Consider the following 144,179-nt stretch of genomic DNA (forward strand, 5'->3'; position numbering starts at 1 on the left):
TGACGTATTCAATATGCCAAACACAGTAACAAGTCTCGAAATGGAGGCGTTACTGGGCCCGCTCGAGCAAATCGATGAACAATGGGAGGACAGTGCAGTGCAATTTAGAGTACAGATAATTTACTAGCCACAATGCTGAAAATTCAATAGAATTTATAAAATATACAAAGCAGGATTTTTGTATTCTGAAAAACTGGATTAAAAAGTAAAACATAAGTGGGACGTATTTTAGTTAATACACTGAGTTTTTCAATTATTAGAAATATAGTCAAGGATTTTAAAGAAAAAGGTAATGTGTGAAAAAGATAAAAAAAAATCTTGGCAGAGAAAAACAAATATGAAAATAAAAAACTTACACTGAAAAATATAATTGAAGAATCCAAAATCCATAGTCTTAAAAACAAATAAAATACTTTATAGTCAATTAATAAAAATTATCCTGCAGAGATAGTAGAGGGGTTAAGCACATACCTTGCATGTGGCCAATCCTGGTTAAATTCCAAGTTTTTCATGGTCCCTGAGCACTGTTAGATATAACCCTGTAGGCTCCCAATACCCACCAGTTAAGGCCTTTAATATCCCTCAGCATTACCAGCTGCAGTTGCCCATGGTAATCCCCGGCATTCCAGGCCCCAAGAAGTACCGCGTTAGACCCTCATAATGAACAACAGGCCTCAATATTGAAGAATTATAGAGCGGGAAACCTGGGTCCTCCAAACATGGCTCAAGAGGAATAAATGAACCAACAAATAAACAAACATTATCCAACCTGCAGCATAGAAAGAAAAAGCACTGGAATCTTTATTTGTAACATTGTTTCAAGTAGTCTGCCAGTGTAAAGGATAGAACATAAGGAAGGAAATGCCCAAAGAAATATCTGAAGAACTAATCTAACCAATGCTCATCTCTGGGAGCAAAATTGATACATGCTCATAAGATCTGTGTTTCTCATTGCTTATAATTATACCTTAAGAAGTGGGAAATTCAATGTCAGTGATCAATTAGTATACTTACCAGATCAAAATAATTACATTGTCATTCATAAAATCTTTTTTTGCCCAAAGTCTCAGAATAACAAATTAGTTTTATCTCATCTCTACATTTTCAGTCTCTTTTTGTTATTATTTTTGTCCCACTGCTAAAACTTTCGTTCATAACTTCTGTTCTTGGCATTTTTTATTCCCACTTCATATAGTCTTTCAGGAAGTAATATATTATTAACATACTGCAGGAGTTAAATGTGAGGCAAATAGACTGATGGAACAATAGTTAGATATTAGTATGTATGTAGATATGGTGAATGGACAGATTGAAGGATAGGATGAATGAATGGGAACATGAACGATGAAGAGGTAATTAATGAGTATTCTACTACTTATTTTCATTCCATTTGTATGGCAGGAGCTCTTCTGGGTGCTGAAGGTGAAATTAGAAGTAGCACTGTAGCACTGTCCTCCCGTTGTTCATCGATTTTGCTTGAGCAGGCACCAGTGACATCTCACAACAAATTGTGAGACTTGCTGTTACTGTTTTTGGCATATCGAATACGTCACAGGGAGTTTGCCAGGCTTTGCTGTGCGGGCAAGATATTCTCAGTAGCTGGCTGGGCTCTCCGAGAGGGGCGGAGGAATCGAACCCGGGTCGGCCATGTTGACCATGTGCAAGGCAACCTCCTTACCCGCTGGAGCGATAGCACAGCGGTAAGGCATTTGCCTTTCACAAGGCTGATCTGGCTGACCCGGGTTCGATTCCTCCGCCTCTCTTGGAGAGCCCAGCCAGCTACCGAGAGTATCTCGCCCACCCAGCAAAGCCTGGCAAGCCTGGCAAAGCCTGGTGAGAGAATTAGTAATAAAAATATAAGAGAATATAAAGTTAGGAGTAAAGCAGAGAAATATATATTGACAATTCTGAACCATTGATTTACAGAAAAGCTTTTAGTTGACTACTAAGTCAGGCTCACATCATTTCTCAGAATGTAGTTATCACCTGAGTAAAATTAGTAAGAAATGTACATATGTGTGTGTGTGTGTGTGTGAAAAGTTACACATTGTCAATTCTTTATTTTTCTCTTTGTCAGAGCATTCCCAGTGATAACTGGAACCCATTGGCTAGTGCTGTGAGTCTGAAGTATCAATCATGCTGGTGGCAATGAGGCTCAGAGCCCTCAATGGTCAGGGGCCACCAGGGCTATACCTATTAGTGCTCACTATCTAGTTCAGGGCTTGTGGCATGCCAGTCACGTGTTTCACCACTTGGTGCTATGTCTCTTGACCGAAGTTTTCTATATCTAATGTCTATTAATCTATGCACATTTTTGGCACTTTTCAGCTTGTGTGGGACTTAATAGCCTATATAATATTTTTCTTTACTGGGGCTGGAGCGATAGTACAGCAGGTAGGGCATTTTCCTTGCATGCGGCCTATTGGTGTTCTATTCCCAGCATTCGATATGGTCCCCCAAGCACTGCCAGGAGTAATTCCTGAGTGCATAGCCAGGAGTAACCCCTGAACATCGCCGGGTGTGACCTAAAAAGCAAATGTAAATATAAATGTATATATATTTACTTATCTCTCTCATTGTGTGTTTTATACTAGTAATTCCTTCAATTCTGAATATCTTCCCACTTGTTAGCTTCTACTGTCCATGTGTCCTTGCGGAATTCTCTTAGATTCTTCACAGCTTCTTTTGAGATCTCTGGACATTCCCAAGATCTCCTAGATAGAGTTAGTTTCTTCTAAGGATCCTTCCTTCTATTTCTTTAGTTATTTATATGTAGGTTTGTGCCATAATTTGGGTGTTGTGTGTACAGACTATCGAACCATAAACATGGCAAACTAGAAATATAAGAAAGGATATAGTGGTTGAATGAAAGATACAAGTCAAAGAAAAAACTGATCATCCAAAAGATCTTGATTGGGAGGGAGCAGAAATTAAAAAAGCAAAGATGGAACATAATGTTGAGAGGTAAAAATTTTCAGGAACATCAAGGAACAACAAAGTATAGCAGACTGGACTCATTCCCCCCGCCCCACCTCTCTTCACCCCCACCTACACACACACACAACACCCTGATTCCAGAACTCAAGCCCACTCATATTTTCAAGAGTTATAAATAAAAAGAACTTTAAATTCCCAGCTGGCTGATTATAATTAATAAGAAAATAATGACTAAGAAAATTGGAAATAGAAACACTTTTGTTCTCAAATTTGAAAGACTGATGACAAATTTGCATTCATGGTGAGTTTTGAATTCTTCTCAATCATTGACACACTGGTACAATAACATTGCTATTTAATTGCCTCTGCGATATAAGCAACTGATATAGGCTAGTTTGGGAGCACAGTTTAATATTCTATTTTAAAAGGAGCCTGCTATATTTGTCTGTTTCTTTTAGGCACTGAGGCCCTCGAAGGCCATCCTAAATTCTTTCCTGTATCTACTACTAACATTGGCCCATTGGAGACACTGAAAAATCTTTTAATATTAAACAGTTTTAGTGAGTAAAGCATTGTTCGCACAAAGCACACTTTAGTCCTTAAAACATGCCTTCTTTGTTTGGAATTGTGATATATTTTGTTAACATGAGAACATTGTACCAATTATAGTTTTGTGAAGAATATAATCTAAAGATGTCAAATGCAAGCAGCAAATAGGTCACCTCAAAAATCAATGGATATGCTTTTATATTGCATAGATAAATAATCCTTTATTCTATATTTTTTATTTTATAACTTATCACAGCAATGGCCTTACATGGATAAAGCTAATATCTGCCCTTGATGAGTAAAATGGACTGACTAAATATCTTAAAGTGCTTTTTTCATGCTGTTCTGTGGAAAACCGATTCAAGGAGATAGTAACAGATGCACCTTGTGAGGATATAGATTATAGAAGCACAGCCACCTTGATCTCTGGCTAGAAAATTCACAACACACATTAATATAATAAAGTCAATAAGAACTCCTGTGGAGAGAGGTAGTTTTTACTTCATAGACCTTCACATAATTCATCACATAACGCCTCCTTCATGACAAATAGCCATTGAAACAATGTTTTCCAAGAATCACAATCTAACATATTTTTCTATAGGATAATTGACTTCCTCTAGAAAAACATGAAACTAAGTGTTACAAAATTATGAAAGACTTGTGGAGTAAGAATTTTGAGATTCGATTCACCTTAAGCTAGCTTTGATCCTACAATTCTAGAAAACTTCTTGACCTTGTTAAAAATTATAAAATCTTGCCTCATAGGTATAAGGGGTTCAACCAATAATGATCTTTTCTCTTTTTTCCCCCTTAGTTTTCGTTGTTCTGTGTAATTGACCAAGTGCTGAACTGTGGTCCCATCTGTGGTTGACAGACACTTAAACAAGGGGTGGCCTTGTTAGTAGCACCTGTGTTTCTGGAGAGCCAGGTGGGGTACAGTGATATTGAGACTAGGCAGAAGATAAGTGAGGAAGTGGCTATTCCACCCACACATTCTCATATGTTGTAAAATGCAGCTGGTGACTATTCTCTCAGGAGAAGGCTACTGTCATGCATACCAATGAAACTAAGTCTTCTGGTCTTGTTGGGCACTTGAGTATTAATCACACAAACCTGTTCTACAGAGGTCAAACAGAAGTTCTCTCCTTTTCTATATAACAATTATAAAGTCTACCAGAAGAGTTTATGTTAATAATTTTCAGATACTACTCTTGGAAGTTTCTTTAAATACTATAAACATTAAAGTAGAGAGAGAGTACGAGAAAAATTATCTGCCATAGAGGCAGGGGGAGGTTTGGAAAGTGGGGATGATATTGGGGACATTGGTGGTGGAGAATGTGCACCGATGGAGGAATGGGTGTTCAATCATTGTATGACTAAAACTCAAACATGAAAACTTTGCAACTATCTCATAGTGATTCAATAAAAATAAATAAATAAATAAATAAATAAATAAGCACTATATTATCTGTGAGGTATGAGTTTTTAGGGGGAGGAGGGAGGGAATGTGTTTCCTTGGGAGGACACACACGACAGGGCTCAGAGTTAACTCACTGACTCTGTGCTCCTCACTCCTAATAGTGCTTTTATTCACCCTAAGAAATAACTAAGATTTATTGTAGCTAAAGAGGTTTGGTCTGTCTACCAGCAGATTGAATGCTATGTTCACATCTCAACCCACTTCACCTTCCATGCCCCTTTTCCCACCCATGGAAGAAGGTTAGTCAAAGCAAATCCCATATCAACTTCTTCAGCATAAGATCACCATACTGAAAATTCTTCACAACTCTAACATGTTTTCAAAGGGTGACAGAATATTGAGAAAGACAAAAGAGTCAATAGCAAATGTTTGAAAAACACGACTACATTTTCTTTCAAACAGAATATTGAGAAAGTCAAGAGTTAATAGCAAATGTTTGAAAAATATATATTTTTTTAAAATCTAAAATAATGATATATACCCCAAAAGTACAAATTTATAGGGAGTAATTCTGTGTCAAATAAAATAATTGTGGCCTGCAGTGCACCTACAAGGTGTGCTGGATGATTGGGAGGATTGTAGAATAATACCAAGTTCTACAAAGGAAAAGGCAATTCAGCAGCAGTACTCCTTCATTTTAGTCATTTTTCTGTTCTCTCTCCCTCTCTCCCTCCCTCTCTCTCCCTCTCCCTTTCTCTCTCCTTTTCCCTCTCTCTCTTTTCTCTTTCTCTTTCTCTCTCTTTCTCTCTCTCTCTCTCTCTCTTTCTCTTTTAAGTAGTAAGAATATGAAATAGTTCCAGAGGGTGAGAAAGTAGCCAGACTCACACAAGTTGCTAAGCTAGCTGCATAAGAGAACCTGCTTATTGGTGACATGTGAGTCCAGAATCCCCACAGTCCTGCTTCCTGGTGAAGCTGGAGAGAACAAACCAACAATAGAGAAATGAGTACTGTAATTTATCTTGGAGGCCATTTAGGTTGTTTATCCCAAACTACATTTTGATTCTAGTTACAGTTTAATTATGAGTATTTGTTCTCTAACAGAGACTAAACAAAGGGTAACTATTTTCTTTTATCTTTTCCTTTGTTATGAAAATTTCAGTTTCATGTTTTCCTCTCCACTCTCCTTAAATAGTGTCTTATGCTATGTAAACGCACTCAGTTCAATTGCTTCCCATTCTGATGAAGCCCCTAAAACAAACTAACATAAGAAAGAACTGAAGTTTTCACATACAAGAAATGTGTGACTTAGTAATGCCTTACGTTGTTTTTTTTTTTTTAAGTGTCTATTATGTCTATTTGCTATACCCTTTCCTCTATAAGGGAAACAATTCCAAGTCTTTATGGGCAACTAGTTCTTGACACAAATTGTTTCAGATGGAGAGAACTCAGAGCATCTACTTACCCTATGCAGAAGTAACTAGCAAAGGGTTTTTGTTTTTCTGGTGAAAGGAAAAGTTTACAAAGATATTCAAGTGCAGATATACTTATCTCCTGTTTCATAGGACTCCAGTCAGGCAGTGCTGACTGGAATTTGCCTGGTGTCTGCACAAAAAAAAAAAAAAAGTCTACTATCTGTTTTTGATTTTGCAACTGTGCAAAAGGTTATTTTCAGAACACAATTTTTATCAAATAGATTGCTGTGATTTTTTTCCCGTGTAAAACGTCATATACTATGTATGCATGCCGCAGCTTTCATGAGTGCCAATCACGCTTTCCCTCTGTATATGCTGGAAATGGCTGAGTTGAGACTTGCTCAGTCATCTCTGAATTCTCTCAAAATTGTAGTGATGAGGGATATTTGATAAGCCTTCCTTCTTTTGTAGCAGAAAGAAGTTCTAAATTGGGTTGAAATTAAAAACGAAATCAAACATTTCTAGTCATTGTAGTCATGGACATAGTGGTAGGAGTTAGCAGTAGTCGTAATAGTTATTAGTCAAATTTTTTAAGTGACATGATCTTGAGTTGTTGAACGATGAAAGTTACTTTAAAATACACACATATTTTGCTTCATTTCTTATTGATCCAGAATCAAACTATTCTGTTTACAGCAGACAAAATATATGATTGGACACCACAAATAATTATGCCAGGGGTTCTGGACATTTACTTAGGTTTTGTATAATTCCAGATTCAAATCTTAATTTAGTTACTACTTGAGAGATGTTCAAGATGGCAAAATTTTTGAGATCTCACTTTTCTAATTCAAAGTAAAGATAAGAATGATAGTTAGCAGGTGCTTGCCTTGCAAATGGCTGACCCTTATTTGATTTTCTACAATCACATTTGGTTCCCCTAACACCATCAGAAATGATCTCTAAATACTGAGCCAACATTAAGTCCTGAGCACCGTGAATGTGCCCTCCCAAAATAAAACAATAAAATAAAGATAATATTTTCCTCATAGACTTATCATGACTGTAATAAATTACTAATTAAAACCATATCATTTAGACATAAATATATATGAAAACATGTCGGAATTCGCCAGCGTGGTTTGGCGCATGCCTCAGGCAACCGCAAGCTAACGTCCGAGCTTGCAAAGCAGTGCAGAGATGCGATCAAGGAAGACCTCAAAGAGAGAAGAGCAGAAGTACTGGTAGATGCGGCAGAAGCCGGGAAAAGTATTTGTAAGGCCCGCCTGTCCTTCGCCAACTATAAGACCAAGATGACTGCCCTCCGACGTCCTGATGGATCCATCACATCCTCCAGAACGGCAATGGAGAGGATTATCCATGACTTCTACTCAAATCTCTTCGATAGCCATGTCCACTTGCCAACATACCAAATTCCACAGGATGGGTATGTTGTTCTCAACGTTCTCCCCTCCGAAATCCGACACGCCATTTCGTCGGTAAAGAAACAAACAGCACCCGGCCCAGACAAGGTCAGACCTGAACACCTGAAGAACCTGCCGTCAGTACTCATCAATACACTGGCTCGGCTCTTCACTCGCTACCTGTCTGAATGCAAGGTTCCGTCCCAATGGAAAACCAGCAGGACCGTACTACTGTTCAAGAAGGGAGACATCCATGACATTGGCAACTATCACCCGATCTGCCTATTGTCTGTCATCTACAAGTTGTTCACTCGAGTCATCCTGAATAGGATTGGCAGAACATTAGATGAAGGACAACCATGCGAGCAAGCAGGGTTCCGCAAAGGATTCAGCACCATCGACCATATCCACACAATAACAAAGCTCATTGAGGTTTCTCGGGAGTTCAAGATGCCGCTCTGCTTAACGTTCATTGATTTAAAGAAGGCCTTTGATTCTGTTGAGACGGAAGCGGTCATTGAAGCCCTAGCCAATCAGGGCATTCAAGCCCAATACATCAGGATCCTCCGTGAGCTCTATTGCGGATTCACTACCAGGATCTCACCATTCTACAAAGAAGTGATCGTTGATGTCAAGAGAGGGGTGCGGCAGGGTGATACCATTTCACCGAAACTCTTCAGTGCCACCCTTGAGAACATCATGCGACGACTGGAATGGGAAGGAATGGGAGTGAAGATAGATGGTCGGCAATTACACCACCTCCGCTTTGCTGATGACATTGTTTTAATAACACCAAACATCAGCCAAGCGGCACAAATGCTGGCCGACTTTGACCGTGAGTGTGGAAAGGTAGGACTACAGCTGAATCTTACGAAGACAATGTTTATGAGAAACAGCCTTATTCCTGACGCCCCATTCGCTCTCAATGGAACGACCATCTCCGAATGCAACAGCTATGTCTACCTAGGTCGAGAGGTCAACATGACAAATGACCTGGCACCCGAGCTGCGCAGGAGGAAGAGAGCGGCTTGGAACGCCTTCAAGAACGTCGAAGAAATAGCTAAGAGGACGAAGAACCTCCGGCTCCGGGCACATCTCTTTGATTCCACTGTTCTTCCTGCATTAACATATGCCTCAGAGACCTGGACCCTACGCAAACAAGATGAGAACGCCATTCAGGTCTCCCAAAGAAGAATAGAAAGAGCTATGCTTGGAATATCACGTTTCACTCAAATGAGAGAACGAATCCGGAGTTCTGACATCCGTTGACGATCAAGGATCAGGGACGCTGTCTCATTTGCCAAGGTGTCGAAAATCAGATGGGCTGGTCACGTAATGAGATTTAAAGACGACCGTTGGACTAGAGCTGTTACTGATTGGATTCCACGGGACGTCAAGAGACCGCGTGGCCGCCCACCTACCAGATGGTCAAACTTCTTCGTCAAGATCATGAACGATCGGTTTGAGGCCTTTCATGTTCCCGGAGCGAACAGATGCCATTGGGCTACACTAGCACGCGACAGGGACAAATGGAGACGTTACTGCCACCCGCTCGAGCAAATCGACGACTAACGGGAAGTTAAGTGATTTAAGTGATATATGAAAACATGTCGGAAATAATAGTTGTATAATTTCTTTATTATTCCCTTTTTGTTTTTTGTTGTTTTTAGGTGTCTGAGCACCTGGCACTGTTTGAGGCTTCCTTCTGGATATGAGTTTAGGTATCACTCCTGGCAGGGCTCAAGATACTCTGTGAGATTAATATGTATAAGGCAAGCACTTACCCATCTCACTAGATCTCCAGTCCCGTTAGTAATATTTTTCCTAAGCAATAATGTTTGAGGGTGTTTGGACCATACTGAGCAGTGCTTAGTAGTCTTCATTCCGTGCTCAGGAGTGAGTCCAGGTTGTGGTTCAGGAATCATATATGGTGCTGGACGATTGCATTGTAGTCAGTGAAATGTAAAGTAGGCACTTTACTCCTGTGTTTTCTTTGGCCCTATTTCTACAAAATCATTTTGTAAAAATATAAAAGAAACTGTTTAACAAATTTAAGTATTTTATAAAGGCAATACTACCTCGAAATAGACCTGCAACTTAGCAAAAACTATTATTGTAGTAAAACAAAGTGAACATAATATTTGTGCACAAACTTTAAAAAGTTATTTAAAAAGAGGCTTTATTTTCATAATAACAGCCATGAAAATTTAACATGATCCATAGGTACTTAATTTTTCTAGTTCTTTTTATGTTTTTATACAAAGAACTTTGCTTACTAAAGCTTTTTTAACATAGTCATTAAAATAAGACGATTTCTTGCTCAAGCGGGCCCAGTAACGTCTCCATTGGAGACTTTGTTGTTACTGTATTTGGCATATTGAATACATCACGGGTGGCTTGCCAGGCTCTGCCGTGCAGGCGAGATACTCTCGGTAGCTTGCCGGGCTCTCCAAAAGGGGCAGAGGAATCGAACTCGAGTCGGCCATGTTGGCTGCATGCAAGGCAAACGCCCTACCGCTGTGCTATTTTATTTAAAGCACAACAGAACAAACTGAAAGAAACTTACTTTTTTTAGCTCTCTGAAGTCTAATACTATCATATTAGGAACCTCATGATACTAGCAATATTTTTATAAAAGTGAAAGGACTGTTCTTTCAATAAGATAATGGAACTTTTCATTTGAAATACAATTACATTTTTTCCTTGATAAATCCCAGCAATGAAAATCCTAAGTTCACTTCATGTTATTATAAAAAGATATAAAGTATGCAGTAATACATTGTCCAAGCTTTTTTTTTTGAATCACAGTGATATATACACATTTACAAAGTTGTTCATGATTGGATTTCAGTCATATTATGTTTCAACACCCATCCCTTCACCAGTGTACTTTTCCCACGATCAACGGTCCCAGTTTCCTTTTAATTGATTACAAAATTAATTCAATTGTCTGTTTTAATAAGGCAACATAAGTATTTCCACATTCTTCTTTTGTAAAAGGCAAAAAATTAATACGATCTGAAGAGAAATCAGAGTATTCCGTATTCTTCTTCTTCTTTTTTTTTTTTTGGAGGTCACACCTGGCTGTGTTCAGGTGTTACTTCTAGCTTGTGCTCAGAGATCATTCCTGGCAGCTCAGGGGATGTCGGAGATCAAACTTGGGTCAGCTGTGTGCAAGACAAGGACTCTACCTGCTGTACTATTGCTCTAGCCCAGAATTTTTGCATTATTAAATATTCCAGTGCACCTGTCCTAAATTAATAACAGTTAATTTTAAACTCTATGAGTCCAATAAGAAGTGTGTTGTTTTAAAAGGGCCAATTAAATACAACATCTCAAAGGGACTTAGTTTCAGCTTTGCCATAGGAGCTATTCTGTAACTAGGAATGACGGTAGGAAAGAGAGAGAGCCACGACTCAGAAGTTTCTTGGCATAATTTTCATGCTATATCTTTTTCGTTTCTTCACTTTTCCTGATGACACTCTGTGTGGAGTTGATAATTAATTTTTAAAGCAGAAGCTAAATCGTGAGTGACTTTAGAAGAGAAAGAAATACCAATGTCACTCTGTAGTGATCTGAGTAAGCCAAATCTAGGATCTTTGTGTAGTATTTTACACACTTCCATGGCTTTATAAGGATGGGTGGTGAAAGCTTTTACCCACACAGTGAAAGTATCAATGAGAATCAATAAATATTTGTACCCTTAGCATTTAGGCATCTGTGTGAAGTCAAGCAGCCCATTCTCCCCTGGGTGGGTTCCTCTGTGCTGAGAGGTGGTGCCAGGACAGGAGGCTGAGGGTTCCCACTCGATCATTAACAGCACAGCTCTGAGTTCTTTATCTCACTGTCCTGTTTAGTTCCTTCTCGTGGGAGATGGTTTATACTAATGTTCTTAAAGCATCTCTTCCTGAGTGAGAAGCCTCATGTAATCCTTTATTTTCCACTGCAGCTGACTGGGAATAAGCAGTTTCCCTTGTTTAATAAACTATCCATAGTTACCTTCTGAGAACTTTGTTGCAATGCCCATTGAGCCTCTCCTTTAGAGAAATTTTCTCTGGATGGGTATAAGCCTCCTAATTAGACGAAAAGTAAAGGTAGTCTTCCTAGCTCTGGATTCAGCATGGCTCTTTTCCTTATTTATCTCAATATCTCCTTTCTGATGGCCCCTATGGTGCATAACTATGTATCTTTTGGTGTCTGCAGTGCTTACAAGTTTTAAATTTTCTTCTCTCTGCTATATTAGCCTATGTTTAGGTGTTAGAGATCCCCTTTAATTCCATATGGCGGCATACTGTGGCATGGAAATGCTGTTTTGCCTCACCCAAATAGAGAACTACTCCAATCAAAAACCAACCTGGCAGCCAGACCTCACTAAAAACCTGGAAAAATGGATTCCCTTCTGACCAAATACTGTCTAAGTGGAAGGGACCTTATCAGTCATCATACGCACTTCCACTGCTGTAGTACTTAATGGAATTTCAAGTAGGATTCATTTCTGCAAGATAATATCAGCTCCATCTACGTCATCCTTGACCAGACTGACTGAGAGTGAATCAAATTATTGCTCTGAACCCACCAAGGACTTGAAACTCTCTAAGAAAAACCCACGCTAAAAGCCAAGTTACATGTCTTTTTATCTGAACATATCTTTTTACTGGAGATCAGCAGAAATAGGAGCTAACTTTTTTTTTTCTCTTTACAACAGGCTCATCAGAATACAAAAGAAAGGAAAAACCACTTATCCTTAGCCAGTATTTCCTTGTTTTCTTAAACCTTCTGCCCATCTAAGGGTGGGAAAACTCTGTCCTTGGTTGTCCTTCTTCTCCTCCGGGGCCTAATATTTTTTCAAAAATTGTCTATACTATGTGATTTTGTTTCTGACAAATCTGAAATCCAAGAAACCATTGCCCAGGACCCATCAACACTAAATTAGCATGAGATTTCACTCCCTTACATAGACAGGTCCACACACTTTGCCAGCAGGAAGCAATTATGGAAAACAGGCCTTCTCTCAGGAACCCCTTAAAGACTTAAGAAGTGAAATCTCTAAGGAGGGAATGTAAAATCTCTAGGCAGGAGATCCTGGCAATGAGTTTTTAAGATGAAGTAAAAGAAGAAAATGTCTGAACTCTGAAGTAGCCCAAAGGCATGAGGATCACATTATCTTTGAGATGCTAATATTAAGCTCTTTTGAAAAGGAGAAACTGAGACCTCACTGGCTAACAGGAACTGCAATCCACTAGGAGAAGTGTGGACCTTCTTAAAGGAGAAGCTACAGAAGAATCATCAGGGTAGTGCCAAAGAATAAGATCCCCTCTGAGAAAAGAAAGGTTTCTTTGGAGAAAAAAAAAATGTTGCTTTCTGGATCATCTCTCTGACTCTGTCTCTGTCTCCATCTCTGTCTCTCTGTCTCTCTTTGTCTCTCCTCTCTCTCTCCTCACACTTCTCAAAGTACATTACTTTCAATAAAATTATTTCTATTTACGAAAAACAAACTTATTTAAATAGAATATAATTTTCCAGCAGTAAATTGTCTGAAAAGAGAGCTCATGATCTGAACCATCTGAGTTAAAAGTTGGTATTTTATGACAAGAATTGCCAAAAAATATTCTTCAAGTGTATTGCAGAAACTAGGCAAGGGAGTGGGAATCCAACAATGTGACAAATACATATTTCTGATTTTTAAGGATATCATCGCAACCAGAGAAAAATACAAAATAAATATCTGGAATAAGTTAATCAATGTTATAGAGCATGTGTTTGGTTCATGAAAACGCAGCGGAGAATAAGGACCTGGAGTCTTCAAAGCAGTATATATATTCTTGAAGGAGACAATACAGTCTGAAGGGAGGCACACACAATGAAGTAAAAGTCACTTGATCCTTGATAGTTGAAGGATTAAGATTCTGTCATGCGTTTTTGCTTAGTTTTTGTGAGAAATAGTAATTAATAGGATTTGAACAAGGCAAGTTATTGACAAATCCTCCTGGGTTTGGATATATGTAAAATAAGATCTTAGGAAAGAAATGAACTCAGGTAGCTCCATTTTCCAGGTCATACTTTGCTGCTGCTTTATTTAGCTTAAAAATAGATTGACTCTATTTAGTATCTCCTGCTTTATTCTTCACTTTATATTAAGTTATTCTGAAGAGTTAAAATGCTTCTTTTACTTTGATTCTTCTAAGTTATTTTGAAGCGTTATATTTTTTAACTCCATTTGTTGTCTTTAGAAATTTTCTATGTTCTTTTTAAAATAGAAAAAATAAAAGTGTTGCCTCATTTATTCCTTTTTTATTAATAAAGCTATTTCTGAAAACTTTATGTATTTTAAGATCTATCTTAATGAGAGAGAGATTCTGAAGCATATTTGTATCCTCCCAACAAACTGTAATGGTTGTAATTTGGCTACATGCAGAACTCATTTTATGCTGCCAAACCCTTGCATCCTCTTAAAATTGTCAACAGGAAGTGGGAGTTCCACAACCACAAATCCTTTGGAATTGTTAGTATTTTGAGAATACAGTCAATGGGATTTCCTAATGTCCTTTTCAGAGTTTAGCAACTGGGGTGGTGACCAAAGAATTCTTGATGCTGAGCCCTCAGGTCTGGAATATGTTTCCTGTTCATTATCCTGTAGAGTGATGTTGGTAGTTTCTAAGTTGCCATCCTAGGAGCATTTATTTAAAACTTGTCTTGGTGATTCAAAAGAATTTTCAATGTCTGTTGGAGGTCTTACTGATAAACAGAATCCATATTTTTGTCATTATTTGGATAATCCTAATATGTTCTTAGTGCTTGCTTTATGTATTCAGAGAGAATTGGTTTTAAGCTGCAAAATAATAAATGCAATATCGCTAATGATAGTTGGTTTGATGCCTCAACAATTAGACTATCATTACTTTAACTCTGAAGAACATCTAGAAAAACTTTATTAGTTTGAGTCCTTAGAAACAAATATAAATATAAAATTAAAAAGTACAAGTGGTTGGAGGAGGGGAGAGAGTAGTAAATGTGCAAATGTCTGTGTAATGACAGGTAAAGTGAAAAGCAGATGGGGAGGATTTTTAGACTGTGGTGCAGGAATGACACTTGTGAAGAACTGAGGGTAAACGAATAGGTTTAAATACAAAGAGTCTCAGACTGTTGCACAGCTTTAAGAAAGGCCAACAAGGACTCCCAGAGCAGTTGGCTCAAATTTAGAGGCTCCCCTGGACAAGCAAGGCTAGGCAGAGTTTTCTAGAGGACTCTTGCATCAACTGAGAGAAATTCAACTAGAGCAAGACTTAGAATAAATGATGTCGTGGCGGGAGGGGGGGTTAAAACCATGTGGCATTTGGACACTGCTAGGTGAGTTCTCACAGTGCTCTCTCTTTTTTTTTTCAGACTCATAAACTGTCTTTTATTAAACTCATCTCAGCAGTCACTTGTGAAGCCACAAAAATAGAGGGAGCAGTGTTGGCGGGGGGTGGAGGTCACTGCACAGCTGATCGCACAACATCAGGACAGCTTCTAGGCTTGGGCAAGACTTATTTCTGGGAGAATGGAGAGATGTACAGATGGTAGGGCACTTGCCTTGCACATGGCCAATCCAGGTTCTATCCCTGGCACCACATCTCACAGTACTCTCTCAAGGGAAACCGGAGCAATACACAACTTTGGATGCCACACTAGTTTTTCTCATTAATGTGCATCATATCACATAAGTCTCACCAGAAAAAAATAGAGAGAATAAACATTTTGAGATATTATTGAAGTCATAATTTGAATAGTTTTGACAATGTAGCTTTGCTGCGGGGGTTAAGATCCCCTGAAAATTCCTCTAAAAAGTTAATTTTTTTTAAAAAAAAGAATATTGAACTGAAATATCTTAGATTCATTTAATATGAAGTTTGAACAAATAATGCAGCCACTTTGTTTTTTTTTAAATTTATTTATTTATTTATTGAATCACCATGGGATAGGTTACAAAGCTTTCAGGTTTAGGTCTCAGTCATGCAAATATCAAGCACATTTCCCTTTACCAAAACTTATTTTTTACCATGAAGAACCCAAACAAAACCCCACCCCCCACCCCTCCCAGTCCCTGTGGGGCAGATGAATTCCAGCCAACACTCTATCTGCTTTGATTAGATTCATTGTTTCAATAAAAGATTCACCACTATTATTTAGAGTTTACCCCCCCCACCCCCAAATCAGACATGCTGAAAAAGCATTGTGAAGTGATTTGCTTTCTACAGCTGGGTTCAAGAATTATATGTTGGTTTTGGATTTCTGCTATTTTACTTATTGACCCTGGAAGTATTTCTACTGAAAGTCAGATAGTTAAGAAATTGGTTTCTGTGCTTTGGAGTCGTGGCCGTGCTGGAGAGCCGCTAGTGGGGGGCAACTGGTGGCCTCAGCAGGGCATGAAGGGCAGACCGAAACGCCCCCCTTCCCATGAGGTTTTAGCCGCCCCCACTCCCCCGGCTCATACCTGCTGTCCACAAGGCTCCCATGCGGCCGCCATCTTTCTTTCCAGAGAGGAGAAGGCGACTGGGGCAACACCCTTTCCCCTCCGGACAGACCTGATGGCCTGGATTAACGCATAGTCCGTTCACTTTTCTGCTCCAAGCTGCCGGGTTCTGCATTAAGTCCTTGTGCTTCTGGGGCTGTGGCCGTGCTGGAGAGCCGCTCGCGGGGGGCAACTGGTGACCTAGGAAGGGCGCGAAGGACGGACTGGAACGCCCCCCTTCCCATGAGGTTTTAGTCGCCCCCACACCCCCGGCTCATACCTGCTGTCCACAAGGCTCCCATGTGGCCGCCATCTTTCTTTCCAGAGAGAGGAGGGCGAAAGGGACCAACACCCTTTCGCCTCCGGGCAGACATGATGGCCTGGATTAACGCATAGTCCTTTCACTTTTCTGTTCCAAGCTGCTGGGTTCTGCATTAAGTCCTTGTGCCTCTGGGGCTGTGGCTGTGCTGGAGAGCCGCTCATGGGGGGCAACTGGTGACCTCGGTAGGTCGTGAAGGGCGGACCGAAACACCCCCCTTCCCATGAGGTTTTAGTCGCCCCCACTCCCCCGGCTCATACCTGCTGTCCACAAGGCTCCCATGCGGCCGCCATCTTTCTTTCCAGAGAGGAGAAGGCGACTGGGGCAATACCCTTTCCCCTCCGGACAGACCTGATGGCCTGGATTAACACACAGTCCTTTCACTTTTCTGCTAATGCAGCCACTTTGGACAAAATTTAGGATTTTATTTCATTGTTGTATCAGAATGAGATGTAAGTCTCATAACCATGGATAAATACTTGAACAATACTGAATAAGTGCTGTAGTAGTATAGAATTGTACAAAAGAAAAGTGGACATGGCTTTTTAGAGAATTTATCATACTTGCAGTATTAATGGTATTTAATGTCACCAAAATAACGGATATTAAACAAAAGTCAATGACCCATAGCATACAATATACATTGTATGCAATAAATATCTTTGAAGTAAAATTAAAGATAAGATATTCAAGATCACTGATAAGACAAAAAATAGTGAAAAACAATATAAAATGGCCCTATTATTACTAAATTTATGCTTCAATATTTTAATATTTGTCCTCAAGTCTTATAATTATTTGCAAATGTTCTATAAAATGCATTTTTCTTATGATTCTGGATAATAATACCTATATATTTTTAGAGACCAGAGTAATTACTAGTAAGCAAGTTCATACATATCACACACATACATTGGATTACTAATCAGCCACAAGCTAATGGGAGAAAGAAATTTAACATACTGCTTCCTAATTGCATTTTATGTCAAAATAGCAGGTCATAATATATGTCTGTGTATCCTGTCTCATTTGGCTGGAACTTCCATCTAAAACTGTTAGAATTCTCAAACCTCTAAACTATGATTCAAAAATCCACACAACTCCATCCAATTCCCACAAATAACATTGACTTTCATGTAGGGTAATGTGGTTTCTTTCATCACATTTAAAATTTTTCTTTGAGTCTTTTTTTTGAATTGCATTTTGCACTATAGGTTGAATATATAAAAAGAAATAAGGTTGAAAGTACTTTTAAAATGAAATATAAAATATGACTACAACGGAAAAATACATAAACCATCTAATTGAAGGAGTTTGAAGATTACAAAGACATGTAGAATAAATAAAGAGCAGACAGGATTATAAAGAATAAGAAATAAAGCTCTGTTCATATGAGTTAACGTAACTATTCATAGAAAATAAAGAGTGATCTATAAACAGAAAAATAAATGTTTGAATATAAACTCAGTATTTTTTATATTCTTCATTTACTGTTAATTCAGAGAATAATGAGGAGCTGGTTTAAAAACCATACGTGTGTCAAAACTTGGGACATGTTGATGATAATAATTTGAATGGGATTAGAATTTGTGGATGCTTTATACTCACAATTGCTGCTGGAGCATGGGGCTTCAGGAGAGGTAAAGTGGTCGAGAGAGAGAGAGAGAGAGAGAGAGAGAGAGAGCACTACTATAACACCACCCACTAGACCAACTCTGATATCAACCATGAGATCCCAAGAAAGTCAGCTTTTGCAATTTCTTTGCTTAGGAAATGAAGAAAGAGTGGAAGAACTAAGAAACATTTTCCAGAGTGAATGTGGGTTTCTTCAGGGAGAGGAGTGAGCACTACGAAAGAATTAAACACCTCAAGATAGGATGTAGGGCACTTTCAGAAATGGAGTGTGTTATAACAGATAAAGTTAAAGAAAAAGGAGGAACACCTAGAGAAGTGGCTTGTGGGTGATTTTTAAGATGGAATACACACCATACAGTAGAAGAGAATGAACATCTAGAGCAGATAGGTATGAAAACTACAAGACAAAATGGAGGGAGTACATGCCTGGCTTCTTTGAATCTAATCTTTTAGAGTTTTTTAAACTTTCCCATTTGGGGATCATTACTAGGGTGTTATCAAGAAAGGACTACTGAACTATTCTCTGATGGTCTCTTATGTTCTTTGATGGATTTTAACTGGCATTGACTATTTTGAAATTCACTTGAAATTCATTGCCAGGCAGTCCTTCTACAGGATTGCCTGCTTCAAGACCAAATTGAATGACTGTATGTGGAATAGGGGATTATTTGATGTTTGTGTTAAGTGGAAGTATATGCTTCAAGAAGTTTTCAAAGTAGAAGAAAATAATTTACAGAGGAAAATGATTCTTGATAGATTTTATGTCACCAGTATGAAGGGAATATTCCTAGTAGAAATTTATCCATGGACAAGGATGCCAGTCTTGACTGATTTAGGAATGATGGTGTCATAAGTAGAACTTTTTTCTAAGTAGAGAAAGCTATGCATGTAAGAGTTAATATTTTCCCCAAATTTGAGTAGACAATAAAGCAAAAAAAATTTAAAAATTATCATAGAATTTTTATTTCCATCTTGTCTCTTAATTTGTTCATTAATTAATAAATGCATTTCTTTATTATTAAAAAAGTAACAAAAGCAGCAGTATAATAACTAATAAATTATAATAGTATTCATGGATAACCTCTCAAATTCTTTTTTTAATAAGTAGGATAGGTTAAACCAAACAGCAACATAAACTGTGAACTTTGAAGAAATAAAGACATAACAATTTGATGAAATGGAAATATTCTGAAGTCATATTAGCTTTAAAGCTGGGGACATTGAAACTATCAGAAATTGTAAGTAGTGGCTATCTAGTACTGGTTGATAGCTTTCTTTTTGTGAAAATAGAAAATTTTAAAGCTGATGTTAAAAAATTATTATAATAAATGTCTCATCTGAGCAAGTTTTTTACACTATTGCTGTGTTAGTGAATGGATCATCCCAACTCAGTCCTCTCCAACCCCCCAAGGTGATTATCCCTAGCACAGCGGGTAGGGCATTCGCCTTACAAGCGGCCAACATGGCCGACCCGAGTTCGATTCCTCCGCCCCTCTCGGAGAGCCCGGCAAGCTACCGAGAGTATTCGATATGCCAGACACAGTAACAACAAAGTCTCCAATGGAGATGTTACTGGGCCCGCTCGAGCAAATCGACGATCAACGGGAGGGCCTTTACCTTTACCTTTTACCAAAGATAAAAACTTGCTCCTGATAGACCCATAAGAGTAGTATCATCTTTTTTCTTATACAGTCAACCACTTGTCATTGACTTTGCTAACTTCTCAGACTTCTCATGCATTAAATATTTCATAGTCCACCTGTCAACTTTTACATTTGTATTTATTTCAACTCCTGTCATAAGGAAAATAATTTCTTAGTTCATCTGGGCATCATCAACTAATATACCAGTTTCTCTTCTTGTTTAACCTCAAACTCATATCCCTTCATCACCCAGCAATTCAGTCATCCATGACAACAGATACACTTTTGTCATAATCCTTTTCAGAACCACTCTGGTTTTGAAATATTCAATTTTTATCTGTCACTATCTGAGGACAGGCTCGATGAGTCAGAAAAAAAATAGAAGGCTTATGGAGAAATCAGATTCATATATGTCTTAACAATCTTAAAAGTGATGAGAAAGAATAAATTACTTAAAAATAAATGACACTTAAACTGACAGTATCAATAGACACCAGAAACAAATGGTATAGTGTTTTCAAAGTGTTAGGGGAAAATGATTGTCAAATTAAACTTCTATGTTCAGAATTAATGGGTAAAGGTGAAATAATGATACTTTTAGGCATACAAAATCTGAGAGTTATTCTGCTCAAAGACCTATAGTGTAAGAGCTACTGTATTACACCGGATTTAAAGCAAAAACAGCATCTATTGTATGATGCACCACTAAAAAAACTCATTAATTAAACTATGACACACCCTCAATTATAAAGTATATCCAATTATAGAGATATCAGGTAAAAAGTAGGTAGATTACAATTAATTAATTAATTTAAAATGCACAAAAAATATAATGCAGAAGGAAGAATGAGTTCAGAAGGTAGGAATAAGATACCAGAAATAATAATGAGCAAAGAAACTGGTAAACATATTTGTATGCCCAAATAAAATCTGTCAATCACTAACAGCAATAATTATTTCCGTGTCTTAAGGAGAAGAATGAGATAAAATGCCACTCAATGATAACATAAAAGAAAGCAAAACATCTATATTGTTAGTCCACAGTCTTTATGTTATTTCAGGGAAAGATGTTAAAATTTTTAATGGCTATCCATGAAATTAGACTAACATTAGACTAACTAACATGCAACATTTAGGATCTGAGTAATAGTATAGTGGATAGAGGAGTTATCTTGCAAGTAACTACGCCAGTTGGATCCTTGGCACCACATGTGGTCCTCCAAGTCCTGCAAGGAGTGATACCTGAGCACAGAGCCCAAGAGTAAGTCCTGAGTTCCTCCAGGTGTGACAAAGAACACTAAAATAAAATTCAACATTAAGATAGTTAAAGCATAAAGATAAACTTAAAAAAATGTATTGATGCAAAAAGAATACAATATAGCATTCAGAATGAGTGACACAGACCTATTCCTATAAATAGATGTAAATCTCAAAAACAATGATGAATGAAAAGGCAAGCTCAAATATAGTCCAAAAATGGTCTAAATAATAATTATCATATTAAACTATGATAATTAAAGTTAATAGCATAAATTACTTTTTACATATTGCATAAATATATATGTTCTGGGTTGGAGCCATTGCACAGCCAAGTAGGGCATTTGCCTTGCATGCGGCTGACCTGGTCGACCCAGGTTCAATTCCTTCACCCCTTTCAGAGAGCCCGGCAAGCTACCAAGAGTATCTTGCCTGCACGGCAAAGTCTGGCAAGCTACCCGTGACATATTTGATATGCCAAACACAGTAACAAGTGTCACAATGGAGACGTTACTGGGCCCACTCAAGCAAATCAATGAACAAAGGGATGACAGTGACAGTGATATATGATCTATATATACACACAAGTCTGTCAGCAAATATACTGAAGTATACTGAAAGGAAAGACATTACCAAATTTATTTGATTGCCTCCATAGAAGAGGAATAACATTGGGAATGAGAACAAAGGGGAATCAAAATTGTCTATTCTGTTCAATTTTTTTCTCTTTAGGAAAATACTATGATGATGTTAAATTTTATATGCTGAGACTTCAGGGGTTTGTTACATTTTTTCTATTCTTCTGTATTTTAAACTTTTAAAAACAATAGCAATATCAATTTTTAAAAGTATGCAACCCATATATGACCTTCTTCTTAAATATATGTACTCAGGAAAAATGGATAACTATTTTTTAAATACAATAAACAATCAACTCTTTCTATTTTAATCCTCTGGTGTTCCTAATTTTATTTGATTTGTTTCTACCTCAATGTAGCTTCTTTTCCCACACGCAATGTATTTTCCAAATTGTGGCAGGAGTGTACTATTTAGAGAGAGAAACATCTGACATGTACCCTCCCACCTAAATTTCTTTTGGGGAGCATTGGTTTTTATTGTGTTTGTTCTTTTGGGAACTATGCCAATCAATGTTCTGAGAACCATGAGGTACCCAGTACTGAAAGCAGACCTCCTTCATGCAGAACAGCATTCCAGCCTACTCAGCTAGCTCATGGGCTTACCAACCTAAACCTAACATCTTCAGTTGCTTTTGCAAAAAAACACAAGGCTTTAGTGAATCCATCTTTGAATACCAATTTACTTTTATGCCTCTTCCCTTGAACCAGACTCAAGGTACAAGTAACTGTTTTATCAGCCTGCAGCATTCTTCCCAGACCTATGGCTGTCCCCTCATCATCTGTGCTCCAAAACGGTGCACCCTGATGAACCTTCAAAGATTGGACTCTACTCAAGAATGGACTCAAGCTCCCCACAAAAGTATATTAACCTTTTCAAGGTAACTTCATTGGACTTTTTATTTCTTATTTTCTTCTCATTTCCTTCTCTGGAGCTCATCTCAATAAAATAAAATTGCATGTTTTTCTAAGTTCTCTTACTTGAACATCTTAAGGGGACCAAAATGATAACTAGCAAACAGTTACCACTTATTGATTGCTAAATATTATTCCTAAAGTAATTTTCCTTAATGTCTCTATTTTATCTACTCATGGAAAGAAACCCAATTTCTCAATTTCTTGGTCAGAAGCTTATTTATAAATATTTATAAGTAAAGAAAGAGTATGGGGGAAATCGTCTGCCATGGGGGGCGGAGTAGTATGCAAAGGTATATTGGGGATATTGATAGTGGAAAATGTGCACTGGTGGAGGGATGTGTGTTCGATCATTGTATGACAGAAACGCAAACATGAAAGCTTGTATCTCACGGTGATTCAATTTTTTAAAAAATTAGTTTATTTATAGCACAAATGTGCCACCACCATGCTGAGACCACTCTCCACACACATGAAGGTGTGTGGGACAAAGCCACGCGGGTTCCGGGGCCGAGATCTCCAAGCCTACTCGGATTGGAGTTGAGCATCTTCTACCCAGATCCTCCAAATTCCAGTAGGCGGGGTCACACCCACCACCTGGCCCCCTGGCGCCGTGTAATCCTATCAGCGGCCAAGACTCAGAGACTATAAAATCCAGATCCCGGAACCGCGCGGCCGCATTTGCGGCCGTGCGACGTCTTATCAAGACATCTTTTTATGACATCTTATTATCTCATTCCTACTTTGGACAAACTTGCAGGCTATCGAATGTAGCCTACCCACAGGGCAGAGTCTGGCAAACTCCCCGTGGCGTACCGAATATGCCAAATACCAGTAACAATGATGGGTCTCATTCTCCTAAAGAGCCTTGAGTATAATCTCAGGGCTAGGATGAAAGAGACGTTACTGGGGCCTGCTCGAGGCAATCGACGAATAACAGGATGATGAAATGAAAAAAAATCGACGAATAGCACAAATGTTAACCTACTAGGTGATAGAACTTGGTTTTAACTCCAGCTAGCCTAACTCAGATAGAACATATCTACCTAAAATATATCCTCAGATTCTTGCACAGAACATTCAATACACAACAAGCCATAAAGATATTTTAAATGAAGATAAAAGGAGAGGGAATTACATCTACAAATTGCATCATAAATCAGGACACCAGTAGTAAGCTATCTTTGCAAACTCTTATTACAATCACAATAGGCTAGGAAGTTTCTGTTAGGTTTGACTTTGTTTGGGTTTGATTTTGATCTTGGTTTGGAGGTCACCACAGCAGTGCTCAGGACTTAACACCACGCTCCACACTCTGAGATCATTCTTGTGGAACTTGGGGAACCATGTGGATTGCTGAGAATCAAACTCGGGTTGGCCACATGCAAGGTTAGTGCCTTGCCTGTTGTATTATCTCTCCAGCTCATAGGCTTTATAGTTTTGATGGATTCATTTCCCTAGTTAAGACAATGAAACAAAACAATGGTATAAACCATTTTACATGCAAGTGTTTAAAGTGTTGGGGAATTTGGGCCAGAGAGATAGAACAGTGGGTGGGGTGTTTGCCTTGCACACAGATGAGCCTAGTTTAATTCCTGCGTCCCATAGGTTCCCCAAATCTATCAGGAATGATCCCTGAGAACAGAGTCAGGAGTAAGCCATGAGCACTGCTGGGTGTAGCCAAACAAACAAACAAACAAACAAGAGTTGGGGAATTTCTCATACGTGCATTATTTGATAGAATATACTAAGAACCATCCAAGATGCATGCTATTCTAATCTAAGAGTTGGATGGATGTCATGTGTATAATTTTAGTTTAAAGATATATTGGTAAATATTCTGTAGTTTTACCTGCTGGGAAAATAAAGTCTTCCTAAAAGACTTTCATCTAATAAAATGAACAAAGTGGATGATTAAGAAGTGAGTAGAGTAGGTTGATCACTTACATAAGAATATAAAGATCCAAATATAATTTCTTAGTGATTTCCCAGTATAGAAATAATAAGTTCATTGAAGTATGAGTCAATGAATTTGCCAAGAATATTATACATAACTAATCTGTCTGGTGTGATTCTTTTTATATGTGGGTTCTGACTATTTGCTTAGTCAGGCAAGAAAACAGAATTTTAAAAACTATTTTTAGGAAATGATAATCAGCAACAAATTAAAAATATACAATGGCTTTTCAATTCTGTGAAAATTTTAATTTGATTTTTTTTTTTACTCTTAGAGAACAATACAAAGGGAAGAAATGGACCAAAAGTGACTAGAACAGTGGTGGAGGGTCATCCTTATTCCGGTTGTGACTAATGTTCAGGTACAGTACTCTGTGTGCTCAAATCATAAATATTAACATTATTTATTGAACATATAAACATTACCCTGTTGTAATCAAGTTACAAAAGGACAAGGCACATTTTTCTCACAATCTATCACTGGGGTCACTTAGGAATAAAGAAAAAAATACTCTCATCCTAAGACACTACCCAATTTCAAACATTCAGTATAGCAAGGTGTGCTGTATCATTAATTTGAATTTTTGAATATTGGGACAGAGAGATGGTGCAAGGAATAAGGTGTTTGTCTTTTATGTTACCAGCCATTTCAATCTGGCACCCATGGTACTTAAACACAACCAGGAGAGACTCCCCCCTCCCCCCCCAAGCACAGTTCTGGGAGTAGATCATGGTGATCTCTAGTTGAGACCCCAAGGCCCCAATGAAGCAAATGAAGAATTTTTTAAAATGTATTTATTTATTGACTTGATATCTAGACCAAATAATAATAGGAGACTCTCTAGAGGGAAGCTAGAAATACTAAAAATGCCGAGATTTTTCTTGCTTCTGGTCCATCAGGGAGTCATAATATTTCTAGGTGGTAATGAAAGCTCACTCTTGAATCCTTTCCATTTATATTCCAACATAACATTTGTGGACTTTTTTTTGTAGGGAAAGATCTGATAAAACAAAAATATTATTGAGGTACATATCAATACAGTAATTATAAATGCTAAAATATAACATTTTCATATTTTATCCTAGCTATGCATACTTACTTGAACATTATTAAATTAATTATTTTCATATGCAAAGACACATATAATTTCAGTTAGCAAATGGAATAAGAATTTCATTTTAATATTAGTCTAGTATAATATGTTCAACCATGTGGCTTGAGAGGAAACACCTAAACTGGAATTATTTTTGCATATCAGTAAACAAAACATTTCTCTTATGTTGGGTCCACTGGGAAAGTTTTATAAAGAGCAACTCAAAGAGGTTCACACAATGTAAGTATGTTTCCATTAGTAGTTTGTAAGTGTGTAGGAGCATAAGAATATAGTATCATAACTTTAATTTTTTTAAATTACCTTTAATCCTTATTTTTTTTTGAGCAAAAGACAGATGTGACACTCAGAAACTTTGGCAGACAGTAGTGTTTTGCTAAAATTAAGCAATAATATATTGGTTTTACATTTAATTTTAGTGATTTAAATCCCTGCTTGTTTCAGTGATTCTACTTTTTCATTTCGATTATTTAAATGTTTTCTTATAAAGAAAATACTTAAGAAAAGTCATTTTAACCAAGACACAAGTTGGATAAAATTGAAGTCTGATAGCATTGTGGTGAGTGGTAAGTAAATCAGAGTGTCTATTGACAGTAAATTCCTTCTACATTAGGGAAAGTCAAATGAAAAACTGAAAATTAAAACAAAAAAATACACACTGAACACTTGGAGCTCAGTTCAACATCTTTTGTAATTTTGTGCAATGATGTGTTTGTGAGAGTGTATTGTGAGAGTGACTATTTGACAGTGTGTGTGCAAGCATTGGTTATATTTTTTAGTTCTCTTGCCTTTTTTCTCCTTCACTTCTCTTTGTCTGACTGTTACTGAGTAGTAAAAGTACATGACCAGTAATATCTTACTAGGAAGATGGTGTCAACATCTTCACAGTATATGTGCAACCCCCCCTGGGCAGATGCAGAGTGAATATAAATAAAATGAAGAGGCAATAGAAGTTAGAATTCCCCCCACTCCCTTTACCTGTTTGAAAAAGAACACCATTTCGGACTTTGTATTTTTGTTGCTTGCTGGTTCCACTTAGAGGGTCCACATGTTTTTGGAATATGAAACTCAAACTAAGGTCAAATGAAATTCTATAATTAGAGTGCTCATCTTTAGGGATGAAAAAGGATTTGTGTACATTTTGAAAAGCACTGTGAAAGAGGAAGGAACCACAAGTCTGTTAAGTTGGTAGTTACTGTTACTCTGGACTGAACAATGAGTAACAGCCCTAGATCAGAACCAGAGCAAAACTCAGAATTATTCAAGCTCTCTACATAACAGGAACTTAGCTTGCTCCAATGATAAACACATACACGAAGGAAAATTCCACTGACCTTCTCTTCACCTCTACTTCAGAGGTCGAATTGTCTAAAGAAGTAGTGTCAAAACAGGACACATACCTTCAGTCTCTGCAGTTTGGAAAGAAGGGAGGTGAATACTTTGCTTTTAAGTAAACCAGAATATGCCTGAACTATAGCATAATAATGAACCAAATGTTGTAATGGCTTAAGAAGATGAATTAACATCTTTCTGAACATAGAAATATTAAACATAAGTAGGGATGAGGCAGAAGTAGAGTTGTCTTTGTTGATTTTTAACTGATGATTAAGAAGAACACTTCAATAGCCGTGAGACATGTCGATGTGTATGTATGAATATGGAGAGACAGAAAGAATGATAGTAGGTGGTAGTATATAAAAACAAGCTCATTTTGTTTAGGAAATTGAACAATAGCTACACAATTTGAATTGTAGATATCCACTAATCTAGTTATCTCACATCTTTATTCACACTTAATTGAAAATAAAGTGCTATAATATATATATATATGTTTATGAATTAAAGCAGTAGGAATGATGAAAAAGAAACCTAATAGTAACCTTACTGATGTACAACCATCAATGAACTATGGTAAAGGCATGGTCTTAGATATTATGAAATTGTAGTAATGAATGAACAATAAATTCCATTTTTTTTAAAAAATCCTAAGCCTGAATTTTTACTATTTTAGTGACAATAAAGAAAAGTATTATTTTAAGCATGGGACAAGACTTCTACATTTGCGATTTAAATTCTATTTTATAGAAGTGCCATCTTCATTTTCAAGAAAATAATAAATAAAGATTTATATTTTAAATAAATTTTATTTTTGAATTAGCTATCTGAAGACAGAAGACATATTAAAGGAGGAAGTAGAAGGAAAGAGGAAGAGGAAACCAGGTGGGAGGTTGTTTTCAAGAATATCAAAGAACCATTTGAATATTTATTGTAAATGTTTATTTCAAATTAAAAGTGGTAGAGAGGGGAAGTTTATAAAGAATTCAAAGGAAAAGACTGATTCAACTCATGAGTTCCTTAGTCTACCAAAAAAAAAACTTCTTCTTCTTCTCCTTCTCCTTCTCCTTCTCCTTCTCCTTCTCCTTCTCCTTCTCCTTCTTCGCCTTCTCCTTCTCCTTCTTCTCCTCCTCCTCCTTCTCCTCTCCTCCTCCTTCTCCTCCTCCTTCTCCTCCTCCTTCTCCTCTCCTTCTCCTCCTCCTTCTCCTGCTCCTCCTTCTCTTCCTCTTCCTCCTTCTCCTTCTCTTCCTCCTTCTCCTCCTCCTCCTCCTCCTCCTCCTCCTCCTCCTCCTCCTCCTCCTCCTCCTCCTCCTCCTCCTCCTCCTCCTCCTCTTCTTCTTCTTCGTCTTCTTCTTCTTTTTTTTTTTTTGCAAACAATGTTATTTTAGGAATTCTATTTCCTTTATAAAAACAGGAATTCAAAGCAATACAATTTAGAAACTACTGACTTCTTAAATTTGTCCTAATCCCTAGAAATTCTCTTTGGGAGAAAGGACTCACTATAAGGAGAACCGTTCAATATTTGTTTCTTAAGGAAAAGAGCAGTATGAACAACAAAAGTTAAACTGATTGTCAATTTTAGTAGACTGCTTCCAGCAAAATGAGCTTTGTCCCTATTGAGGTAACTTCAAAACAATAGACAATTTAAGTAAATTCTAGCAACTAAACAAAGAACTTGTTCCACCAAATAATCAGAATTGAAGAAAGGAAAGAATTAAATTGTAGAAAATTCACTCAAAACAATTGACTTAATAGTTTTATTTATATAACCTGGTAATCTTGGTTTAATGCTAACAAGAATACATTTTATTCTAGGAAGAAAACAAGTGAAAGTCAAGAAAAAAATAATTCTCAGATAAAAAATAGGTCTAACTGACCAAATAGCATCATGAATTTCTGGCAGCTATTTAAACTATTTTGTATGGAAGTTGTAAAATAGTATATTAAATATGTTGTCATTAGACCTCTGGTATTATTTTTCCTAAATAGAAAATATATGATAACTTCATTATAAAGAAAGTGCTCAAGAACTTCTACCTTTTATGATTGCATAGTGGATTTCTAATAAAGAGCTTCTAAATATGAACATAAACTGTATAAGAAGCCAATACAGTTACTTGTATTAATATTTAACTGATTCACTGATAGCTTGTTCCATGATCAAAATCTCATTTGCTATGTCTTCTGGGAATTTGTTTGAACTTCATTCAATATATATATAAATCCTTTATTTAAGTAAAAAGTAATAATATAATCCCCTTTTCTTATTCTTTGATTTGAATTTCATAGAAAATGAGGTTTATACAAAAAAGGTTAATATGGTAAACTGTTTATAAAGTGCATTTACCTCTTATTTTGAGTTTGCAGGTACTGAAAGTTCACCAATATTTCTTTGCTATCTTGATTGATGAACAGTTTAACACATTTTTTCTAACTTAAAAACATTTCTTGCAGGGCTTCCCATTTAAGAACATACTTTTCCATCTTTACGTTATCAAATATTTATTTTTAATAAATTCTCAATGTGTACCTACAATTTTTTACAAATATTTTAAGTGCAAGGGAAAGTGCTAAAAGACAGTTGGCCTCAAAAAAAGAAAAACCAGGAAGACTAGATTTATGTGTATCATGATCATGACATTATATAATATTCATATCAGATATTGTATTGTGTCACATTAAGCAGAGCTGTCCAATAAGTACTATGATACAAACATAGTTGGTGTCCAAGGAGGAATACTCTATCCTGATGTCAGAAATAGAAAATTATCCAAGGAAAAAGTTGGAAATTGTTGTGTGTGTGTGTGTGTGTGTGTGTGTGTAAAATTGGAAAATAATCTTGAAATTGAACTTTAAAAAATCAGATGGATGCGTGGGAAAAATGTTATTCATGGAATAAATGTATGTAACTGTAGGCTATATCCAGAGAATGACAAATAATTTTATTTTATTCAAGGGAACATACTTAAAAGCTGCAGCAGATAAGCCTAAATAGAAAAGACCATATTATAGAAATCTATCTCTGTTGAACTAAACACATTTTAATGGAGAAACTTCAAAAGATATTTGGGGGCGTGCATAAACATTCAAACACATGTTCAGTATATTCTAGACATGCATCTCTGACACTCTGACATACTTAATAGGTGGAGACTCTGGGGATGCTTTCTAAAAGGATTGTATAGGACAGGAATGTGTGATGAAGAGCAAAATATGTCACCTGAGATCTCTTTGCAATAATTTCGATTTGAAATATAGTAGGAGAAAGGATTAGGCTAGATTGCCAGAAACCTGCAGCCATCTGCTTGTCCCACATTACAAAATGGACAAGAAGTATATCTGAAATATTAAAGTAGGCTGTACATAAAGGTTTAATAATGAATTAGAGATTGAAGGACAACTGGAGAAAGAGAAGATTATAACCAGGTTTTGTTCAACATTTCTTTGGAGACTAGATAAAAATGCTATTGTTTTGCATTGCTTAAAAAAATTCTCTTTTTCCTTTAAAGCTGTTTTTTTTTAATCCTTTAATACTTCACTACTTCATGTTGCACAGCCTAGACCATTCTACTCTACTCCTGTAAGTTATGTACTTTTCACTAATACTTCACTGGTTACTATTTTGAGGGTTCTTACTCTTACCTGTCATGCTTTTTTTCCTGGGGCATGAAGGTCCCACAACTGGTTGCACTGAGAGTCTACCCCTAGTGTAGATTAGTGTAGGGAATCAAGGGACCATATGTGGTACTGGGGATTGAACCTAGGTCAGCTGCTTGCAAGACAAATGCCCAACCCACCATACTATCACTTTGGCCAAATCTGCATGTCTTCAATCAGTATAGTTTTTACTGATAGGCTAACTGGTGACAAACTGTTGCATAAAAACTTCACAGTAATTTATTAAGTTACAACAAGAAATACAACAGAACATATTGAAATATGCTGTGAATATTTTTTGGAAACCCCCAAAAAGCAGATATCCAAAAATGGCCATCTACATTTTTTCCTTCTTTATCCATTAAAATTAGACTTAAGGCAAATACTCAATATTTTTTTCTCCCATGCTTTAGTATTTGAGTGCTATGTGTGAATAAAATTATTGTGCTTAGTAAGAATATCCAGGGAAATGTTTACTCTTAAAGAAAGGGATTGATAAACACAAAATTGAACATAGAATGAGGAGGGGAAGAAGTTGATGAGAAATAGCAAGACAAAGGTGATGTTCTAGTTTTATTTTGCAATGCTGGGGATCAAACATAGGTATAAAGGTAAAGGCCCTCCCGTTGATCGTCAATTTGCTCGAGCGGGCCCAGTAACGTCTCCATTGGAGACTTTGTTGTTACTGTGTCTAGCATATCGAATACTCTCGGTAGCTTGCCGGGCTCTCCGAGAGGGGCGGAGGAATCGAACTCGGGTCGGCCATGTTGGCCGCTTGTAAGGCGAACACCCTACCCGCTGTGCCGCATTTCACAAATGAGTCATATCCCTGGCCCCATATTTTTCATTTTTTTCTTGATTTTTAAAATTATGGGCTGGAGTGGTAGCACAGCGGGTAGGGCGTTTGCCTTGCAAGCAGCCAACATGGTCGGCCCGGGTTCGATTCCTCCGCCCCTCTCGGAGAGCCCGGCAAGCTACCGAGAGTATCTCGCCCGCACAGCAGGGCCTGGCAAGCTCCCCGTGACGTATTTGATATGCCAAACACAGTAACAACAAAGTCTCCAATGGAGACGTTACTGGGCCCGCTTGAGCAAATCGATGATCAACGGGAAGGCCTTTACTTTACTTTACTAATTCAGAAAAGAGAGTTACAAAAATGCTGAAGTTTATGGTATTAGTGTATAAAGTTCCTGAATACTTCTGCCAGTGAAGTGACTATGACCTTGCCCTGGGCCCAATGGCATATCTGGTACAACATTTCTTCCTTCCCACTCTTGGCACCATTATTTGTTGATTGATAGTTATGGTTTTAGTGAATAATGTTATTCCCTTAGCAGTTCTCATGTTTTTGAGGCCCTACAATGTTCTCATATAAATTCCAGTAACTATTACTTCAAGCAACAATTTGTTTCCTTCACCTCCAAACCTGGCACTCCCAGGTCTGTATTCCAGTATCCAAGATTTATCATTGCTTGCTATTTTCCAAAACCTTAATTTGTTCCATAACCTTGTTCCTATCTTTATTTCTGTCTCACGTATGTGTGAAGTCATCTGTATTCGCCCTTATCCTTCTGACTTACTAAGCATGTTACCCTCAAATTCCATTCAAGTTGCTGTGAACTACACAACTTCATTTTTTTCTTTTTAGTGACTACGTAGTATTCCATTGTGGATATAAACCAAAACTTTATTCATTCATCCACAACTTTATCCAGATGATCTCACCATGAATTGCTTATGTATCCTGGCTGTTGAACATAAATATACGTCCAAGTATCGTTTTAAATTGGTGTTTTTGCCACACATATAATTTTCTCCTGCAGTTATCACACACACACACACACACACACACACACACACACACGCACGCACGCACATCACGTTCATTGAGGCACTGTAGTTTTTATATCTCTGTTACCAAGGTTTATTCTAATCAAGACTCATCTACAGATATTTACACAAGGCATATGTTGTGTATTTCACTGTCACTGTCTGTAGGATAACACTGTTCTGTCCTTCCTGCATAGCCTCAGTAATAGTAGATAGTTGATGGTTTATTGGACTGAGGAGAAGAAAAACACCTTAAGGAGGTATTTGGCCTAGGGCAGCCAGGAAGGGCTTTAGAATACCTTTTAGGTGGGCCCTCAGGAAGGGCTTTCGTATGTTGATTTTGCTAGAGAGGCAAGTGAGCAGGCAGCCTAGAGGAGAGAAATGAGGAGAAGATTGGAATAAACTGCAACTAAGACCAACCAGCCTGGCTCTCGTCTCTTCCTTCATCTGCCCTTGGCCAGCAGCTGTCCAGGCCACACACAGCGGCTCTAGAGCACCGAACGCGAGTGGTGAGATAGATCCGTCCAGAGAGCCCCCGAACACACAACCTTCCTCATGTTTAGTTTATTACAACTGTCCTCTCTCGTTGTTCATCGATTTGCTCGAGTGGGCCCAGTAACGTCTGCACTGTGAGACTTCTTGTTACCATGTTTGGCATATGAAATACATCACGGGTAGCTTGCCAGGCTTTGCCGTGCGGGCGAAATACTCTCGGTAGCTTGCTAGGCTCTCCGAGAAGGGCGGAGGAATCGAATCTGGGTACCCTGGGTCAGCCGCATGCAAGGCAAACGCCCTACCTGCTGTGGTATCGCTCCAACCCACGTTGTGTATTTACATACAGATATTACACCAACCATAATAGAGGCAGTGATCTCAAAACATGCATGCATGGTTAACAGTCTCCAACTTACATTATAAAAAGAACAACTTTTGCAAGGAAACTGGACAGGTATAGGAGAGAAGAATGGAAAATGTGTAAAAAAAAAAAAAAAGGAAAATGGGGGGAGAGTGACAGTACAGTGGGCAGGGCACTTGTTGTGCACAGGGCCAGTCCCCAGCATTCCATATGGTCCCTTGAGCCCACCATGAATTGTTCTTGTTCCTTTAACTCCTTACTCCTTCACTTACACTAAATCTAATTCCAAACAGTAAGAGTTAGTCCAGAAAGAAAGCATAAGCTGGCTCTTCAGGCCCCTGTTAGAACATAGATCTCACTTTCCTCTGATTCTTTGCTTGCTTATTTCCACTCTGGAGAAGTTGTGTTCTCTCTCAAAATGTCTCTTTTTCCTTCCCCTCGTATCTTTCTAAATAAGTTTTAATAAAGACAGAAAAAAAAAGAAAAGAAAATGACAGTATAGTGGAATAGTGGGTAGGGCACTTGAATCCTATGTGGTAGACACAAACTTTATACCTGTCACTATATTAGGTTCCCTGAGTCCCACTAGGATTTATTCCTGAGGGGGAAAAAAAGGAATAAGCCCTGAGCATTGCAGGACGTGACTCAAACAAAAATCTATACAGGAATTGAGTTTATGGAGATAAACCATCAAAACACATTCTAATTGAAATTTGAGACTGTTCCAGAACTATTAACTACAGTAATAGTGGTCCATAGGAAATCACCCTATGACTGATGGACCACTACACTTCTAATGTAGCGAAAAATATGAATTGAGTCTGTGTGCCTATTTTGCACCTAGATACAGGATCAGAACCCTTCAGTGACTTCATCATTTGGACTTTCCATTCTGAAAAAAAAATTCATTCATTTAACTTCTTGTCTTCTACAAAATATATTTGTATTTTACAATTTAGACTATGATATATTAATTCTGAAAACTAAAATGTAAAGATTTGGACAGTATTATTCATAAGTTCACTTAAAAATTTATTTGAATTCATATTTATAGCATTATGTAAATATAAATACCGTGAAGTAAGAATAAACTTTGTATCTTAAAGTGTTTTATTTCAAGAGTCTCTGGAAACCTTTAAAGTGGGCAATGGAAAAATCACATGGTCTGATTTTATTTATGATCTATCCCTTGAGGTGTGGGCCAACCACAAAACTTGTGCATTTCCTTAGAAGTCAACTTCATCTGGGTTTAGGACAAGGTGTGAAACAGAGTAAAATCTCAAAGTAATGTGGTTGACAGTGGAATGTGAATTAGTGTAATTTGCATTATTTTCTCTTAATTTACAGAGATTTCAGAGTTACTAAAAAACTCATAAAAGAATTCCTTCAGGAAATAAAGTTCCAATTTTAATTCATGATATTTCAAAAGTAATGATCATTATTTTAAGCTAGTACATGGGCTGCAAACACTGACATTAGTTTTTCAATAGCAATCTATGGATGTGGTGAAGCTTAAATATAGATCCTAAGAATTTAGACCTTGGTGTGATGAATATTTCTGAAAAACATGAATGGCAATATATGCCTTGAGGGATTAGTGTTGAATTTAAAGATAGCAAAGAAACTGTAGTTGAATATATAGTTTGGGTGAAGCATGCAAAGTTATATAATTAAATAGCAAACTAAATTAATTCATGAATTGATAATTGATTTTTCACAGGATTTATTGAGGCTTAAAAAAGATGTACAAAAGAAAATGACTGTTTTCATACTGGAAGAAAGAAGTATTTGTTGGTAAATTCTAAACATTGATAAATGTTTACCTACTAAATACTTATCCATCAATTTCAAATAAATATACATATCAGCACAAAGAAAATATCTCTGTACCACCTAGTAAGATATATTTAAATTGATTCCATTAGCTTCTCTACCAGTATTTTTATTGTTAATATTTATTATTAACTAAATGATTTTAAAAAATTTATTAATTATGCAAATTTCAGAATTTTGATGCCAGAGCAATCGTATAGCAGTTAGTGTAATTGTCTTGCATGCAGGCAACCTGGATAAAATCTTTGACATCATATATAGTCCTTTGAGTCCTACCAAGAATGATCTCCTAGTACACAGCAAGGAGTAAATACTTCTGGGTGGACCAAAAAAATCATAATTCCCCTAAAGAATTTAAATATTTAGATTTCTACCTCTTTTTTTTTTAAAGAAATCATTAGTAAGGGTGGGGGAAGAATTAAAATATGAATGTAGAGTCCTACTATATATAGAATACTTTTTTTAATGTTACTTCTTTTTTAGGACAAACATTTTTGTTAAAGGGTGATAGCCTTGAATTTTAGAGTAGAAATGAAAGGGCAAAACATGAAAGTTAGTGCTAACTGTAGTTTTACTGCTCTAATTGACTTCCGAGTTCAGATAAACTTTACTTTCATATGTTTTTCATAGAGTTACCAGGTTTGAAAAACAAATTAGCCTATTTGGGTGGGTAGATAGTAATGTAACAATAATTTAATATATCCTAAAATGAGAAATAAAATATATTCCTTCTTAGCAATGAATTTTTTTCTATTTTCTTCTTATTGTTTTTGTCTATTTTTTGTTAGTGTCGTGGGTCACACTCAGCAGTGCTCAGGATTTACTCCTGTTTTTGTGTTCAGGGATCACTTCGGTTCTGTTTGGAAGGCCATATGGGTGACTAAAATTGAACTTAAGTCAGTGGCATGCAAGGTAAGAGTTCGATTCACTGTACTATCACTCTGGCCCCATCAATGCGTTTTTCCAAAGAATCTTGGGATGCAATCTTTGAATGCATTTCAAATAATGTTTATAATGATCATCTTTACTTGGAAACCCTTTGTCTATATTACAGGAACTCTATCTGAACTATGTATGGCATCATTTATATATCTTAGTTCCATTCACATAATTATCATTTTTAATACAAAATACCTTTTGGTGGTATACAACAAAAGACACAACAGAAGTAAAATATAAGTCATAATTAGCATTGTTCTGAATATGAACATTTATTATTAGACTTATTAAGCTCTAAGTATATTGCTAGTATATTCAAGAATAATAGCACAGCGGGTAGGGCGTCTGCCTTGCACGCAGCCAACATGGCCGACCCGAGTTCGATTCCTCCGCCCCTCTCGGAGAGCCCGGCAAGCTACCGAGAGTATTCGATATGCCAGACACAGTAACAACAAAGTCTCCAATGGAGACGTTACTGGGCCCGCTCGAGCAAATCGATGATCAACGGGAGGGCCTTTTTATATATATTAAAATATACACAAGTCATTCAGCCCAGTAAACTAGCAATGAAAAAGATTGGGAAAGGCCCATACTTTGCACATAGTATGACTCCATATTTCATTTAAATATGACTTTATATATTTGCATATGGTAAATAAACACAATACAATTAATATAAGATTATGGATATGGACCCAGGAACATCAATAACTATAAACATATCAAGACTAGAGACAAAGTCACAGTAATTACATTCGAACCTACCTCTTACATATATTCATTCTCTTATCACCAACCAACATTGGATCATTCACCTCAATTATTACGATAACCAGCCTACCTAATATTGAATACTCTTTTCTACAGAAACAGCATCTACACATGTCATTGAATTATTCTATTAGTGACTGGTTACTAATCTTTTGGACTAGAATTATCTAAGTCATATTTGATTCACAAAATTTTCATTTCCTATTTTTATTTATAAAATAATCCAACTGTTCATGAATCTTCTTTGCAAGTTCTGTATAATTGATTTCCTATTTCATTCCAATTTTCATGATATTTTTGAAATCAATATAATATCACACTCAAGCATTTTCAGATACTTTTCAAACTTCAATCACAGTCTCTAATGTGTTCCTCCTTAAAGACAATCTGAAATGGCAGATCAACATATTGCACACCTTAAAATATTACAATATTATCTAAATTATATATGAATAAAATTAATCAAATAAACAGCCAGAACATTTTGGAAAATTAAAGCTATTATTCACAGTACTGGCAAACTAATTTTTCTTAAATTTAATTTTAATCAAACCACTCATATGTTTGATAATTGGAAAATTGCTTAGCCCTGAATGTGAGACTTCATAACTGTAGGATATTAGATATATAACTCTCCAGCCTCAGTTTTTGTGAGAAGTGATGATATTAGAGTGATCTGCCACGTATCTCAGATTATGTGATATTACAAACTTTCATGTATTGCAATTAACAACAGCACTTTTCAAATTTGACTACACAAAAGAGCCAGAGAATCATCCCTATATAGGGTACATCCCTATATAGGGTACACCCATAACTACTGACTTCTCCTAGTATTCAACTGATGAGAGGCATTGTCAGGAGACAGTTTGACAGTGAGATAGAAATCATAAAGTATTCTTAGTCTTCTCTGCTTGAGAATCTCATATCTATCATTTTATTTGTCTCTTTGTGACCACAGCTACTGTCAAAGAGGTCAAATGTATTTCAAATGTTACTAATTTCTAGCCACCTCCTTCACACTGGATTGTTGCATTAATCACATACTTTGCAAGTTGTCTCTTAATCAGAATCTCTTCATTTAGGTCTTTCTTGGATCTGATTAATATTTTTCTTTCTAGGATCCTGATTAATATATGTTAAGAGATTTTTTTTTAATAACAATGTTCAGATCTCTCTCCTGATCAGCAGAATCATAAACATTGGGTGAGAGGCCCAGGAAGAAATACTGTATAAAAACTGATCTGGGAAGCTTGCCACAAGTCTGGGTGGGGGTAGGGGGTGGAGACATGTGTAATTAGAGCAGAGAATGGACCACTATGACATTGTAGCTGCAAATGATAACTCTGGACAAAATCTGGTGCTGAAAGGAGATAAAGTGATATGCATGATACACTTTTTATAACAATATTGCAAACCTCAGCGCCTCAAAGGAAAAAAGGAGAAAGAGAGACAGGAACAGAAACAGAGACAGTCAGACACAGAGACAGAGAGGGAGCATGGAGAAAGAGAGAAATGCCTGATATAGAGGAAGGCTTGCGGGGGGTTGGGGGGTAGACAAAGGGAAACTGGGGACATTAGTGGTGGGAAATGTGCACTGATGAAGAAATGAATGTTGGAACATTATATGACTGAAACTCAATCATGAACAACTTTGGAATTGTATCTCATGGTGAGTTGATTTTTAAAAAAGGAATAAAATTAAAAGTTAAAAGATTAAAAATAAAATACTTTTAATGGAAAAATGATATATATTTTTTAAAAAACCCTGCTCTAGAATTCTAAATAAACTCAAACACAGTATACTCTCATTCAAAGCTGTGTATGTGTATAGTCTAACACCAACTATTCTTTTTTAACAAAGTTGATAGTTTAGAAATTTCCAATGGGGCAATAAGCAGATTTTGAATAATTGTTAAAATAAAATAATTTAATGAGGTGATTTTTAGATTTATTAGGATATTAGAAAATAGCGGACTTTCATAGTGTCATATGGCTAACTCTAATGCCCTTAAAATGGAAAGTTCTCAAATATCATTTACACAATTTTTTAGTTAGATGTTTTTCTTATTATTTGATCAGTTATTAAGATATCTCACACTTGACTTTCATATTCTTTCACTTTCCTTGATTACCTTTGGTCTGTATTAACAACTTAAAAATGTACCCGTGAAAGAGATAGGTTGCTGATGGAAAGGAAACTTGGGACAATGGTGGACGGATTTTGACACTGGTGATGAGATTGGTGTTCGAAAATAGTATGCCTGAAATTCAACTATGAATAACTAAATCACTGCACTTCAATTAAAAAAAACGGTTATAGTAATGAATAAATAAATTCTGAGAAGCAGGAAGTTTGTAGTAAGACTTAGAAAAATAGAGGTTCCATTTTATTGAAAAATAGGAATTCATATCTTCCATTACTCAAAAGTGGTTTATATTTGGAGTGACCATGCTCTGGGTGGTGTCTTCAGTTATTTACAGATATAGAACTTGAAGATGGTTTCCAGTGTTGTCTGGCACATGACTTCTTCCCCCATGTTTGTTATAAAGAACTGTTCCAATTATTCTGATCTCTGCGGAAAGGCCCCAACTCACTGATATTGGGAAGAAGTTTCAAATCTGCCAAATCAACTCCATCTTTTGAAGGTAAAATCATTTATTGAACAGGGCTAACCACAAAGAAGTAGAGCTGTATAAATTTTATGTCTACAGCTAGCCTTCAAAATGGGATTTTATTGGATGTGATCTTAGTTGATTCAGTAACTTCACTATAAAATGAAATGATAAATGTGTATTTGTGACACTTTCATATTTTATTTACTCCAGATATATAAACAGAATAGCTACTTGATAATTGAATGTTTGATTGCAATTTGTTTTGGCATCATTTTCTCTTTCTATTTGGCTTAGGGAGGGGCAGACAATACAGTGGTGATGACAGATGAGTAATTTACCTGGAATGCGCAAGTAATATCATCACTGCTTTTTACTGCTCATAAGAAAAGAGATCTTGAATGAAGATTGCTGTTAATTTTAATTTCAGTATGAAAAAAAGGTGGTGAATAGATGTCAGTTTTGTAGTATTTTGCAAGAAGAACTAAATTATTCTAGCTAATGAGGTATTTTCTATGAAGGTCAGATGGAAAAGCAAGAACAGCAAGTTGGTAATGTTTGATTAATTAGGCCTGAAATTTTAAAATTTCATGAGCTTGGTGAAGTGTAAAAACATAAAACAATTTGGGGCCAGATAAATACTATAGCAGGTAGAGCTCTTGCCTTGCAGGAAGCTGACCTAAATTCAATCCCTGACACCCCATGTGACAGCCTGAATCCACCATGAATGATCCCTGAGCACAGAGTCAGGAGTAAGCCCTGAGTACAACCAGGTATAACCTAAAGTCAAACAAACAAATAAAAGTAAACCAATTCTGAGGAAAAGAAATATTTTGATTTCATGGCCAGGGAAACAGCTCAATGCGTTGGAGCATCTGTTTTGTTGACAGGACACCAAAGTTCAATCCCTGGCAACATGGATTGCCACTACACGTGGTCCCAGAATACAGAGCCCAGATTAGTTCCTAAGCACCATTAGGCATGACACAAAAACAAGAGCAGAAATAAAATAAAATAATAAAATAAATAATAATTTAAAAGTTAAAATAATACAATAGAAACTAAAAATAATTATTTTATTCATGTAGGATCTTTGTCATAAGAAATTTGTAGTTTTTATATTTAACAGGACATATTAGCATATTCTTATTAGTAGCTAATGAAAAACTGACCAGTGACTTTAGTTTTTTCATTTGTTGTTTTATATAGCTTTTGATGACAATAGTGCAAACATTTGTGATATTGATGTATCTAGTTACTATACCTCACCACCACCAAAATGTTCATCATCCTTGGTCAGTGTCTGTATAGTGACATGACATTCTTTGAGAGCATTGGTTCCACTGGCTATAACAAGATGTGGAATGAGAGGCTGGAGCAATAAGGGCATTTGCCTTACACCCAGCCGACCCGGGTTCTGTTGCCCAGCACTCCATATGGTTCCTCAAGTATCACCAGGAGTAATTCCTGAGTGCAAAGCCAGGAGTAACCCCTGGGCATCGCTGGGTGTGAGCCAAAATGCCCCCCCCCCGCAAAAAAAAAAAAAAGATGTAGAATGAAAAAATATATGTAAAGTGTTTTCACTCCAATCAATTCCAAGGTCCAAATCTAGCTAGTGTGTGCAAAAGGTTGTATCCTGTAGAAAGACTGCAGATACTTCTTCATGACAGACTTACTCATTAATACACAGAAAGGTTATAAAACTGTGTAAAGGAGGAGTGGAAAAAGGGCAAAAACCACACCTCTCTCAGTCAGTAAGGCTGTATGTTTATATGTAAATTAAGATACTAGAGCTGCTTTGGAGTGAAACAAATTTGAGGCCAGGTATTAGGGGCCTTGGAAAGAACTCCATGAGTCTGTCATAAGAAACCCATATTTTTATTCACTCTATGAATTCTTTAACAACAACAACAAAAAATCCCTTTTGGCACAGCGAAGGCTAGTATGTCTTCTAAACTTGAAAAAATTCCCTCAGAGGTCTTTCCAAGAGGTTTTGGAAGGCTCTCTGCCTCTCTCTGGCAGTCCTCTCTTCCATCAGTGTTTGCAGAAGGTCAATAAACTCGGAGCAGCGGGTACTGCGGAGTGCATGTGTGAGAAAACCTGCTGTTGCGGTAAATGCAGTGTCCACAAATTCATTAGGAATGCATTTGTTCCTGGAAGTACAAGCGATTCCTGTAACTGGCAGCCGCCAGAGTTTTTTAACCATATTCTCTACTTTTATGCGAACGTCACAGAGCAGAAAACCAGTCTTCTGCTCTCGCTGCCTGCATCAATTTGTAGTTTGTTACTTGATCAGCCCGTTTTACCTTTCGTCTCTTGTAAAGGGCAGTCTGGAACACTGCAGTTATGTCTAGGGCCTTCTTATTAGACTTTATGATGAAATGAGGCTCTCCAGGGAAAGAAAAACTCTGACTCCACTTATTCAGCTCTAAAGAAAATAGTGTGTGTAAAGAAGATCGAAAATTTTAGGTAGTATGAAAATTGTAGAAAAATAACAAGTGAGAACCTTTCCAATCTTCTCAAATACAATAGGATAAAAGGTTTTGAGTCCACCAACATGCTAATAATTATTTTATGAGTCTTTGTTTTTATCTCTGACAAAATGAGACATCTCCACTCTTCCAAAGAAACACTATTAAGTTAACCCTTCTGTGATTAGTACTAATAATACTTATCTATTGGAAGAAATTATGGAAGGTTAAATGGAGGGATGGGTTAAAATTTCCAAGCTTGTGTCCAGTACATACCAAATCAGATATCAGTACTTGTTACCTCGTTCCCTCTTTGAGAGACAAAGAGACAGAATAAAAATCACTGTCTTTTTTTTTCTCAGCCTACAACCCTGATCCTGTTTTCTTGAAGTAGTATCACCATCAGGGGTGACAATATTGAACTTCCTCTGATAACAGTATCTGACACAACATGGCTTATGCTTACTTGTAACTGGCATGTTAAAGTTCGTGGGAAGTGTGAGGCCCCTCCATCACGAATGGAACACATCTGTCCAGGAAATACACTTCACTGTGCCAAAGTGCTTTTAGTGTATCTGCCCCCTGAGTGCCCTCTCAAGCTACAATTCCCTGTCAGCAAGTACCTTGTAATTCCTTTCCTTTTATGTTGATGAAAGTCTTGATCTATTATGCCAATATTGCATACTTTCCACAGTCGTCCAGAAACTATTACTCAGTAATGTGCACAGGAGATCATGCTCTGTTACTTAGACGACCAAACTCAGCTAAGAGCATCAGCCCTGGCAGAAAAGCTGTGGCTAAATGATCACACTGTATAATATGACTCAAGTTCCACTTCGGGGAGGAAAAAAATAAGACCAATGTTGAGAGGAGACGCTAGAGAAGATAATGCACTGTTTTTAGGGGAAGCCAAGAGGAGTAAATCAAGGACGAATTGACTTGTTTCATTCTTCAACCATTCTGACCATATGCAGTGAGATGAGGCTAGAATGACTCAGAGTTTGGAGTCTCCCTGGGCTTTAACTTACATTAGCAGGAACAACAGAAACTCAAAATGGTGTCTGGATAGCCCCTACTCCCATTCTCGAGAAAATAACCAGAGCCTGAATTGTCTCTATATTTTCAAGTTACCAGGCAGTTGGAAGGCATTCCCAAACCTCTCAAAGAGAATATAGCTTTAAGGTTAGTAGTTTTGGGAGTTGCCACAAAGGAGACTCATAGAAAGGAATCTCAATTTAGATCACTCAGTTTAGAGTGATTCCAAGCTATGCTGACATGAACTCAAACCTGAGACTCAGACAAAATGATCTAGATGCATAAGTGTAGGAAAATCTTTTGACTCACTGCAGATGATTTCTTTTAATAGCTTCTAGACGAAGCAAGTATCATTTGCTGTTAAAATTTTTTGAATGCCTACCATGTGCTAGTCACCATATTTGGAGCTGAGGTTACAAAACAATAGCTAGTAAATCGGAAACTGTTGACCAAGTGCCAGGGGATGTTTTATGTACTTTAAAAAATGAACTCATTTAATCCTCACAATAAACTTCAGAGGGCAGTATTATAGGTATGCCTATTTTGCAGGTGAGGAAACTTGTTCAAGGTGGCTTGACATCTTGCTTCAGCGAATAGAACTATTAGGTAAGAGCAAGCATTTTAAGCAGGCAACTATGCTCTGAGTCCATGTCCCTGAATATCATGATCATTGATTGATTATTAAACAGAAAAAGAAAAAAAATATTGGCTACATTACCACTGAGGTCATAGTGTATTGACAATAAATGCAAGAAGACGGTCCATCCACCGCTCGGACCCTCACCACTTGTGGTTAGGTCTCTGAAGCACAGCCAAAAGAAAGCTGAGACATGCCTCTAGTCTTCAACAGCCAGAACAAGCAAGCTTTTGGAATGTGGCTTTTTTAGGTTGAGATCTTTTTAAAAAAAAACTTTTGTATATTTATTTGAAGTTGAGTACATAGTTGTTTTTTTTTTTGTTTCTTCAAAATTAATGGAATAGATAAAATATAACTGGGATTCCTGTTAGCTGTTTCTCCTTCCATATTTTTAAAAAAAATTTTATTAAAGCACCGTGATTTACAAAACAATTCAGAGTTAAATTTTAGACATTCTATATTTGAGAACCAATTGCACCACCAGTGTCATCTTCACTCCTCTTTGGTTAGTTATTTAATCTTTTGTTCTTGAACTATTCAATGAAAACAAAACAAAGCCTCACATGCCCGATTTCTGAAGTTGATCTTTCAGTTTCTGTGTTTTATGTATGAAATCCATTCAAAAGAGAGCTGTTATCTTGAAGGCAGCAGTAAAGTTTCAACCACATTTCTTATTTTTTGATAAAATGACACACTAAAGAAACACATTTTATTATAGAAGTCCTCAATGGCTGTAGAACTTTTTAACTCCTGGTTCTCAGTGGATGCTTCTCAATGAATAATACAGGATTTGCAATAGACCTTTTAGCCTCCATATCCCAGGCATCATGAGATGAGCATAATAAATCCCAGGGCATTGTTATAATTTAGATTTTTCAACTCCATATTCATATGATTGTTTAATATGTATTGACAAGTACTATTTATTGGAGGCCCAAGTCAGCCAAATGTTTAAAGTAATTTCCCTCAGTAGAAACTCTGACTTATAAAAATAACTTGGAAAATAATTTGTAAGGGATGTTCTCAAGTGATCAGCATGCCATCTAAGGAAATGTTGAAGTTTGTATGCTATTTTAAAGGCACACACAAAAGTTTCCAATACAATTTATTATGAGGCAAAGTTGCCAGAGGAAAAAAAATCCCTCATATTGTCCTTTATGTAGATATAGTTGATAGAACAGCACTCCAGTTAAAAAGTGTCATTGCAGGAGTAATTTTGTTCATTTTGGCATTGAGATAATGTGTTTATGCATTGCATACTTATGAATTTGAAGAAAAAAACATGCTTTTTACAAGTGGTTTGAAGGCTATTTTGTAATAGTAAACCTCTTGAAGTCACCATATCTATCACAAAGTAATATTGTCAATTTTCTTTGAATTCTAATTTTAAATCAATGCTTCCTCGTATTTAATTCAAATGTGGAAATATGTATGTAATTTTATAAGTAATATTGAAATGAGTAGCTGTACATAATTTTATACCCAGAGTACACTTCCAAGTACCATGGGTTGAATAAGTTATAGTCTAGAACATAAAAAATGCAAAAGAATGAGGCAAGAAAGTGGATAATACCCAGAAATAAAGAAGTAGAAGTTTAACATCAAAATAAAGAATGATCTTGGATGTAATCTCTCATGGACTGTAGTGATAGCACAGAGGGTGGGGCGTTTGCCTAGCAAGAGACTGACCCGGGTTTGATTTTTCCGTCTCTCTCAGAGAGCTCAGCAAGCTACAGAGAATTTCCCGCCTACATGGCAGAGCCTGGAAAGCTCCCCGTGGCATATTCAATATGCCAAAAACAGTAACAACAAGTCTCACAATGGGGATGTTAGTGGTGCCCGCTCTAGCAAATCAATGAACGATGGGAGGACAGTGGTACAGTGGTATAGTGCAGTAATTTCTCATGGTAGAAAATCTTCTGAAGGAGCCCACTGGGTAATTGGAGTTATCTTAAGTATATGAGGAAGTGATATGCAAGGTAAGAGCAAAGAAAATTAGAATGAAGATCCATGTGTGTGAGTGTGTGTGTGTGTGTGTGTGTGTGTGTTAAACTGGAATGATAGTGATGAATCCACAGGATCTGAAACAACTAAATAAATGAGTAATATGAGATTTGTGATTTCCTATTGAAGAGAGGGTTTATAATTTGTCCTCTGTTGAAAAGACGGTTTATTATCTATCCTCTGATTAGATTTTCAATGCAATTTCAGAATTTTGAATACCTTAAACATTTTCAAAGCTTGGGTGAGTGAGGGGAAACAAACATCTGAAGAAGTATTGGTTTAAAAGATATCACCCTAATTTATGCATTTATTTATTAGAGGCTGCAATCAGCTTAATGTATTTGAGACTTTTGAGAGAACCTTTCAGACTCCCACAGCACATTTACAAAAGGTAGATTTGCAGCCTGAAATCACCAGAGCAGATGTATTTTCTATGACCAATTCTATTTCTAAATATATCCTCCATTTTTTTTTTTTTGTTCTAGATGAAAGTGCTACTTGGGTAAATTTGAGCTTTCAAGTTGAAGGTGCTACTATTGTTACTTAGATGTGTTCTTATTTGAGAGTGTTACTTCCTGTGGTGTGAGTGTTCCCCTGATAATGCCAGTATGTTGTGACAGTCCCTGGCATAGATTGGAGGAAAGAATCCTAGCCACAACTGACACAGATCATGACTTTCCAAGACAAGGTCAAAGAGAGTGTGATATTTTGTTGTACTACTCTCAACAATCATTTCCACATAGAAGATCACTGTGGTCACTCAACTGCTATCACTTCTGAGTGATTGACAGCAAGATTACTCAGTGCAATGCTCTATTCCAATTTAGTGTAAAACCAGTACAGATGGTTTTCTATCCCACAGATTTGAACTCTAATTCCACTTCAGCCATGTTGGTCATGAACTCATTTAATCTAGGATAGAATAAACACTACTGTTGAAATCCAAACTTCATCAGTACCACCATATATATCATTGTATAAATTTCAACTAAAATTTGAAATTTTTAGTAACTAGCAAAATGGTTCTTATAATCATTCTTCTCTCTGTTCATTATTCATCATAATAGTTAATTTTTGCAGTTGTGACTTGATAATAGTTGTGGTGATTCCATTTGTCACTGTCACTGTCCTCCCATTGTTCATTGATTTGCTCGAGCGGGCCCAGTAACATCTCCATTGTGAGACTTGTTGTGACTGTCTTTGGCATATTGAATACATCCTGGGTAGCTTTCCAGGCTTTGCCATGCAGGTGATATACTCTAGGTAGCTTGCTGGGTTCTCTGAGAGGGGCGGAGGAATAGAACCTGGGTCAGCTGGGTTGACTGGGTGCAAGGCAAACTCCCTATCCACTGGGCTATTATTGATTCAAAATGCATATGTAACCTATTGAGTTGTAAGTAATGAACATAGCTAGCTCTGATCTCTCACAAGAAATTTAAAGAATGGATTTACTGTCAAGTGATTATTATCTAGTTATAGGAGAAGAAAAAAGATATTTTTCAATAATATTCTGTTCATCATTTTGGGGATTGTCTAATGCCTGATATATTTGCTCTCAGAAACCCCCACAAATTTAGACAACATTCCTTGGCCATTTTTTTTGGATTTCATTTCTCTATTTAATTATAGGTGAATACAAAGGAATACTATGCAGCTGTTAGGAAAGATGAAGTCATGAAATTTGCTTATAAATTAGATGGTCATGCAGAGTATCATGCTAAGTGAAATGAGTCAGAAAGAGAGGGACAGACATAGAATGACGGCACTCATTTGTGGAATATAAAATAAAATAATATGAGATTGATACCCAAGGACAGTAGACACAAAGGCCAGAAATATTTCTCCATAGTTGGAAGCCTGCCTTAAGAGTTGGGGAAGAAGGCAGCTGGAATAGAGAAGGGATCATTATGTCAATGATGGTTAGAGGGATCATTCAGGATGGGAGATGTGTGCTGAAAGTAGATAAAGGACCAAACGTGATAGCCTCTCAGTATCTATAATGAAAACCATAATGCCCAAAAGTAGAAAGAGTGTATGGGGGGAAACTGTCTGCCATAGAGGCAGGGGAAGGGTTGGAAAGGGGAGGGTGGGTTAATGGAGACATTGGAAAATGTGCACTGGTGGAGGGATGGGTGTTTGATCATTGTATGACTGAAACTCAAACCTGAAAGCTTCGTAACTGTATCTCATGGTGATTCAATAAAAATAAATAAATATAGGTGAATAAAATAATAAATAAATAAAGGCCCTCCCGTTGATCGTCGATTTGCTCGAGCGGGCCCAGTAACATCTCCATTGGAGACTTTGTTGTTACTGTGTCTGGCATATCGAATACTCTCGGTAGCTTGCCGGGCTCTCCGAGAGGGGCGGAGGAATCGAACTCGGGTCGGCCATGTTGGCCGCTTGTTAGGCAAACGCCCTACCCGCTGTGCTATCGCTCCAGGTGAATAAAAGGAAATAGAAAAAATAGACAAAATTGATCAGATGTCATATATCTGAAGGAAATATTCTACTATATCATGAAGTGAATAAATAAAATGTCTATAATACCTTATTAACTCTTTAGAATGGTGACATAAAAGTCCTCTTTTAGAAGCAAAAATTCCCTATTTATAATGGAAATTTTTAGGACCTAAAGATTACTCAAGCAAACATGGGTCATTTCCCTCTACTACGTCAAATGGAGCTAGACCATTTTCTTAGAAATAATCTATTTTCTGAACTTTGTTCCTCTTACTCTCAAAGATCCTATTTTTTCATTAATTATTTATCTATAATTATCTTCAAATATCATTTTCACTTATCACTTATCACTTAACTTCCCGTTAGTCGTCGATTTGCTCGAGCGGGCGCCAGTAACGTCTCCATAGTTTAAGAATTTTTCAATGCTATATTTCTCATATTTTACAAAGAATTAGAACTAAAGATACTAAGTGTATGGTTTCTTTTTGTTGTTTGGGAGCCATACCCAGCTGTGTTCAGTGTCAACATTAAACCAGGGTGACCTGAGTATATACAAGCACCTTAGTCCCTGTACTCTTGGACATCATGACATGAAATGTTTTGGGGGTAGAATCAGAAGTAATCTTATTGTTCTCTAATCATTACTTTTTAATATGTCATGATAGAGCTATTTTTTGTGTTCCTTGATAATAACTATAACATACATTATCTTGCAGATCACTTTTTTTTCTTTTTGGGTCACACCTGGAAATGTACAGGGGTTACTTCTGGCTTTGTACTGAGGAATTACTCCTGGTGGTGCTCAGGGGACCATATGGGATGCTGGGAATCAAACTCAGGTTGGCTGCATGCAAGGCTAACACCCTACTCGGTGTGCTATTGTTACAGCCCCTGAGATTACTTTTAATAAAAGGAACACCCATACAATGAGTGATGATGATAAAGCATAGATGATGATTATAATTATGACAGATAGGTAGGTAGATAAATATTCAACTTTCAACATTTTCAAGTCCAGAGTTCACTAAGTATAAGTGTTAATATAATATTAAATTCATGTATCTTTTCTGAGATTTTACAGCAATCTATTCATAAAAGAAATAAAGGGAAGACTTTAGAATTCTGAAATTTCAAAGATGCTTCAGAAAATTTGCATCCAGTTTTGTGTGTTCAATTTTTTAAAAATACTTTTCAAAATTGTATAAGACCCTAGAAAAGCTACTTCTTCAACATTTCTTTTCTACCTTTCTCATCTCTGTCTTTCACTCTCCACAGTAAGAGTAGAAGATAATCAGAGTGAGGACACACTGACTAGCATCTTTTTTTAACCACTTTTGACCATAAAAGGCAAAAGGAATAAAAAGGTATAAACAAAAGGCTTTTTTCTGATATACATGGGTAACCACTGGCTCTATCTTGGACTAGACTTTCCCAACAATGATGATGCTATCTCTGATGATAGTGGATGACTATCTACGATTGATTGCCCCCCTAGATTCTGATTGTTGTAATTCACATAACATCCTATTTTTATTCAACAGACAGATCAGTACCCTGGGTTGGAGACCTTTAGGTTTTTAGAATGCTATGTCTGACCACGTTGTCTAGCAGCCACAAAATTCACAGTAATTTTCCACCACCTAGCCTAATCGTGTTGGGCTGGGATGTTACTGCTGCCATCTGATTCCCTATTGTCTCTTTTAAGTACCTTCTCTATCAGACAATATCAAGGGTCAGGTCAGTGTGTTGCAGAGGAAATAATCTAATCAATACATGGAACTCTAGTGTCTCCTTTAATAACTTAATTTGCAGTCTCTCAGAGTGATTTCTTTACAATTCCTTTAAGTTAACTCAGTGGGAAAAAAATGGTGTGCCATTTCTTCTGCTCACACAAATTCTACTACTGCAACCATTCTTCATAACGCTTAGTTTTTATCTTTATAAAGCCTAGTTGGAGTAATGGTAGAGATTTACAAAGGACATATTTGACCGCCTGTAGGGAGTCTTAGAGATAGAATTTGGTAGGCACTTACTTCTTTCTTTATATTACAATATTGTTTATCATTAATCAGTCTTGATTGCTTAATTAAAATGTTAAGATAATAGAGTTCTAAGCAAATGCTTATTGTAAAAGCTTAAACATTTTTGACAACTGTAGAATAACACTGTTTTTGTCCTTCCTTCAGACCCTCAGGTCGTTTAGGTTTATTGGGTTGCTCCCATCACAGTACCCCCATTCCACTGTGTTTATTTGTAATTTCTTTCTTTGTGCTCTGTTGACTTGTAAATATTGTTTCTTTGTGCTCTGTTGACTTGTAAATATTGTTTTTCTCTTTTCTCTAAATCCTTTGCATAGTTTATTCAGAGCAATGTACTTTTTGTAGGGACACAAGAAGACAGTATATGCTATACTTTTGTAATGTGACTCTCAGTGATGTTTTCCACCGGGGCATCTGTTCTCTCACCTCAGCCTCAGCTGCCTGTACTTCAGCTTCTAAAAGCAGGGTTCTAATGAGTGACTGGATGGAACCAGGGCAAGCGGAAAGCTATGTGCTACCCTGGCATCAAGATGGGCCTGGTCAAAGTGCCATAATGCTTAACTATAAGTTAAGAGCTTAGTCATGGACAAATGCTGTCATGATCTAAAAAGTAATAACTAGATTTGGACCCTCCTAGGGTTAGGAATAATTAATCTGGCCTGAGAGCTGTAGTCTAAGTTTGCGGCAAGATGTTCCCAGGAGAGCTGCCCTACAAGCCTCAATGTTATCTCTTATGTCCATATAAAAATAACTAGTATTAAGATGTTAAGTTTTGGGGCTGGAGTGATAGCATAGCGGGTAGGGTGTTTGCCTTGCACGCAGCCGACCCAGGTTCGATTCCGGGCATCACATATGGTCCCCCGAGCACCACCAGGAGTAATTCCTGAGTGCATCATGAGCCAGGAATAACCCCTGTGCATCACAGGGTGTGACCCAAAAAGCAAAAAAAAAAAAAAAGATGTTGAGTTTTTTGACTAAAGAAAGAAGAAAAACACCATCTTAAGGGGTATTTTGCCCTAGGCAGTCAGGAAGATGCTTTGGTAGGCCTCTAAGGTGGTGTTTTCTTTGAACCTGGTGGGCTCTCAGGAGGGGCATGCTTATGTTGATTTTGCTACCAGACAGGGTGTAGCATGGGCCCAGAGGGCAACCTGAGGAGAGACAAGGAGGGGTTCAGAGACTAGTGAAAGGGAGACTGAGGCAGAATCCAGAGAGGGGGGATCAAGGAATGAGGGACTACAAGGAACAGTGCCTGAGATGGCAGAGAAGAGAGATTGAATAAACGGCAACTAATCATCAACCGGCTTGGCCCTCATTCTTCCTTTGCTGGCCCATCGCCAACAGCCATCCAGGTCCAGTCCATACACAGAGGCTCAAGGGCACCAGACACAGGCAGTGAGAGAGAGTAGCCTGGAGAGCCCGCAAACACACACCCTTCAGTGTGCTTAATTCTTACAAAGAACCTTTTAAAAACATTTGTCATAATAACTCTACTGGATGCTGATGACTGTGTAGAAACACTAAACTGTGTAACATACATTTCCTGTCTAAATGGGTCATTTCTATTCCTTCCCAGTCTTTCCGGTCTTATCTTCTGCCATCATATTACAAAATTCTAGAAGCTAGCATTTTGTTAAGTGAAATATTATATTTCTCTTTCTTAAATTTTGTAAATAATTTTGTAAATAACATACATAATTAATGTTAGAATACAGAAAAAGTTGAGGCTGAAGGTAGAACGGTGTTAGTTGTACCTTTAATAAAATAATGGCCAATCCACTATTATGCAGAAAAGTAGAAAAATAGAAGATTTGTTATTATAAAATAGGTAACTGAAAATTTTGTCTAAACTATGTTCTAGGCTAAATTTTGAACTCATTTTCCTCAATAACAATTGAAATCATTACTTGTTTTGCTATTCTATATACAATAAAACATACTTCATATATCCCCAATTAAAGAAATAAATAGCAAAATCAGATGAGAATATATGTTTAGGGATTTCAAAATTATAACTTTGGGAAATTAAAATGGTGTAATGAATCCTAAGCAGTTCAAGAAAATTATTCTCTGTGATAACTGTAAAAGATTTTTCTGAAGTTTATCTATTTCTAAATAATTTTTCAAGAAATGTTGAGAACTTTTACAGTAAATCAGACATCAGCTTTATTGTATTGCATCTTGGTTCAAACAGTGGAGTCAAATGTTACATCAATGTTATTCATCATTTCTCTCACCAGATTTCTACTGGCACATAGTGGGAATTCATTAAATATCTGAGGATTGAATAATTAGTGAATTCATGAATTAATAAATAAACCCCCCAAAAAAGTATTTTTTCTTCATTCTGTGTATCAACAAACACATATTTGAGTGATTTTGTTGTTTTGTTTTGTTTTTCAATAGCATACACATAAAGGAAACACGTTAATCTGCCATGCACACATTTTGAATTTTGGCATGCATATGTATTTCACCTAATTTTCAGTATCCTCAGATATTTATTACTCTATGTGGTAACTGAGTTTACTATTCTCAAAATAACTACAACATTCCTAGCAAAGGAGACAAAACAAGACAAACGTTTTTTTCTGCCAATTCCCATGAATTAAATGACCTTAAACATGAAGGAACCCACCTTAATTATTTGTCTTTTCTGTTCTGCTATATGGCTTGAATTAAGATTATAGTTTTCATTTAGGAATTAATGAGCCATTTGTTTAAAAAAACATAAAAAGCTAGACTATGTCTTTAGTGGTTTTCCTAGAGAATGTAATGAAGCAAGACAAAAAGAAAACTTTCATCAGATTGGAATTTTTAATGCTGCAATATATTCTACATATTTTTGTATACTGTTCTTTCTTTAAAACATGTGAGAACTGTAGTTCTATTAAATGAAATTTCCCCAAACTATGTCCTTAATATCATACACATTATGCTTAAGCCAAGATGCATCACCTTTTCAAATGATTTTTATGTTGATATTATCACGAATATGTAAATTGAAGGGAGAAACATAGTAAGGAATAGATTACTCTTAAGGCCCATGGAACTGTGCCAAGTGTTAGTGATTGAACTCCTTAACACTCTCTGTTATTCTTCCCTTTTTTTCTCATGAATTGGTGTGCTCGATTAAAATAAGTCATATTTCCATGGTGCTTTTATGACAGTAACTTTCCAAGACTTTTATTTAGAAACTATTACCTAAATCGGTGATATAAAGCTCTCAGATCTTTTTCTCCTTTCACAGTAGCCTAGAAACAGCTTCCCCTCCATGGAGTTGCCAAAGTAAGCTTCCACTCCTCTAATCACTTTCGATTGCTATTGGTGTGGATAACATTGTCTTTCATTTCAGAAACAACTCAGCTAGTGATGGTTTCCTTCAAAATTTCACTACTAACCACCACACCCGCCTCTTGATTGGAACGCCTAAGCTACTAATGATTTTATTAAAGTATATATGTGAAAAAAAATAAACCCTACAGAATTCAATGTGAAAATCTGGAGTGAATTTATGATTTTTTTCTTTGATGGCCACACCCTGAACCCTCAGGGCTGACACTTAACTATGACTTTTGGGATCCATATAATGCTGGGGACAAAATCCAGTTCTGCTGCATGCAGAGTACCTTATCTTCTATATCTCCTTAGCCCACATTTAAGTAATTTTCCTCAATCATATAGCTGAATGTATAAATCCTTCATTTCCCTTAGTATTTGCTAACCTAGAGAAGAGACTATTTCAGGAGAATTTTATTAAGGCAGGAAGAATACATTGACAAATTTTGGTATGAAGAAATGTGCTAACCTCCTTGAGTACAATAATACGATGATAGGCTTAAGATATTAAAAGAACAAAAATTACGCTGTTTTTGTAAAATATATAAGGGATGTTAATTGTGTTATAAATCAAACATTTAAGGGTTTTATTTTGAAGACTTTCATGCTTGGACTCAGGTTTGCCAGGGAATAACATCCCTATTTGCTTTCTGTAGCTACCCAACACTTTAAGCTGACTTTGTAATGCATGAGCAGGATATTCCCCATCATGGCAAGTATGATTTTGAAACCAAAAAATTTTAGTTCACCCTTCAAGAGAAGTGATTTATAGGAGATAGTGTAAAGAAAAAGGAACTCTACTTGACCAGACCAGAGACAAAAATCTTGCCTGAAGCAATATTGTGGTATTGTCATGGTAAAAGAGTTGGGAAATACTGGGTGGATGTTTTAGAACGTGTATGAAAGTACTGGTTATAGTACTGAGGTATCCCTAACAGGAGTCTCTATTTCCCTTTCTACTTCCTTCCAATTGCTAATAAAATCAGAGCAATGAGCAGAGTAGTGCTCTGGTCTCTCCTTCACTTCTGTTCCTTTCATGTATAGATTCTTTTGAAAATATTATCTCTTCCACTTTTAAGGCGTAAAATAAAGTCTATATTTCTTGAGTAAAAAAATGTACCATATTTGTTGAAAATAATTAACCTTTTGTCCTACAATTTATTCATTTCTTTATGCATCTGACACGAGGCTCCCATTAAAACCACACTCTGACTTTGAACATGCATTTTGCAAATTATCAACAAGCTCTATCACAGTAAGTGAAGAAAATCAGGACAAGCCTAATAGTGGCCATACTCTAAATAGGACTTCAAGATTAAAATAGAACGTATGACTCAGACTACAGGACGTGTTCTTCATCTTGCAGATGTTCCCAGTCATCAGAGTCAGCATGGGCCCAGACACTGGAAGTGTGGACTGAACAGGTGAAAATCTAGAATGTGATGGTTTTCTCTCCTCCCCCAACTCTTTTCCTATTACCTTATATTGCTTCATGTTTCGCACATTATCTAGCTACTCATTTCTTATTTGTCTAAATATAAGCATTTGGGAAGGCCTTAAATTAGTGACAGAATAGTTGCTCTTCTAATGGCATTTTAGGTCTTACAAATACATCTTAATGCATTTGTGACTGACTGTAGTTGCTAGTTAAGTGGCATCACCTTATGAAACAAATATTGCCAGTGGTTTCTCTCATGACAGACCATGCATAGGACCAACCAGACAAGAGAAACAGCATATGACCATGAAAGGGACACCACAAAAATGCTGTCATGATATTTATATCCCACCTACTCAGAAGACCAATTGAGAAACTCCATATGGACTCCAATTTGCCACTAGCCCACAGAATTGAAATTTCTTAGCTGGCTTAAATTAAGAATTTGGAGATAAGTATAAGACTCTGCAGATATTTATTTTCATAAGTCTAGTCAGTTTATTTTCATAGTTTTTCTCATCCTACCCAATTATCTTTGCCTTGACAGATTAGGCAAGAGAAATGCATTCTTAGAAAGCTTATAGAAGACAGGACCAGAAATAATTAGAAAAAGTAAAAGAACACTGCCAAATACTTCCAAGGTGCATTAATGAGAAAAAGGGCATCTGTATAGTTCAAGACAATAAGGGAAAAAACAAGTTAGCCTATCTGGCATGAGATTGGCTATTCTGAATCATCTTCAGAGAGTGAAACCCCTTCCTCTCACTTCTCAACACTGGTACAAGACAGGTGGTACAAGTCCAGTTCCCCACTAAGTTCCTGTAAACAAAGTTATTTATTTATAGACAGCTTCTCAGTAGTACTGTTTTCAAGAGGCCAAAAGGACTGCCCTTCAGAGCTACCTAGCAACTGGAAAAAAATTAAATATATAAAATAGTGTTTTCAAAAATTTGCCTTACAAATGGTAAGAGTGACACAATGCATTTGAACAAACATCAGAGAACTGGTGTAAAGAAACATGAAGAGAAACCCATGAGCCTCTGTTTTGGAACAAAAAAAAATGAGCTGACATCATGGAAATCTGCCAGCAGGTCTAAGCAAAATTTGATGTACCTACTTCTCCTTTCTATTCTTTCTTCTTCTGTTGGGTATTCATGGGAATCAGCCTTGCTGGAGAAATCACTGAACCTTGATTATATGATTGTCACTGAGCCTTGTTCACTTTATAAAACATCTTGATTATAGATTTCTTATGAAGTGAACTGAGATTCTTGAAATATTAAAAGTTTCCAATAAGTTCTGTTTTTTTTATTTTATAAAGAATGCGAGTAAAAAATTCAAATGGAAATTACTTCTTTTGTATTTGTACATATATATTTATACAAATACTGTCACTGTCACTGTCTTCCCGTTGTTCATCAATTTGCTCAAGCGGGCCCAGTAACGTCTCCATTGTGACTATTTTTACTGTGTTTGACAGAACGAATACATTACAGGCAGCTAGCCAGGCTTTGCCATGTGGGCAAGATATTCTCGGTAGCTTGCCAGGCTCTCCAAGAGGGGTGGAGGAATTGAACTCGGGTGGGCCATATTGGCCGCTTCCAAGGCAAAAGCCCTACCTGCTGTGCTATTGCTCCAGCTCATACAAATACATCTATACTTATTAAAATTGCTTTTATTTAGTCTCAGAATTTTCTTTATGCTGTGCGAAGATACTTATAGATTAACTCAGCACATATGTTGAAAGTAAATTCAATTGTTTAAATCTAGACTTGTAAAACATATAGAAAATAGTAGTAAAAGTATAGCTTAGAAGTACAGTATTAAAAATAATAGCCTGGGATTATTACAAGCACATCAATTTTTAAAGTATTTGATAAGATAAATAACTATACATTCATTAATTTAATCAGTCACTCCTCAAATTCAAGATATCTTGTTTTTCCTAAAATGAAAACTATTATAAAGGTAAAGGTAAAGGCCCTCCCGTTGATCGTCGATTTGCTCGAGCGGGCCCAGTAACGTCTCCATTGGAGACTTTGTTGTTACTGTGTCTGGCATATCGAATACTCTCGGTAGCTTGCCAGGCTCTCCGAGAGGGGCGGAGGAATCGAACTCGGGTCGGCCATGTTGGCCGCGTGGAAGGCGAATGCCCTACCCGCTGTGCTAAAAGTGCATAAACTTAAACTTATTCTTTAGGAACTATAGTTCATCCAGGAGATAAAATGAAAATCCCATTAAAGGTAAGTCATATCAAAGATATTTTTTCTCTTTTTTGCTTTGATTTTGGGTTTTGTGCCACAACTAGTGATGCTCAGAGCTTAATCCTGGTGCTGGGATGCTGGGGATTGAACCAGGGTCAGCCTCATGCAAGGCAAGTACCCTACCCACTGTATTATCACTCTAGTTCCTATTTTCACATTGTTGGTATACAGTATTTATTACATAATTTTGGATGTGTGTGTAAAGTGTACAATTCAACAATCCAAATTTAATACAAAGTATAGTTCCAAATGATTTAATGTTATAAGAGTTTTAAAAGAAAGACATAATCACTCTTGGCTGATTAGTGAAGAATTCACAGAGTTATATATATGAGCTATCAAGGATTTAAGTTAGGAAACAGTTAAAATTGGTCAATCATTTGGTAAGCAGAAATAAGAGATGTCATCCCGAGGCCCTCCCATTCCTCTGTGATTATCTGTAACCTTTTTCTTTGTGCTCTGCTTCCCCAACTGGTCAATATCAGACTCTGTTAACTTGTAAATATTGCTTTTCTCTTCTCCTTACATCTTTTGCATAGTTAATTCAGAGCAATGTCCTTTTTGTATAGACACAAAAAGACAGAAGCTATGCTTCTGTATACTTGGGAGTTAAATGACTCCAAAAAATATTTCCTCTGGGGCCTCTGTTCTCTTGACTTAAGACTCAGTTGCCCTTACTTCCTAGCACCACAAAAGCAGGGTCCCAACGAGGGAGTGGATGGACCCAGGACTAGGTGAGAGCTACCCTGGCATCAAACTGGGCCAGGTCAAAGCGCCATAATAGTTAACTATAAGTTAAGAGCATGGTCATGGACAAATTCTGTCATGATCCAAAAAGTAACAAGTAGATTAGGACCCTGCTAGGGTTAGGAAAAATTAATCTGGCCTGAGCCATGTAGTCTGAGATCTATAGCTACAGCGGGAAATCCCCAGGAGAGCCACCCTATAAGCTTAATGTATCTCTTACTGTGTCCATACAAAATGACTAGTATTATTAATTAAGATGAATGTTTAAAAGATTGCTGGACTAAGGAAAGAGAAACACATCCTAGGTGGTATTTCACCCTTGAGGGGAAGGCTTTCATATGTTGATTGTGCTACTGGACCTGAGTGTGGTTGCTACCTCCAAATTTGGGAGGTTGAGAGAGACTAAGAGAGATACCAAGGCAGTAAGAGTGGAAGTGGGGAGACGAGGGGAGAGACAGGAGGAAAGGGGAATGAGGGGCTTAGTGAGATTGGAACAGGCACACAGGGAGAATGGAATAAACAGCTACTGATCACCAACCAGCCCGGCCCTGGTTTCCTTCTTTGTCTGCCCAAGGCATTGGCCATCCCAGGTGGGGGAAGTGTCATGAGACCACCGAACACAAGAGGCCAGAGAGAGCCATGGGATTCCTAGTCATTTAGTGATTACACACATCACAAATATGTATAGTTATGTATTAAAATTTTATAAGTTAGTGACATCATACTGTTCATATATACTATTTATATACAAAGAGATATTGCATATAGATACTTTTTATGACCTAAAGCTATTATACTTTATATTAACACATTTCGGGTAGGGCGTTCGCCTTACACCCGGCCAACATGGCCGACCCGAGTTCGATTCCTCCGCCCCTCTCGGAGAGCCCGGCAAGCTACCGAGAGTATTCGATATGCCAGACACAGTAACAACAAAGTCTCCAATGGAGACGTTACTGGGCCCGCTCGAGCAAATCGACGATCAACGGGAGGGCCTTTACCTTTACCTTTACCTTCAAATATAGTTAACTAAAGGCCAGAGAAATAGTACAGCAGATAGGGCATTTGCCTTGCACACAACTGACCCGGGTTCGATCCCTGGAATCCAATATGGTTCCCCAAGCATGCCAGGAGTAATTTCTGAGTGCAGAACAAGGAGTAACCCTTGAGCATTGTTGGGTGTGACCCAAAAAGAAAAAAAAATATGGCTAACTAATTATCTTTGTACATATTTGCTTAATGCATGTTATCTATATCCCCAGATCAGAAAATTTATCATTTTTATTTATTCTACATTGCAAGTACAGTACTTGTTACCAAATAGGTGCTCAATGATTTATTTAAAGAGAAATAGACTGAGCAGTTCACTGACCAAATTTACTCTAAGTGAAAATATTCTCATTTAGAATCATCAGATATCCTTCACTTTTCCCACTTCAGAATGACCACCTTTTGCATATTTTCTTATATGTAATCCTTTAGTGTTAAAATTATAATACAGGGTTCTATATTTAAAGAAAAATTAGAATAAATAACAAAAGAACGTGTAATTCAATTTACAATTCCATCACATAAAATACAGTATCTCAAAGTGGTTCCATGGATCCCAAGCATTCCCAATAGAATTTTTCATTGGTTATTATGAGAGTCGAAGAGGAAACTCAAAGATAATAGACCCCAGACTGCTACTTCAACCACACTTTCAAGTTTCTCTTTTATTATAACTGCATTTTATATAAGAACCTGCTTAAAATTGGAGATTTGGGCACTTAAAATAATGTTTTAAAATGCTGCTCTAAAGCGGTTCACATCTACATAAATGCAGTTAATCCAATTAACAACTGTATAAAACTCTGAGTTTTATTAGTTTGTATATTGGCATATTTGTATTATTGTGGAACTAGCATATCTACTCTTTCCTCTATGGTATTGCTGCTGAGTCAAGATTGAAATAAATAAATGATAAAATTAACTCTGTAATCAGACCTGTTTGACTTTTTTGGGTGGTTTTTTTATTTGCATTTTTGAGTCCAGATCACCCCTTACATTTTCTGCTTGTGGCCTACACTCCCTTGTTAGCAGGCTTCTAGTTAGAAGTCTCCCTCTGGGCACTAGAGGAAGATCAGAATGTAGGAAGAAAAAAAAGTTGTGGTTTATTTCCTGATCTCTGCTTGCTTCAACACTGCTTCTTTGGCAATAGGTGCATCGACTGGGGAGTCTCATGGGCTGACATCCTCCAAAATTCTTGGTGTCACTAGATTCTCTAATAATGAAAAATATTATTATTTTGTTTTGGTTTTTTGCCTTCTATCTCAGAGCATTACAACTTCATACTTCTAATAGATTCTGAGGGCTCATGAAACATTTATTTAGACCATCTCATTTCATAGCAACTTAGCCCTTGATCTTTTTTAAAGACATCTGGTTGATTATGCATCCCAATAAAAGCCTAAATGATACAAAGATTACATCTATTAAAACAGCAAGGCTAAATACTATGGAATGTTAAAATGAAATTGGTTTGGGGGTTATACCTGGTAATGCTTAGGAATTACTCCTGGCTATGCTCAGGGGTCACTCCTGGTGGTACTCAAAGTACTATGTATAGTGCCAAGGATTAATCCACATTGGCTGTATGCGAGGCCTTGCCCACTGTGCTATCTCTTAGGTCCCAATTATTCATTTTTAAAAATACTTTCTTTTTTACTTTGCTTCTATCATGCATTTTATAACCAGAAAACAGTGATAACCATATTCTTACAGACTATAACCAAACAGGAACAATAGAAAAAGTGAATTTAATATTTTATCAAAGATACTTAGTTCACTGACAATGACGGTTTATCTGGATACAAGCTAATAAGCAACAAAACCATATTTTTTTCTTCAAAGTCAGAAGGAATTTGGGGTACACTCTTGAAAAAGTCCAGGGGAACATATATGCATATGTACCCATGCACATATTCTAAACAAAGACAGGTTATGGTAAATGTTAAAGACCTGAGAATTGAGTTGATTATCACTAAGCACGTTCATCTAGGTACAAGACTCAGTTATCCCCTATATATCTTTGAAAAGTATAGTTGGTGTGCACCTTGATAACCAAATGTAGCACTTACTTTAAAGTATATTGTCTGTAGAAAGGCTGAGGAAAAAATTGTAACATTCACATGGAGAAACTTTAACAAAGCTAAGTAAATAAAGATCATTACTGCATGTTTCAACATATTCTTGAAAAGAGATCATAGAAAGTTTTCATACAGCACTTTGTAAAACATTGTTATTTTTATATAGCTGCAAAAAAAATTGTAGGCCTCTTTTCAAAGAAATAAAGAGGACATTCTTGTGATGGGTATTTAAGAAAATCTTGTTTTGAAAGGAATGTTCAACAATTCACTCTATTACTTCAGGCATCTTAAAGGAAAATCCACAAAAAAAGAAAACAGATATTAAAAACTAAGGTGATACTTCAAAATGATATACTGGGAGTTAAATAATTATGATACCACTATCCCAAAATATGAACGTGGTCTTGCCTGGACTTAACATAAGTGATTTTACAGGTCATCTTCCAGGCTGGGGAAGAAAACAAATAAAAACATAAATTTGTGACTTATATCTGGTTTGAATTTACAGAATCTACAGCAAAGAATCTAAAACAAAACAAAAGGAACCTGCCAGACAGTTTAGGGCAACTCTTGTTGCTGTCAAGTAGAATCACAGACTGAAGAAATAGAATGCCACTATGGTTTCTTCTGGGATGCATACAAAAAAAAATGCCCATGATTACAAGAAATTTGTGAGAAATAGCTGTATTCTGCTTAGGGCAATCTCCACCACAGAGAGCAGTGGAGATAGTGGTGATTTGGCTATCCCTGTTTGTATGACAGTGTGACCAAGACTACTCTAACAGCTTTGGAACAATGTGAAACAAGGACATCACCAAACTCACAAATGCAACAGTGGATGATCAAATTGAATTAAACATTACAATTTAGAACACTGAGAAAAAAGATCAACAACAAAAAAGTCAAGCTTCTATATAAAAAAGTATTCCACCTCCCTCCCCCCACCTTGGGACTCAGTTGTCTAAAGACATGCTTCTGTTCATTCTGTGACATACAAGGTCCCCCAACTGCTGCAAAGCACAGAAGCAGGAATAACCAGCCCCAGAGTATGTCTCCCCAAATAAAAAAGGTTTTAAAAAATAATGTAGCGCTGTAGCACTGTCCTCCCATTGTTCAGCAATTTGCTTGAGTGGGTACCAGTAATGTCTCCATTGTGAGACTTGTTGTTACTGTTTTTGGCATATTGAATATGCTACAGGTAGCTTGCCAGGCTCTTGCCGTGTGGGCAGGATACTCTTAGTAGCTTTCCGGGCTCTCTGAGATGGATGGAGGAATCAAACCCAGGTAGGCTGCATGCAAGTCAAATGTGCTATCACTCCAGCCTAAAAATAGTAATAAAGAAAAATCTCATGAAGGACCTGAGCAACAGTATAGCAGGTAGAAAGCTTGCTTCTGTAGTGACTGACTGACCTGGGTTCGACTCTCATTATTCTATGTTGTTCCCAAAATGCTACCAGAATACTACTGAGCAGAAGCCAGGAGCAAGCCCTGAGCACTGCTGAGTGTGGCCCAAATACTAAATTTATGCAACTATTTTCTGATTATGTGATAATGTTTTTTCTTTGTATATAAATTCATTATGCTACTTCTTATGACATGATCCCAGCATACACTCAATTCAGCTTCTACTATCAGCAATCAATGAAAGTATTCACAAGGCCTTTATATTTTCGTTTTAATATTCAACATCATTAACCACTTATTTCATTTTATAATGTTTCCCTTTTTTTTTAAGGCCTTTGATTCTGTTGAGACGGAAGTGGTCATTGAAGCCCTAGCCAATCAGGGCATTCAAGCCCAATACATCAAGATCCTCCGTGAGCTGTATTGCGGATTCACTACCAGGATCTCACCATTCTACAAAGAAGTAATCATCGATGTCAAGAGAGGGGTTCGGCAGGGTGATACCATTTCACCGAAACTCTTCAGTGCCACCCTCGAGAACATCATGCGACAACTGGAATGGGAAGGAATGGGAGTGAAGATAGATGGTCGGCAACTACACCACCTCTGCTTTGCTGATGACATTGTTTTAATAACACCAAACATCAGCCAAGCGGCACAAATGCTGGCCGACTTTGACCGTGAGTGTGGAAAGGTAGGACTACAGCTGAATCTTACGAAGACAATGTTTATGAGAAACAGCCTTGTTCCTGACGCCCCATTCGCTCTCAACGGAACAACCATCTCCGAATGCAACAGCTATGTATACCAAGGTCGAGAAGTCAACATGACAAATGACCTAGCACCTGAGCTGCGCAGGAGGAAGAGAGCGGCTTGGAACACCTTCAAGAGCATCGATGACATAGCTAAGAGGATGAAGAACCTCCAGCTCCAGGCACATCTCTTTGATTCCACTGTTCTTCCTGCATTAACATATGCCTCAGAGACCTGGGCCCTACACAAACTGGATGAGAATGCTATTCGGGTCTCCCAAAGAGGAACTGAAATGAGAGAAAGAATCTGGAGTTCCGACATCAGTCGATGATCAAGAATCAGGGATGCTGTCTCGTTTGCCAAGGTGTCAAAAATCAGATGGGCTGGTCACGTAATGAGATTTAAAGACAACCGCTGGACTAGAGCTGTTACCAACTGGATTCCACGGGATGTCAAAAGACCGCGTGGCCGCCCACCTACCAGATGGTCAGACTTATTCATCAAGATCATGAATGATCGGTTTGAGGCTCTTCATGTTCCCAGAGTGAACAGAAGCCATTGGGCTACACTAGCATGCGACAGGGACAAATGGAGACGTTACTGGCGCCCGCTCAAGCAAATCGCCGGACTAACGGGAAGTTAAGTATGATTAAGTGATTCCTTTTTTAGAGTTGGTGATGGATGCATTGTTGTTTTCCCTCTTATCACCCCAACTATGCTTTATCTGACAACTTTTCTTGGCTAATCCCCCAGATGTCAATATGCCCGTAGAAAAGACTTAACTGTAGAGTCTTATACACAATTTGGGTCTTGAGACGTGAGAACAAGCAATAAAAATGCCATCATCATTCAATTACTCAAAATATCATTTCAGTGGTTCTTAGGTTTTCTAAGACAAGACAAAATAAAACTGCTTATATTATTCTTACACGATAGCTTTGTAGTGGTGTGTGTGTGTGTGTATGTGTGTGTGTGTGTGCACGTGTATGCATGTGCATACACATGTAATGTTGGTCATGGACACACATGGACAGACTTTTCTATTCACAATAGTTCCATTATACACAAATTTACCATTAAGATATGCCTTACTAACATGGGATTTATGAATTGTAATAGAAATAGTATATACTCTCTAAGAGTTTTTAATATGATGGAGAGAATATATATGATTACCTAAATAATAACTAAGCAATAGTGAAAAGTTCATAAAAGATTTTAATTACAAAAAAAAAAAACCCCAAACTTGTGGTACTGAAAACAAACTCATTACTAAGAAACCATTCTCAGATGATAGTAAAGATATTAAGAAGTCTTATCTTTACAAGATTGGGTGCTCTTGTTTACAAGGGGGACTTATTTTATGTAGTTTTATTTCTTTACACTGAGAAAAGATACATAATGTTGTCCTTAGACACTTCTTCTACAAAGTTATATTTCTAGTTACAAAAGAATTATACATGAAAATCTACTGGCTGCAGTACTGTAACCACAGTTCCAAAGAGTCTCTTTTGATAGGCAGGTGTATGAGAGAAAAAAATTAAATTTTATTTTTAATAAAATATTTTAAAACTTAAAAATACTAAACAAACATAAAAATTGTTCTATTTCAATGTTCCCTTTACATTTTAAGCTCTTGGGTATTCTCCACTGTTTAGGTAGTCTTTGGGTTCTAATTCCTGAATGGTCCCCTCTGAATATGTGATATTCTATGAACTATGACATTATTATTTGAAGAAACCAAGTATCATGAAGATCTGAGTTCCTGAACATTTCAAAGTTTTGCTCAGCCCAGACCAAGAGAAAGAATACGGAAAGGAGAACAGCAGTCTCCAGACTGGCATTGATTACAGAACACCTCTTAACCATCCTTAAGCACTCAACTGAAAATGTTGAAAAGAGAAACTTTGTAGAATAACATTGCTTTGTCCTTTCTCCCTTGCCACAAGGAGCTTAGGTTTATGGAGTCACACCCATCAAAGTGCTCCCGAGTCACTCCCATTCTTTTGTTTATCTGTTACCACTTCTCTACGCTCTCTTCCCCAACCTGTTAATCAGCTTTTTCCTTAATCAGATTCTATTAATTTGTAAGGTCAGATCTTTCTAGGACACTGAACTTGTATTATAAGTTAATATTGCCTTTCTCCTCTCCTTATGTATTTTGAATAGTTTACTTTAAGGCAATGTCCTTTTATATAGACACAAGAAGATAATTAATATTATGCTTTTGTAACTTGGGATTTAATTGGCTTTGAATATTGTTCATTTCTGGGCATCTGCCTTCTCAATTTAAGCCTCAGTTGCCCTCACTTCTTAGCGCCTCCAAAAGCAGGGTCCCGACAAGGGACTGGATGGAACCAGGGAAAGCGGTCAAGCTATGTGCTACCCTGGCATCGCAATGGGCCTGGCCAGAGGGCCACAATTCTTCTTTTTTTTTTTTTAATTTTTATTAGTGAAACACCATGAGGTACAGTTGTAGACTTACAAATTTTTGTGCTTGGGTTTCAGCTATATAATGATCGAATACCCATCCCTCCATCAGTGCCCATCCTCCACCACCACAGGTCCCAGCAACCCTCCCACCCCCCATCACCCCCATACCCACCTGCCTCTGTGGCAGGGCTTTCCCTTTTGTTTCCTCTCTCCTTTTGTGTGCTGTGGTTTGCAACAGAGACATTGAGTGGCAATCATGTTCGGTCTACAGTCCACTCTCAGCACAGATCTCCCATCCTCGGAGCATCCTCCCAACACCCTTTATTTGGTGCTCCCTTCTCTATCTGAGCTGCCTTTCCCACTGGCATGTGCGGTTAACCTCCAAGCCATGGAGTAAACCTCCTGGTACTTATCTCGGTTATTCGTCTCCTATTTTGTTATTTTATGTTCCCCAACTGAATGCAATCTTTCTATGTCTGTCCCTCTCTTTCTGACTCATTTCACTTAGAATGATACTTTCCATGAGCGCCACAATTCTTAACTATAAGTTAAGAGCTTGAGCCTGGAGTCCAAGGTCTCAGAGTTCCGCTTATCTTGTTCTGTGGAGCTTCAGTCATGCGTGAGTCTTGGCCGGAGCGGCCACGTGGGTCCGGAAAGTGTCCTGGAGTGTGGCAGCAGCTGGGTAGTGCTGGCCAACTTCGACCGTGAGTGTGGAAAGGTCGGACTACAGCTGAATCTTACGAAGACAATGTTTATGAGAAACAGCCTCGTTCCTGACGCCCCATTCGCTCTTCAACGGAATGACTATCTCCGAATGCAACAGCTATGTGTACCTAGGTCGAGAGGTCAACATGACAAATGACCTGGCACCCGAGCTGCGCAGGAGGAAGAGAGCGGCTTGGAACACCTTCAAGAGCATCGATGACATAGCTAAGAGGACGAAGAACCTCCAGCTCCAGGCACATCTCTTTGATTCCACTGTTCTTCCTGCATTAACATATGCCTCAGAGACCTGGACCCTACACAAACAGGATGAGAATGCTATTCGAGTCTCCCAAAGAGGAATTGAAAGCTATGCTTGGAATATCACGTTTTACTCAAATGAGAGAAAGAATCCGGAGTTCCGACATCTGTTGACAATCAAGAATCAGGACGCTGTCTCATTTGCCAAGGTGTCAAAAATCAGATGGGCTGGTCACGTAGAGATTGAGAGATGACTGCTGGACTAGAGCTGTTACCAACTGGATTCCACGGGATGTCAAAAGACCGCGTGGCCGTCCACCTACCAGATGGTCAGACTTCTTCATCAAGATTACAAACGATCGGTTTGAGGCTCTTCGTGTTCCTAGAGCGAACAGATGCCATTGGGCCACACTAGCACGCGACAGGGACAAATGGAGACATTACTGGCGCCTGCTCAAGCAAATCAACGATTACTGTCATGATCCAAAAGTAACGACGAGAGTAGGGTCCTGCTACGAATAGGATAAACTAATCTGGCCTGAGCACTGTAGTCTTAGATCGGGATGACCCCAGGAGAGCAATTCTATAAGCTTAATGCATCTCTTACTGTGTCCATACAAAATGATTAATATTATGAATGCTTATATGTTTGTTGGACAAGGAGAAGAGAAACACACCCATGGGATTCCTGCTGAAAGAGAATCTGTCCTAGAGGCAACATCCCCTTAGGGAAAGAACTTTACCCCTATTGATTGTGACCACACCTATGTGTAAGCCCAGCCCCTCATGGTTTGGGGATTTAACTAGACTCTAAGAGTGGGCTGGAGGGAGAAGATCAAGTGGGAGATCAAGATCCAGAGTAAAAGCCAGGAAAGAGGAAAGAGGGTTTCAGATTGGGGCCAGGAAGGGGAGCGAGAGAGATAGGAGTGAACGGGGATGAGAATTGAATAAACGGCATCTGATCAATCAACCGGCTTGGCCCTTGTTTCGTCCACCATCTGCCCCATGGCCCAGGCCGCCCCGGCTTGGGGAGCAGCCCGGGCCCTTCAGAACCTGGGCAGCCAGGGGAAGAGCTGTTGGGGCCACCCCCTGGCCGCCCTCGGAGTTTTATACAGAACTTTATGACCAATTAGATGTTTATATTTTTGTAATTGCATAGATTAGTAACAGCTACCAATATTTTAAGAAGATATTAAATAAAACACTAGATTGGGGCAGATTTGATACACATTTTCCCCAGTGATTAGAAAAAAAAATGACATTTACAATAGAATACATTTTAAGCAGCTAGGAGACCACTTCCTGGAGAAGAGCTTTAAAACTTCTATGTTGGATCACAAAGTAATAAACCAAGGAATAAAGGTGATAAAACAGGGTTATATCACATTTATACATTATGCGTTGTAATCTCTTGAGTTTTCAGTTTTGAAAATAAGGATTAAATTGTTTTAGAAAAATCCCAGATAATGTAACTGAGACATATTATATCAGGATTCAACAATATGAATGTTATGGTGCCTTACTAAGCTCACATTTTTCCTACTCAACAGACTCTGCCTTCTAATTTTATGATTTCTTTTTTGAAAATACACAAAAGCATGAAAAGAATTTTTCAATTTTATTGATAAAAAAAGTTGATGTCCTGAATTTTTACTAATCAATACTTCATTACCTTTTTTTCTGGCCTTTGGTCAAAAGTGTCAGTAGACTTTATTACAGGAAAATGAAACTATTATACAATAAAGATCTTTAAAATTCTGACCTTGAAATATATTAGAATTTTAGTAAGAATTTCTTAAAACTTTACAGTTGTCAAAACTGAACAAATCATTCATTGAGCTATATCATACATCCTACATATTAATAGGTAAATATTTGGTAGTCAAGAGGCAATAATTCAAGTTGAATTTATAAATGTATTATAGAAACTCTTACTGTGATTTTGGTATCCATTCATTTTTGCGTGTATTTCAAGTACTCCAGAGTTTAATGGTAGTATTCACAAACTTATTTACTTGCAGTTCTGCCTTTTCTTGAGGCATTTCGAAGTGCCCGAAACTATTAATAAAGGTGAATAAATAGACACAAATGAGCTTCTTTTCAGTCATTTGCAATTTGATCTACTATGTGCTAATCCAGTGTCCTCTGTTAATCAACCCCAAAACACAAGTCTTGCATTGTGCTCAGTAGAGATGAGGCCTAGATGGTGTAATTCACTCCAAATCTTAATTTAGACATCTGGAAACCATCACCTTCTTCAGAAACTATCAGGTAAAATACATTCATTTCAGTCAAACTAAATTCTCATGACCATGGATTGCACAATCCTGTTCAAGCCAGTAAATGTCAAAGTCTTGAGCTATGGACTAGACAACATTGCCCAATAACCACAATTAGGGTCTCTGGCATGTGCTCTTCCTCTTTTACAAATCTGAATTCTTTTGCCTATGTTATCTCTTATATACATTATTAATGCTGGTATTGAAATAGTGACAATTTATGGGAGTCCAGTAGTTGTGTGTAGCACTGAAAATCACTGCCCAAATAAGAGACAGAAAACTTAACCCAGGAAATCATCTCATCAACGTTTCTAAACCCCACTTTATTATGGAGTGCCTGGAAAAAATACATAGACAGCATTTTGTTACATCTTTGGTTTATACTGAACTCTAAAACTAGTTTCAGTTTCCTTCACTGATTTGCCCTGATTTTACTTCTCTCTTTTGCTCCATCCTTTAACCAGTTAAGTCTAACTGCAAAGCAATCACCTCTCTTAATCTTGGCTTTCACTCTCACTCATACTTGGACACTTGAAATACTTTACCAGAATCATTTTTCCCCTAATTCACAAAGCTCTCAAGATACAATTTAATGCAATTGATATTTAAATGCAATGATAATTTCCACTAATCCACTCTATATACTTTAGGGAATTTAATTCATTTTCCTCCTTGTTCTGTTCTTTATAACACAAAACAACAGCAACAACAACAACAACACAATAAGAGATGAAAGTTCACACAACATGTAAATCAGCCATAAGAATAGGTATTAACCTTCAGAACTTTATCTTGAAAGAAATAAAAGAAGGGCTAGTGAGAGTAAAAATGTGGAACTGAAACTAAAGTTTTAATGTTTTTCTTTATTAAAAATATTTGTTTGGTTTTTTAATGGAAATAATGAGTAATATATATATAGTACTGTTTTTTGCAAAACTATGTCTTTTCTGACTTGTAAATCAATAAAATTTTTGGATGACCAGAAGAAAACTAAACGTAAGGAGAAAAATTGTTATATTAACCTGCAGTTTGAAACAAAACACATTTTTTGAAAACTAAGAAAACAAGATGCCACAATTTATTATGCATTTAATTCATATTTATAAATATTCAAAGAAGCGATAGAAAAAGCAAGGATACAGATGAAGTACCATGGTACGTCTTCCATCTCTCTTAATGAGTAACAAATTATTCTACAGGTAACCCAAGATCTATTGCTAAACCAGAAGGATATCCATAATGCATTTTTCAAGGCTTGTAATAAATGAGTTTTTTGCTTGAGGGAGAAGTAGACTTGTTGATTAGATTTATTACTAAAATTAGTTTCCAGGAAATCTCTAAAAATATTTTCAACATAAAGCTAGCAAATTTTAGAAGACATTCTAACGTTTTCACCCACTCCCTCTATGCAGACCACATTTGTCTACTGGGTAATCCTTTTCCACTCCTAACAGCTGTACCACTTTTGAGTGTCCATTAGTCTAATGCTATTCTTAACTAAAAGGACTAAATTGCTTCTAAGATAAGCACTAGAGGGGGCCCAAGAGTAACACAATGTGGGGTGATCCATTGGCCTGCCCAACATCTTACCCATTCTGTACCTATATAAAAACACATACTTAATCAATCAGATTATCAACCTATCTAAAAATTCAATGGTAATCTGCTACAGATAAGGCATTGTGTGGAATTGGGGTAGCAGCAGTGGGGCTATAAAGACACATATTACTGATAGGGGATTTAGCTTTGTTACTTTACCCTCAAGCATAGTTAAGAGTTCATGACATGTAGTAATTTGTAATTTTGTTGAGGCATGAAATTGAATTATATGTGGCTAGGAGGCTGGTCCCTCACAGGAATCCTTCAGGAGAGTGCCTCAGATGACTGACCCATACATCTTCTCACAGTAGTTTAGATATTCTTTATTTGTGGTCAGGTTACTATGTAGTAATTTTCATAACATGATTAAAAAAAACCCCTATTTTTATGTGAATACTTTCCCTGAAAATAAAGTCAGCTGCTAGTTCTGGTGATAAAAGTGAAGTGGAAGTATAACTATCCAAGAAAGTGGATGATTCCAATCCAGAAAACAGAAGTTTTATGGAGAGAATTACATGCTAAACTGATATTCACAAATTTAAGACTGTGGTATCCCTCATGAATATTGAGGATCCGCCATATTAAATAAACTCCTTATTATCAAGGACCATTTAGAAAAAGATAAATGTCTGTGATACTTACCTTTGTACAATCCACATAGCAGACAAGAATGTCATTTAAATTATATTTTGCCAATCAGGGGCATCTGCAGCATTTATATCTTGATATATGGTGTGTGTAAAATTATCACTCTACTCTTCTACTGATAAGATTCGAGGCACCGACCAAAATTCAGTCATTTTTGAGGAGGGTTGTATTTAGTGTTAAAATAGCTTAGATTACAATAAAGTTACAAATCAGAATTAGTATTCCAAGTAATTGTGGCAAAATATATTATGGACAGAAGCTAAAATAATTGCATAATGAAGTAGGATTTGATAGATTTTTCTAAAGTTGTCAAATTTGCGGGGAGGCATAAGCATACAGTTTTTAAAGTCTATACATGATGCAGCACAATGGAAAGTATATCGCATCTCTTGACCACCTGTTCTTAGGAAGATCAAGGCCCTTCATTTTGGCTTATGGCAGCTGTTGTTTTCCATCCTCTTTTCCTCTTATTGCTGGTAGGATATAAAGTCATTCAGTGACTCCTCACCTTAGACTAACACTGGTTGTGGTTCTTGGCCTTGCTATTTTCACTTTATGAAGGACTTTCTCAAATCTGTAAAAATAGCGTCCCTGAGAAGCACTGAGAATCCACAGCATCAATATAAAGTGCCTTCTTCCTGAGCACAAGTAAACAACAGCTTAGAGTGAGGGGGGAAAGGGATAAACAAAGTCAGAAAGAAACAAGTCACAACTTTTAAAGTTTGCAAAGTACTTTTGTGCAAATGAGAATTCTTTGTATTTTTAAAATCCTCTCCACCCATTAGCCTCAACACTACACTGCTGCTATACTTACACCTCACTCATTATGTATTTACTTTTTATATAACTAAGCAGCACCCTGTCATAAATGAAATATTCATGCAAAAAAAAACCTGCTCAAAATGCATTTATAAAAAGAACATATAAAAACTACCATCTGCTCCCACTCCTAGCAAGCCCTTAGATACCCAAGTGTAAGCCCTCTGATTCCATAGAGGTAAGGCAATGTGCCCATGGTGTATTCCTGAAAGACCAGGCTTCAGACTTTGTATTAAGATGGATCTATGAGCTCTGGCCATCAAACTGCTTAGATCAACATTGATGGGCTTAGAATTGCACATAATGAATTCACGTGCTAGCATATTGTAATGGGTAGTCATACCCGGTCATGTTGTGCTGAAATGAGCTAAAACTCTTCTGGGAAGTTGTGAAAGCATTTTGTAGTCAATTGATACCAGAATACTTTACAATATGCCTTCCTTTAAAGAAACTTGTCCAGACATTCCCAGTACTCTAAACTGAAGTATGAGCACTTGGATAATTTATAGTTTTAAATTCAGCTAAAAGAGTTAGGGGTACTTTTTGATATACACATTGCATCTTACTGCTCAAATTTATAATATCATCATTTTTGTACATAACTGGCAGATCTTGTCTTCTAAATAGATGAATTTTACTCAAATGGTAAATTGTACTAATTCTCCCTTCCTGCATGTTTTTTCCTATTCACACATCCTCATTTTTCTCAATATTCGATGCTATCTATTGACTCTGAACTCTGTATGTAGAATTTTCACGTTATTTTCTTTATTCCCAGTTGTTAAGTCAACTGTATTAAGTTTTCCTGAAAGGAACCATAAAGAAACATAACAAAATTATTAATACAATAAAAATATTCTTTTTCTTCCATATGAAACATATTTTTAGGCGAACACTCTAGAACCAGTAGGCAAATTCCAAGATCATCAGAAAATCAAGATCCTTTTTTCTTGAAAGGATCTTGTACAACCCTTGTATTAAATTTACAATTGTAGGTCGTTTCTTCAGGCTAAGGGTTCTACAGCACTTCAAATATATGGGGAAAGGAGCAGAAGAGACAGTTCCATGGGTCAGGTGCTTAACTTGCATGGGGGAAACCCAGTTAAAATACCCTATACTACATATGGTCCTAAAAGCACTGCCAAAAATCACTTTTGAACACAGAGTCATAAATAGTCAGGGATTTCTAAAGGGCATGGCTCAAGTACACAGAAAAGAAAGAAAGAAAGAAGAATGAGAGAGAGAAAGAAAGAAAGGAAGGAAGGAAGGAAGGAAGGAAAGAAGGAAGGAAGGAAGAAAATAGGATGAAATGATGGAAGGGAGGGAAGGAGGGAGGGAAAAAGGAAGGGAGGGAAGGAAGAAAGGAAGGAAGGAAGGAAGGAAGGAAGGAAGGAAGGAAGGAAGGAAGGAAGGAAGGAGGGAGGGAGGGAGGGAGGGAGGGAGGGAGGAAGGAAGGAAGGAAGGAAGGAAGGAAGGAAGGAAGGAAGGAAGGAAGGAAGGAAGGAAGGCAGGCAGGCAGGCAGGCAGATATGGTGCTTCCTTTTCCTTTCTCAGTTAGATTTCCAGAAAGAATTACACTCCGAATATATTACTTTGACCATAATGTAGGCATACTACCAAATCTTCCTGCAAATGATTTCATGGAACATAGTCCTATTGTTTGGCACACTGTTGCCTAAAAAGCATTTGGAGTTCATTAGGGTTAAGAATAGAATGGATATTCTAATAGGCAACTCTGAGCCTCAGTTTCACTTCTCTAGATGATAGTATAACATCAACTACGTAAAATGTGTTGATATTTAAATTTGTAATTGTCTCAGTTGAATAATCCAAGTGTTCAGCACTAGATAATCAAATTACAGATTAAATGAAGATAAAAATGAGTAGAGAAATATACTTGAGTATGGTGAAGGAAGTTCTAAGTCTGCCTCAGAATAACCACCATGATTAATTACCAAAATGAATAATGAATTTGGCTATGACTATGTATCCAAGACCCTGTCTTTAATAGAATAAATCTACATGAACCATACTAGAATAATTTCCAGAGTGTGAATAAAGCAGTTATTAATACTTACGTTTGAATAGTATGGGTATATCAAAATTTTCCAGAGAACAAACAGGGTAGATAATCAGCCAATTCATATTGGATTATATCATACACTATAAGTCATATAAATATTAGTTTTGGGGGCTGGAGAAATAGGACAGTGGGTACAGCGCAAGCTTTGTATGTGTTGGGATACCCAGCACGCATGATCTGAAGTGATCGCGGAACTAGCAGAGAATGGCTCAAAGTAAATAAATAAATAAATAAATACATAAATGTTAGTTTAATTTTAAATTTACCAATAATTTATCACTAATTATGATAAAAATATGAATTTTACCACCACCTCTTATCTTTGAATTGTATATAGAGAGGCAGAACTCAAGTTAAGTGGTCTACATAAACTGAAAAGTACTTTTAATGAACTATTTCCACTAATGCATGCCACTGTAGATTCAAAACTATTCTCAAAATGAGTAAGAGAGATAGGATATCTACTCTTGGTGCTCAGAATTGAGTCATTAGGAATTTTGCTTAAATCTCTGAATTTTGTAGTATTTTTACCCATTTTATTGAGTAGTTTGTCACTTTCATCTGTAACCTGTGACAGTTGACAGCTGTCATTCGGGAGAATTTTCTCTGGCAAAGACTAACCTTAAAGAACACGGTTGGGTGTGAGAACCCAGGCTGACAAACTATGCTGGTTTTCTTCATGGGGCACTGGCTTGTTACTATATTTAAAAAGCTAAATATGACAGAAACATAGACCGATTCTTACATGTTCCCTTCTTTCTATATATTTTTGCATAATTGCTTATGAAACATACTTTGTCTGAAAAGAGAGCATACTGTTAAATTGTAACTTATTGAACTAGAAGCTCCTAAAGATACTCAGTTCTCAAAGTGGAAATGAAGGCACTGGAAAATCGGGATTAGTTTTAATTCTCCTAAATATTCATTAACATTCACAATCTACTTATAATTTATTTTTTGATTAGTGGAGTATTCTTTTCCTGAAATTTTAAGAAGCAGTGTATATTATGTTATTATGAAACATGGGTATTTGTTTCAGATTTTCTAAAAGCCTTGCTCTATCCAATCCTAATAGAGTAACTTTGTGCATGTCAATTTTTTAAAAATGAAGATAATATTAGTAATTACCTCATGGTTGCTTGAATATTTATTGAGTTATTATGTTTAAGTGCTTAGAAAAATACATATCATACAATAAGAGCTTTTTAAGTGTTTGCTATTTCTAACCTAAAGATGGACACAGCGATTAAACACATCACTGTCTATAGATCCAGCCAAACTCTAGAAGTTCAGAACTAAACTCATCTTCTATAAAAACGTGTGCTTGTTAATAACATACTAAACTCTAAGTATATTCCCTTATTCTATGCATCTGGACTCTAAATCTTGCTTTTAATTGTTCTTTCCCATTCTTCCCTCCCTTACTTAAAACTATTCAAGTAATCCTTCCAAATTTATTCTCTTCTGTCTCTTTTCAGTTACTTTCCTAATACAGGCTCTTTGTACTTGCTGCCAAATATTTCTAATAGCTTTCCTAACTTGTCTTTTAAGAAGACAGGCCACTCACTTCAAAATAATTGTATATGCCATGTCAAAACCCTACTATCACTGTGTATCTTCCTTGCTAAAAATAATATCTAATCTACTCATCATGATTAACAATTATGTGATTCCTACCTGTCTTCCTCTCTCATCTTTCCTCACCTTCATGTACCAAGTAAACTAATTATCCATGATTTAAATAATTTCCCAACTACTATTCCATCTAAAAGGAATCCTCCATGTTCTTGTATTCTTGTAGTCTTGTATTCTTCATGTTCTAAACATTCAAGCTTTATGTATTTTGTATCTCCAGGAGAGATATTAATTTCTACCAAAAACTTAATCAGAGTTACAAGGACTATTTCCCTCCTTAGAGCTTTAATGACTTATAAACTTGAGATTTTTCATTAGATTTCCCTCTATGATACTGTATCTTATTAATACTACATTAAGGTTTTAATCCATGTATCCATCTTTACATCTCTGCTTCGCTGATGACATCATTCTAATAACACCAAACATTAAACAAGTGGCACAAATGCTGGTCGACTTTGACCGTGAGTGTGGAAAGGTCGGACTACAGTTGAATCTCTCAAAGACAATGTTTATGAGAAACAGTCTCGTTCCAGACATTCCATTCGCTTTCAATGGAACAAACATCTCCAAATACAACAGTTATGTGTACCTAGGTTGAGAAGTCAACATGACGAATGACCTGGCACCTGAGTTGAGCAGGAGGAAGAGAGCAGTTTGGAATGCCTTGAAGAGCATCAAAGACATAGCTAAGAGGATGAAGAACCTCCAGCTCCGGGCACATCTCTTTGATTCCACTGTTCTTCCTGCATTAACATACGCCTCAGAGGCCTGGGCCCTACAAAAACAAGATGAGAACACTATTCAGGTCCCTCAAAGAGGAATCAAAAGAGCAATGCTTGGAGTATCACGCTTCACTCAAGTGAGAGAAATAATCCGGAGTTCCACCTCTATCGACGATCGAGAGTCAGGGACGCTGTTTCATTTACCGAGGCATCGAAAATCAGATGGGCTGGACACGTAATGTGATTTGGAGACCACCACTGGACTAGAACTGTTACCACTGGATTCTATGGGACGTCAAAAGATTGTGTGGCCATCCACCTACGAGATGGTCAGATTTCTTCGTCAAGACCCTGAACGATTGGTTTGAGGCTCTTCATGTTCCTGGAGTGAGCAGATGCCATTGGGCTACACTAGCATGTGACAGGGGTGAATGGAGATGTTGCTGGCACCCACTCAAGCAAATCGATGAGTAACGGGATGTCAAGTGATCAAGTGATCCATCTTTAAACTCCTAATAAAGTCCCTCTTCTGATATATTAGAAACTTCTTTGCCACTGAACGTTCCTGGATAAAACTTTCACACTATTTTAAGGAGTAGATTTATCTAAGTTAATGTTCAAACCATTCTCTACTTGTAAAGACATATGATCTGGTCTACATTACCATAAAAGAGAAACTTCAGAATCAATGTTCACAAAGGAACCTGCCTTATTCTTTAATTCCCTCCTACAGGTAAGCTTGCCCTCTAAGTGGATGAGTTTTTAATAGTCACACATATGTAAAGTGTAGGCCAGTTCAACAATCAGAATCGGTTTCTTAAAAATAAATGAGATTATCACAGACCTGTGATAGAATATTCTAAAAGACCATTTCATCCATAAATGAAAATATCAGAGATCCTGCCTCCTCTCCTACAGACCCTCTCCTTCTCCAAACATACCAGGTGAATAGTGAAGAGTGACATGTGACACAGTCAGGGAATAACTGCATCTCATCTCTAGCCCTAAATTAACAAGGGCTAGACTAGTTATTATAGAGCATGGATTCAATCCTATATAATGACTCAAATATGAATGAAGTTCATCTCTTCCACACGTGGTATTTCAAATATAATATTTTTGGTTGACAGGAAGCTATCCTCTATGTGACATTGCAAGACGTAGGATTTTTAATCTCATTCACCACTCTCATAAGGTTCGATAATGGCAATTACCTGCATCTACCTGGCACCTCGAAGTGGAAGACAAAAGACCAAGAGAAACATTTACTAAAGAGCTTGGTCATAGCAGTTCTTTTCTCATAATTTCATAGTGAATACTATTAAGATGGCTCTATTTTATTTAAAGGTAGTCTAGCTATATTTAGAAAATTTTGAATTTGGGATGAACATAGATGTTATTATCCTTCTTCGCTTTGCTGATGACATCGTTCTAATAACACCAAACATCAGCCAAGCAGCACACATGCTAACCGACTTCGACCATGAGTGTGGAAAGGTCAGATTAGAACTGAATCTCACAAAGACAATGTTCATGAGAAACAGTCTTGTTCCTGAAGTTCCATTCACTCTCAATGGAACAACCATCTCCGAATGCAACAGCTTTGTGTACCTAGGTCGAGAAGTCAACATGACGAATGACCTGGCACCTGAGTTGAGCAGGAAGAAGAGAGTGGTTTGGAATGCCTTCAAGAGCGTCAAAGAAATAACTAAGAGGACGAAGAACCTCCAGCTCCTAGCACATTTCTTCGATTACACTGTTCTTCCTGCATTAACATACGCCTCAGAGACCTGGGCCCTATGAAAACAGGATGAGAACGCTATTTGGGTCTCTCAAAGAGGAATCAAAAGAGCAATGCTTGGAGTATCATGCTTGACTCAAATGAGAGAAAGAATCCGGAGTTCCAACCTCCATCAACGCTCAAGAATCAGGAACGTTGTTTCGTTTGCCAAGGCATTGAAAATCAGATGAAAATCAGATAGGCTGGACACGTGATGAGATTTAGAGACAACCGCTGGACTAGAGCCATTACCGACTGGATTCCACGGGACCTCAAAAGATCGTGTGGCCACTCACCTACAAGATGGTCAGACTTCTTCATCAAGACCCTGAAAGATTGGTTTGAGGCTCTTCATGTTCTTAGAACGAGCAGATGCCATTGGGCTATACTAGCACGCAACACGGATGAATGGAGATGTTACTGGTGCCCACTTGAGCAAATCAATGAGTAACGGGATATCAAATGATCAAGTGATAGATGTTATCATGTCATAAATTCAGAGATTGCATGCTATCTCCATCCATTTTAATTCTGAGGGAAGTTGATATCAAACCTAAGAATTGTCAACGATATAGTGAATTTAACAGCAACAATGAGGGAGAAGAGTCACAAACTCAAATATTACAACTTAATTTCTAGTTTTCTAATTGTCCTCACTGAAGTATCTAGGCAAGATAATAATTTACTAGAAAGTCAATCAATATAACTCAAATTATACCATTTCTGATTGACTTAAAAGTTAAATGCAATTCTTACTATGACATAGGAACACTTCTTAACTACTACTGTGAAAAATTCTTAACTACTACATGGTATTTTAGTGTTTAGTGTTAAATAGCTCATTGTGCGTGTGTGTGTGTGTATGTGTGTGTGTGTATGTGCAAGCATGTGGTTTTGCTATGAAAAGTGGGCTTCAGAGCAAGCAAGAGCTACATCACTCATGGAAGTTTTCAATTACTTTGTAGTAGAAACTTCTTCACACAAAGTCATATGGCAGGTCCTAATACATGAGACAAACAAGTGAAGACTTATGCTGACCAAGCAAGGCTTGGGAACACAGACCCTCACTCTCTGAGTCTTCCTATCCTTACCTTATGCACTGAATAAGGGCCTAAGCAACTTTTATATTTCATGAGCCTTCAGAAGCTCATTTGAAACTCATATGAAAGTGAGTATGTTAGAAAAATACCAATTTATCGATAAGAGCTATAAAATTGATCTAGTGTTTAAGAATTTCCACACATTCACCAATTCTCTAAATCTATTCTATGGCCGCTGCCTGGTATATGCGAATTTTTGATGGTGCAAAGAAGAATAAGTCAGGAACTGTACAGAAGCGTATTGAAAAGACTACAGGGAAATTCAAGAAAACTATATCATAAAGAAATACTCAATGTACTTGGAACACACAAAGACTATTTAATTTATGGAAGATAAAGACTGCTTAGGAAAAGTGCCACTGAAATGTTTCTAGTAAGTAGATAACTGAAGGATTAATTTGCAAAGTTAGATTTTTTAAAAATAATGAGGGGTGGAGCTGGAGCAGTAGTACATTGGGTAGGGCATTTGCTTTGCATGTGGCCAACCCGGGTTCGATTCCCAGCATCCCCTGAGCACCTTCAGGAGTAATTCCTGAGTGCACAAGCCAGGAGTAACCCCTATGCATCATTGGGTGTGACCCCAAAAGAAAAAAAATAATGAAGGGTCAGAGAGATAACAGAGCAGGTAGAAAACATTCCTTGTACATGGCTGACCAAGATTCAATTGGCAGCAATAGAAAGAAAGAGAAAGTGGGGGAAGAGAAGGAGGGAAGAAGGGAAGGAGTGAAGGAAGGAAGGAAGGAAGGAAGGAAGGAAGGAAGGAAGGAAGGAAGGAAGGAGGGAAGGAAGGAAAGAAGGGTATTTTTGTGTAAAGGTATGCCTTGGTCCTCCTACACTCCTGAATCTCAATATAAGGAAGATAAATAATCAAAATTTTTCTAAAAATTAATGAAAAGACGAAATTGGATATTATGGACTGATGATGTGTCCACCAAAAAGCATATATTCAAATTTCAATCCCGAATTTTATGACATTAGAGGTAGGCCATTTGGGGGGTAATTTGGTGATAAGATTATAACCCTTATGAACTGGATTAGTGTTCTTATAAATGAAACCTCAGAGAGCTCACCCATTCTTCCTCTCTGTTGGGACCCAGCAAGAAGATTCAGTCATGCATGAAGTAGAAAGACTATCAAACTCCAGTTCACTGGCATCTTGATCCAGTTCCCAGTTCTCCTGAATGGTGAGCAACAAATGTTTGATATTAAGCCTCCCAGTTTGTAGCATTGTGATAGCAATCCCAATGGACTAAGACAGTTGGCATTAAAGCCATCCATAGAGAATCTCCCAGCTGGAGCCCATATCTAGTTGGCCTTCCCCCATATTTTGTGAAGTTTTTCACAGAAAGTCTGCACCTTAGACCTTTCTCTCTTTTTCCTGGTTGGCACTTATCATTCTACATATTCAGAAGCTCTCATGTGAATTTCTCATCAGATGGGCACCTTCTCTATTATATGTCCTCACAGGATATGATATGCCAGTGGGCACTGGCAAAGCTCTAAATTCACTTGCCAGTTCTTCCCATCACTGTCATTTTCTAGGTTTCCCTTTGAGCCCTAAATATTGGGCTCAATACCTTAAACACGTAACGAGCCTGTTTCCATTGTAATTTCACATACATAGTTTTGAGCCTCTTAGTTCACTCAGAAAAGTAAGTAGAGGTGGAGGAGGAAATTAACCAGGTCTCCTTGTCCTTCACTACACACTTGTGTCTGGTCCCTTTGGAAAGAGATGAAAATTCTTTACAGTCACTGGATCAGCCAGTTTGCTTCAAATAAACCTTTTTGGATCTGATCATTTAAATACATCCTTTCCTCACTTACTAGCATTCATTCATCTCTTCTGTAGTCAGCACTGTTTAATTTAATTTTCTTATCTTTATTTGTCTCATTGCTTTCATTTCTCCTCTGGTTCTCTGCTCTCAGTCTCTGCCAAGTATCTTTATCATCTGTGTCTCCAGCCAGCTTAACTTTCTGAGCCAATGATGTCACAGCAGAATGTGTATGGGTACTGTCAATCTTACACAGTGAACCTTGGAAGTTTTTTGTTTGTTTGTTTGTTTCCTTTTTGGGTCACACCTGCGGATGCTCAGTGGTTACTCCTGGCTCTGCACTCAGAAATTACCCTGGCGGCGCTCAGGGGACCATATGGTGGGACGTGGGAACTGAACCCGTATCAGCCACATGCAAGGAAAAAGCCCTACCCACTGGACTATTGCTCCAGTCCCGGAATTCTTTTCTGATGCCTACCAGGTAGTTCACCATGAGCAGAGGAAAACTCAAATGGTGTAGCCCAGAAACCTCAAAATTAAAGTGCTCTCTAAGCCTCTTTTCTGCTATTTTAGCTCAAATGGAAGGACTCACTGCTTGCCTTGAGGCAGGTTAGACCTTCTGCTTTTTTTCTGAATTTCTAACTCAGTTTTCTTTTAGTGCTTGGACCAAAGCCTACAAGTTAGCTTGATTTATTCATGTCTAACAGCCTGTCCTACACTCGTGAATCTCTTGCTTCTGGTCCCTTCTATCATTGTCTGTTCCATTCACTCTAGGAGAGGCTAGCTGCAAACCCATGAGCTTGCTTTCTGCACCAAAATCTTCTATGAATTCCCCATGCACATGCACTGCCCTCATATTTCTCGAGATCCAATGTAAGTTTGTATGGTCTTTGGGTATGTTGCCTTCACTCTTCTCAGACTTTACCTTGTCCTAGTTAATTAAATGGTAATTCAAGTGTAGTCTTTCCTCCTAGATGGCTGTCCTATCATTAGCCAATCAACCCAATAAATGCTCTCTGCTGAATTCATTCTTCTCTAGGCATCAGATAGATGACTGCATGTTTATTTCTTCTTTACTCTTAATTTCCTTTTTAAATGCACCCTCCTGGTTCGGCTTATCATACAGCACAATCCAGCTCAATAAAGACATGGTAAAGAAGTTCCTGCTTCTCTTTCATTGAATAATAACTTTGCTAGCTACTTAAAAGGATAAGTTGCATCCCTATGACTCTGGGAGAAGTTTTTTGTCCGCTTCATCTTGTTTCTTCGGATCCTAAACCTTATTTTTTAGCATGTTCATATTTATTGAGTCAGTACTCAGTTAAATATCAATGTGCGTTTGAGAGAGAGAGAGAGAGAGAGAGAGAGAGAGAGAGAGAGCAAGTGTGAGAGTGAGATCATTTTGACCTCAATTTCTTTGAAAGAACAAAGTGCATCAGAACACTAGATTTGAAGAGATTAAGTAATTTGCCTACAGGCGGCCCCATTGTAAGTGATAGTCAAGATTTTGGACACTGGGTTCTTGCTCTTATCCAGAGATACACTCGGTATTATGTGCCCTGAAAGGAGTACTTCTTATTCTTTACAGACTTTTAAGTCCCATTTAGATGTCACTTTCCCCAGAGATAATTATTTTACCCATTCACCAAAGATTTTTGTGCCTTCAGGGAGAAGGACAGTACTAAGCCTTGGGGATGTATTAGTTCACCAAAAAGGCAGAAACCATTCAGAACCAACTGCTAAGTTCAGACCTAGTTCTGACTGCTCTGGTTCAAAAGCTGTTCACTGCCCCAGAAAAGGTTAGTTGCCTTTACTCTGCAGGCTCCTAGACAGGTAGCATAGGGCTTAGAGCCAACTTTTCTGACATAATTTCTACCTTTGGTCATAAAGTAGGTCTTTCAACCTAATATGTTGAGAATCTCTAATGTTAAAATGAGAAAAGGTTATCTGGTTTAATCATCTCACTTTTCACATAATAATAATAATAATTAAAAAAAACCCTCCATATTGAGAAGTTAACATCTTGAAGATTACACAGAACTCCAATGGGGGAGAAAAAAAAATAATTTCTCAAATACAATTGTCCCATACTCCATATAAAAACTTTTATTCATACTCATCATCTGGGGTGCATGTTGAAACCACTTTTCCCCCCCATATCTGAAGGCGAAACTTCACAACCATAGATCTGTGTCTCAGAACAAAGTCTCTTCATTTCAATCACTGTCCAGGAAGCATTTATTCTTGATTTCTCTTTAGGGTTATCTAGTAAGCAATGAGAACTTTGTAAATTTTGGGGACATGTGCATAGTACTACTGACTATAGTATCTTATGGCATTTTATCACAGTACTGTTTTCTGTTAGACATAAGGGAGGGGAAAAACACAGTAAACTTAGAGAAGCCCATCTTTCCTTTTGCTGAATATTAATTAACATCATCACACAATTCTATCTCTTTTCCAGACATTTATGGACTTTCTTTGCCACAGAGAATGCTAGCTTGCATGACTCAGTTCCATATTCTCGCCACACTCTTCTCTTATCGTTTTAACAAATTTCCCTGTTAAACCCAGTGGTTAAGGGTATAATAACCCCTTCCCCCATTTTCTGGACTGTGCCCCTTCAGTGTGATGTTAGCTGCTTTGTTTTTTTTTCCTTTTGACATACTTGTTTCACGATACATGTAGCTCCTATAAATTAGTATTAATATCTGGCGACACAAGTGAAGTTGTTGCTGTGTATTACTTCACCAGGTACAGTGTGTGTGGGGGGGGATATTTCATTAATTCATTCTGTGTGTAGGGAAACAGATGCAAGTACAAGAAATGGGAGGGGGGGACTGAGTCATCTCTTCAGTGTATAGGATACAGATCTTTATAAGGATTGTATATGCAGGGTGTTATTCTTCTGCTTCTGCTATTTATATTTGCCTTTACTTTTGACTGACAAAGAGTACCTTTTTTTTCCTTTTTGGGTTACACCCAGGAATTCTCAGGGTTTACTCATAGCTCTGTACTCAGGGGTTACTCCTGGCAGTACATTGAGACCATATGGGATTGAACGTGGGTCAGCCGCATACAAGACAAACACCCCACCTGCTGTACTATCACTCTGGCTCCACCTTTGTTTTTTTTTCATGGGCAAAGGTGGAATTTTGTGAGTACTTTTGTGGTCGAGAGATGCAGTAAATTTGTATGTCAATACCATAAACTTTTGTGACCAGGTTACATAAACTATAACTGTAGCACTGCAGCATTATCATCCCGTTGTTCATCGATTTTCTCTAGTGGCACCAGTAACATCTCCATTCGTCCCTGTCGCATGCCAGTGTAGCCCAATGGCATCTGCTAGCTCCAGGAACACAAAGTGCGACTTGTTGTTACTGTTTTTGGCATATCGAATACACCACAGGGAGCTTGCCAACCTCTGCGGTGTGGGTGGGATACTCTCGATAGCTCGCCAGGCTCTCCTAAAGGAATGGAGAAATCCAACCCTGGTCTGCTGTGTGCAAGGCAAATCCCCATTTGCTGCACTATTGCTGCAGCCCATAGACTATAACATAAATAAATAATTAAATACATCACAATCATGACATGTCCTACAAAAAGAAGGCTACCTAAAAAATACCTGGATTAAAATCATGTGCTTTTTACAGAGGAGCCACTACAAAAATTAATCTTGTAAGATTCCCAACTACGTAGAACACTGCCAGGTATAACATGGTGTTCTACACCACTCAAAACAATGTTCAATGAATAAAATCAGGTGTGATTTCTTCCTTTTTGGGTCTTTCTTTACAGCGGTCACTTCCATCTGTTTGGAAGAAAAGACCAGGAGTCTGAAAGGGGTTATAGCCATTACAGATTTTTGTAATTCTTTATTCATTTTCTTTCTTTCTTTCTTTCTTTCTTTCTTTCTTTCTTTCTTTCTTTCTTTCTTTCTTCCTTCCTTCCGTCCGTCCTTCCTTCCTTCCTTTCTTTCTTTCTTTCTTTCTTTCTTTCTTTCTTTCTTTCTTTCTTCTTTTTCTTCCTTTCTAAGTTTCAATTATGTTTAAAGTTTCTTCTTTTCCTCTACATCCTCTTAGTGCAGTGTATTTTTTATTTGTTCAAGTATGCAGGCTGCAGTAGGACATTTTGTTTTCAGAAGCAAAGAAAGCGCTGTAGTGATGGGGGTCTGAGGTGGTAGGGGAACGCAAGCTTTTTCATCCAAGGAGCAGCATTTTTTTGTCTTGAGTTAACTTTACTTTTAATAATAAAAATCACAAAAATGTAACATTTACTTAATTCTTGTGTGAATAAAAGCTTTTTAATGAATATATTAAATATGCATAATAAGACAGTTCATGGGAAAGGATAATAAGAAAGCTGATAAAGGGTCAAATCTTTTAGGGGTAAAAAAACATTCATTAGTAACATAAAAAAGATGAGAAAGACAAGAAAATAGGATTGAGACTGAAAACAACTCATGGAGTTCTTAGTTCAAAAGGGGAACTCTGTATGTCCCCTCAAAGGTCTTTATACATGCTTTTATGGGGCAAGCAGGCAAATATGGAATATCGTGTGTCTCTGAGTTCTATTTAGCAGGAACACGGGCCCTGAACTTTTCTTAAAAATCTCAGTCCCATCTATAAATCCCCCTTTCACCCTTTATGCCCTTCGGCTGCCTCAGAGTGGACACCTACGGAGGATAGGAGAAATTTCTAGCATGGTTTCCAAGGTCAGACGACTCCATGCAGAATCCGAACTGTCCTATTGATAAGACAATCTCAAAGTTAAGAGACTTTCAACTGATAAAAAAAAAACCTCCCACAAATATAAGTCCTCTTGGGTTGATGGTCCCATGTGCTATGATACAAAGCAAAGCCCATTCTAATTAGTTTATTCTGATATTTTGGCTACCTATAAATATTTTAATATTACATAGATTATATCATTATATGATTATATGATAACAGACCTCATTCCCCTGACCCTGAAAGAGCTTCCAATATGGCAGCATTGGGAAGGATTAGTAAAAAAGGCTGCTAAAATCTCAGGGCTGGGGCGAATGGAGACATTACTGGTGCTTGCTCGAGCAGATCAGTGAACAACAGGATGACAGTGATACAGTGATATGATTATATGTACTTAGAGTCCTTTAAATAATATCCAGTTAGCCATAATCACTCATTCATTCATTGCTACAACAAATACTTTTCAAACTTTATTGCCAGACAGTGTATATACAATGTGAAATAAGGTTGAAATTAAACCTAAGAGCCTAGTCCAGGGTTACTTGTAGACCATCCTTAGAAAAAAAATTTTTCTTTTTTTAATAGGGAATCAAAGAAGGAAAAAGATGTAAGTTTTTTTACTTATAAATCCCACTTTGAGAACCAGATGTAGTGACAGAACACCTAAAATGCAGATGCAGCAATTTAGGTAAGAAATGTTCATCAGTTTAAGCAAAACAGCCACAGACTTCTTGAGAGTAACTTAAAAATGGTACAAAGAAGGCAGAGGGAAACACTTAGAGTTGACAGCTGGAGGAGTAAAGACAATAGTATGGCTCGTGGGTCCCTGAATGGGCACATAGAATATAAGGGATTTCTTTGAAGGATTGACTCCTTGTCAAGACAGGGTAGATCACGATGGACAAGAAAAGAGTGCCAAAGAGAGAACTTTGAGGAAAAGAACTAAGAGAAAGGAAGCTATAGGAGTGAAACAGCAGAAGAGACGGAAATATAGTCAGTGTCAGTCAGAGAATCTGGGAAGTGCAATGAGTTTTGAGTAACTCAAAGTGCAGGCTAAATATTTAGGCTTTCAACACAGTAAAATATCCAATATGTTATTGTGGGAAGTGGATAAGGTTGGAGACCAACTGATATGAAATCAAAGCAACCATCACTTTCTTTAAGATCTTAATTAAGTGGCTTATCAACTTCTAGATGGTTTTAACCTATAAACTGGAGACAATATCTTTATACGAGATCACTTTGGGTAGTAAACATCATATGTTTACTGTCCTTCATTATAAAAGGCTTCTCCACTGCCTCTTTATCCTTTAGTTTTATTCTTGTCCAGGCTATCAACTCGGAACACATTTTCAAAATCAGAAGTTAGCTTAGACCAGCATCCTGTCTATCATCCTAATGATATCCCTTGGAACACAGAACAGGGACCACAGTTAGTCCTTTGTCATTTCTTCCTTTGACCCTCATTTCTCATCATTTGGCAGTCACTTCAGCTGTGTAATCACAAAATAAATGAGTGAGGGCATTGGCATGGTCTTTCTGACTTGCCACGTGCGTTTGGTGGCCATGAACCACTTCCCCACCAAGGCCTGCTAACGCAACAGAAGCAGGAAGAAGGGAACAGGGCTGCCAGGCTGGTTGGTGATCAGTTTTCATTTATTCCATTCTCTCCACGTGCCTGTTCCAGACTCACTAAGCTCTCCATTCTAGTCTCGCACTGCCCTTCATTCCCGTTTCCTCCTGTTTCCTGTGCTAGTCACTCTGTGCTCCATCTCATAGTCTTGGTCTAATGCCCAAGCTCCAAGAATTGGGGATAGCAACTACACCTAGGTGAGGTAGCACAACCAATATATGAAAGCCCTTCCATCCCAGGGAAGCTCTCATAAAATAAGACAAAGATCCCCTGCAGTCAGGAGATCCGCTCAAGGGCAAAATACCACCTAGGGGTATTTCTCCAACCACTATTTTATATTTACTTCTAAATAATCTTTCTAGTCATTTTTTACGGACACAGTAAGAGATATGTTAAGCCTGTAGGTTGGTTCTCCTGGGGACATCTCACTATAGATCCTAGACTACAGTGCTCAGACCAGATTAGTCTTTCCTAACCCTAGCAGGGTCTTAATCTAGTTGTTACTCTTTAGATCATGACAGAATTTGTCCATGACTATGCTCTTAACTAACAGTTAAATATTATAGCACTTGGCCTAGCCTGTTTTGATATCAGGGTAGCTCACAGCTTGCCCTGGGTCCGTGCAGTCACTTGTCGGGTCCCTGATTTTAGGGTGCTAGTAACTAAGGGCAATTTAGGCTTAAGTCAAGAAACAGATGTCCAGGAGTGAATATTATTTGGAGTCAGTTAACTCTCAAGTTACAAAAGCACAGCATTAACTGTCTTTCTGTGTCTATACAAAAAGGACACTATTCTGAAGTAAACTATGAAAAAGGACATAAGGAAAGGAGAAAAGCAACATTTCACTTACAAACACAAAATCAGAGATTTCTGAGGAATTCGACTTTAGAAATCACAGGTACTTCTTAGGGGAAAAAGATGATTAACCAGATGGGGAAGCAGAGAACAGAGAAGAGGTTAAAGATAAACACAGAGGAATGGAAGTGCCTCGGGAGCACTGTGATGGGTGTAACACAATAAACCTAAACTCCCTGTGGCCAGAAAAAATGACAAACCAATGTTACCGTACACCAGCTATCTCATGCTTACAGTATTATGCTTGTTCATATCTTTAATCCTTGAACAAACCATTTCATCACCCCAGGCTGTCCTCACCTAGTCCTCTGCCTATATTACATTTTACCAGCTTCTCAGGACTTAACTTCAAGGAACTAATGCTTCATGTAGAAGACTTCAACCTAATTCCCCACTCTATGTTAATCTCTACTATTCAAAGCAAAAAACCTTCTTCCTTCCTTTCATAAACTGTAGATTCTGCCACTCATATGTAAGTTGCAGTTTAATAATTTGTTAATCTGTTAACATTATTTGAATCTCCCCAACAAATATGTTTATATATTCATAAAAACAAAATTTAAAAACAAAGTTAATTTCTTAAGTCCTAAACAGTATCCTCAATAATTCTTACATTCTACTTATAATAATTATAATTTTACAGTAGATGTTATCTGATGGGCACATGGCTTCATTGTAAGGCCAAGAATTCAACAGATTAAGTATGCCCTGTATCAAAAACTTTAAAACATATAAAATAGAGAAAATTTAGGAGAATAATTTCTTGGGAGCACTGTGGCCAGTTTCCTGTCCCAAAACTAGATTATACTGGAAGTTCTGGAGATCAGAATTGGCAAGAACCAGTTCTTAAAATGATATTATCCTGAAGGCTTGATCTCAGTCCCAATTTCTGATTGATCAGTACTAGACAGGCAAAAGAGTGTGGTACTTAAGAATATTTAAGAAGTTGGAGTGGGGTTGCCTGAATTCAAATCTATTTTACTGATGATCATTATTAGCTGGTCAGAGCTAATTGCTTGACCTATTCAGATTAATGTTCCACATTTCTAAAACAACAACAATAAAAACAGAATGTACCTCCTGGAGATGTTTCACAAATTTTGTGAATTGATACAGTAAGGATATTAAAACAGTTCTTGGCATACAGTAAGTCATTCTTAGAGTCTATGATTTATGACTTCTTTTAAGGATGTTAGTAGTTGTTATATAGACTACATATGCCACTTTGTTCATAAGCACAATTAGCAGGGTAAGCACCATATGTTAAAATAAAAACCCAAAAGGAGATTCAGATCATATAGGGGCCCTGAAACTGATGAGTACTCCCTATCACCTTTCTGTCTGAGCATTCTCCTACCATGTGGCAATTTTGGAACAAATTCTATTGTTCTGTAGAAAAGAATGGAAAGGCTGAGAACTTGGGTGATGAAACTGTGTTTTCAGGCAATGAATTTAAGGACAGACATTACTGATAGTGATCAATAAAAATCTTTAAATGCCTCCAGCATACATGCAAGGAACACTGTTCTAGGCAAAAAGAACATAATCCCATTATGCTAAAAATTACTCTAAAATCATCACGCAGTCCCATGAGTTTTTGTGATTTTTTTTAATCTCAGATGCTCCATATGCTAAGACAAGAAAAACCTATTTTTTGTGTATTTTCTCCCCCTGATTGTATCTTTTTTTTTTTCAGGAATAGTGCTTTTATCAAGCGTGTGTAGGTACTATGCTGATAGCTGCTACATAAATACAGGAAGACAGAACAAGAGAGGAGGGGGAGGTAATTAGCTCAATTATATGAGGCTTGCTTTATGAAGCAAAAGAAAGGCTCTATATAATTTCATGCCTTTCTCCAAAAAGGCAGAGCAAGGGTTATAAGAGATTTCCTTACAATCAGCTTTACACACAATAGTGATTCCAGGATAGCGTCTACTTGATTCTTCCACCTTACTGTGCAGAGCAATCCACTTTCCCTACTGTTTTCTCCGTTATATGTAAATATCGTCTTTAGAAATGGGAAAATGGAGAGCCAGCCTTCAAACAGTTGTCATAAATTAGAATAAATTGCATTAATTCAAAATGTAAAACTAGGAGAGCCAGGAGAACATGCAACATATTTTCCCCAAATAACACTGTGAACAAGCACAAGTGTATACTTTGGGCATATGTATATCTTTCCTGTGACTGACAGCCTGAAGGATAGTCCATGTGATTTTTGTGTTGCTGAGGTGGAAACAATCTTTATTTGGATTGAATAACAGAGTAAACAGGAATGAATAAGAACCACAAAAGTTTACAGTACAGATGGTTTTCTGATTCCTCAAAAAAATCATATGCCTTATCAATTAAAGGTGCGTTTCCCTTTTGTTCTAGTCAACTCCTAGAGGGCTTTATGATTGCATACCAGAAGAATTATAGGTGATCAGCAAGTGATATCCTGGTTTTAATAATACCATATATTACTAATGTATATAAATGCAATAATAATAAAAACAACTGCAGCAATAAGCTTATTTCCCCATCTTTTATTTGTTAAAAATGAAGACTTCTATTGCCATGCTGTTATATAAACCACCAAGGAAACAGAAATATTATTAATCATAAGTCAAGATAATAAAAGGGGATATATATGTATATATGCATGCACAACTGCAGTGTGCATGTGTGAACTACACATCCATCGTTATGAGGGGAGCAAGTAGAGGAATTTGATGATTCAAGAAAAGTATTAACAGACATGACTAAAGTGGTCCCTAGAGATACTGAAGAATTTTATTCTGTATTATAAGTCTACCTACTTTTGAGCATAATACACCTGTTTACCTAAGAACCTTCTTTGTGAATCTTTTCCTTCTCACACTCATCTGGCCCTCTTATCTGAATGAACTGCCTTGGGTAGAATAAAGAAAGGATAGAATCACTACCCATTCTGTTAATGGGGAACCCCAACTCACTTGGAGTTACAGACAGTCTCACTAAAGTGTCCACAACTTTACTCTGAAAATGTAAAAAATTAAAGAAAGCAGTACTTCCCCATTTTTTATTTAATATAATTGTGACAATAAATCATGATCTATATTTTAACCTATGTAAAATACTTCCCTTTATAAATTTTTTGATAGAACCTCAATCAGTTAAAAGGTCTGATTCAGGGACTCTTGAAAGATGAGTGGACAAACACGCAAGCCTGACTTCCGGGCTCATCTCTGATTCCGCAGGCTCTTCTGCCTGCTTCAAAAAGACCGGTTATGGCTCTCAAGGGTGCTCTAATCTGGAACAATTCCCACAAAACAATCAATGGCATATCATCATTTCTTTCCTTTTCCCAAAGAACAGGATGCACAGCAAATAATGCACATGTAGTAAATAACTGAAAGGCTAATGCACGTTGGAAACTTGCTGCCCCTCCAAATCAGCACATCAGGCCACCAGATACCAGCCTCAGCCAGGAGTTAGTCATCATTTTCTTACATGAGCCACAGTCTTCTCCAAGGATTGATGCATTTTCCTCTCTACATAAAGAATTAGCTGAATAAAGTAAAAATAAGAGGACTCTGGGGCTGCAGATGGTTGACCAGCTGTTTCTGGGTGACTCCCATGAATCAGTGCCTCATCTGAGTTTTAGTGCTTCCATGTTTTGGGGGCAAAAATATTCTGCATTTTGGAAAACTAGTTCATGGAAAATAATACAGCAAACTAACATTTATAGAAAACCACAGTAATCTTGTAACAAATGTCCTAAATTATGTACTCAAAAGCAGATCCAATTTTACCCAAGGTTCTCTGTCTGCAATGCTTGTAGGACCCTTTTCATCATCGTTTATAGCTGGAGCTCCTCCCAACCTCCAACCCAAGTGCCTTTTACTTTTCACTGTGTACCACTTTATATAACATGCCATACTGAAGGCAATTTTTCAGCCTGAAGAATAGATCGAGAGTGGGGGCGGAGTAGACATTCACATATCTGTCCCTTTAGAGTGCCATCTTATACATTTCCATTTGTTTGATAGCAAGATTAATACTGTTTTATGATAGTCCCTGACTCTCTTTTGAACAATTTTTCCAGTGCTTCAGAGCAATGTTGGGGGCATCCACAAAGTACAAGTGAAAAAGAATTTTATATTTCAGCCTCTCCCCATCGCCATCAATGGAGGAAATTTCTGGCAAGACAAGAGCATCACTAAAGCCCTTTCCTGATTGTCCTCTTCAATTTTAGAGGATTCTTTGATGTGACTATTTCTGAGAGCACATTTTCATACACAGGAGCTTCAAGAGCTCCAAACGCCTATTATCAGGGAAAAAGACATTTTGTGTGATGGGAGAGTAAGAAACCTTCTGTGATGATTTTTTATTCAATGAAAGCCATTCCTTTTTGGTGGGAGAGTCAAATGCTAGTGCCCACACATGCTGCCTACATACCAACACAAGCCAGAGGAATGCAGATTTCTGTATCTGAGAGCAGCTGCTAAGTGAAATGGAACGTCCAACAGATGGCTGCATTGTCATTGGTGGGGGAGGAAGAGTGTGGAGTTATTTTGGTTTTTCTGTTGAGTGATTGTATGTGTTGTGTAGATGTGTGTGCATACTGTGATAATGTATGATGTGTGTTCTCTGCTACCTGGATATCTCTGGTCATATCAAGGGTTTTTATTTACTTTGAATATTAGAATTAGAACAGTTACCAATATCATCTGGTAAAATCGCATATAATGTAGAAGGAGAAAGAAAGAAGACCAAGGGCAATCAGAGACAAGATTGGAACTTTTCACAAGATCACACTTCTCACAAGTCACTCACTATACTCACTTGAGTATTGACACTTAATACCCAGATTACTTCAACTAAAGGAAATCTGTCACAGTTACAGTTTCACTGTCTGAAAAGTAAGTGTCTATTGTTTCCTTCTAAAATCTTATGGTGGAGTTACCTTGTAAAGTTCTCAATTAGAAAAAAGAAGCAAGATCACTTTTAGGTATACTACATCAGGCTTTAATGTGTATTTTTCTGAATATTTGGGATAATATCAAATTTAAATAATGTGCTACCACATATTAAGATTCCATAGCAGTATTCTATTTTAAAATGCAAGGAGTCAAAGTTCTACGCCAAAACTTTCGTAGGCCAAGGTTAAGAGGCAAATCAAAAGGTATGGAGCTCCTTTCGTGACCTCTCTGCTCAGGTCTCCATCCCCCTCCTGATGGGAGCTTTGGGGTCAGTTGTACTGTCACATGGTTCACCCATTGGTTCATGTTTTTTTCCAGAAATAGAATCAATAGAGAACAGACAAACCCACAGTTGCCAGTTTGTACAGTTTTGTGGTTTCTGTCAAGCCTACAGACTTGAGCAGGTCTACCAGATAATGAAGGCCAACTATTTCAGTTCCTGTGGGTCCAGAGTGCCTCGGCAGAGTTCTGGTTTCAAAAAAAAAAAAGATGAATAATAAATTAAAAGGTACAGTAAAATAAGGGGGTGGTTCAAATATATCGATTAAAATCAATGTAACACAAACGTAGTTAAAAAGCCTGCATTCTCAGCAATAGTCTGTGATGTATTTTGTTAATCTCTTAAAATTTATGTTAAAAGCCTCTTAACAGAAAGTCAATATATTTAGGTAGTTGAACAAGTACATCATTTTGTAGAAGCAGTTGCATTAAATGCAGAGGTTTCACTCTCAGTAGAGAATCATCCAGGTCCATCCAGACGAAGTCCCATTTCAAGAAGACAGGGTGGTTTTCCCAAAACAACCCCAGGAGCCAACCTGAGTATTCTGCCCTCCTACTTGGCCTAGGTTCCCCCCTGACGTAAACCAGAGAGACCTGGAAAGGAAGCAGGACCAGAATATCAGAAGCATAGCCTAATAATAGAGCAAAAAAATGGAGAGCAGATGGAAAGCAAGGCTTCTTGATAAAATGTGACCTAATGCTGCGAATTTGTTCAGGCAAAGAAAACAACAGCAAAATGAAAAAGCCTCTAAGCAAACTGACTGGTGTAAGAATTCTGGAATAAGGCTGACTAGAAAACACTTAGATACTTAGAGCCTTCCAGAAAAGACTGACGAGTAAGCAGGAATACAAAGTTAATTCTGGGGTGAATTTGAGATGCTCTTACACATATCCAGAGGTAAAAATGACACAAAGTCAGGAGTAGAAAACTAAGAGCTTATTAAAAGATTCCTTTGCCCATGATTTGTGCAGAGTTGTACCATTATATCTTCATCTCACCTGGAATAATCCTCTGCCCCCATGGATAAGCAATATTGGGAGAATATTGCTGTGCTTTTGAACAATGTGCTGAAATTGATTTAAATACTGGATCCAAAGTAAAAAAAATTGCAAAGGATCCATATATGCTAAGACTTCCAGATTTAGCATATTATTTCCTCTGCATCCTCATCCCCAGTGTGTGTATGTGTGTGTGTGTGTGTTTGTGTGTGTGTATACATGTATGTGTGCTATAGCCACCAAAGACTGCTTTTTCCCCCTTAGTTTTAATATGACACTCAAACTCATCATGTGCTTTTTGTGGGTGATCAATTAAATTGATATAAACTTCTGGATATTTTAATGTCTCTATATTTTGATAGAAGAAAACTTTTTAAATCTACTTAATATTTATACTGGTCAACACATGTGTTGATAGGAACAAAGAAGACCCAAAGGTGTTGAGAATGGCATATCAGTTGGGAAAGCTGCTCAAGTTTTACAGCTGTATTTTATTTCCTCTTAGTTCTATTGTTCAATCACTGATAGAATTAAATGAGGGTGAAGCAAGTTTTTTTTATCCACCTTTAATTTGTTACTCAAATACTTTCTAACTTTTTCTCCTAACATCCATATAAAACCAATAATAATAATAATAATAATAATCTGCTTTTTCATCTAGCCATCTAGGTTCTATTATCTCAAGCCCTATGCTCTAAGTCTTCTTTTAGTTTCCTTTTGCTTGGTACTTTGATCTTGAAACTTAGAACCTCCCTCTCTCCCAGGGAGCACCCTTGCCTTTGACATCAATTTATGTATACCCTTGCTTCTTGCCCTAAGTTTGAGGGCAAGGCTGATCTGTCCCTGCTGGGCTTCTAGTGTCCAGTTTTGCCAGAGCCGCTAGCCTCCCGTCAACATCCACCATCCCCAGAGGGAGATATGGAACGCTCTCATCTGTTTGGAAATCCTTAACCAGAGAGAGCACTGCAGCACTGTATGTAGCACTGTCCTCCCATTGTTCATCGATGTGCTCAAGCGGGCCCAGTAAAGTCTCCATTGTGAGACTTGTTGTTACTGTATTTGGCATATTGAATACACGGGTAGCTTGCCAGGCTTTGCCCTGCAGGCTAGATATTCTCGGTAGCTTGCCAGCTTCTCCAAGAGGGGCGGAGGAATCGAACCTGTGCACACAAGGCAAATGCCCTACCGCTGTGCTATCGACCAGAGAGAACACGGGGCATTAAATAAAGGGGTTCAAAATACAGCATGAATATATAGCAATAAGGACATTAGAATTGCAGCATTTTAGACCTAGAAGGAACTAAAAGATCATTTACTTAATAGTAGAGAAATAGGTAGTCAAACCCACTTGATGAGGCAGAACTCCTGTAAGGAGAGCGAATGTACATAAAGCCTTTGATCAACTGTATGGCACTCAACTGTACGCAGAAAAAAGCAGAGTTAGTCTTCTAGGTAGCATGCCTGAGAGCGCTTCCAGAGATGCTGCAATTATTCAAAATGTTTTAAATCTCTGCTTTGAAATTGTCATTTGAGGCAGTTAAGATTGTCATGGTACAGTCACATCTTGTTCTTATCGGCAGAAGTATTATCCAAGGGTTCAGGCATTCATCTTAGATTTGATCTTAAATGCCGTGGAAGGCAGAGACCATGTCTGTCTTGTTTCTTGCTCCTGGTACACTGCCTGCTACTTAGTAAGCACCTGAATTAGTTCAATGAATTTTCAAGAAATGATCAAACCCACCCTCTGAGAATGATGATTGATAGGCACAATATCTCTAAAGACATTTTCAAAAGATAATTTCCTAAATAAAATTATTTTTTGAGTTGTTACACTGCTATTGGAATAAGTTCAAGGCTATTAAGTAGAAGGAACAACAGTCATTGTCTTTACATATCTGTGTTCTAGCTGACCTGTTTACATTGTTGAACTTGTTTATGCTTCACCTTTCAAAAATATGAGGCAAACTGAATTTACAATTACCAAAAGACACTCATGCCAATAATATTAACAAAAAGCATATTATTGTAATCATGTCTCAGATGTGCATAGCAAAAAGCAGCCCACAGGGTGGGTTTCTTATGTGTGGTTAGCTAAGGAGTGACAGTAAGTAACAAGAAATAGAGAACAAATGAGACTCACCCTGTCTCAAGCACATGTCTGCATGCCATCTGGCCCTTGTTCTCTGTTGAGTAAAAAGTTACTTACAGTTAGTAAGAATGCAGTCATAAGGAAACATTCTGGGCTAAGTTGGGTGATAAGATTCCCAGGTTTGTGCCCAGAAGAAAGCCTGGTTTCACAGTAACCAATTACCATCATGGTTAGGCTAACAGGTAAAGTCTGTTTCAAAGATTCCACATGTCACACAAAAGTGAGAAAAGTCCCTTTCCCACGGACTGTTATTTCCCTTAGCCTGAGTAGGACACTTACAAGGAAATCTTATTTATCACAAGGCCACCACGGGCACATGCGAATTTCTCTCAAAAGGGTCTAACAGGCCTGATTTCATTACTGTTCCCAAATGCATCAGGCACACACAAAACATCCCTTTCACACACATACGTGCGCGCGCACACACACACACACACGCGCGCGCGTGCACCAAAAAAAAAAGAACCCATATGTACTTCTTTCTCCTAGATTTCAAGAACACTTAGTGCAAATTTTCCTGTTCAGACAAGGATGAGATTAACTATTGTATGAATGCTATAGGGTATAGGTCTTGTAATACCAAATGTTCAGTGAACATGTGGACTTGTTCTAGATACTGCTCCCTGAACCACTAGGCTAAGAAAATTCAAGTAGGTAGGACCATGCACAGAAAGTGTGCCCCATAAAACTGAAACCAAGGAGGAGAAGAAGAAGAAGTAGAGAAGGCTAAATTTCTCTCCAAGACCCCAGCTTGCTCATTTCAGGCTTACTCTGGTTTTGGTGTGGTCTGAAAGCAAGAGTGTCGCTCAGGATATGTGGCACCCACAAGAACAAAATATTCACATTTTTTTTGTAGAAATAAGAGCTCTGCCAGTGCTAGTAATCAAAAAGGAAAGGGTTTCTGGAACTCTGAAGTGGTTGAAAATTTGAGCTGTATTTAGAGAAGGAAGTAATATCAAAGTCAGCTTCATAAGTGCTTTATTGTCACTTTTCCTGAAGAATTTATGGCCTTATTCACTGAAGTCCTGTCCCAAGCCCTAACCCCAACATTGGATTCCAGTACAATTTCCACAATACAGGAAGACTAAATTTATGAGCTACAAATTGGATAGCATGAGTACAGTTATTAAAAGTGTTTTATACCATCTATATTCCTACTGATACAGAACAATTTCAAGTTTATCACATACAAATTTTTAGAGAACTTTATTTTTTAATTCTCCAACTTTATCTTTTGCAATTTCTCCAAGTGAATCCAAAGCTCCTGTCATGACAAATCAAATTCTCCAAAATCTGTGATGCCACCATATTCACCTCCACTTCTGTTCTTCCTTCCCTCCTATTCCCTGGAAAACCGTACCTTTTCTCTAAAGCACAAACTCACCTTCCCTTAGAAGTCTTTTTTGCTGTCATTCTCATTTCTCCCATGCAAATGTGGGGATTATTAAATACAATTCTAATAGAATGTTTTTTATTTTGATCTTGAGGGAATTTTGGTCTCATTGGTTCAATAATCTTGAGATTCTGTCCCCAAAATATAAAGTTTCTTGGAACAGAGGCAACTTACCTGGATCTTCATGGCTTCTCTCTCTTCATCTCACTGATAATGGTTGTAACTGTCATTGCTGCTTTAGTTGCTGTTATTTTTATCACTGTATTAGTCTGTGTGGGCTGCAATGAAAGGTAGGATAGACTGGATGACTTCAACAACAGAAATATATTTTCTTACACGTATGAAAGCTCATATCCATGTGTAAGATGCCAGAAAATTTTGTTTCTGGGCATGTTCTCTTCTTAACTTATTGATGACTGCTGTATGGCTTAATCCTCTCTTGAACTTTCTGCAGGTCGGGAATGAGAAAATGAGAGAAAAAGAGGTCAATGGTAGCTATTCTGAAAAGCATACTAATTCAACCCATCTCATTCAAATCATCTCATTTAACCATAAATACTTCCTTAGTGGACCTATCAAATGCATCCAGAATGGTAGGTAGGGCTTCAATATACCAACTGAATGGGGCAGACAGAAACAATCAGTTCGTAATAATCTCTGTGTGTTTCCAACATTCAATGTAAGTTCTCCTAAGGCCCTTGTTTTTGACACTTTAAATGCTAAACATCTAATAGCCATAAATTTAAAACAAAGACTCAATAAAACTGAAAACATGAGATCTAAGCTGCAACTACTGAAACTTTGTAATGTTTCTGTCAAATTGACAGGTGGGGACAATGTGGAGGCTGGGATGAGGGGGACATGGGAACACTGGTGAAGGGAAGTTGGCACTGGTGGTGGGATAGTTGTTGAAATATTATATTCCTAAAACTTAACTATGAATGGCTTTGTAAATCACAGATCTTTAATTTATAATAGAAAAGAAACAAACAAAATCCTACATAAATACAGGGAGAATGAAGAAAGTATAATGCATTCATCACTCAAAAACACTCACGTGAGTTGTCAGGGATATAGTTCGGTAGTATAACACTTGCCTTAAATGTGAGAGAAAAGGAAGGAAGGAAGGAAGGAAGGAAGGAAGAAAGGAAGGAAGGAAGGAAGGAAGGAGGAAGAGAGGGAGGGAGGGAGGGAGGGAGGGAGGGAGGGAATAAAAAATAAAGAGAAAGAAATGAAGAAAGGAAAAGAAAGAGAGAGGTAAAGGGAGGGGGAGAGGGAGATAGGGAGGGAGAGAGGGAGGGAGGGAGGGAACGAAGGAAGCAAAGGAAGAGAGGAAAGGAAGAGAGGAGAAAAGAAAGAGGAAAAAGGAGAGAAAGAGAAAGCAAGAAAAAGAATTCAATTCAGGCATACTATGTGAAAATTACTGATGTTATTAAGAAATTTATAAATAAGTAATCTAATTTGGAATTCAAGCAAACAAGTAATTCTAATAATAAGTAGATTTGTCTAATAATAAGACCAAATAAGTAGTTTTAATAATAGGTAATCTTAGAGTAGAGTAAAGAGCACTGGATTTGGAGGGATAAAATTTCAAATTCAGCTCTGCCACTTACTCCAACAGGATTAAATAAGCTACTTAACTTCTCTAAGCTCCAACACCTTTTGTAACTTATTGACAAGATGCCTAACTGATGAATCAAGTTTGAGAGAGCATATCTATCTATATCTATCTATCTATCTATCTATCTATCTATCTATCTATCCATCTATATGGAAACAGAGGTATGGCAGCTTTCACTGAAGCTCTTTTAATAGTGTCCTTCTACCTTCATTCTCCTTTCAGGGAACTAGCCTCCCTGTGAGGCATGGTCTGCAGCCTTCACCACTTTTGTGCATTCTTACCTATCATCACTTTAGAAATTCAGTGTTTCATACTGCTTCCCCCTCCAATAAAAGACAAGTTTTTGTCTATTTTCTACATTTGCTTTCTTGCATGGAAGGGAACCAGCATACTTCAATTCTGAATCATAGAGAAGTTGTGGTAAGAGCAGTGTGAGAAATTCTTCATAGGCAAATGCCACGTGGGTTTCTTCAAGGCTCCATGCACTCTTGCTGAAACACTCAAGCACTAAAAATGTTAAGGCTAAGGCTTAAATGTCCCAGAGTGATTTAAACATGGAAGCCATCAGACGGTGAAAGTTCTTATTAAAGATCTCTGAAATATACCATGATTCACTCTCAGCAAATAGACAATTATCTGACAATCCAAGGAGGATAAATCAGCCTTGACCAATTGCTAATAATCACTTCACCTTCCAATCAGCAACTATTAAAAAACATACCTAAATCACAAATAAATGTGTGATATTTTCAAATTTTGTGGCAACCAATGGAGTCCAGGTGGAGTGGCATAGGAAAAACCAGAAAAATGGCTCATCACCAGAATTAAGAGAGTTGCAGAGAGGAGAGATTTAGACTCCCCAGGCTCCCAAGCCCCTGGTGATTAGAAGACTGTACACACACACACACACACACACACACACACACACACACACACACATGCCAGGGACATGTTATTTATTTATTTTTAATAGCCTCACTTTCTACTAACACTGGAAATCCTCCTTATTTTTATTACGTTCTGAAGGGAAAAAAAATAAGAGCAAAATTTAAAAAATGTGTGAATGATTGTTTTGATTCATTCAAAGCTAAGTTCCAGGATCTGTCTGAGTGTTTTATTATTTCATAGATATCAAAAAGCAGCATAACAGCCCAGCTGAAGAAAGACAAGGACAACTTACATTGAAAATGTAAGCGAAGCATCCTGACTGACAAAGGCAGCTTTTAATATGTTACTTATTTTCTTTCTTCTTTATGGCAAATGTAAAGGTGTCAAAGCATGTAAAAAATATTATCTGGAGTTGCTAGCAAAATATTAAAGCAAAAGCATGAGGGGGCACTCCCAGCTGCCGGAAACATAAGTCACTTGTCCAGTCACTGAGCCATTGGGATGAGCTTTACAAATCTCCTAAATATCTGTTTCTGAGCTTTTCACACAGGAGTTCATACAAGCAGAGACATCTTTTTTTTCTCTTCTTAATCATGTACCTTTTAAGATTCATAATTTGGGATGAGCAAAAGGCTCGGCAGGAGGTGGGGATGAATTAAAAACCATAAAATTGATGCTATCACTCTGATTGACATACCAGTAGTGCAGCATACATTTCCTGTTTGTCAGGAATGAAAGGTGTTCACATTCTGTAATAATACCTAATAATGTTTTGGAAAGACAAACTGCTGTCTGACTACATTTTAGCAAAAGGGATTTTTTTCCCTTTCTGTCAGCACTGAATTCAGAAGCTAGAGTATATATTACAACCCTCTATAAGGATGACCTAGATATTTAATAGCTGCAGCTATTCTAGTCCACTACCTGGACCTCCCCAGGTCTCTGATGCTATATTCTAGCACACCCGAAATCACCATTCCACCTTAAGACTAATTCAGGAGAGTGTCCTGGGAGCTTCTTGTCCAGTACTGCCATAATAAACATAAGGGAATGAGTATCCTCTGCTACCTATGCTGTCTCATCACAAAATTGGCTAAACCTCTACTTAGAGGTTTGTTTAGTCTGACAATTAACATTTGTGCAGGGCAGTAAAGAGAATCTTGCACTCGGGATAGAAGATTGGAATCCATCTACCTGCTATGTCACTCTTTAACAGAAACAAACATTCGACCTGTCTCAGTGGCATCACATTTAAGAGATTGCCACTTGCTTGAATTACTTGATGCAGCTGAAGATGCAAAAGAAAAGATTGGAGCAAAGGGGGCTGGAGAGATGGAGCACAGGGGGTAAGGCACTTGCTCTACAGGCTCCCAACCTCAATTCGATCCCTGCACCATGAATACTCCCTTGAGTACTATCAGGAGTAAGCCCTGAGTACCTTCTGGTATGGCCCCAAAACAAAACAAAACAAAACAAAACAAAACAAAACAAAACAAAAGGTTGCAGCACCGTACATCCTTTTCTCCTTGAAGGGAGCATAACATGACACCGGCCATAACCATGCTGCCAGATCCCATGCCAGGCTGTTTCATTCAGGGCACCCCAAAACTGGGGGGGTGGGGGGGTGAGATCCCGTCTACGTCCAAGAGTCTCAGCCCTGGGGCGTAAACCTCCAGAACTCAACCATTTCCATGCTAATGCCACTCTCCACACGCTTGGACCAGCCTCACCTACAAGTGAACCTATTCCCTGGACCACACAGCTGCAAATGTGGCCACGCGACATTTCACAGGACACACTCTACTCATACTCCAAGAGTACCACACCACATTTGATGGGGTTCAAAGTAGTAGGAAAAAATCTTAAAGGGAAATTTTTTTACAGATATATAGATATATGATTATATATATATATAGATAGATAGATAGATAGATAGATATAGATATAGATATAAATAAAAGCACACAAGGCTCAATCTTTAACAACATGTTAGTGATCTCTTATAGAAGGGCTTAATGGCTCTTGGGTGAAATACTACAGTCTTCACCCTCTTTCCTCTAGGAACTTTTTTTTTAGCATTTTCAGCGGTTTTTAATAGCAAACAATACAAAATATAATATTTTGTTTCTGTTTTGGGGCAGGGATTAGGGTTCGGGATGAAAACATCTAAAATATGATGGTGGCATTGGTGTTTAAATATTAAATGTAATAAAATACTGTGCCAGTATTTTATTACTGGTGAAATAATCACTGTGAAATAATTTATAAAATATTTTTTTTTTAAAAAAAAAGGATTGCAGCTGAGAGATGGTGGAGGAGGTAAGGCCCTGGACATGGCCCCAGTTCAATCCCAGCAGTTCATGTGATACCCGAACATAGCACCACCAGGGGTCACTCCTGAGCACAGAACCAGGAGTGGCCTCTGAGCACCACTGGTGTGACTGCACCACCTTATAATGCAAAAGTATAATTTTGCAACTGATGTGAATCCTCTGTAATGCAGAGCCCACATATAACATCATGTTTATTTTAAACAGGATTTATATCATGTTAAACAGTTCATTCCTAAAGGGGTACTTCAGCAAAAGTATTTTAAATGAAGAATTTTTGAGTTACTTGATCTGAGGAGAACATCAGAAATAAAAAGAAAATAGTCAAATGCAAGCTATAGCTATTTATGAAGATTTTTCATGATGAACGAAGAGGTGAGACCCTCCCTCCCCGCAAAGAGGTACCAATTTACTGCCAACATTTAGATTCCTTTGAATATCAGTTGTAGGCATTGCCTCCCAGGCTTTCAAATGTTGAACATATCATTTTGGCTAAAGAAGAATAAAGGAAAAGGATAAAATAATTCTGAATATTTGAATAGTAATGTTGTGTTAATTATTTTAGTGACACGGTTTTTTTTTTTTTTGCAATTTAATCTCTGTGATTCTGTTGTTTCCATAGAAGATTTCATAAAATAAAAATGTAAAATTAGTGCTACAGTCCTTGTCTAATAATATCAAACTCCAGGTCTGTGGCACTAGAATCTGAATAATCCTTTGTCTTCAGGAATGTAAACATCGATATGAATGCTTTGAGAATCCAACATAAAAATTGACCCAGATGTAAAGGGAGGGCTTTATACAGACCCTGCCCTTAGTACTAATAGTGTGGCAAAGGGATCAAAAGTGCTTTTGAATACAATTTATTGCTGTTGTTTTTGCTAAATCAAATAAAGTCCTTAAGCAAAAACAGGTTTCAAGCCTTCTGCTTATAATTGCACTTCATATGACTTGACAATGCTGAATTCTGTTTAATTTTTTAAATCCATGTTTGGTAAAAAGAAAATGATTTTTTATTAGCTTTTGAAAGTTATTTTTAATACGATCATCTCATTGGTGCACATGCTTACTGACACAGTACAAATCAAGTTGTAGAAAAATTCAGCAAAGTCACTTAACTAGATTCAATTGGACCCTGCTAAACCTTCTTCAAAATTTGAGAGCTTTTAAGTCATGGCCTGAATTAATTTCATACTCACTCTAAATAAAATTAAAAATGAAGTGCATGGATCAAGACTTCATATCCTTCAAGTGGCAGCCCAAAGACTTCTGCTATTTCCTGCACTGGATTGACAAGAACTTTCCTTCCACTGGAAGGAAAGCATTAGCCGAAAGGATGTTGAATACTATCAGCTGAAATCTATCTAAATCCCCACCACAAAATGCAATCTGGAAGAAATAAAAGGTTCACCCTTTGGTTCCAGTTAATGATAACTTGAACTGAACATTAGTTAAGCAATAATTATGCCCAACTTGCAAAAATTCTTTAAATGTGGCTATGAAAAATAAAAATGTTAAGATTCAGGACAGAGCTATTTATCAAAAGGATATGATTTACATGCCTATGCACCTCAGCAAGCCTCACAGGAAAATATAGGTACAAATATACATAAGTCATATTTAGATACTTTCTACAAAATTAGACTGGCATTAATTAAATGGCAGAAAAGGCAGGGAGAGCATTGTTTGGAGGGTAGCTCTGTTCCAAGTTCTGATTATAACTTGTTTCCCAAAGAAGGAGCCGCCCACAGCTCAGAAGACAGATGAGAAGATCATCATACAGACTTGCTGTGAAGAGCTCTGATCAGCTCCATCCCTGGCAGACTCAGGGCCACATACATCCTTCCACTGTGACTAGAGAAGATTTACAAAGAAAGCACCCACTTATGGCTACAGTGCTGGCAACAGAAGATGAAGATTCTGCCTCCTGGTAACCTGAAACTTCCTGGAGAACTGAGAACTGCCATCAATAGCAAAATTGCAGTGACTATCATTAACATTGATCAAGCTCTTGTTGTTACCTGCCAGGCAGAAAGACTCAATTATCTTATCTCATTTCTTAATAATCCCTTAAAGTAAATCATGTAGGAAAAAAAGTGGAACCGAGAGGTCAAGAGATAATACATGGATAAAGCTCTTGCCTTATATGAGGCTGACATGGTTTCAACCCTTCACACTAAATATGGTTCCCAGAACATTACCCTACGTAATGCCTGGATGCTGAGCAAGGAGTAGCAAAGTCTAAGTACTGTTGGGAGTGGCCCCCAAACCAAAAGTTAGGAAAGAAAAAAAAAAGAAAATGTCAGACTTTAATTCAGACAACTTCACTCTTCTGGAATCACTTCTTGGTACCATTGGCATTAACTGGTATGGGATGGATGGTGGCGATTAAATTTATGGAATAGTGGATGGACATGAAGAATATCATGCTGAGTTAAATGAGTCATAAAGAGAGGGACGTAGAATGACTGCACTCATTTGTGGAATATAAAATAACATAATATGAGACTAATACCCAAGGACAGGAGAGACAAGGGCCAGGAGGATCACTCCTTGGTTTGGAAGCCTGCCTCATGTGCTGAGGGAGAAGGCAGTTGGGATGGAGATAGGACAACTAAATCAATGATGGTTGGAGGGATCACTCGGAATGGGAGATGCATGCTGAAAGTAGACAAAGGACCAAACATGATAGTCTCTCAGCATCTGTATTTCAAACCATAATGCCCAAAAGTAGAGAGAAAGAAGGAAGATGCCTGCCACAGAGGCAGAAGAAGGGATGGAATGGAGGTGGCAGGAGGGATACTGGGGACATTGTTGGAAAATGTGCACTGGTAAAGGGGTAAAGGGATGGGTAGTCTATCATTGTATCACTGAAACTCAATCATGAAATCTTTGTAATTGTATCTCATGGAGATTCAATTAAAACTCATATACACTCCATCACGGTCATGGTCCTCCCGTTGTTCATCGATTTGCTTGAGCGGGCCCAGTAACATTGTGAGACTTGTTACTTTGTTTTGGCATATTGAATACATCACTGGGAGCTTGCCAGGCTTTGCTGTGTGGGCGAGATACTCTCGGTAGCTTGCCGGGCTCTCCGAGAGGGGCAGAGGAATCGAACTTGGGTCGGCCATGGTGGCTGCATGCAAGGCAAACGCCCTGCCCATTGTGCTGTCGCTCCAGCCCATGTGTATACAAATCTGTCACTGTCACTGTCCTCTCATTGTTCATCGATTTGCTCAAGCAGGCCCAGTAACGTCTCCATTGTGACAATTGTTACTGTGTCTGGCATATAGAATAGGTCACGGGTAGATTGCCAGGCTTTGCCGTGCAGGTGAGATACTCTCCGTAGCTTGCCAGGCTCTCTGAGAAGGGCGGAGGAATCGAACTCGGGCCAGCCATGTTGGACGCTTGCAAGGCAAATGCCCTAGCTGCTGTGCTATTGCTCCAGCCCCAATTAAAACTAAATAAATAAATTCATGGAAAAGGTATTAAAAATGCCACACCATTAAATCTAATTATTAATCTTAATTATTCCTTTTTAATAATTTATATATATGGCAAAATAAATTTATTTAATGGCATATGTAGAAGCAATATATATATAATGATATATATAATGGCTATTTACATACATATATTTATAAATGTATATATATTCGCCCATGCAAAAATGTCAGAAATTGTATTGAACTCTGGGAATTCATCAGTAAGACCAATTCTCTATCCAGAGAAGTGGTGCTAACTTTTCATATTTCACACACATAACCTCATTTGTACAGTAAGATAAATGTTTAAGACTGGAGTCACTATTCCCAGTTTTCCAGCAGCTTGGCAGTCACACTCACAAACTATTCAGCGGTGCCAGATAATCTTATCAATGGCCAAGATCTAGAGACTATGAAATAAAGCTCCTGGAAGAGTGTGACACCAAATGTCCTGACCTTGCACCAGGCTGCCTTCAGCGGGGCAACTTGGAGGGAGAGGGTTGAGTTTCCCTCCCTGCCCCAGCAGAACCTCAGCAGCCAAAAATCTCCAGATCCTAACAGAATAGCCATGCTCAATCCTGCTCTCCACAGACTCAGGCGAGCCTCAGCTACAGGGGAACCTGCAAAAAAAACTCAGGAATGCACACCCATGACTGAGATCTCCAAGCTTACTTAAAATGGGACTGGGCCTCCTCCCCCAGCTCCCCAGTTTTCCAGTAGCTTGGCAGTCACACCCAAAAATGGCCTCCAGAACCTATAATCTCATCAATGGCAGAGATCCAGAGACTATGAAATAAAGCTCCTGGAAGAGAGCAACACAGAACTTCCTGGGCATGTGGCCACATTTGCGGCACCATGACCTCTTATACTCTAGCCCACTGATGTACCAAGAGTAGTGCACATTTTGGGGGGTTTAAGATATATGTTTGTAATCTCTTGTACGAGGGCTTAAATAGCTCCAGGATGAAAGACACAGTGGTGGAATTAGTGTTTGAATATTATCTGTGCTGAACTATTGTGAACAACTTTATAAAAGTAAAATAAGCACAGTAACAACAAAGTCTCCAATGGAGATGTTACTGGGCCCGCTCGAGCAAATCGACGATCAACGGGAGGGCCTTTACCTTTACCTTTTTAAACTTAAACTGGAAAAAATGGAGTTACTAGCATCACTCATTTTTATTTTTGGTGTTTGGAAAATATATTTTATTATCAAAATATACAATTTTAAAATTTATAATGATTTGAAAGACATCCAAATTAATTTTAATGGATACAATATTATTTCAGGAATACTGTGTTATTTTGCCTGTGTGTATATGCTCAGCTGGTGATATCTTTTTTTTTTAATTTATTTTTTTATTTTTTTTTACAGTTGTAGATTTACAATTTTTTGTGCTTGGGTTTCAATTATACAATGATCAGATACCCATCCCTCCAACAGTGCCCGTTTTTCACCACCATGGATAATATCCCTCCCACCCCCATCCCCCCATCCCCCCTGCCTCTGTGGCAGGGCAATCCCCTGTGTTCTCTCTCTCCGTTTGGGTGTTGTGGTCTGCAAAAGAGGCATTGAGTGGCAAACATGTTCAGTCCATAGTCTACTTTCGACATTCATCTCCCCTCCTAGGAGGATCCTCCAAACATCCTTTATTTGGTGCTCCCTTCTCTATCTGAACTGCCCTTTCCTCTGGGATACCCGGCTGGCCTCTAAGTTATGGAGTAATCCTCCTGGTGCTGATCTCAGCTATTCTTGGGTATTAATCTCATACTTTGTTACTTTATATCCCCCAGATGAATGCAATATTTCTATGTCTATCCCTCTCTTTCTGACTCATTTCGCTTAGCATGATACTTTCCATATTGTACCACTTGTATGTAAATTTCATGACTTCATCTTTTCTAACAGCTACATAGTACTCCATTGTGTAGATGTACCAAAGTTTCTTTAACCAGTCATCTGTTCTTGGGCATTCAGGTTTCTTCCAGTTTCTGGCTATTGTAAAGAGGCATCACTCATTTTTTAAATAAGTAAGCTGGAGGTCAGAGAAGGAAAATAACTTACTTGAAGTCACAAAACAGTAGGAAAGCTAAGGTTGCCCTCTGACCTTAGAGATAGTCAATCCTCTGTTATTTGGGGGCCCCTATTAATCTATCATTATGGGCTGGAGTCGTAGCACAGCGGGTAGGGCGTTTGCCTTGCAAGCAGCCAACATGGCTGACCTGAGTTCGATTCCTCCGCCCCTCTCGGAGAGCCCGGCAAGCTACCAAGAGTATCTTGCCCACACGGCAGAGCCTGGCAATCTCCCTGTGACATATTCGATATGCCAAACATAGTAACAAGTGTCACAATGGAGACATTACTGGGCCCACTTAAGCAAATCGATGAACAACGGAGAGACAGTGACAGTACAGTGATGGTTCCAAGATGGCTTAAAGTGTCTAGGCAAAATGTTAGCACTACCAGCATGGGAATAAGACTCATTGAGCACTCTTACTCCCCATCTCTGCCTCTTTTCTTGTCTTCTCAGCCCTTACTCCTCTAGTGATCTGCCTCCCTTTTTAGTAAGCCTAACCCCCAACAAGTCCTGATCTTTTGTATCCTTCAGTCCCTCCTGTACTCCCCTTCTCCCACGGTCAGTTCTCAGGGTCCACCTTAAGCTCCCCTTCTTCACTTTAGAGAGGGGACTTTACGTGCAGAAATGTGCAAGAGTGAGGGTCTTCTGTATTATGCCAGGGAAGACCTGTTTCTACTAAGTCACACATTTTATTTCTCCTAATTCTTGAGTAACTTCTCTTGAGGGACCATTTTCCATGTGGTAGTTATATACTATAGTATTTATTACAGGTACATATGGGCTAAATATGTTCCTTGGGGCTGGTGAGAAAACTAATGTGCTTTGAATTCCAATCAACCAAAGAACAAGTCACCTCTAGCTAAGGCTACCCCTCAGTAATGCATTCCTGTCTTCACTGTAACTCATAATAGAATTGAGAGAAGAAAAAATAAGTGTTAAAAATATGCTACTGCTTAGCATTAAAGTGATAGATCCAAATAATAACAAATACTATGTAACAAAAAAAAGAGGTCACTTAATTCTATGTGGCAGGGGAGAAGATACAGAAAAAAATACATAAATTTTAATCCTGGGAGATTTTCAGGTATACAGAGAAACCCTGAAAAGAAAATGCCATCTTAACCTGACTAACTTTTCTATTAGTGATGATCTCCATAAGAATAAAGAATAGGGGCTAGAGAGATATTACAGAGATTAAAGTGCTAGTCATGCACACTCCCAACCCTAGTTTATTCTCAGGCACTGCATATCAGCCTTCAACCCCTACCAGGAATGATCCCTGAGCACAGAGCCAGAAGTTAACCTTGAGCACCACTGAGTAGTTACCCTACTATACCCACTCCAAAAAAATAATGTGATTTTATTTAGTTCATTAGGACTTAGCACTGAGACTCAGTTAGTCAAATATTACGAATGAACAAATGACATCCTATATTTTAGCCATGTCCCACTATCTGCATCCCACCCAGCAGGACCCTTTCTGGATCCACATTCTCTAATAAGGCTGATTTAACATTATGTCAGGGCCCACTCATCCACTGCCTCCTGGCAGGATTTTTGTTGTAGTGCCTCTGCATCTTTTACTGACTGAGATGAAATTCCTCAAATCTAAGATCAAAAATCAAATTATTATAATCCCCTAATCCAGGGCCTGGCATGAATCCATAGTGTCTCTCCCATGTTTGCACTATCTCAGATGTGTACACAGGTGAGACACACAGGGCAATGGGATGTACTCTACCCCTTAGGATGGAATGTCTACAGTCAGATCTAGGAATGAAACATATTCCACACAGAGGTGGTAGTTCTCTGGGGTCACCTTGTGCTGACACAGAGAGGAGACTGACTTTCCCCCTTCACATTACCATAAATATACTTTATGTACTTGGACCCTTAAACTAAAAAAGCCATAGCTGGACCTAAAGAAAACACCATTGTGTCTTCATTTAAATACACATCACAGAACCCCACAGAGCTAATGAATAATCGTCTAAGAGCAAATAAGCTCCCATTAGTCATACTGCCTCCTGCTTGGCATAAGTGATTATTGAATTGACATACAAAAGGGAAAATATTTAATTTCACACAGATACCTGAGTTCAAGATTCTCATGACAGGTCATAAAATGAACTAAAAAACACCAAGCCCTTTAATATTCTATCTTCTTAAAAAAATGATAGAATAAAAAAAATACTATCATGCTTTTTTAATTCAAGACGAAATTTTACAAATATCCTGTGCTGTCCTACAAAGTGTTTTTTTTCCATCAGATTAACATAAAAACTTTAGAAACTGGACTTGTATTCTCATTCTGAAATAAGATCTAATGGGCTGTTTAAATATAAAGATGACCCCATTCATGCATAATCCACCTCCTCCAGCTCTTTGCTATGTGCAAAGTATAACAGCAGGTCCTGCTAAAGACTGATCACTAAATTTAAACCTCAAGTCCACTGTGGACAGTTTATTTCCCTCAAAGAGCAACTGGAAGTTGAAATTCAGCCCTTCCTTACTTGCCAGACCACATACACTGGCATAGGGTTAACTGTGTCCACCCAGAGGAAGTGGCACCTTCTTCCTAGTTCTCACAAAGTACTTTCTTGGCCCTACCCTCTTTCCACAAACACCTCCTGTGCTGCATTTGGCCCAATGTATGATTTTTCCTTCCTCTCCAGAGTCATCACTGTTCGGTAGAACATACTTTCAGGTGCTTTAGGAAGCTGCAGTGAAAGGAAAAAGCACATTGTGTGATTTCTCAAGAGCCAACATTTCCCAAGGGATACTTCTGCCTGAAAGGACATAGAAACAAATAGTCCAACATCAACAGACCCCTGTCCAAACTGCTGTTTATAGCACAGTGTCACTATATAAAGTACAAAACAAGCTTGAAAATGGAAGGTGAGTTGTGGAGAATTTCAGTCAACTTATGTGAGTTATACAAGAGAAAAAAAAAAGAAGAAGAAAGAACACCTTCCCATACATTATTCAATACCCTTTTTACCAAATAGGTGGTTTATTTAGAAAGGTGGCAACTCTTTGAAATAAACTCTCATCTCATAATTAAAGTTCAGATTGTACCTTCCCTTCTTGGTCAACTAATAGTGATTATTTTTATTGCTACAAGCCACACATGTTGGTTTTTGAGAAAATGCCATTAATCATGATTAAGCAGCAGTGTAGCCTGAAAAATACCTAATACATGCAAGTGAAAAAAATTATAAACATTTAAGAAAATGTTTATCAACCTACAAAAATGTGTACTGATTTTCTATTAAAACTACATTAGAAAATTAGAATATTTAGATTTGTCCTTATGCAAATGTTGATTGGTTTACCCAAAAGGGAAGAATAGATTCAACTTCTTAATTTCAAACAGAAATTGCCTTTGGAAAATATACCAATCATATCACAATTGTATATTTGGAATTTTTAAATGTGATAATTGAGACATTACTTGGTAAGGAGGACGTTGGTGCTCCTATTAATTCTTCAATGTTTTCAAACATTGTATCAAATATTTATATTGCCAAGACAGACAGCATACACGTGGAGAGATTCTGTCAGTTGCTCGTAGATTGCATGGAGTCTGCCTGAGTTTGTATATTAAACCCTGAACCCACTGTGATTGCAAATGATAGATAAAGCCTTTAAGGAAGTGATTAAGATTAAGTAAGGTCATAAGGGTTATTCTGATATGATAGCACTAGTGCCTGTATAGGGAGAGGAAGAAACTTCTGAGTTCTTTCTATGTCAAGTGCAGGCAAGGAAGAGAGATCACATCAGAACTCAACCAAGCTGGCACTCCGATCTTGACTTCCAGTCTCCAGACCATGAAAAACAAATTTCTGTGGTTCAAACCACCCAGTCTATGGTATTTTGATATGGCAGCCTGACCTGACTAATATAGCCCTTTAAGCTAACTAACTAAAATAATAATTATTATAAAATCAGGGCAAACAGGTTTTTAAAAACTGTTTTATAAGATTTCTAAATTTTTTAAAAATATTTATTTTTAAACTGAGAAGAGCATCATTAAAAATTGAGTTCTCTTTATGGGCTTAATAAACATTCTAAGAAAATATGGTGTTCTTATTATGTCAACACACCTTCAAACAAAATCCCCTTGCTCCTATTTATCAGATTGGTACTCCAAAATTACTTTTTTATTTGGAAATCCCACAGTCCCTAAGACCCACAGAGGACCCACATCCTGTGAGCAGACCCAAGCTGTCCATTTTGCCTCACTGTGCCACGTGATCTTTTGCTAGTAGGGAGTACTTTTTGGTGAATTTATAAAAGAAATAGTAAACTGCTGATGAGTGGATAAATGGAAATTATTATATAAACTTTATTATAAATATGGAAAGTATCATTGTGTCTCATGAACTTTCCACAATATTCAGAAAAATTCTCTTTCCACCAAGATGCCTCCTCTGGCCATGTTTGTAAAGGAAAATGAGTAAGGAAAATGAACTAGCCTTCCTTCCTACTTTGTGATCTTCCTGAATTGTTAATACTTCATGAAATACTTTTTTTCTCTGATTTTTTTTTTAATGATGAGAAAACATACATTGTGATAATGACAATGCATCCTAACCCATCGGTGCTAAGGAGCAGACCTCTAGTTAAGTGCAGCATTAAAATAAAAATCAGGCTCCATACCGTACGTTGTATATTATTTTTTTTAATTGAGATAACCTTATTTCCCAATATCGCTGTATGTTTTATGGATACAACGTCACCCCGCTTTCAACCTAGGTTGCCACAACACACTACCAAGGTACCAATATCACTCCACTATGACCCACTGGACCCTCATCTCCACTGATACCTTATCCCCCTTCCCCTCTGCTAACCTCCATTCAGTGGTCAGAGTTTGTTTTGTTTTGACTTTATCTATTCCTTTGCTCTGCTTCTCTATATTGTTTTCATCAGTGAGAGCAGTTACTTGTTTTCCTCCCTCTGTCGATTTCACTTCGAATTAAACCCTTCAGGTCCACCCCAATTATTATTTCCCAAGTGGTCAATAGTGTGCCCTGGCTGCAGGAAAGGTCACAGTAGTGACCTTGGGTGCAACTGAGGGTAGGTTCTTTCAGTTTGTTTGTTCAAATAAACTGGAATTCCAGGGGGGTCCTGAGTGTGAGTTATTTGGGTCCTTGTTTGTTTTTTTGTTTTGTTTATCTGAAAAGAGTCCATAGACCAAATAAGTTTTGGAATCTCTGATCAATGTTTGTTACACCAAAGGGCAAAATTTTTTAGAACTAAATAGTATTTTATTTTTATTTATGCACTCATCTGTTATTGGACATTTGGTTTGTTTTCGCATTTTGATCATTGTAAAGAGCACTTCAGTGAATATTATTGTTCATCTTTTCAAAATTGTGAAACTTTTTTGGGGGGGAGGAGTTGTTTTATTTTTTTATTTCATGGTGCTAAGAATCAAACCCAGACCTTCCATGAGTAAGGTTCCAACTCAGGGACTCAGTCCTGGCCCTATTTTTGTAGTCTTCACATGAATACTGGTAAGTGAATTGGCTGGATCAGGTGGAAGATTTATAATTAATATTTTGAGAAATATTCATACTGTCTTCTTGAAGGGCTTAACCAATTTATATTACCACCAGTGGGTAGGGTGTTTGCCTTGCATGCAGTCCACACGGCCAACCCGAGTTCCATTCCTCTGCCCCTCTCGGTGAGCCAAGCAAGCTACCGAGAGTATCTCGCCCGCCCGGCAAAGTCTGGCAAGCCAACCGTGACAAGTACCCGTGACGTATTTGATATGCCAAACACAGTAACAAGTCTCACAATGTTACTGGGCCCGCTTGAGCAAATCGATGAACAACGGGAGGACAGTGACAGTTATATTACCACCAACATCCAGCTCTTGTTGCTTCTGGACTTTTTTGATATAGGTCTTTGTCACAGGTGTACAGTGAGCTCTGATGGTCCTTTTTGATTTGCATTTCACTGATAAAAAAAATTGATAATGAGGTACATGACTGAACCAGCTTTGATTTTCCGTACCCCAGCCAGGAATGATCCCTGAGTGCAGTCAGGAGTTAAACCCATGCACTGCCGGGTGTGACCCCAAAACCCAAAACAGCAACAAAAAATGATAATGAGCATTTTTATGTGTCTGCTCACCATTTTTACGTTTTATTGGGTGAAATATCTGTCTTGTACTTCTCCCCATTTTCTAATAGGGTGGCTTGTTTTCTTATTGGGTCTTCTTCTTATTCCTTATGTATCTTAGATATTAGCCCACTGGAGATGTATGGCATGTAAATATTTCCTTTCAATTGAAGATGTCTTTTTAATAATAAATAATTTTTGCACTTTTTAGTTTGACGTAATTCACTTTACTTTTGCTTTTGTTTCTCATGCTGCTGGAGCTGAATCTCCAAATACATTTTGGAAATCAGGATCATGGGAGGCTTTGTCTATGTATTTATTCATCTATGTATTTAATGGTCTGAGATCTAATGAAGTATTTCATCAATTTGTGCATACGTGTGCAAAGTGTGAGATAGTGAAATGCTTTCATTCTTTTCCAACTGCCTATCCTATTTTGCTAATACCATCTAAAGAATTTCCTTGCTTCTATTTATGTGTTTTTCTCTTGTAAATTAAGAGCCCAGATATGTGCGGTTATTATGAATAGTCTTTCCATTGGTAAACTAAGCTTTACCCCTTTTCTGTTCAGTGCTTTTCCCTTGACTTCTCATTTGAACTTACCATCAAAGTAAATTAAAAATAATTTGAGACTATATCAGAGACATAATGCAGGGCTTTCCATGTTGTGATCAAGGAGGATTCAATCCCTGGTGCCCCATATAGTCCCCTGAGCACCTTAGAAGTGATCCCTGGGTGCAGAGCCAGGAGTAACTACTGAACAGCTTGATGTTGCCTAAATACTTAAAAAAACTTGTGAGGCTATTTAACATGATCTTAGCATGTTAAATAGTAGTGATCAGTCTTGGGGAATAGAATGACATGATTGCTGTTTCCCAGAGTTTTCAATTCCCTGCCAGGCAATTCAACACCAGGGTTTCCTCCTAAAGGATTACCTTTAACTCCTTTTGTTACAGTAATACTACCAGTATCAAATATTTGCAGACAATAAGGTTCTGGTATTTCAGAGGGTTTCTGGGATACCAAGTAGAAAGTTTCCTTCTTACTGAATCAGTTGAAATCTGATTTCAAGCCTAGTGTCATTCCCCAATATAAAATTTAAGGGTAGAACATAATTCAGCAAATTTGAGTTATATTTAGTTGTCATTTATCAACCTATGTAATCATAAATAATATCTTGTTTCTACATTCATGTTCACAAACTCAGATATATCTAAGCACATGGCAAGACTGAGGAGACCCGTCAAGAAATAATTTGCATTAAGGATGAAAATGTCCCTTGATCTATATAACATGACTGACTAAATGAAGCTTAGATCTCTTCTCCTTTCCTAGGCACTCAGGAAAATTACGTTCCCAGCACTCTCTGCAGTTAGAGTGGTGCCATGTTATAGACGCAACATTCACCACTCTCATCCATAACCATCAAACACATCGTATGATTTTCCTCTCTTTGAAGCTCAAGCAGATAAATTCACATGATACAGCAATGGACTCCGGAAAATCAGTACAAGGTAATCCCACCACAAAATGGAAAAATCGAGATTTCATAATCACCAGAAAGCTGTCAACCAAAGACTGTGGTCTTAGCTAAAAGGAAAAACTATATTGGGTAAAGTCACCAAGTTTCTAGGGCTGTTATAGCATCTGGAAATAATCACACTAATAGTGTTTCTCAAAAATCAGAAAATTCAAGTCTAGAGTGAAAAGAATGGATGATCAAAAAGAGAGAGAGAGAGAGAGAGAGAGAGAGAGAGAGAGAGAAGCAATGATTGAGTTATTTTGTGACTGGTTAGGGTTGCTGAGCACATTCTCTGGACCGCTTCTCTCCCTTTCCTTCCCCACAGTCCCACACCCAGCTCTTAGGAAGCCCTCAACTATCTAAGGGATGCTATCACAGGAACCGTTCTTGTTACAGTCTCCATAGGACAGACAGACTACTAAAAACAAAAAACAAAAGAAAAACAAAAACAATGCTTTGTGGTATGTGTAAAAGAAAGGAAGATGGAGGCTATTTCTCCAGTTTAATAAGAAAGTGGTTGGAAAGCAGGACAGAGGAGCAGCAAGAAGTCAGAAGAGAATCCCATGCTAGGCACCTGTGCTGCAGCAGTCCAGTTGGAAGCGAGAAAAGTCCAGAGCAAAGTGAAGCATCAAGAGCAGGTTGGCACCCTACACACTGCCATGGTTAGGGAGAAGGTAATCAAGCTGAACTCAGGAGTTAAGATTTCAGTTCCCATTGTCTTCCTTCCTTACCTCCTGCTATGCCGATCTTCCCTCATTACAAGCGGCATAACTATCCATCAATGTTGTTGCTTAGCACAATGATTTTACACTTCCCTGTAAAGAAAATAGGAATTATACATTGAGTGAGGAACATGCTGAGCCTGGTTGTCCAGCCTCCGGAGAACTGCATGATAATCCTGTTAACCTCACTATCAGGAGGTCATTAAACAATTTTGAAAGCTGTTTCCTTTCTTTCCTTTGGAATCAGGTCTGTATGTGAAATCTGATTTTGTATGTCTAGTATAAGCTGTGAGATGCATAAACTTCAATAAGTTCCTCACTTACTTTATGTCATCTTTTCTTATTTTCTCTCAGCTACTGAATGTCTTCTCCTAGATGTTGTCCTATGTTTTCCCTTATTTCTTAATGTTAATATTTAACACATTTTCTTTCCATAGTCCCCATTCTTTAGTTCTTTGTGATATCCATTTACCATTTATGCCAACCCATGTTACAATCTTTCCAACACATTATTTCCCAGTGCATCTGTCTTTATAAATATGCTTACTTTATAAATTTGTCCTTTGATCTTATTGCTATTTTAATATTTTTGTTAGACCACCCATTGACTTTAAACTGAATTTATCTCTGCATTTCACTCTCAATCCCTTCTTTTCTCTCTCCAACAATATTTTATCATTGTTTCCTCCCTTCTTCCTTCCTCCCTCCTTTTCTTCTATCATTCCCTTTCTTCCTCTTTTTTAAATTTTTTTGGTAATTTAAGTATGCTAATAGCCACTTGATCTGAGTGAGAACTGGTGCCCAAATACATTTTCAAGAACAAACAAGCTTTCCAGTTTTTTTTATCTTTTTTGATCAAATAGTCTTTTCAGACAGCTTGAAAACTTAACTTCCTTTTGGATCCCTCAAAGTACTAATTTTTACCTCCAGAACCAAAAGAACTTAGATTTGCAACTACATTTGAGAAACTGGGTAAAACTCAAATGTGCTTCTGGTGGCTTAACTAACACAAAATGGATTCCTGGGGAGTAAACCATAATAAGACGCTATCACTGAATTACCCATTCAAATATTAAGAAAGTCAGTTTTCAGGAGTGTCAAATTAAGAACTGGATTTTTTTTTAAAAAATGTCTTTGCAAAACAGGGGCCTAGTTATCACTGGATGAAGGACACTGATTTAATCTCCAGGGGTGACTGAACCCAGTGTCTGCGGTTCTTCCAAACATTTAAAGTCATTTCCAAATGTTTTTGATGCAGCACAACTGAAAAAAGTATTTTGGCAAGTGTGTTTTCCCTTCATTTAAAACCCATGCGTATTTCAAGGGAAATGCAATCCATATGTCTTTGATTCATTTACACTTAAATCATCTAAATGCCATTGTGTAAGAGCTATTTGATGTACAAGAAGACTGTGAGCCTGTTTTATAAGCCTTTTTAAGCCTTATTTCTTTGAATCAGAAAGTCATGTTTTGCCGGCCCTAAACAGAACTTGAACTGGGAAAGACTCAAGTTCACTTCTAAACTGAAAACCCGCAAAGTTTTGCGTGGCTTCTGTACTTAGCAATATGTTTCCTCTTGCCTAAAGCTCACAAACACCCAGAATTTCTCCTCTCTGTCTCACATGTAGTGAGAACAGGGTAAATCAATTTTTGAATCACATTTTACTTGTAAAATTCACATTTTGAACCTCAGTTATCTCCCAGGCACTGCCAGAAGTTAAAATAGCAACACTTGAAAATTAGGCTTTTGCTCTAAAAGGGCAAAACAGTCTATAAAGTACATAAATTACGGCTTCTGTACATTTATTTGTTTGACAGGTTTAAGATATAAGTGTGGCTTACATATGGATTTTCAGGATGCCAGATTGGATGCTCCACGAGCTACAGTCATAAATGTAACCTCTTTTTTTAAGACTTATGTTTGGGAGAATAGAATTGGAACAATCTTGCTGTTCTGCACAAATCTAATTGCTGTGTCAAAACAGCAAAAGAATATGACGAACATTTGCATTTTTCTCATTTACTGGCCTTTTCTATGGCTTTAATCATACTTTCAGTAGTGGTCAAGCACAAAGTATGGTGGAATATTTGCTCTCTTGTTCCCTGACAACCCAAACATTTCTAATGAATCAGGAACTTATATTTTGGGTGACATAATGTGGACCGCTGACCAAGTGTTTGTGGATACTAGATATTTAACACCAATTGCTATAGATGTAGAATGAGGTCTTGAAAATGGATAATCTTCCTCAAGCAAAATCACTACTTATCTTCAAATATGTGATTTCTTTGTTTTTATTTAGAGACATCTTAAAGGTTATATTGTAGTAAGAAGAAAGAAATGATGACACGATTGTCTGAGGGGAAGTAATGCTTTAAATATGCATTAAAATTTTAGGGGGTGGAAAGGAAGTTAAAAAGAATAAAGGTACTGAGGAAAACTTCATTAATCCATATGTGTTCTCTCTCATTCACATATATGATAGACTATAATGTTTGTGTAATCAAAGGGATTATGAAATTTAAGTTTGGAAAGGGGGATTTGGGTGGTAAATATAGCAAACAGTTAATTACTCCAAGATAATTAGATAGCTCAGCGGTAGGGCGTTCGCCTTGCACGCAGCCAACATGACCGACCCGAGTTCGATTCCTCCGCCCCTCTCGGAGAGCCCGGCAAGCTACCGAGAGTATCTCGCCCGCACGGCAGAGCCTGGCAAGCTCCCCATGACGTATTCTGTATGCCAAACACAGTAACAACAAAGTCTCCAATGGAGACGTTACTGAGCCCACTCGAGAAAATCAATGAACAACGGGAGGGCCTCGAGCAATTAGATAGCAGAAAGTGTTGGGGGGTTTTGTTTGTTTGTTTGTTTGTTTGTTTTGTTCATAGTTAGTTTTCATTAACTACCAAGTTTTCATGTTTCTCTGAAGGCAGAAATTATTAGTATTCTATTCTAGGAAGATTGGTACATGACTGACAAAGAATTAAAATTCAAAAATGTATGACAAAGCCTTTACATTGACCCATTCATTTATTTGCTTTAAAACTATTTTTTTAATTAAAAACCTGATCTAACAAAGTTTTTAAATCTAAATTAAATTCTGGAAATACATTTTAGTTTAGAAAAGTTCAGTTAATAATCAAAACACCACCATTAAAAAAACAAAAGCAACAGGTGCTGGCGCGGATGTGGCGAGAAAGGGACCCTCCTTCACTGCTGGTGGGAATACAGGCTGGTCCAATCCTTTTGGAAAACAGTATGGACGATTCTCAAAAAATTAGAATTCGATCTCCCATTTGACCCAGCTATAGCACTCCTGGGAACATATCCCAGAGAAGCAAAAAGGTATAGTCGAAGTGACATCTGCAATTGTTTGTTCATTGCAGCACTCTTTACAATAGCCAGAATCTGGAAAAAACCTGAGTGCCCGAGAACAGATGACTGGTTAAAGAAACTTTGGTACATTTACACAATGGAGTACTATGTAGCTGTTAGAAAAGATGAAGTTATGAAATTTACATACAAGTGGTACTACATGGAAAGTATCATGTTAAGCGAAATGAGTCAGAAAGAGCGGGATAGACACAGAAATATTGCATTCATCTGGGGAACATAAAGCAACAAAACGGGAGACTAACACCCAGGAAGGGCTCAGATTAGTACCAGGAATTTTGCTCCATGACTTGAAGGCCAGCCACATGTGCTAGGTGAGAAGGAAGCTCAGATAGAGAAGAGAGCACCAAATAAAGGGTGTTGTGAAGACCCTCCCAGGGTGGGAGAGACATGCTAAAAGTAGTCTATAGACCAAACATGATTTCCACTCAATGCCTCTCTGGCAAAACACAGTACTCAAAAGAAGAGAGAGAGAACAGGGGGGAATGCCCTGCCACAGCGGCAGGGTGGGATGGGGGGGGATGGGGAGTGGGAGGGATGCTAGGACCCGTGGTGGGGGAGGATGGGCACTGGTGGAGGGATGGGTACTTGATCATTGTATAACTGAAACCCAAGCACAAAAATTTATAAGTCTATAAGTGTACTTCATTGTGTTTCACTAATAAAAAAATGATAAAAAAATTTAAAATATATTATTTTAAAGCACATAGCAAAAAAATTGACTTTTTAATAATTTTTTATTATTTTATTAAACTGAACCAGAGAATATTGATTAAGATGTGAAACAGGTTAATAGCTCTAATTTTTGTTGGAAGGATTAGAATTTTATTGGTAGAATTTCTTATCATGATTTATGAGATTTAACTTAAGTTCAGGTAGCCATATAAAAACAAAAAGAAACGAAGGTCAGTAATATTTTCTGTGCTGACCTTTTGCTCTCCTTACCCACTGCTTCTTGCACTAAATAAATTTTTTTTTATTGGTAAATTTAAAAGTTCTGTCAATCCTCACCTATGGAATCAGAATGCAAGGTCTGATTTACCATACCCATTGGGTCAGTTTCCTAGCCCTCCATTAATACAGTAAAATCTTCAGACCCAGAGGAAACACAAGCAGAACAGATTAAAGCATATTTGGAACACTTAGAGTTATAACAGGATATTAATCAGGCTGCGAATCTCATGAGAGTAAATTCTAGCCTTGAGAAGTCCTAATTCTTCCTATTTTAAATGAATTGGGAAGTATCTTTATAATGTGTCTTGACACACATATTTACCTACCACAAATTTTCCTAGACTACACACATGCTTACACATATACATACATGAAGCATATGCGCAAGACACTTTAATTCCTATTTCTTAGTAAGATTTTTATCCATGTTATTCCCAAATGAACATTTGAGTCTCAAACATACTCAACTATACATACTGAAATTTGAAAAAAAAAAAAAACTTTCAAACAGGACAGGATCATGAGAATTAAGAAACATTTTAAACAAAGGATGCAATCAGTAATTTTATCTGAGTCTCTTTACACACCTGCAGAGGAATGATTTACTTATTTATTTTTGTGAGTAGTCCCATCATAAGCCATGATCAGTAATAACCGTATCCCAGGAATTGAATCAAAGTGTATTGTAACAATTAAAATACACATATTTGTGAAGCCACAAGACAATCACTGATCTTAAAAAAGAAAACAAAGGAGTAAATTCTTACACAACCCTATTGTTAGGTATTAAGTGACATTCTTTCAAGGTCAGAGTGATAGTACAGCAGGTAGGGCGCTTATCTTGCTTATGGCTGACCTGGCTTCGGTTCCCAGCACCCCACATGGTCCCCAAGAGACCAGGAGTACTCCCTGAGTCCAGAACCAGGAGTAAGCCCTGAACACAACCATATGTTGTTCTCCCTGGCTCCCAGCCCCCTACCCCCACCCAAACAAGATAAGTAAATTCTGTTCTTTCAGTAAGGTGCATCAATACTACTACAAAGTGGATGAGAATGCATCTTTTTTGAGACCTAGGATCTGTCCCTACCATCTCCAGTACCAACATTCCTGTATGTAACTGATGCTTCATAAATGTCTCCTTTTTAATTTGTGAACATGTTTGCTTCTTTCTTCAAAGTCAAATTACATTCTCAGTTTGTGAGAAAATTACTCCACACACTCACCCCACTACTGTTTAGCCACAGAATCTCTTACATAATGAGTAGAATTTAATGGCATGCAATGAAGAGATATTCTCGGTCAGCATTTTGAGATTCAAGTATAATCATTATAAAACCTTAAATTCATTCTACATTTGGTTTGGACATAAAATTGAACTTTTGAATTAATAATATTGCCTTTATCCCAATGAATTTTAGTCTTCAAAATTGGTATTTAATATTGCAACACATAAAATAATACCATCCAAAATATGTTTATATCTTAATCTGGGAACCAATCTTCATGGTAAAGGGATTTTGAAGATGTTATTAATTATCTTGAATATTCTGAATTACACAGGTGAATCCAATCAAAAAAAAGTTTTTTGTTTCTTCTTTTATTTGATTTTGGACCACACTCTGTGTGCTCATGGCTTACTCCTGGCTCTGCACGCTGGCAGGTCTTAGGGAACTATAAAGAGTGCTCCGGGAACTGAATTTAGGTCAGCAGCCTGCAAGGCAAACACCCTACACACTATACCATCTCTCCAGCCCTAAATAGAAGAGTTCTTAGAGAAGGTGGATGAACGGGCAAATTTGTAAAAATGTGACAATGGAAATAGAGGTTGGAGCAATGCACTTTTAGGGGGGTTTGACCCTTAAATTTGACCCTCTGTTCATGGAAGTTTAATTTTTCTCCTAGGGGATCTTCATATGCTTATACTCCAATTCTTGCCCTCTCTTCCCCCCAAGTTTTTTTGAAGTCAAAAATTTTTCTAAGGACCAACTAGTTTATTTGTTCACAAAAACATACACCCACATTGTAGACTATTCCTCCAGTTTGCCTCCAGGTTATTCATTGCAGTTTTCACATGGATCACAGCTTCCTTCAGCCTCAAAGCTGACCAATGCATTGAGCAATTTCAATGTCCATATGGAAATATTCTCCAGTACCCTTTCATTTACACCAACCACCCTTTCAATAACAGAGGGAATGACCTCCACACTTCCACTACAGTTCTATTTCATGTTTTCTCCGAGGCGTTTTTTAGGAATTAATCTTCTCACCTTCAGAACCACAAATTCTGCTCTCCTGCTTTTGACCCCACTTCACCTTTCTTCAGAGCTTTCTTCACTTTCTTTACACCTGCACTCTATACTTCAGCGCCCGTAGAACCCCTGGCGATTCCTTGTTATTTCTTAATTGCCTCATTTCCTTCACAGCACAGGTTTTTAAACACCCACAATTCCCTTGAAACTATCTCAGTCCTGGATCAAACATAAAATTTGTCCATTTCTTCATTCTAAAGTTGAACTTGGTTTTAAAAAACACAATACAACTCTGGAGACTACAGCTACTAAATGTTTATAACCTCAGCATGCCTCTCTCCATTGCTCATAAAGATTTTACTTGTCTTCTCAGCTTCCACTTCCATTTCCCTCAGTAGTAATTCCAAAAATGTGTCAATTCACCCAAACCCCTAACCAACTCCTGTTTTCATTCTACACAGAAAATGTTAATATTTTTTTTGAGAGAGACAAAATGGGAGCCCCAATGTAACTCAACTTCAAAATCTATTTTCTCTCCTGCCCTCTCAGTCACCATTTGTGGTCTCAGCCACTCAGTTATCCTGTCAAAAACTTAAGCAATATTCGCCTTTTCTTCTTCTCCCGTACTCAGTATAACAATATATCACATATTTCCTCTATTTCTCTCCTAAATTTGTATTTGCTCTCAAATGTTCATTTTTTCTGTGTTCCTTCCATGTTACTTCTAAGGTAGTCCAGGTAAAGCAGGGAAATGATCTTCTTAAGCTTTGGAAACGTCTTCAATAGTTCTCTGGCCTTTAATATCATTTGCCTTAAATTCACTCTCCTCTATTTCGACATGAGTAATATTTCTGAAAATTAAATCTGATCCTGTCACTTATTTCTTGAAATCTTTCGATGATCCCCATAGCATGCTCTGTTCCTTTAAAATTATATACTGATGCTAGAGAGATAGAATTGCAGGTAAGGCGCTTCCCTTGCTGGCCTACCTGGGTTTGATCTGGGAATCACATATGGTCCCTCAAGTCCCACCAGCAGTTACCCCCGAGCATAGAGCCAGAAGTAAGCTTTAAACACCACTGGGTTTTTCTAACGCATCAAATTGCATTCCTGAATACCAAGAAACCCTCTATTCCTATACAGTATTCTATAATTTTGGATCCAGCTAATACTAATACTACAGATTTGTATGTTCAGTAAACCATATAGAACAATTGTATGAGCACAATTTCCTTCATTCTTGCTTTTCCTGGCAAACCCCATATTTTTCAGACTTTTTTCAATTATCTCTGTAAAACATCTGAAAAAAAATCACTTATGTTTTCTACAGTACTATGATAGTAGTAGAATAACCTGAGAAATTAAGAAAGGTTTCTTTTAGAGTATGAAATATTTCCATGGAGTTTTTTAAAATAAGTGGATGTTAACCAGGTGTGTGATTTAGGAAAAAAGTGATTTCTAGTTCAGTTATTTAAGTAACAAATGTGTCATTCCTCTCTCTGGTCTATAAAACTACCCTTCATATAAAACTAATGTGTTCCTATGTGAATAAAACTTTTATCATAACCTTTAGCAGCTAAATGCATAAACACTAAAATATTTCAAAATAAAGGTCTATGAGAAACTCAGAAACAGGGATAATATTGATGTGCCTTGTCCAGCATTCGGTCTTACCATAGTTCTAAATACAGAATAAGTGTTCAGTTACTAAGTGTTCATTTTCTTATAAGAAGAAAGAAAAGATGTAAGTAGTATTTACTATTTTTTGGAGGGCGCAGGTTTGGGGACCACATCTGGATGTGCTTAGGACTCTTGGCTCTGTACTCAGGGATCACTCCTGGAGGTGCTCAGGGTATCATACTCAGAGTATGTGATGCTGATGATCAAACCTGGGTGAGTCACATGCAAGGCAAGCATGTTAGCTCTGTTCCATCTCTCAGGACCCAAGGATTTACATTTTTGGTTGGGAAAGGTCACACCCAGCAGTGCTCAGGCTATGAGATCTGAGCTCAGGTATCACTCCTGACTGACTCTGAGACCTATGATGCTGGTGATCAAACTAGTGCTGGCTGCATTCCAGTCAAGAGTGCTTACCACTGACCTCTCTCTGCCCCACAAGGATTTACTACTTTAACATTCCTCTTGTCATTTTTCTTTAATAGACATTATTTAAAATATTTCACTTATATAACATATTGGACTATTTATCCTACAAAGGGCAATGGTCAAATATACCATTTTTCAAAAAGAAGAGTGAAGGAGCTATAATGAAATAGCAATGCCAGTAATTTCAGTGAGAATACAGCAGATTCATAATTAATGTACTCTATATTTATACCATAGTAGCTAGGAACTGCTAAGTATATGTATATATACACAAGATATATAAATATATATGATACATAAAAGTATACATGGAACATACATAGGCACTCTACCTTACACATATAAAAAGAATAAATATTCTTCTCACAAATTAGATAATAAAGAAGAAAATGTAAAAGTACATTTTCAAGTGATCAAATGATACTGACTGGATTTATGCATTAATTAAAAAACTAATGTGTTCATATGTGAATATAACTTTTATCATAACCTTTAGCAGCTAAATGCATAAACACTAAAATATCTCAAAATATAGGTCTATGAAAAACTCAAACACAGGGAGAATATTTCTGTTTGGAAAGATTGGAAAGCATGATAGGAGTTAAGGATAAGCAGTATGTGAACAATCAAAAATTGAATAAGATATTATAGAAGTTACCTGAATAATGGTTCACAGGAGAAATGACGAACATGGATATTGAGAACTATCATGGTCATTAGAGTTGTTTACCAATTTTCTTCTCTTTTTTCACATTGTAGTTTTTCATTTCTTAGCTTATCATACTGTTAGGGTCAAATAACTAATTCTGACAGTGACTTGTGAGCCAAAGTGACAATTGTCATTCATTGCCATGATATTTAATTTCCAGTGAGAGAGCCTCTATAGTTCTTTCCATTCTTTTTTTAAACTGAAAATAGCAACACTCAAAATGGTGGTTCCTCCCTGAAGCTGCATCTTTGAGTGACTACAATGAATAGAGAAGATCTTGCTAAACTAAAACGATTATATAACATGTGTGAGAAATTAACCTTTCAAGATGCGGTTTTAAGATGCTAAGATTTGCGAGTAGTTTGTTACCACACTTTAGGTTAGACTACATAAACAAGTACAGAAACAAGACATTCCATTTTGATAGACATGTGGCATATTAAATGGGAAACGATAAATAAGTTTAGAGGGGTAAACAAGTCAATCTGTGGAGAAGAATGAATTCCAGCTTAAAGAGATTGTACTTTATTTTACAGGCAATGCCGAGCTATTGAAAGCTTTCAAACAGGGAAATATTATGAACAAAATTGTGCTTTAGGAAAATTAATCAAGCAGAATAGTGGGTGCCTAGGAAGCAGAAAGACACTTAGAAGCATGGAAACAAGTTTTCTTATTGTAAAAAGCCTAGAAGTCATGGGGTTTAGCATAAGGTAGTGGCAGTAGGAACCAATTTGGCAGAATGAATGAACAGTAATTTACAGGTCCTGGCAACTGATGAGGCCCAAGGGACTTAAAAATCATTCCAAGATTTTGAACCTAAATGACTCTTAAGATGGTGCCATTGCCACTTAAATATTAAGCAGATAAAGAAGAACAAATCTGGAGGGGCACCTATAAATTTAGACTAAATGTCCCCCAGCTGACTATATCCAGAAGATAATTGGAAACAAACAAAATATAGATATGAGTGATTTGGGATATAAGAACCTGTTGTGGGTAGGGTGTCAAAGGAGAGAGTTAAAAAGCAAACTCTGCTACATCTTTGGGGAACACATTTAGGCTATAACAGAGAAAAGCAAGAAACAAAGATATTAAGAAAGATATTTTCACAAAGCCAATAAGAAATTTCCAGGGATAAATGGGTCTGTTAACAACACTAAATATGAAGAGAACTTAATAAGAAATTCTTTTAAAATTCTGCTGTGTTTGTTGGCTTTATCAGAGAATATTTATGATGATAACTACATTTAGAAGTTGGTAGCAACTACAAGAGGAAGTCAACACTCAAAAGGTTGAGAAGTGCATAAAACAAGAAAAAAATGCATGAACTGGATTACTACATAAGAAATCATAATTTATAAAAATAAATGTTTAGTTAAAAATGGAAGTGATATGATTATACCTATTAAACATACAAATAACAGAGGCAAACACAGTTCCTGAATACTTATCTATTGCTTTACATAACACAAATACAAACACATCAAATTAAGAACAATGATTATATCTGAGTAAAGAAAGAAAAAGGTTATAGATTATTAACCAATATCTGTGTTTTTTGGAGAACAATGATGAAACCAAAGTACAAAGAGATGAAGAAAAAATTATACAGCTTGTCTAATGTGCAAATATTTGATAAAAAAATAGAAGCTTGAGAACAAAAAATTAATGGAAATACAGACACACACATCTCTATATATACACATACAGGTTTGCTTTTCAAGATGTCAGTAATTAGGAAAATGTATAAGACAAAATATTCACAAATATCTGTCATTAAAGACAGAAATTGAAAATACAAAGAAGGTAAAACCATCAGAGTCCAGAAAAGAAACTATTAAAATATATGTGTAAAGATTAGGCTTAGAGGTGAGAAAATGCTTTGTAGAATAACCGTATCTGTTCATACTGTATGCTTCACCGAATGCAAGGTTACTCCTACTCTCTTAAGACCACTTTCTTCACATACACACCTTTCAGAATTCAACTCCAAGGTCAATTAGGTAAAACTTTCCATTAATCCTAATTACCTTGTCATATTACGTTTTCATAACATTTTATAATCATTTTGAATTCTTGTAATATTTTGGTTATTACTGTATTTTTCTAAAAATGTACATGTCTTATTTCCCTAGTTGTCTTAAGTTCTTTAGTACAAATACAGAAAGAACAGTTTATTGAGGGAAATTAATTTACTGATGGCTATCAAATTATTCACAGGGTCCACTAGAAATTTGTAAAAGGGGTCAAGGATCTAGGAAAACTAGACCAAGGTAGAAAAATAGAAATAATATATATGGTCGCAAGTCTGAAAAATGACAAAATTTCCTATATTTTTATAAGGACCAGAAATTATGCAAGTCATTTAATATAGTGTTTGACACATCAAAAGTTCTCCCTAACATGGAAATATTATTTGCATTTTCCCCTTAAAAGATGAGGAAGGGGGAGAAGAAATGATAATATCCTTTTCTGAATTCCAGACCAGGGTCCAGAGAGGAAGTGCAACATTGTGATCAAGTATAAGGGAAGGAGTTCAGACTTAATAGAATCTAATCATACTTACACCAAAGAGCAACAAATTAACCTGCCTATCTTGGTCCATATTCTTAACCTTGTATCTCCTCTATTCCATCTGTAAAACTGAGGTGATGAAGATGTTAATGATGGTGATACAATCCAGCCACTATTAGGAATATGAATAGACTTAATACAAGTAACACTCTTTTACCCATGTTGGCCCATATTAAGGAATTTATATTGTCCACGCTAGCATAGTAAATATGCTAGCATAGTAATTATTATCAATGGTGCATGTGTTTTATTGTAGAGGGTTTTATTCCCCTTTTAGGGTACTCTAAAAATACTATTTATATTATCTCATGCATGAATCAATGAATTAAAACGATTATTCTATGTTTCAAATCTTCAAAGCTTTTGGGAAATGGCAGTGAACAAAACCGACAAAATTTGCTCTCATGCAGATTCAATTCTCATACATTATTATATTAACTTGTGTGTGACATTTTGACTGAAATACTTCAACTTCTCCACAATTTTGGAAGACCACAATCCTTTATGCTAAATTCCTTTTAGCGCTTCACAATTCTAAGATGCAGCCATCCCACTAGGCAGAGTGGAGAGCTGGTTCTCAAGTGATTATACGCAATCTAATATTATTTTAGAACTTCCAGGCCTCTTGGTCCTTTGATGTATTACATTATTCATCAATTCATAAGAATCCTAATTTTCAATCTACACTAAGTTCTATTACGAGTTTATGTATAAGAAGACAAAGGTGACTATTACCAAGAGAATCAGGGACAGTTTGAAGGTGAACCAGAATGTGTGCCTAATTGATTCCATGCTGTATGAGTTCTTCAGTAGAATTTAAATAGTTCCTATCCACTTGTATATGTTTTTATTGAAATAAAATATCAAAGATTTTGAAATTTTTTTTCAATATTTTATTTAACTGAAGCACTGTGAATTATAAAGTTACTCATAGTTAGGTTTCTGACAGGCAATGTTCCATCACCAATTCCACCACCAGTGTCAAATTCCCACAATCACAATTTCCAGATTCCTTTTTCTATTCCCCAGTGCCAATCCCAACCTGCCATCTTGACAGGCACTTTTTAAAATTGGTTATTAACTTTTTTTAAAATTTTTTTTTCTTAAATTTTTATTAGTGAGACACCATGAGGTACAGTTGTAGACTTACAAATTGTTGTGCTTGGGTTTCAGTCATACAATGATCGAATACCCATCCCTCCACCAGTGCCCATTCTTCACCACCACCAGTCCCAGCATCCCTCCTACCTCCCATTCCCCCATTCCACCCTACCTCTGTAGCAGGGCTTTCCCTTTTGTTATCTCTCTCCTTTTGAGTACTGTGGTTTGCAAAGGAGATATTGAGAGGCAATGTTGTTCAGTCTATAGTCTACTATCATCACGTATTTTCCATCCTGAGAGGAACCTCCCAACACCCTTTATTTGGTGTTCCCTTCTCTATCTGAGCTGCTTTTTCCCCTAACATGTGTGGCTGTCCTCAAAGCCATGAAGTAATCCTCCTGGAACTTATCTCAGCTATTCTTGGGTGTTAGTCTCCTATTTTGTTACATTATGTTCCCCAGATGAATGCAATATTTCTATGTCTGTCCCTTTCTTTCTGACTCATTTCACTTAGCTTGATATTTTCCATGTAGTACCACTTGTATGTAAATTTCATAGCTTCATCTTTTCTAACAGCTGCATAGTACTCCACTGTGTAGATGTACCAAAGTTTCTTTAACCAGTCATGTGTTCTCGGGCACTCAGGTTTTTTCCAGATTCTAGCTATTGTAAAGAGTGCTGCAATGAACAAACAAGTGCAGATGTCACTTCGACTATACTTTTTTTGCCCCCCCTGGGATATATTCCCAGGAGTGGTATTGCTGGGTCAAATGGGAGCTGAATTTCTAATTTTTTGAGGATCATCCATACTGTTTTCCAAAGGGCTGAACCAGTCAGCATTCCCACTAGCAGTGAAGGAGAGTCCCTTTCTCACCACATCTGCGCCAACACCAGTTGCTTTTGGTCTTTTGGATGTGGGCCAGTCTCTGTGGTGTGAAATGGTATCTCATTGTTGTTTTGAACTGCATATCCCTGATGATTAATGATGTAGAACATTTTCTCATGTGCCTTTTAGCCATTCGGATTTCTTCTTTGAGAAAGTTTCTGCTCATTTCGTAGCCCCATTTTTTAATGGGGTTGAATGTTTTCTTCTTGTGGAGTTCAACCAGTATTTTGTATATCCTTGATATCAACCCCTTGTCAGATGTGTATCCGGAGAATATCCTTTCCCATTTTGCAGACTGTCTTTGTATTTTGGTCACTGTTTCTTTTGAGGTACAGAAGCTTCTTAGTTTAAGATAGTCCCATTTGTCTATCTCTGTTTTCACTTGCTTGGCTAGTGGCGTGACATCTTTGAAGATACCATTCCAACTTCAATATCATGGAAGGTTTTGCCAACTTTGTCTTCAATGTACCTTATGCATTCCGGTCTGATGTTGAGGTCTTTAATCCATTTTGATGTTACTTTTGTACTTGGTGTTAGGGACATATCTGAGTCCACTTTTTTTGCGTGTAGCTGTCCAGCTTTGCCAGCACAATTTGTTAAAGAGGCTTTCCATGCTCTACTTCACATTTCTTGCCCCCTTATCGAAGTTAAGATGATCATATGCTTGGGGGGGAGATGTCAGTATATTCAACCCTGTTACATTGGTATGCAGCTCTGCCTTTGTTTCAGTACCATGCTGTTTTAATTATTACTGCTTTGTAGTAGAGTTTGAATTTAGGGAGGTGGATTCCTCCCATTTTCTTTTTCCCCACAATTGCTTTAGCTATTCCTGGGGGGCTTATTGTTCAGGAGTGTTTGCTCCATTTCTTTGAAGAATGTCATGGGTATCATAATAGGGATTGCATTGAACTTGTACAGTGCTTTGGGGAGTATTGCCATTTTGACAATGTTAATTCTCCCGATCTGTGAACAGGGGATATTTTCCATTTCCTGGTGTCCTCTTTTATTTCCTGAAGTAGTATTTTGTAGTTTTCTTTGTACAGGTCCTTTAATTCCTTAGTTAAGCTGATTCCTAAATTTAGTTATTAACTTTTTAATCTGATGTTTCTTCTTTGTTTTTAAGCCTGTCAATAATGTTTATATTTCCAATTCAATGATCAGTAAATGATCTTGATTTTCATCACTTTCTTGTAGAATTCAGTATAAGTAATCACTTGTCTCTCTTGAAATACTTTTGTGCTTGAGTTTCTTGAGACTGTCAAACTACTGACAGCTTAACGTCTTTCTGACATTCACTTAGTCTCTAAATATTAGTCTATCAAAAAGCTTCAAACTGCCCCTTTATTTATAGTAAAGACTTTTTTCTCATTCAACATCATGACATTCAAATAACTAACCTTAAAACTATTTGCTATCATTCATATTTTTCCATTTGCCTAGTCAACATATGCTGCCATCAGGTAATTTTTTAGTTGTTTTTATTTTTTAGTTTATTTTTCTAAATTGATTTACCATGAGATACAGTTCCGATTTCATGATCAGGTTTGAGTCATACAATGTTTCAACACCCATTCCTTTACCAGTGTATATTTCCCACCACCAATGCTCTCCATATCTCTCTTGCCACACCCACCCTCTTGTCCGCCTCTATGGCAGGTACTTCTCTCTCTCTCTCTCTCTCTCTCTCTCTCTCTCTCTCTCTCTCTCTCGGTCTGTCTGTCTCTCTCTCTCCCTATGTCTCTCTCTGTCTCTCTTCTTTGGGGCATCATGGTTTGTCATACAAGTACTGAGAGGCCATCATGTTTGGTCCTTCACCCACTTTTAGCACACATCTCCCATCCAGAGTGAACCCTTTCAAGCATCATTGTCAAATGATTCCTTCTCTATCCCAACTGCCCTCTCCCCTAGCCCTTGAGGGAGGTTTCCAACCATGGACCAATCCTCCTGGCCCTTGTTTCTACTAACCTTGGGTGTTAGTCTCATACTACATTTAAATCACATGAATGAGTGTAGTCATTCTATGTCTGTTCCTATCCTTCTAACTCATTTCATTCAGCATGGTATTATCCATGCCCTTGCATTTATAAGTGAATTTTATTATTTCATTTTTCTAACAGTGGAATAGTATTCAATTGTAAGAAACTAAAGCAGCCTCATCCCTTCTCCTCAATCTGTTCTTGACCTTGATTCTCAACTCAGTAAAAAGCATTATGATCTGACCATTTACATAACATAAAAAGCAAAGTTTTATCCTTGAAAAAATTACCTTTCTCCTTTGTAATTCTCTCTGCCCCCTCATCTTTTCTTCAAAATAACCTAACAACATCTTACCACTTCCAGGAGTTCCATTGTACTCCAAGTCACCTGTATGTCCCTTCTAAATTAACACGATAGCCTCATCACTTCCCTTATAGTTTCCATTCTTTCCCACAATGATTTTCCATCCCCACCCCAGACATACAACAGAGACAATCCTTAAAATCTTCACTGTGATAGGAGTAATAGGAAAGTGGGTAGGGCACTTGTTTTGCATGCAGCTGACCCCACATATGGTACACCAACACCACCAGGAACAGTCCTTTAAGTAGAGAGCCAGAAGTAAGTCCTGAGAACAGTCAGATGTGGTCCCAAAATAACAACAATAAAAAAAAACTTCATACATCACATTTTCTTACTAACCTATTAATTTTCCCCACAAATTTCCAACACACTCAAAATGAGTTTAAAATTTTCATTTGTAGCTTTTACTATTCATGTGCCTGCTTCGCAATTTCCATTCCTGTTATGTTTCTCTTGCATGCTACAATTTATCCAGTTCCCTCTTATACATCCTTGAATACATCAAAGCTTACTCCTAAATGCTTGCTGTTCTCTTTGTCTGTAATAAAATCCTTGATGTTCTAATAACCTGATTGTTCATCTTATTCATGTCTATGTTCAAATATCATGAACCTAGAAAGACTTTCCCTGACCAACCTACCTTTGATATCTTCCTTTCATATGCAATTTTTACACTAATCTGTTTTCCTTAATTTACAAATACTAAAAGATATATGAGTCAATTTTTGGCTATGGGTATTTTACCTGTTGTCATTGGACTGTTACTCCACCAGAGCAAGAATCCAATTTCTACAATAGTTTCTAGCACTTGGTAACTATATACTAGAGAGTTAGAGTAGTGAGTAAATATGTGTATTCAATTATTTTAATGCTTCTTAAAAATCAGGACATTTCAGATTCAAGGTTTTATATTTCGTCCGCAATTAAGTTTTATTTTAATATTATCTTTATTTTTTATTATATGTGACACATTTTTGACACAGTTAAAGCATATTTTGTATATTAATCCAATAAGATCTACTTTTAGAAACTTAAAGGTTATAAATAAACAATAAGTATCAGAAGCAGCTAGAATATTAAGTGAAGCATAAAACTAGATATTTTCATTTTTACACAGTCCGTGCATAGTAAAATTAACCTAGATACTTCATCTTAAGGAATATTATTTAGGCTTGTTGTTAAGGGTTAAATGTAATTTCAGTGACTGTAATAAGATAGAAAAATGTCAAATATATGATGTTACATAGTCAATAGGTAATGAGGTATGGCTACTGTAAGCTAAGAACTGGCTCCATGTGTTCAGTATGGCGTATTAAATATTTTTAAAAATATTTCTTAAAATTACTCACACATAGAGCTTGGATTTTAGTCACTGCTCTAAAATACATAGATGCAAAAAAAAATCCTTAGAAACATGCCCAAACCACATATAAATAAGAGCACATCAATAAAGAATTACTTAATATGTAAAAAGATGGGAGGGATAAAAGAAACTTTTTCTAATAAGAGAAAAAATAAATGAGGATAAATATATTTCTAACATATACAACTCCTGTACACAGGGAGAGATTCAGAAAAACTGAATAACTCACATTGTGGTTTCAGGACCCACGTTTAATTGATCTAATGCTGAAAACATAGAAAAGTAGAAGGAAAGGGAGGATCGATTAGAAAAATGATGCAAAGCAGAAAGGTATGTAAACCTAATTCCAAAAATGTTAATACGCCAGTGTTCTCAACCTTTATCCACCTTCAAACCAGCACCTTTCTGCATTCTGTTCCATGAGCCAGCAGTGATAACTACTGCATTGTAGACCATGGATTTTTTTCAGCCTTTTCTATACCCGAGCTGGAGCGATAGCACAGCGGTAGGGCGTTTGCCTTGTATGCAGCCAACATGGCCGACCCGAGTTCGATTCCTCCGCCCCTCTCGGAGAGCCCGGCAAGCTACGGAGAGTATCTCGCCCGCATGGCAGAGCCTGGCAAGCTCCCCGTGACGTATTCGTTATACCAGACACAGTAACAACAAAGTCTCCAAAGGAGACGTTACTGGGCCCTCTCGAGCAAATCGATGAATAACGGGAGGACCGTGACCATGATTTCTCGGAGAGCCCGGCAAGCTACCGAGAGTATTCGATATGCTAAACACAGTAACAACAAAGTCTCCAATGGAGATGTTACTGGGCCCGCTCGAGCAACCCGAGCAAATCGACGATCAACGGGAGGGCCTTTACCTTTTACCTTTTCTATACCTGAAAACTTGTATGGGTCTGTGGAACAGAAGTTGACGACCGCTAGTCTGTATGATCTTAATTCATGGAGATGCATCTAAAGGAGAAATTACATGCAAATTCCTCTTCAAAGGTAATTATTCTTTTTACCCTCCCCTGTGAAATAATTTTTTTAACAAAGACATATTAGGAGGTGGCATAGTTTTTGTACAGGAAAAGTTTCCTTTGGAATTTTTCAAGTAGCTCCATAACACATAGACTGATTTGCTAAAAGATTTCACAGAACCAGTCTCTCAGTCCTGAGGAAAAGTAGTCCAATTCAATAGTTGAGTTCAAATCTTCGGAGCAATCCAAGGTGAACCATAATCCAAACTGACCATGTTACCATAAAACAAAATGAAGAAAAAACTTGACATAGAAACAGACACACACAGAGAAGGATGATATGAATAATTGTAAACATGGCATGATTCATTTTTAGGACAGATGGATCTCAAGATTGCATGCAATTTTCTATTGCATGTGTGCAACTAGAGGGTATCATACTGAGTGAACTTTGTCAGAAGGAGAAATACAGATACAGAATAATTGCTCCAGTGTGTCAAATACAAAGAAACATAGTAAGGAAATAATAAATGGCCAAGGTAAAAGACCTAAGAGTCACTCCATAAGACTGAATTTACCAGAAGGGTGGGATGCTGGGTAGGAAATAAGGGAACTTGCATTGGTGGAAGGACAACTGACATTCTTATAGTGGGTGTAGTGGTAGAACATTCTATGCCTTAATCTTTATTATTAAAAGTACTATAAATTATATCAAAATAAAATTAAAAAATAAAGATTGCATGCAAATCCAAGAAGCAGAAGAGACATAGAAGGACTCTATGAGTATCCGAGAGCATACTTTGAGGCCAACACCTTGACTTTGTAATTCTAAACACTAAATGTATGCCATAATAAAATTCAAATTAAAAAATGTGGGATACTTTGTTATGGCAGCTTTTGAAAACTAATACACTATATGACAACAACAACAACAAAAACCAGTAGGAGGTAATAGAAAGCATCCAAGGAAGAAAAACATTAGGAATTTTATGCCAAGATAAGAAAGGCACATCAGATTAAGTTCTCATAAATCTTATTCTTCCCTGAGAACATTGTATGCAGCATAGGTAATAGAGATAAAGCAAGAAAAGGTATCCTTAGTACATTGATTAAACAATCAAGAACTGTAATTTAGGATTAAACAAATCGCTACAAATTGAGGGACTTTCAGAGAATAAAAACTATAATGAAAACACATCAAGTCTTAACCATGATGTGCCCAACTACCCCAAATATTAGTTGACTCTAAAATGGCACGTTACACATGTACTTGACAAGCTAGCAACATCTGGCAATCAAAGAGATAAGGTTATCAATAGCTTATTTGGTGCTGAGGAGACAGAATTTGAAATTCAAGTCTCATCAATTTAGGATATCAATAGCTTATTTGGTGCTGAGGAACTGAATTTGAAATTCAAGTGTCATCAATTTAGAAGTGCTTGGGCTGGATTGATGGTACAAAAGATAGAGCACTTGTCTTGCATGTAGTCTACCTGGCTTCTGTCCCAATCACCATATATGGAACCCTAAGCCCCTTCCAGGAGTGATTCCTGAGCACAGAACTGGGAGTAAGCCCAGGTGTGCCCACAAAAAACAAACAAAAATTGAGAATGGCTTGGTAATTTATATATCCACTGAAAGAGCCATCCTTAATTCTAGGATTAACCATCCTAATTCTAATTTGGGCCTGTTATTTTAAAATTAAAATTTAAAAAAACACACAACTTCTAAAGATCCAGGTTACAACTCTATCTGCCTCTCCTCTCCTTCTCAAAGTATATTTCTTTGTAGGAGAATGGTTTCTAGAAGTTCTAAAATTTGTTTTGGATGCCTAACTTCCATTCAAAATTCATAAAACATGCCTAAAATATAATTAATCTTTTAAAACTGAATGAAACAGAAAAAAAAATTAGCAGATAATCCAAATATTGAACTAAATAAAACAGACCTTCATATACTACACATAAGTTTGTCAAAGGAAATCTGATAAAAACCCATGGTAGGTGTTTATAACAGAAGAAAATTGGGCCAGAGTGATAAGAAAGATAGGAGGTAAGCCACTTAATATTGCAGGCAGTCAGATCTGGCTCAGTCCTTAGTAAATAACTCTGAGTATTTCCAGGAATCACTCCTGGCCAGCAGGATGTGAGAACATGGAGGAGGCGAATGTAGACGAGTAGAAGGAGGAGCAGAAAGAAAAGGAAAAGGAGTAGGAAAAGAACGTGGAGGAGAAAGAGGAGGAGGGAGAAGAAACAGGAAGTAGAGGACGAGAAATGGAGAATTTCACTGGCAAATTGGATCTATTCAAAATATTCAATAGTCATTTTAGAAGTAAAATATATGATATGAAACTAAAACTAATTTGATGGATATAAAAGTGGACTGAACAGACAAAAATTGAAAGCTTAAATTCAGATCAATAAAACAATCCAAATGAAAATATACAAAGAAAATAATATATTGCCTTCTCCAGATGGTACCCCAGTGACCATGAGCCTCTACAAGCATAGCTCTGGCATGCAGGTACCAGGACATTTTTTCCAAACTGCAATGGAACATTTTTCCTCCCCGGCTCCCAGGCAACCTCTGTTTCCAGAAGTCATGCCCACAACCTGCCCCCCAGCGCCATCTTACAGTACACAGCAACAAAGAAGAAAAACGGCTGTAGGGCCCCACAGCTCCTGAAGAATGCTCTAGGTCCCAAACAGAGCCTATATCACTGGGAGGTCCCAGATGGGGTAGGTGCTGCCGTCCCATGTTCTCCAGATGGAACCCCGGTAACCATGAGCCTCTACAAGCATAGCTCTGGCATGCGGGTACCAGGACATTTTTCCAAACTGCGCAGCCGCTTATGCAGCCGCTCAACATCTCCCTATATACAAAGTGATCAATGGAAAGTAAATCATCCAACGTTTCTCCCTGAAAATCAGGCTTAACTCTTTTGCAAACCACAACACCCAAAAGGAGAGAGAGAACAGAGGGGAATGCCCTACCACAGAGGCAAGGTGGGATGGGGGAGATGGGGGGTGGGAGGGATACTAAGATCCGTGGTGGTGGGAAATGGGCACTGGTGGAGGGATGGGTATTAAAAATAAATAAATAAATAAATAAATTTTTAAAGAAAATAATATCATATCAATGTAATATAATCAAATACTATTGCATAGATATAACTGCAATATAGAAATATGTATGGAGATATAATTTGGAATACATAGTTTTGAGGAGATAATGCTCATAAATTTTCGATTGATAATTAAATATTTGTTAAGAAAACTTAATGCACCTTAAAACAGACACTCTAAGGGAAAAGAACTCTGTGAGGTTTATTGAAAGAGGCCATATATTGAGTTCAAACATTAAACCTGAGACTCAGTATCCATCACTGAATGGATATTGTCTGCAGCCTCAGAAATTAAACTGCAGTCTGACTGGAAAGAGAAACATTAAAGCTGCTTGTATTGGATTTTTGATTAGTTGTGATTAGTTTTGTGAAGTGAAAAATAATTAAGAATCAATGATAATTTCAATTTGAGAAGAGAGATAGAAGATTTTATGGCAATTCAGAACAAATTGTAGGATCACAAAAAAAAGGAATAGATTTGAGAGATACCAAGATTCATTTGAAAATAATTTAATCAGATAATTAGAAACAAGTAGTTATACAATGACTAAGTTTACAACATGCTGGACCTAAACAATGATGTTTTCCTTCTTTCTGCCATTACAACATTTGTTTCATACAAATAATACTTTTCTTGCAAATACTGGGCAACTTTCCCAAATCCATACTCTCCTAGCCTGAATCAACCAATTTCAGCCTTTCAGGAAACTTTTATAATCTGGAAGAGTTAACACATCCTTGAATGATAAATATTAACAGAATCCAAACCAATGCTTTTACTATACTTAAGTACATTATAAAATATTACTAAAACAACATAATTTCAGTTGGATAGCTATAAATATCTTACCCACTATATATAGTACTAACAAGCCAACAACCTGTCTCCTCAGCTACTAAGCTAAACTATTTAGACTCAAATTGTTTGACCTAGGAAAGAAGAAGAAAGCAGGGGGAGAATGAGTCACCTTTCATGCCAAGAATGAATTATATTCCTCTCCCCTAACTAACAAAGGCACAAAGTTTGAGCTGTTTTTTTTAATTCAATTACGTTCTCCTAGAAAGATTTCAATCACCTTTTAAAATAAATGTTTATTTTATATCTTTTGCAATTAGAAATTTGCATTGCAATATCAGAAAATAAATAATAGTTTAATTAGAAAATAAAATACCCTATAATTCTACAAAGTTTATTGCTGTTAGGCTTTCTGTGTATTTTATGCTACCCTTTTATAAATGTATTAATCACTCTAATTAATTAACCAACACTTGGCCTACTTTTTTCTCCTTTACATGAATTATATGTTTAAAGAAGCATGTTCTGATGCTGCAAATATCACTTTCAGGAAACTTTATTTTATATTATACTTATATTACAGTATATAGACATACTATGATATATATATCCTATTTTTCTGATTTTATTCACAATTTTTCACTACTACATTATTTGTAACTGCAGCACACTAAAATGATCAACTTTGGATTGATAGATTTATTAGTTTGTGCTTTCATATTTATTACCTTGGATGAAAAATGATCGAGTTATTTCTATCTTAATCTTCATGTTTAAACAATCTACTTTTAAATTGATTTTTGTTTCCAAAATTTCCCCCAAGTTCACATCTAAATACACTGTTTTGAAACATCTTTTGCTTAATGATATATAACTGCTAGTATATATTATTGAAATACTTGATTACTGCATTTTAGTACATTGGATATCTCTCCTATCTTATTTTTTCACAAATGCAGATCATTGTACTGTACAATGTAGCATACTGGTGGCATTTATCACTTTCTACTACTTTGACTTAGGAATGAATGTGTTGGAGTACAAGAAGCTTAGGTTTATCTGCTTACACCCATCAATCTGGTTACACCCATCACAGTGCTCCTGAGGCACTTCCACTCCATTGTGTTTATCTGTAAACAGTCTTCCCTATGCTCTCCTCCCCACCCAGATAATCAGCTTTCCCCTTAATCAGACTCTGTTAATTTGTAAGATCAGTTTCCCAGAAATCTATGATTTTATATGTATGAGTGAAATATTGTCTTTCTCCTCTCCTTATGCCTTATGAACAGTTTACCTTAAAGTAATATCCTTTTTTGTATAGATACAGGAAGACCATTAACATTATGCTTTGTAACTTAGGATTCGATTGGCTTTGAATATTATTCACTCCTGGGCATTTGCTTTCTCTACTTAAGCCTCAGTTGCCCTTAGTTCCTAACACCCCAAAAGCAGGGTCCCAACGAGGGACTGAATGGACCCAGGGCAAGCGGTGAGCTACCCTGGCAGCGAAATGGGCCAGGCCAAGTGTCACGATTGATAACTATAAGTTAAGAGTTTGATCATAGACAAATGTTGTCATGATCCAAAGGTAACGACGAGACTAGGATCCTGCTAGGGGTAGGAAAGACTATCTGGCCTGAGCACTGTAGTCTGAGATCGAGATGGCCCTGGGAGAGCAATTCTATAAGTTTAAGATATTTCTTACTGTATCCATACAAAATGATTTATATTATATATGCCTATATGCTTGTCGGACAAGGAGAGGAGAGACACACCCTTGGGATTCCGCTCTAGGGTGGGTCACCCTGCTCAGAAAGGATCTGTCCTAGGAGCGGTTTCCCTGAGGCTAAGATTTCTACCCCTATTGATTTCTACCCCTATTGATTGTGACCACACCTATGTGTAATTGTTCCCCCAATTCCTCATGGAGAGAGAATTTAACTGTACTGTAGGAGTGGGTTAGGAGAGAGAAGGAAGAAGCAGAGGATCAGAAGGAAGAGAAGGAGGATGAAGGGGGATGGAGAAGGAGAATGAAGTAGCATGGGGGAGGAAGGAGAAGCGGGAGCAGAGACAGAGATGAAGAGAGAGTCAGAATAAACTACGACTAATACCTACCAGCCTGGCCCTCGTTCCTTCCTCCGTCTGACCATCGCCATCAGCCTCCCCGGGGGAAAGAAGGGTGAGACTACCGAATGCAGGAGGAGAGATAGAGAGATAGAGCCACCGCCGCTGTGTGGGTGCTGCGTGCCCCCACTTTGTGTGAGTTTACACATGAATGATTCAAGATCTAGCCTGAAAACCTTCACGTTGATGTGCACAAATATATACATGGCAGATTTGCAAAATACTGATTTTTTTTTCATAGAGTAAATGCAAAATTACATTTTGACATAGTCACATCTTAAGTCTGTATTAAAGCACATATACGCACATGCACACACAAATACATACTTCTGGGAATAAGAAAAATAATGCAAATCAAGAGCGATGACAAGGAAGGGTTACCTGAATAGGAAATAATATAGAGTTAAAACGTGTATATTCTTATAATGCATAGTTCCACCATGATCCATGTACGCCACCTATTCAAAAAGTACACTTTAAAACTTTGCCTATAATATCAGGCAAGTATTTTAGCAGAACAGAGCTATGTAGATTGTTAGAAAGCCTAGACAGGAACATACATGCAACTCCTGTGTTCCTACTCATTGGGTGTGTGCTGTTTATATGTCTAAAACTCACTATTTCAGAAAGATATGAAATGTTTACAATGAACTATAGAAATGGCAAGACGTAGTCCAATGCAACTAGATATTTAGAAGACCCCAGTAGTAACAACTAAAATTAAAAAGAACTTATCACAGCGGGTAGGGCGTTCGCCTTACACGCGGCCAACATGGCCGACCCGAGTTCGATTCCTCCGCCCCTCTCGGAGAGCCCGGCAAGCTACCGAGAGTATTCGATATGCCAGACACAGTAACAACAAAGTCTCCAATGGAGACGTTACTGGGCCCGCTCGAGCAAATCGACGATCAACGGGAGGGCCTTTACTTTACTTACTTACTTACTTACTTATCCAAGTAGTAGTTCTTCTAATAGTACATATCTGTATGGAATTGCTCAGCAGTATTAATGGGGATGTGCCCTCTCAAACCCCACCGAATATGAACTATTAAATAACATTTTATTTTACCCTTTAAGATACTCCCAAGACATGTCCATATTTTTTCAACATAAAGACAGTGATCTTTCTAGGAATTATGTCTTCTGTGTCCTCTACACAGTGATTTCACTCCATTCATTTTAGACTGGATTTTATATATCCCAGACGAGAACAGTGCAGTCTTCTGCCCCCGTGCCTGGGTGTTCCTTCCCAGGGCCCCTTGGAGGGGAGCGGGTTGAGCTTTCCTTCCCGCCCCGACCAGGGCTCCGGCAGCCGAAGACCTCCAGGACCAGCCACCACCATGCTGAGACCACTCTCCACACACATGAAGGTACTGGCAGAGGGACAAAGCCACACGGGTTCCGGGGCCGAGACCTCCAAGCCTACTCAGATTGGAGTCGAGCATCTTCCACCCAGATCCTCCAAATTCCAGTAGGCGGGGGTCACACCCACCACCTGGCCCCCTGGCGCCATGTAATCCCATCAGCGGCCAAGACTCAGAGACTATAAAATCCAGATCCCGGAACCGCGCGGCCGCGTGACATCTTATCAGAACTTTTTTTTATGACATCTTATTGTCTCATTCCTACTTTGGACAAACTTGCAGGCTATCGAATGTAGCCTGCCCACAGGGCAGAGTCTGGCAAACTCCCCGTGGCGTACCAAATATGCCAAATACCAGTAACAATGATGGGTCTCATTCTCCTAAAGAGCCTTGAATATAATCTCAGGGCTAGGATGAAAGAGACGTTACTGGGGCCTGCTCGAGGCAATCGACGAATAACAGGATGATGAAATGAAATGAATGAAAATTTTAGAATGTTTTTTGAAGAAAAATTTGTATGTCCTTGGTTAATACTTCACTCTCCACATTTTCAGTATCCTTTGCTCAGCTCAAGACACAGCAAAAATTTGAGACACATATATGTATATTGTAGAAACATACTACAACTACCATTTATTTCTGTAATATTATGATTTAATGACACCTAAATCTTTTTATTTTTCTATCTTTTTTTTCTCATTTTGAGTTATGTGATCACATGTCACACCCTGTGGAGCTAAATAATCTTGACTTAAAAATAATATCTAAAGCAGTATTGGGAATTTAGTACAGAGAGTAAGGTATTGCCTTGCATGCAATCAACTGGAGTTTGATCCTCAGTACTGCATGTGGGTCCCTGAGTACTTCCAGGAATGATTCCTGAGCAGAGAGACAGGAATAATTCCTGAGTACTACTGTTAATTGTCCCCAAACAAACAAAAACTAGTACCTAAGGTGAAACAAATTCTTGTTATAGAGATACATAATGTGAAAAAAATGCTTATTCTAATCTAATGTGCTTATGTAGCAATGCATCTTCAAGTAGATAAGTTACAGCTGTTAAAGACAAAGGTCCCTGAGTGGTAATCCAACACACTTGCAGAATTCTGAGAAAGTAAGGTTTTCAAGGGTCCAGGAATATTACTTAAGTGGTAGAGGATATGCCTAGAACATGTGTGAAGTCCTGAATTTAATTCCTGCTATTGCATCTCTCTCCAGCATTTCTAGACAGAATATTATCACTCCACTTAGAA

This window comes from Sorex fumeus, unplaced genomic scaffold (assembly GCF_029834395.1).
Source record: "Sorex fumeus unplaced genomic scaffold, SorFum_2.1 ptg000018l, whole genome shotgun sequence".
Taxonomy (NCBI): domain Eukaryota; kingdom Metazoa; phylum Chordata; class Mammalia; order Eulipotyphla; family Soricidae; genus Sorex; species Sorex fumeus.